At 42.3% G+C, this 144,179-nt stretch overlaps 5 protein-coding genes and 1 long non-coding RNA gene across 9 annotated transcripts in view; 2 read left to right on the forward strand and 4 right to left on the reverse strand.

Moving 5' to 3' along the window:
- The first annotated feature begins 20,069 nt into the window (after positions 1-20,069).
- fndc4a (fibronectin type III domain containing 4a) lies at positions 20,070-39,823 on the forward strand. Its single transcript, XM_053444856.1, has 6 exons — positions 20,070-20,145; positions 27,393-27,508; positions 28,605-28,809; positions 35,333-35,422; positions 37,617-37,754; positions 39,482-39,823. Exons 1-6 carry the CDS (start codon positions 20,070-20,072, stop codon positions 39,535-39,537), a joined length of 681 nt encoding a protein of 226 aa, XP_053300831.1. The 3' UTR covers positions 39,538-39,823.
- A 3,757-nt stretch (positions 39,824-43,580) lies between these two features.
- LOC128459905 (uncharacterized) lies at positions 43,581-46,357 on the reverse strand. Of its 2 annotated transcripts, XR_008342165.1 has the most exons (5): positions 46,238-46,357; positions 45,647-45,829; positions 44,749-45,027; positions 44,033-44,180; positions 43,581-43,802 (listed from the first exon to the last, which is right to left on the reverse strand). It is a non-coding gene; the product is annotated as an uncharacterized LOC128459905 (long non-coding RNA). The 2 variants fall into 2 exon arrangements; XR_008342164.1 differs by lacking the exons at positions 43,581-43,802; positions 44,033-44,180 and having other exon boundaries at positions 44,197-45,027.
- An 8,881-nt stretch (positions 46,358-55,238) lies between these two features.
- si:dkey-71h2.2 (low density lipoprotein receptor adapter protein 1) lies at positions 55,239-92,991 on the reverse strand. 2 transcript variants are annotated; one of them, XM_053444855.1, is made up of 10 exons: positions 92,805-92,991; positions 72,833-72,975; positions 70,416-70,528; positions 64,779-64,893; positions 64,202-64,274; positions 63,874-63,960; positions 62,554-62,678; positions 61,406-61,440; positions 58,209-58,234; positions 55,239-57,486 (listed from the first exon to the last, which is right to left on the reverse strand). In XM_053444855.1, exons 1-10 carry the CDS (start codon positions 92,887-92,889, stop codon positions 57,440-57,442), a joined length of 849 nt encoding a protein of 282 aa, XP_053300830.1. In that variant the 5' UTR covers positions 92,890-92,991; the 3' UTR covers positions 55,239-57,439. The 2 variants fall into 2 exon arrangements, with proteins under 2 accessions (XP_053300830.1, XP_053300828.1); XM_053444853.1 differs by lacking the exon at positions 58,209-58,234.
- A 4,174-nt stretch (positions 92,992-97,165) lies between these two features.
- si:ch211-278j3.3 (E3 ubiquitin-protein ligase RNF19B) lies at positions 97,166-119,249 on the reverse strand. Its single transcript, XM_053445212.1, has 10 exons — positions 118,988-119,249; positions 109,254-109,845; positions 107,961-108,454; positions 104,578-104,783; positions 104,126-104,273; positions 101,602-101,764; positions 101,289-101,403; positions 99,474-99,605; positions 99,078-99,348; positions 97,166-98,922 (listed from the first exon to the last, which is right to left on the reverse strand). Exons 2-10 carry the CDS (start codon positions 109,404-109,406, stop codon positions 98,643-98,645), a joined length of 1,962 nt encoding a protein of 653 aa, XP_053301187.1. The 5' UTR covers positions 109,407-109,845; positions 118,988-119,249; the 3' UTR covers positions 97,166-98,642.
- Positions 119,250-121,787: 2,538 nt separating this feature from the next.
- znf513a (zinc finger protein 513a) lies at positions 121,788-132,339 on the forward strand. Of its 2 annotated transcripts, none has more exons than XM_053445917.1 (5): positions 121,788-121,922; positions 123,528-123,664; positions 125,089-125,217; positions 128,663-129,424; positions 129,651-132,339. In XM_053445917.1, the coding sequence occupies exons 2-5, from the start codon at positions 123,625-123,627 to the stop codon at positions 130,607-130,609; spliced, it is 1,890 nt and encodes a 629-aa protein (XP_053301892.1). In that variant the 5' UTR covers positions 121,788-121,922; positions 123,528-123,624; the 3' UTR covers positions 130,610-132,339. The 2 variants fall into 2 exon arrangements, with proteins under 2 accessions (XP_053301892.1, XP_053301891.1); XM_053445916.1 differs by having other exon boundaries at positions 121,790-122,006.
- Positions 132,340-133,178: 839 nt separating this feature from the next.
- snx17 (sorting nexin 17) overlaps positions 133,179-144,179 on the reverse strand; it is a 25,862-nt gene continuing 14,861 nt past the window's right edge. Inside the window, exons 7-15 of the mRNA XM_053445921.1 lie at positions 143,857-143,944; positions 141,128-141,197; positions 140,553-140,645; positions 140,089-140,292; positions 137,354-137,482; positions 137,144-137,221; positions 136,621-136,695; positions 136,495-136,536; positions 133,179-136,378 (exon numbers count right to left, since the gene is read on the reverse strand). Of these exons, the coding sequence (XP_053301896.1) occupies positions 136,259-136,378; positions 136,495-136,536; positions 136,621-136,695; positions 137,144-137,221; positions 137,354-137,482; positions 140,089-140,292; positions 140,553-140,645; positions 141,128-141,197; positions 143,857-143,944 (899 nt within the window). The 3' untranslated portion in view covers positions 133,179-136,258. The remainder of the gene's footprint in view (positions 136,379-136,494; positions 136,537-136,620; positions 136,696-137,143; positions 137,222-137,353; positions 137,483-140,088; positions 140,293-140,552; positions 140,646-141,127; positions 141,198-143,856; positions 143,945-144,179) is intronic.

Raw genomic sequence — 144,179 nt, forward strand, 5'->3', positions numbered from 1 at the left:
CTAGGGCCACCGTACTTTCAGTGGGAAACGTTAACCATCCCTTGACCCTCGCATTAAACTGAAATACCACTGTCGCTCTATATCCCTTAAATCTCTCTCTGACTTTTATTTGCTTCACCATATTTATTGATGACACCCATCATTGGTTCTTATGTGTGTCCAGTATTTCAAGTGACCTTAACTTGTCAGAGCTAGTTGCTGATATGTTTGAATACAACAGGACGGCTGATGTGTGTCTGATAACTTACATCAAACATCACAACACAAATCTTCAGCCAGATAATAATATTAATAAACTTAATTTCTATAGCACCTTTCAGAACACAGCTACAAGGTGCTTGATGAATTGAAAGTTAAATAAGCAAGCAAACAAAAAAAGTATTTTAAAATGGTTCAAATAGAACAACAAAATAAAATATTGCTTGTACATAACTTCAGTTTTCGGTTCCACCTTAAACAAACCCGATTACAGGCAGCCGTCAAATGCAAGGGCTGCTTTACTTTGTTAAAGATTAACAGTATGGAATGCATTTTATTAGTTAAGCTTATTGTAAAGGGGCCTGTGAAAGTAATTGATAGGACGGGATGGGAGAAATTAAAGAATTTCACAAATGATCAAAGCAGTGGAGACTTTGAAATGAATTATAGTGGCATTAAAAAGAGAATGAGTAGGTGTGTGTAAGAAAACTTCACACTACAGAAAATGTGCTTTATTGGATTAGTTGAACAACTTACAATAAATTAAATTGATCTAACCAAGCAGCATTCAGGTTAATGGGTTGTTAATATTGCAAAGCAGCACTCAATGTGCTCTGAATCTCTCCTGCTTTATTCTAAATTTGGACCAAAGTGCCTGTTCTCAACATAATTGCTCGACTGCACCACCGGCCCCTGTTGCTCTGCTGTTTATTGCACAAGGGAGAGTTTTCCTTTATTAGGGCCCGAGGACTGACAGGCACTGACAGATGGGAGGCCCTATTGAAATTGTAAGGATTATTATTATTATTATTCAGGTAAATTAATTGGCTTTGGCAGAAAGTTGGCAGAAAGTTAGAAAGTGATGAAAATGTAATTATTCTGGAGGAATTTTCAATGGGCGTTGCAAAATGGCTCGAAGTTTCCCTGAGACCCCCGGAACGTGTTCACATTGACCGATCTTCACAAAAATCGATACATAGGTGTATCATGCTTAGACAAACAAAAAAGTTGTTCATGAGAACATGTTGCTGCTCACAAACTGTTGATAGTGTTGTCTTATCACGTCTCCTCTTCTCTCTTCAGGTAACCATGCTGAAAGTCATCAGTGACCTGGATGTGGATCTCACCAACGTGGTCAAGTTCCATGAAGAATTCCAGCACCTGGACCAGACCTGTTTGGTGTTTGAGCGGTTGGACATGAGTCTCTTTGACCTGCTAGAGCAGCGAGAGTGGGAGAACCGTCCTCTTCATGAGATCTGCCCAGTTGCCAAGCAGGTATGTAGCAGCGATCAATGCATCATGAAACCAGCACTCTTCTGTTAGAGAGACCAGGTAGCCCTGGAGTTGATCATGAAGATCACCTCCAGGGCTACCTGGGTCTGGTCGTCCATCGGAGATGATGACACCAGTGAGGAAGTCTCCTCCACAGCTTCCTCGGGCGGAAAGAGAAAGCTGCTGAGAAGAATTCGAAAATTCTTCTCAAGCCTCACATGCTACTGCTGTCCGAAATTGGAGGATCTGAATTACTCATTTATTGGTGGTTTTCTATATACATTTCTATATACATTGTACAAATATTTTTTATTACTCTTAACTAATTAATCACTGATGGGTTGGATGGTTGAAAGTGCGCTACAATGCACTTAACCAGTGCACCTGACCGTGATGTCATGGTGTAAAGAGCCACCCTCGAGTTCTAACATACAAGTTTCAGACAATGTGGAAATATACACTTGCTCTTTGTTTAAGAGGTGCAGATAACGTGTCAAGGAGATGCAGCTCAGGTCAATTCTGAAAATATCTCTTGCAATACCCTGACCCTGATTTTATGATTTTTCTGTCATTGGACGTTGTGCTTGTCACTCCATAAATGCTCAGTTTTGATTGGCTCACTGTAATTTGTACTGGAGTGAGGGTTCAGGCTGTGAGATTGACATTGATGTTTTTAGATGATACATATTTTTCTTTACCAATAAAGGTTCTTTGAATTTGATTTTTTTTTTAAAGGACATTGTGTTGTGAGGTAACATAGGCAGAGCTTTGATGGAAAGGAGACATTTGATGGAAAGGAGAGCTTTGATGAAAAGAACTCAGTTCTCAGGTGGTTAGAGAGAGTTCACCTGGTGTTGGAGAGAGACACACAAGCAAGAAGACACACCAGCAAGAAGACTCTGGATTACAGATACTCTCAGCATCTCATTACTGAACTGCAAATACTGGATATCATGTCATTCTGGGAAACTATGGAAGATTCTTCTGCTGACTCAGGTAAGACTCTGAAAGCAAAGCAGCCATGCTAGCAGAATAACCTATTGTAATTTCTATTTCTGCTAGCATGACTACTTCTGCAGTTCCTGGTGCACTTTAAATATCGGGGCTCACAGACACTGTGATGCTGTTCTGTTGTTTACATTTGAAGTGTTTTAGTGACACACTAAAACACTAAAACAGCTTGTGTGTCACCTTCTGCACTGACTTCAAATCCAAGAACAACTCATTGTTTGTGAACTTAGGTTTTAGATGTTTTATCTACAGCATCAACATTATCTTGTCTGATCTGTTTACTGAAAACATAAATAACTTAAGTCATCAGGAAATCAACACGATGTCGGTCAAGTTTTAAGTCTTCAGATGGTCTTAAAAAGACAACCAGAGAAATGCAAAGACATGTGACTCCTGTTGTGCGTTTATTCATATTGCGTCGACTGAGGGAATCTCTCACACTGAAAACACAAATGTCACATATTCTGTCTCCACCATCTCTCTCCACAGTTGCATTGACAGCATCTGACGCTCAGGACGGCCTCACGATGCACAGCAGCTCTTCCTCCTATAAGATCCTGGACTTTCTAGGGGAAGGCAGCTTTGGAACAATCGTCTCGTCCATGAACCTCAGGACCAAACAGATCGTGGCCGTGAAAATCATGAAGGACACCGAGTTCGCCCAGGACGCTGAGCATGAGGCAGGAGACTGAAGTCTTTGTTTATTTTCCTGTGCTCCAACAGAACATGTTGCTGCTCACAAACTGTTGATAGTGTTGTCTTATCACGTCTCCTCTTCTCTCTTCAGGTAACCATGCTGAAGGTCATCAGTGACCTGGATGTGGATCTCGTCAACATGGTCAGGTTCCATGAAGTATTCCAGCACATGGACCAGACCTGTTTAGTGTTTGAGCGGTTGGACATGAGTGTCTTTGACCTGCTGAAGCAGCGAGAGTGGGAGCACCGTCCTCTTGACGAGATCCGGCCAGTTGCCAAGCAGGTATGTAGCAGCGCTCAATGCATCATGAAACCAACACTCTTCTGTTAGAGAGATCCCCAAAACCTAAACCAGACACCTAACAATAGCACATGGAAGAAATAATTCTAAATGTTGTGTATTCTTTGTGTCCCTGCAGCTCTTGGTGGCCTTGGATGCCCTGAAGGGTCTCGGGGTCCTGCACGCGGACATAAAACCGGACAACGTTATGTTCGTGAACAGGAAGGCTGAGCCCTTCAGGGTGAAATTAATTGACTTTGGCTGCGCCATGATGGCGTCCGAAGTCCAGCTGGGGATGGATATCCAGCCGTGTGGGTACATGTGAGTTCATCCTGCACAGCATCTGTTTAGCAACATCATTTTCTCTGCACTGAAATGTTCCAACAGATTTTTCATCTGCGGCTCATGTCTTTCCTTCTCAGGGCTCCAGAGATCTCTCTGGGTCTCCCAATCACCGAGGCCATCGATGTGTGGGGGGTCGGGTGCGTGCTGGCATTCATGTACCTGGCTCAAAACCTGTTCCCCAATAAATGCGAATATCAAATGGTAATTATCATCTAACCAAACATATTTATTTATTTTTCATATTCATATAGAATGCAAGTGGATGTGATTCTCATGATGTGTATTCTGTCTGCAGATAAAGACCATGGTGACATTGCTGGGCCTGCCGCAGGACCACCTGCTCCGTGCTGGCAGGTACAGCAACCAGTTCTTCATCGAAGAGGAGGGTGAAGACGGTCCATCATGGAGACTGATGGTAGAGTAAACCTGTTCTTCTATGTTTGAGAATTCTATTGGAGCATTTTTAAATCATACTGCCCTGTTCTCATCTGTAATACTTGTTGTTCCTTCAGACTGCAGAAGAATTCACTGCCTCTAGTAACTTGGAAACAGAGGAAGAGGAGAGTTTCATCGAGCTGCCGAACTCCCTCAACGGCCTGATTCATGTGAGTACTCTCTCATGTGTTGCACAAGTAAAGACTGGATTCGTACCAGTTAGTTATCTGTCAATCAGGAGATGGATCATTTGACCTGAAACCTGTTTTCAAATCCAGATCCATCCAAAGTTGGGGGCGGCTGAGATGGAAGACCGCAAGGCCTTTGTGTCTCTGTTGGAGGGGCTGCTTCATCTCGACGGGGATGAGAGGATCTCTCCTCGTCAAGCTCTGGAGCTGCCCTTCATCTCCATGAGCCACCTGAGGGGGGACGTCCACAGCAGAGACTAGTAAGTGTCCACATGTCCTTTCACACTGGAACTAAACACATCAGGTTGGATGGACCGATGGTTTTAATTAATTGACAGTGACTGATTCACTAATTGATTGTCTTCCCTCATCCAGTCTGAACGACTCCCAAGAAGCGATGGGGTTCTGCCCCACTGAGGACAGCGTACACTGTTCATCCTCAGACAGCGGCTCCTCTGGCTCCTTGGACCAAGACTCCTGGGATTCTGTGGAGGCCCTAGACTCCACAAGCGCCAACGATGAACTCTCCTGGTGTTCTGACAGTGTAATAGAGTCCACAGACACCGCCTGCTTGCCAACTTTCAATGAGAGCAGTGAGGTGCTCTCCAAAGGGTCTGACGTGAAGATAAACTCCAGGGCTACTTGGGTCTGGTGTCCCATCATGGATGATGACACCAGTGAGGAAGTCTCCTTGAGTTGTAACGAGGCCGCAGACGTCACCGCTGCAGCCACAGCCTCTGACTTCACCGCTGCAGCCACAGCCTCTGACCTGACAGTAGTGTCCACCGACACTACCTGCCTGCCACCTTTCAATGAGACCAGTGAGGAAGTCTCCTGGAGTTGTGTCGAGGCCGCAGACGTCAGCGCTGCATCCAAAGCTTCCTCGGGCGGAAAGAAAAAGAAAAAGTGGCTGAAAAGAATTTGAAAATTCTTCTCATCCCTATTATGCTGCTGCTGTCCGCAAGTGGAGGACTAAATTATTTATTTATTGGTGCTTTCCTGTATACATTATACAAATAATTGTATCACTCTTTTCTACTTTTTGATACATTAAACGGGTTTAAATACTTTTTTATACTGTGTAATATTTTTACTACATTTTAATACTTTTAATATTCATAATTTTGAATGTAACCTGGTTACAGTGTCCTGCCTGTGTAAATGTATTCAAGCTGTGGAACACCAATATACAGTTCATCCAGCAATGAATGGATTGTTCTTCTCAGTGCGGGGACACCAGTTTTAACACTGCTGAAACATTGCAGTCCTAATTTATAACTTGAGAATATATGGATAGACAGTGTGTTCAAGATGTGAGACTACTGCAGAGCTGATGTATCGTCTCAGAGGTTGAACAAAAGACTATTTACAGGGGATATAAAAAGTCTACACACCCCTGTTAAAATGCCAGGTTTTTGTGATATAAACAAATGAGACAAAAATAAATCCTGTCTGAACTTTTTCCACCTTTAATGTGACTTATAGCGTGAACAATTCGATTGAAAAAACAAACTGAAATCTTTTAGGGGGGAAACTAAAAATAAAAAAATAAAATAATGTGGTTGCATAAGTGTGCACACCCTCTTATAACTGGGGATGTGGCTGTATTCAAAATTAACCAATCACATTCAAACTCATGTTAAATAGTAGTGGGTACACACCTGCCATCATTTAGAGTGACTCTGATTAATCCCAAATAAAGCTCAACTGTTTTAGTAGGATTTTCCCTGATATTGTCTTAGTTGCATCTTACAGCAAGAGCCATGTTCCGCAGAGAGCTTCCAAATCATCAGAGGGATCTCATTGTTGAAAGGTATCAGTCAGGAGAAGGGTACAAAATAATTTCCAAGGTATTAGATATACCATGATACACAGTGAAGAAAGCCAGCGACAAGTGGAGAAAATATGGCACATATATCACAGAAAATATCTCTGACCCCTAACATCGAGCTCACCACCTGTTTGAACAGTTACCCTGTAGAAGGCGCTACAGATCCTTATCCACCAAATCACAGCATTTCACAAACTTACTTTTTTTCCATGTGGACATGATCTTTTCCACGAAAAAAATAATTCCACCCACTTCTGTGAGTCTGATTCTGAAGTTTGACAATTTTAGAAGCTCTCCTTGTATTTTTTCAATCTCAATCTCATGAGACCTGATTTCTGTTTTACGCTCGTCAAGGTCGACGGCACATATATGAATATTTACGTCGACATTCGATACAAAGACCGCCAGCAGGAGAAGGGAGACAGTGACAGCTGGGCTCTTGGAACGGGCAGGAGCTCATGCAGCGCTGCATACTGATCGGGGATGATGAGGTTTCTTAATGGGGTTAGAGTGGGGTGGGGGGGCTAGCACAAGACTCACACGGCACAAGGCCGTTACTCGAGGTGCCAGGTGTTACAGCTGTGTGAAACGTAATCGAGCGTTTGACTGTCCAGTGAAAAGGTTTATGTGACTGTGAGTTCATTTCGCTGAGAGATTGCATCTTCCCGCTCGCGCTGTGGGATTTCGTCAATTATTCAGATTCTTCATAAACAACCGTTCTCTTGAAGCTGATCAGATTCCATATCCCTTTAACTCTTACCAGTGGAGACGCAGAGTCTAAAAACAACACTGGATGGTCATATTTCAGCCCACATAGTGTAGGACAGCAGTATCCCTAAGTACTTCTTTACCGCACCAGTGCACATATAATTATATTTCCTCATTGCTACCGGTGCCCAAGGCTCATCATTGAGCACAACAATGGTAATCAATTACCAGATACAGTTGGAGCCTGTGCTGGGTTTGTTTGCTACCTCACGGCTTTAAGGCTCTGTTACTTTAAGGCTCTGTTACAGGAAATGCATTGACACATAGAGAAGAAGAGAGTCATATATCAGGGGGAAATATCAATCCAGAATATTGTTTCCTAAAAACCTTCCCAATCAGCCCAAAGGAAGGCGTCAGTTCTCCCCCATAAATTGTCTGCACAGATTTCTTGTGCATCGGGCTTCATCAAATAAAACACCATTAACATAAAAAGTAATTTTCATAATTGTATAAATACAGACGCCCCTCTCGCCCTCTTACTTGTCTCCATCATTTTCCTGAGTTTTATGTGGTTAGTATTTGATCTGGAAATATTAACCCTTGTGTGGTGTTCGGGTCTGTGGGACCCGTTTTCAATGTTTGCTGAAAGAAAAATGATGCGCAAAATTTTTTTTCAACCTGACACTCATTGGCCTTGGCTCATTTTCTGTGATGAACATATAAAGGGACATATATTCAGTGACTTTACACTTTACACCCCTACACATTTATAGTACATATGCGATGTTCGGGTCCACTGGACCCAGGACTACATAAAGTGTTAAATTGTATATTTCAATCACCTCTGCTCCCACATTCCTGCACATTAACGTAAGTTCTCTGCCAGTTACTGAATCCCACAAGGATTCTGTTGATTCCCCTTTGGATTTGAAAACTCCTGCACGGATAAAACCCCAAAGTATGCAAATAAATGGGTTTGTTCCATCTCATTCTAGCTTTCTACGAAAACATGCTGTCCCTCCAAATGAGTGCAATCCAGACTGATTTTCGTAATGAAAACTTCGTAAGAAGGCTTGATGTCCTGCACATGAGTCACTGCTATCCTTGTCGGCCCTGATTGCACCTTATTACATTGGTAGCCATGCGGGGTGGCTAAAGTGCAAAAAGAACATTAAATTGTCATCATTTTTTGTCATCCATATGTTGGCTGCTGATGGCCTGGCCTGGATTTGGGACTGGCTGCAGATTAACTTTTTACGTAGCTGGCTGATGGTCAATCTCATCCTCTTCTAAACCAAACTCACTGTCAGACTCTGAATTGACAGAAACATGATCTTCATATTCTCTAAACTCTTCCCCTTCATTGTCTTCCAAAGATTTTCGCTCTTCAAAAATCATTTCTAGATACTGTATCTGTTCATTGGGGCTCGTGTGTAGACTGACATGAGTGTGTTCAATTTCTAATTAAGTTCAATAAATAAACGTCAATACTGATGAAAAACCTTGTTTCATATTCGTTTTTTCCAATCATATCTTGATTGTAATTGATGTTTCTTTGTTTAATGGTGTTTTATTTGATGAAGCCAGATGCACAAGAAATCTGCACAGACAATTTATGGGGGAGGCCTGACGCCTTCCTTTGGGCTGATTGGGAAGGTTTTTAGGAAACAATCTCCTAGATTGATATTTCCCCCTGATATATGACTCTCTGTGTGTCAATGCATTTCCTGTAACAGAGCCTTAAAGTAACAGAGCCTTAAAGCCATGAAGTAGCAAACAAACCCAGCACAGGCTCAAACTGTATCTGGTAATTGATTACCATTGTTGTGCTCAATGATGAGCCTTGGGCACCGGTAGCAATGAGGAAATGTAATTATATGTGCACTGGTGTGGTAAAGAAGTACTGAGGGATACTGCTGTCATAGACTATGTGGGCTGAAATATGACCATCCAGTGTTGTTTTTAGACTCTGCGTCTCCACTGGTAAGAGTTAAAGGGATATGGAATCTGATCAGCTTCAAGAGAACGGTTGTTTATGAAGAATCTGAATAATTGACGAAATCCCACATCGCGAGCGGGAAGATGCAATCTCTCAGCGAAATGAACTCACAGTCACATAAACCTTTTCACTGGACAGTCAAACGCTCGATTACGTTTCACACAACTGTAACACCTGGCACCTCGAGTAACGGCCTTGTGCCGTGTGAGTCTTGTGTTAGCCCCCCCAGTCCAACCCCAACAAGAAAGCTCATCATCCCAGATCAGTATGCCGCACTGCATGAGCTCCTGCCCGTTCCAAGAGCCCAGCTGTCACTGTCTCCCTTCTCCTGCTGGCGGTCTGTGTATCAAATGTCGATGTAAATATTCATATATGTGCCGTCGACCTTGAGCGGTCGTCTCATCCACTCTTTGCATTCGACGTCAAAAAGAATCGTAAAGCGAGACGAGCGTAAAGTCAGGTCTCATGAGATTGAGAGCTTCTAAAATTGTCAAACTTCAGAATCAGACTCAGGATCACAATCGTTTATTGATGACCACACATAAGTGGGTTGAATTATTTTTCGTGGAAAAGATCATGTCCACATGAAAAAAAGTAAGTTTGTGAAATGCTGTGATTTGGTGGATAAGGATCTGTAACTCCTCCTACAGGGTAACTGTTCAAAAAGGTGGTGAGCTCGTTGGTAGGGTTCAGAGATACTTTCTGTGATGGTGTGTTTGTGGTACAGTGATTCCACAGATGGGAGGGGGGGGGCATTGATCTTACATATCAAACTTCCAGTATTATGGACTAAGTGAGTCTGTTTTTAATGTGTAGAACAATTTTTTTGTCCAGGGAAAAACTGTCTACTTTGAAAACTTTACCTCATCCATCTTTTTGTCTTTCACTTTTACAAATCTAAAGATATAAAGCTGTATCCCCCCAAGCTTTGGACGTTGGAGTAATGTCATCAAACATAATGTTCCAATCTTACACTCTAAGTACCTGGGAGTCATCAGGGGGAGGAACAGTATGAACTATAACCTGACCGTGTCCACCTCAACTTATTAAAACCCCGTTGTCTCTCTGCCATCTCATTACTAACAAACTTCTTCCACTGGACACCGAACACTGAGCAATTAACATTCTCTCACACAAGGGGAAGTTATTTCTGCCGTTTTTGTTAACCCCCTCCTTTCTGGATCCTATGGATTTAAAAAAATAATGATTTAGGCTTGAATGTGACCCCGCCCACTCCCAACCCCCCCACGCTCATTTTGAAAGGTCTCCCACACTGTCGCTCGACTAATTTATTCATTAAAACCGAGCTCTTTAAGGCGCCGCCTGCGTAAAATTATTCCTCCAGTTACAGTGGTTGAGACGAATCCAGCAGTCCAGTAATGCGAAGGTGACACATTCCTTAATGTATAGAGTGGGGGGGTATAGGTGTCTGATTCTGCCAATTCCTTTGCAGCGAGACAGTGAGGAAAGGTTCCCATTGATTTTCATTACGCTCGTTCATTCCTCAGGACGTCTGACAAGTTTACAGCATAAACAGTTAGATTGAGGGTGCTTTTTTAAAATAACAAGCACTGAGTGTTTGTGTGTGTGTGCGTGTGTTGATGACTCCATTGTGATTGTTGGTGGAAAAAGTCAATTTACCCTGATTTCAGTTTCCACATACACACACATATGCATGTCTCTCTATAGTTGTGGGGACACTCATTGACATAATGCAGCCCCTAGCACGTAACCCTAACCTTAACCATCACAAGTAAATTCCTAACCCTTACACTAACCCTAACCTAATCCTAACCATAAAACCAAGTCTCAAACAGCTCATTGAATTTGTGAAGACCAACTAACATGTCTCAAAACGTCCAAATGTCCTCACAATGTTGGTATTGACCCCAAATTGACCCTAATAACTTCAGCACACAAATACACATGCAGGTTCGTGCAGCTAGGACTGGCAGGACATTGCACATTCTTCCATTTATTGTTGAAAGCCTTACCGAAACCTTATCCTTAACCATAACCATGACAAATTCCCACACTAACCTTAACCTAACCTCAATTCATATCTGACCACTAACCAGGACCTAAGAGGTTTTGTTCCCCATGAGGTCTACTGGTCCTCACAAGGTCCATATTTATGCTTAAAATTATGTTTAATCCTAATGAGGTATCAATGTGAAAATCGATGCAAACACACACATATCTGTCACATCAAAGTTTCATCTTCTAAACACAGGAAGCTAATATCTGACTCCAAGTAAGAAGATGTCTCATCAACTCAAGACATAAATAGTCTTTTGTTCAACTTCTGAGACGATACATCAGCTCTGCAGTCGTCTCACATCTTGAACACACTGTCTATCCATATATTCTCAAGTTATAAATTAGGACTGCAATATTTCAGCAGTGTTAAAAATGGTGTCCCCGCACTGAGAAGAACAATCCATTCATTGCTGGAGGAACTGTATATTGGTGTTCCACAGCTTGAATACATTTACACAGGCAGGACACTGTAACCAGGTTACATTCAAAATTATGAATATTAAAAGTATTAAAATGTAGTAAAAATATTACACAGTATAAAAAAGTATTTAAACCCATTTAATGTATCAAAAAGTAGAAAAGAGTAATACAAATATTTGTATAATGTATACAGAAAAGCACCAATAAATAAATAAATAAATAATTTAGTCCTCCACTTGCGGACAGCAGCAGCATAATAGGGATGAGAAGAATTTTCGAATTCTTTTCAGCCACTTTTTCTTTTTCTTTCCGCCCGAGGAAGCTTTGGATGCAGCGCTGACGTCTGCGGCCTCGACACAACTCCAGGAGACTTCCTCACTGGTCTCACTGAAAGGTGGTGAGCAGGTGGTGCCGGTGGACACTATTGTAAGGTCTGACGCTGTGGCTGCAGCGATGAAGTCAGTAGCTGTGGCTGCAGCGGTGACGTCTGCGGCCTCGTTACAACTCCAGGAGACTTCCTCACTGGTGTCATCATCCATGATGGGACACCAGACCCAAGTAGCCCTGGAGTTTATCTTCATGTCAGACCCTTTGGAGAGCACCTCACTGCTCTCATTGAAAGTTGGCAAGCAGGCGGTGTCTGTTGACTCTATTACACTGTCAGAACACCAGGACAGTTCATCGTTGGCGCTTGTGGAGTCTAGGGCCTCCACAGAATCCCAGGAGTCTTGGTCCATTGAGCCAGAGGAGCCGCTGTCTGAGGATGACCAGTGTACGCTGTCCTCAGTGGGGCAGAACCCCATAGCTTCTTGGGAGTCGTTCAGACTGGATGAGGGAAGACAATTAATTAGTGAATCAGTCACTGTCAATTAATTAAAACCATCGGTCCATCCAACCTGATGTGTTTAGTTCCAGTGTGAAAGGACATGTGGACACTTACTAGTCTCTGCTGTGGACGTCCCCCCTCAGGTGGCTCATGGAGATGAAGGGCAGCTCCAGAGCTTGACAAGGAGAGATCCTCTCATCCCCGTCAAGATGCAGCAGCCCCTCCAACAGAGACACAAAGGCCTTGCGGTCTTCCATCTCAGCCGCCCCCAACTTTGGATGGATCTGGATTTGAAAACAGGTTTCAGGTCAGATGATCCATCTCCTGATTGACAGATAACTAACTGGTACAAATCCAGTCTTTACTTGTGCAACACATCAGAGAGTACTCACATGAATCAGGTCGATGAGGGAGTTTGGCTGCTTGATGAAACTCTCCTCTTCCTCTGTTTCCAAGTTACTAGAGGCAGTGAATTCTTCTGCAGTCTGAAGGAACAACAAGTATTACAGATGAGAACAGGGCAGTATGATTTAAAAATGCTCCAATAGAATTCTCAAACATAGAAGAACAGGTTTACTCTACCATCAGTCTCCATGATGGACCGTCTTCACCCTCCTCTTCAATGAAGAACTGGTTGCTGTACCTGCCAGCACGGAGCAGGTGGTCCTGCGGCAGGCCCAGCAATGTCACCATGGTCTTTATCTGCAGACAGAATACACATCATGAGAATCACATCCACTTGTATTCTATATGAATATGAAAAATAAATAAATATGTTTGGTTAGATGATAATTACCATTTGATATTCGCATTTATTGGGGAACAGGTTTTGAGCCAGGTACATGAATGCCAGCACGCACCCGACCCCCCACACATCGATGGCCTCGGTGATTGGGAGACCCAGAGAGATCTCTGGAGCCCTGAGAAGGAAAGACATGAGCCGCAGATGAAAAATCTGTTGGAACATTTCAGTGCAGAGAAAATGATGTTGCTAAACAGATGCTGTGCAGGATGAACTCACATGTACCCACACGGCTGGATATCCATCCCCAACTGGACTTCGGACGCCATCATGGCGCAGCCAAAGTCAATTAATTTCACCCTGAAGGGCTCAGCCTTCCTGTTCACGAACATAATGTTGTCCGGTTTTATGTCCGCGTGCAGGACCCCGAGACCCTTCAGGGCATCCAAGGCCACCAAGAGCTGCAGGGACACAAAGAATACACAACATTTAGAATTATTTCTTCCATGTGCTATTGTTAGGTGTCTGGTTTAGGTTTTGGGGATCTCTCTAACAGAAGAGTGTTGGTTTCATGATGCATTGATGGCTGCTACATACCTGCTTGGCAACTGGGCGGATCTCGTCTAGAGGACGGTGCTCCCACTCTCGCTGCTTTAGCAGGTCAAAGACACTCATGTCCAACTGCTCAAACACCAAACAGGTCTGGTCCAGGTGCTGGAATACTTCATGGAACCTGACCATGTTGACGAGATCCACATCCAGGTCACTGATGACCTTCAGCATGGTTACCTGAAGAGAGAAGAGGAGACATGATAAGACAACACTATCAACAGTTTGTGAGCAGCAACATGTTCTGATGGAGCACAGGAAAATAAACAAAGACTTCAGTCTCCTGCCTCATGCTCAGCGTCCTGGGCGAACTCGGTGTCCTTCATAATTTTCACAGCCACGATCTGTTTGGTCCTGAGGTTCATGGACGAGACGATTGTTCCATAGCTGCCTTCCCCTAGAAAGTCCAGGATCTTATAGGAGGAAGAGCTGCTGTGCATCGTGAGGCCGTCCTGAGCGTCAGGTGCTGTCAGTGAAACTGTGGAGAGAGATGGTTGAGACAGAATATGTGACGTGTGTTTTCAGTGTGAGATATTCATTCAGTCAACACAATATGGACAAACGCACAACAGGAGTCACATGTCTTTGCATTTCTCTGGTTGATATTTTTAGACTATGTGAAGACTTAAAACTTGACCGACATCGTGTTGATTTCCTGATAACTTAGGTTATTTATGTTTTCAGTAAACAGATCAGACAAGATAATGTTGAAGCTGTAGATAAAACAGCTAAAACCTCAGTTCACAAACAATGAGTTGTTCTTATATATGAAGTCAGTGTAGAAGGTGACACACAAGCTGCTGTAGTGTGTCACTAAAACACTTGAACTAACTGGTGATCGATGTTTCAAATGTAAACAACAAAACAGCTTCGAAGTGTCTGTGAGCCCCGACATTCAAAGTGCACCAGGAACTGCAGAAGTAGTCATGCTAGCAGAAATAGAAATTACAATAGGTTCTTCTGCTAGCATGGCTGCTTTGCTTTCAGAGTCTTACCTGAGTCAGCAGAAGAATCTTCCATAGTTTCCCAGAATGACATGATGTCCAGTATTTTTTAAGTTCAGTAATGAGAAGCTGAGAGTAATCTGTAATCCAGAGTCTTCTTGCTGGAGTGTCTTCTTGCTTGTGTGTCTCTCTCCAACACCAGGTGAACTCTCTCCAACCACCTGAGAACTGAGTTATTTCCATCAAAGCTCTCCTTTCCATCAAAAGTCTCCTTTCATCAAAGCTCAGCCTATGTTACCTCACAACACGATGTCCTTTAAAAAAAAATCAAATTCAAACAACCTCTATTGGTAAAGAAAAATATGTATCATTTAAAAACATCAATGTCAATCTCACAGCCTGAACCCTCACTCCAGTACAAATAACAGTGAGCCAATCAAAACTGAGCATTGATGGATTGACAAGCACAACGTCCAATCACAGAAAAAGCATCAAATCAAGGTCAGGGTTATTTTCAGAATTGACCTGAGCTGCATCTCCTTGACACGTTATCTGTAAAAAAGAGAAAATGTATATTTCCACATTGTCTGCAACTTGTATGTTAGTACTCGAGGGTGGCTCTTTACACCATGACATCACAGTCAGGTGCACTGGTTAAGTGCATTGTAGCGCACTTTTAACCATCCAACCCATCAGTGATGATGGAGAGTAAGGTTCCAGCTCCGTCCACACATTTTTAAACCTGCTGGTAAATTATTATTTGATTCAATGCTACTTAATTTATCACAGTGGACCTCACTCTCTCTGTTTCCCTTGGAAGTTGTAACCACCTGGGTCGGCCTTTCTTGGATTTATCGTAATGATTTATGACTACGTACCAGCAGAGGTTTAGACAATAATTTGGACATTTTTCAGGTAATTACAGTAACTATCGCAGAAAGAGACATCACAACCCCCTTTGCACTAGCCTGGATGCCAGACGAACTTAGCCCCGCCCACAACATTTTTGGTCGGGCAGTTCGGTCTGGAGTCGCTCCATTGGGAAAAAATTATGGGGCGTGTTTCAACTGACCAGGAAGTAAAATTCCTCTTCGCTCAATTGGATAGACCTACAACCAATCAGAGCAACGTAGTATGTGACGTATGCTAAGCAACGCATTGTGAGTTATTTACTGGGTTCACACCGGACGCTTCAGCGCAGCACCAAGCCTTAAATAACAGCTGGCTCCCATCCACTCCCATGTTAAAACTTTGTGCCGGTCACACCGGAGGCTGAAGCACCGCGAGGCAGCCTTGGCGCAGCGCGGTGCTTCAGCCTCCGGTGTGACTGGCACAAAGCCGTGCAGCGATCTACTGGATCAACGGGTGATATTATTAGCGCTGCCCGGTGGTTCAGCGTCGCTTCAGTGTCCGTTGTGAACAGCCAAGCGCCGGGGCGATAGGGATTAGCGCGGTGCTTTGGCGTCGCCTCCACGTTCTGTGTTCCTCTTTCAAAATGAATGCGCTGTCGATGTCTTCTAAAACAGACTCAATGGCAGCATCTACACATCTCAGCTCGCCAGCGGCAGGCATGTTTGTTGAAAACGAATTCAACCCAAGGGCACTTTGATGACGTGGTTGATTACGTCACCGTTGATCATCTGTCAATCATCGTATAAAGCCCGCCCTGACAATCTGATTGGCCCGGTCGGGCCATAATTTTTTCCCAATGGAGCGACTCCAGACCGAACTGCCCAACCAAAAATGTTGTGGGCGGGGCTAAGTTCGTCTGGCATCCAGGCTACCTTTGCACATCAGACTTTATTTAACTGATATTTCCCTCATTCTATTATTAATGCCCACATGAGGTAATTTAGTTGAAAAGTTGTGAAATAGAAAATGAAGTTCAAGTTGCTAATCACCCACTCAAAGTTCTTCACACTGCATTGTACCCATAAACACACACACACACACACACACACACACACACACACACACACACACACACACACACTTGAATAATAGTAATAATAATCCTTACAATTTCAATAGGGCCTCCCATCTGTCAGTGCCTGTCAGTGCTCCGTCCCTAATAAAGGAAAACTCTCCCTTGTGCAATAAACAGCTGAGCAACAGGGGCCGGTGGTGCAGTCGAGCAATTATGTTGAGAACAGGCACTTTGGTCCAAATTTAGAATAAAGCAGGAAAGATGCAGAGCAAATTGAGTGCTGCTTTACAATATTAACAACCCATTAACCTGAATGCTGCTTGTGTAGATCAATTTATTTTATTGTAAGTTGTTCAATTAATCCAATAAAGCACATTTTCTGTAGTGTGAAGTTTGATACTTTTCTTACACACACCTACTCATTCTCTTTTTAATGCCGCTATAATTCATTTCAAAGTCTCCACGGCTTTGATCATTTGTGAAATAATTTCATTTCTCCCATCCCTTCCTATCAATTACTTTCACAGGCCCCTTTACAATAAGCTTAAATAATAAAATGCATTCCTTACTGTTAATCTTTAACAAAGTAAAGCAGCCCTTGCATTTGACTGCTGACTGTAATCGGGTTTGTTTAAGGTGGAACTGAAAACTAAAGTTATGTACAAGCAATTTTTTATTTTCTTGTTCTATTTGAACCATTTTAAAATACTTTTTTTGTTTGCTTGCTTATTTAACTTTCAATTCATCAAGCACCTTGTAGCTGTGTTCTGAAAGGTGCTATAGAAATTAAATTTATTAATATTATTATCTGGCTGAAGATTTGTGTTGTGATGTTTGATGTAAGTTATCAGACACACATCAGCCGTCATGTTGTATTCAAACATATCAGCAACTAGCTCTGACAGGTTTAGGTGTTTTTCGAATTAGTGGACACACATATGAACCAATGATGGGTGTCATCAATAAATATGGTGAAGCAAATAAAAGTCAGCCTGCCAATTCTGGCTCTGACAGGTCAGGTAGAGATTTAAGGAATATAGAGCGACAGTGGTATTTCAGTTTAATGCGAGGGTCAAGGGATGGTTAACGTTTCCCTATGAAAACAGCCGATAAGAGGATTTTTTTATGGGTGAAGAACATAAATCTGTAACATAGCAGAGTAAGGTCCAACTGTGTGAGAGACACCAACTCACACATCTCTGCAAATCATCACAATTTTCCAGAGTGTGGACAAATTAACCTCATTATTCTCAATTCACACACAGCTGCATTGTTACTTCATCCAGATTTAGATTTTCACGCTGAGGTAATATCAGATAATATCGTGATTGATACACAACTGCACTTCAATGTCACCTAACTTCAGGACAAAACATACAAACTAACACAGTCGTGAACTGAGTGCTAACCACAATAACCCAGAGCTTCATGTGTGCGCTGAGGAAAACTGAAACGCTTTTATTGAGATAAATGCCACAGAAATGTCAGCTACTAATAGGCAGCTGTCATGGTAACTCCAATTTCTAATATCTAAGCTTTGATGTCTCTCTCGCTCTCTTAAAAATAATAAAAAACTCGGTGTCTGCTCCGGCTCACTGAGGACCGATGAGCTCATCGAAACCATGGCAACAACAACTGGGGGGGGGGTCTTTTCTTGACCACTTAAAGGTTTGGAATGGTTAACGTATATTTGATGCAGCCGAGAGGTTGATGATGTTGTAGAAGTTGTTGATGATGAAGGAAGGATTCCGAGGACCCAGTACTTTCAGTGTAACAAAGTTTATTACAAGAAATTACAGGTCGGGACGGGCATCTAGATACCCGGAGACACACAGCCAATAGTGAAATCTGATTTGCAGTGGTCGAAAGCACACATATATAGGGAGTTTGATTCCACCCATGACTTCAGGTTAAACACATCCCACATGGGATTTCTGACTATAAGGGCACATTTTTGTGTCTGAGGACTAAGATAAGTTAATCAAAAGACATTCCATCTGAATCCATTCATCAGCTGGTCAGAAACAATTCCTTAGGTCAAAGTTCATACCCAAAAGTTAGGGAGTAAATAAGATAACCGTTTTGAGGACTCTCTGAGAATGTCTAAGAGTCCAGAGGGCAGGCAACATATATGTAAGTCTGTCATTATCTTTTAAGCACACATACCAACATGTTTTAGTCTAATGAATACATGACATGGTTCATTTAGTTTAGTTAGACTCAGCTGTGAAAACACACACACACACACACACACACACACACACACACACACACACATACATTCATGTTATAAAACTATATTGTAAGATTTCCCTCCAGTGATGCTGATGACAACGATGGTGTTGATGAGGATAATGATGGTGATGATGGTAGTGATGGTGATGATGATGGTGATGAAGATGGTGATGATGGTGATGACGATGACAACAGTGATGATGATAATGAAGTTGACAACAATGATGATGAAAATCATCGTTGATGATGATGATGGTGATCGTGATGAGGATGAGGATGAGGATGATGATGATGATAACAATGGTGATGACTTCCTCATGTGTCAGACTGCAGTGGGGCTGCACGTGCAGGGGCTGGCCTCCTGTATAGACTTCCAATCTGAATTGAAGCGCTTGTCCCAGGAGGCAATGCACTCAGCTTATCAACATGATTCATCCTCCTGATAACGTGGTGTGTCTCAGGGTACTGCACAGTGTATGATGGGTGAGGAGGAAGAAGAGGAGGAGGAGGAGGGTGTTGAATAAAACACTCCGGGCTTATTATTCAAGCATCTATCGTTTACCAGCTCACTGACTATGAACAGGGCATCAAATGCTGTGTTTGATGATGGCATCTCCCTCAGCGGGGTGTCCCTCAAACACAACACAATTCACTCCCTACTGCACGACAACACTCCTCAGAACAAGACTGCGGGTAAATATTATCACCTGCTGAAAGATCGAAGCACTTTGGAGAGACGTGGCACAGAGTGCGTGCGTGGCGCACGGCGGCACCAGGTACAGGCGCGCATTGCCGTCCAATGGCGCGCAGGGGATTAATCGATGTTCTGGCGTAGCTGGGGCTGGGGGGTGAGGCTACCGAATAGGAGGCGACTGCAGGATGACCGACACTCAGACACAGACACACACACACCAGCACGCACGCACACGCACAGCCTGGAGGAGCCGCGGACGGAGCCAGTCTGAGGCAGGGAGAACTTCCAAGGCTCTGTCCATGGTGCTGAAACCGCCGCCCGGGCGTCCCCTCTGCTCGTGACGGAGGGGACACACGACCAACCTCCTTCCCCCTGTCCGCACCTGCAGCTGGAGGATGATGGGAATCGTCTCGGACCTCGTCTCTCAGTCCGCATGATGGACGGACGGAAGGACTTGTGGATTTAAAAAAAAAAATAAACCTCATGCTGCGAAAACACGCCTGCAAGCGCTCGATAACTGAGCTGAGTGAAGTGAGCAGCTCGGGATCCAGCCACTGACCGATTCCTTCGTCAACATGTTGTAAAAGAAAGCTTCACTTCCATTCAAGCGTAGGAGACCTGCGTCTTTTGTTTGTTTGTTTTGTTTCTTAACGAGAAGAGGACAAAGACATGGCTCGCCTGCTGGTTTTGGTCAACTCCGTGGTCCTGTTGCTTTTCGGCAGCGACGTGTTCTTGGTGGGAGCAAGTAAGTGTCAGTCACATTATAAATGGAACGCAACCCTCTTACAAGTAAGAGCAAACGCGTCATTGCCCGCACACACTAAAGTGAAAACAGAACCCAAGCAAGTCTTTGCGTTTGTTTGGGTTTAACGAGGCTTTCAATCGGCTTTCCTCTGCTCAGCCAGATGCTCTTAAAGATTCCTTTCATTCAATCATGTGAAACACGTTTTAATGCTCAAGTCTACTCACTTGTAACCAATTGTTGAACCCATATGCAGCCCCACCATGTATGAGCCACCACTTGTTTAGTCATTGTTAAGATTTTTCTCAACTCTCTGTGAATCATCATGTGCATTTTTTTTATTGAATTAAAAAACTAAAGAATACATTTAACAGATAGACTTTCTTATGCAACTATAACAAAAAAGCAACTGTACAAGTCTGGTGATAAGAATCTGCACTACAGCCGTATCCAGCCCCTTTCCACTGTATCTGCTCATTATGAAGGCATTTCTCTGTCAATCATATTAAAACAAAGATGATTCCTAAATGACGGTATATACAGTCTATGGGTATTACAGAACAAGCTCCAAATAGCTCGCTTTTTTTAATGATTATTAATTAATAATTTTTTCACACATGTGTAGAAGGGATTTGTCAAATTAATCTGGATTAGTGAGGAAAAGAAAAGAGAAACATCCAAAACCCAGTAAAAGACAAAACAATTATTAAAGAAAAGACATAAAGACATGTACATATACACATACACAAATATATACATCAATATTGCCCACTTGTATGTAGAAAAACTATGTTGCATCAAATAAGTTAGTAACCATACAACCAGAAACCTAATTAAATATGTCTCTTCAGTCGATGCATATCTAATAATTATTTGATATGTAATAATACCATTTTTTTTTAGCTGGAAGCGCCATAAGTGCCTGATACATAAGAGTGGCACAGCCCCCATTTCAATTCGCAGTCATGTCACTTCTATGAATCAATGCGCCACAGAAACAGTTGCAGTGGTAAAATGATCACCTGTTCTTTAAACTGCAGGATTTCATTTACACTGTTCCTGCAGCCGGCATGTTCTTGCCTGCTTATCATTACAAGCCTGGATTCAGACTGGAATTGTTCAAGTTTCGTTCTGTCACAGAAATCCTCTCCTGCTGCCTCGTAGTGCGGGCGTCTTATCTATCTGTCTACTTCTATCACTTCCTCCCCCGTTCTCTCAAAGGAACTGAGTCCTACATGTGATAGCGCCTTGAGGGATTCAGACTGCCACTCCATTGTTTCATGTGGGTGTGTGTACAGAGACAGCTAGTCTTTGTAACGTACTGCGATGACATGCGAGACGCAAGAAGCATCTCTGATCTCAGCGGAGCTCTGCATGTGGGTCTGTCAAGAGCACGGCAAGCTTCAGTATTAAAATAATAATAAACGGGGCACTCATTAATATAAATCTAAATCTGAATGAGCATCAAAGTGAACGGAAATAAACAGCAACTTCATTACTGCCATCCCCATGCATGCAATGAGACTGTTGGGTTCATGGTGACGCGTTATTCAGAGGATGGTCTGAATTATTTGTTAAGCCTCTGTGGGTCATGGTGAGGTTTTCAATTAGGACACACCGAACAGTCAGTGGGAGAAGTGTCTCCAAGGCAACACGATTAGTGACATTTAGTTTAATCTTTTAAAAGTGTCCTAAAATGATGTTTACACACACACTTTACTTTTCAGCATGAGTCAGGATTACACAAGAATATGAGAGATTGCAGTTTAGCAGTAGAAATGAAACTTGTAGCAAATGATTCTTTATCAAATTGAGGTTGAAGCATCTGATATTTGCACGTCATTGAGATAAATAGAGCAAACCCACACACTGTCTTTGAGAAAAACTGGAACGTGTGCCACCGAGTTTGCATTGACACGTTCTGAAAACAAGCTCCATGAGGGAGAAACGAATCCAGCTCGACACTAACCAAATAACAATTCGAGTTTTATTGGATTCATTTGGATGGCCAGGCTCGTGTTATTCTTCAAATTGGCAATCAGGTGCTCATAATTCTGGTGGCACATTCTCCTTAAACAGACGACCGGTGAGCGAGAGCCAATGTTTGCTCACGCATTCATAATTTCATCTGTTGGCATCTCACGAATTCTGAAAATACACAGAAAAAAAAGACGACAGCGTGGGGGGAAGAAAGTGTTTTTTATTCAGCCGCAGGTTTCACACCAGTAGATCACACTTGTTTTAGACTTTCGATTTTAATAACAAGCAAAACCAGCTGATAGAATGAATGCTGCAGTGATAAACAAATCCGCCTCCGACCCATCTCGGTTTTTGGATGATGAAGTAATGTTAGCTCGCAGCTGCAGAGCCTCGGGGTTTGACCAGTGGTTGCATTAACCTTGGAAAGGCACCTGCTCCCATCTGGTTTCACTGCTGTGCCACAGCCTCTGGGTGTGTGAGGAAGATGACAGGATGCACCTCCAGTCAGGGACAGTAAGTGGCACGACTGTAAAGAGCTTCAGAAGTGTACAGAAAAAAGGACTTAGTCACACCTGGCTGGACAAATATCCCCATCTTAAACTACATTGGGAAATCCTGCTGTTGTTGATGTATTAAGAGATTAAGGCAAAGATCCCACAAAGTCACCACTCGCTCCAAACACATCAATATTCAACGCGCCTCGCATGAGTTCGGGCTTTATTTAAAAAAAGATATATGTCAGTGAATATATTATTTCACAAAGGACTGTGGCGTTATTCGGACTGTTGGAATTGGATTACACCACACGCAGCCCTTCAAACTGTCATGAGCGTGAGGCAATTTAGACTGAGACCCCCCCCCCCCACACACACACACACACACACCTTGGTAAACCACAGTGTTTTGGCTTTTAAATGAAGCAATGTGAATTATGCACCTCAGGGAGTTTAACTGAGTATTTAGTGGACGGATCAATCATCTGTGTCCACTAAATAAAGCGTTAAGCACTCGCTCATGTCAGACCTGATAGCGGCAGAGGACATTTCAATTTATCACTTTCCAAACCCTAAATAAACAACTATGCTTTTTAAAAGGTTGTGTAATTGTCCGTGAAATGTTTTAAAACCATTCAAAAGAAGCCATAAAGCAGAATTGTCTACAAAAAGTGTCAACACACAACTCAATAGTGGATTGAGAAGAGGTCACTGCCTCTACTTTCACCTGTTCTGTAAAAATGCATGGAAAAATGACTTTTGGCATCCAGGTACACTATCTATTTACATGTGGTGTTGGTGGTGACTTACATCAGAGCAGAGAAAGGAAAAAGTTAGCTTTATGACATTCTGAACTGACTGAAATTTCTACATTTATTCTTTTCTGCAGGCACCTGTGAAATTGTGTCTCCGGTAAATTTGACAGATGACATCATTTCCAGCTTCCTGCTCTTATCTAATTTTTCTCCCAATGAGAAGAGGTCACATACCTCTGCTTTCACACACTCGGACAATATGCATCGGATTATGTTGTTTGGCATCCAGATACAGTATCTACAAAGAGTGTTGGCAGTGACTTAAATCAGAGCTCCCTGCAAAATACAAACACCAAAAGGCAGCCATATAATACTTTCGAACTGGCCATCACTTCCAGCTTTATTCTTTTTCTTCAGCCAATATACGATTTAATGAAGCAGTGAAGTGGAGATGACATGTCACCTGTCAAATTGTGTTTTCAGTAAATTCCACAGTTGACATGATTTCCAGCTCCCCACGCGTGTTGTGTTTTTCCTCCTCTGTTAAGTCATGTGTGCTGCGGTTATTTAAAATGGGCAGAGATATACGTTAAGACCTGCCCAAGCTGTGTCAGTGGGAAATTTATTCTGGAGATATCATAATTAAAAATGATTGTGCTGTATTTTTAACATCTAAATCAGCTTTAAATAAGCCTAGTCAGCCATAGGTCTTCATTTTATTGTGAAAGCCAATGACACAACATTTGACACCTTCACCTGAACTTAAATAACTGTCTCTACCAACAGTAAACTAGCTCTGTGTTCTAAGTGGCTTTGCTGCTTGTAAAGAGTTTGATGGCCACATGCTAGACCCGTTGTCAATGTCAAAATCCTGTAATTCTTACTGCTGCTTCACTCAGGACACGTGGCTGTTAGTAAATGTGGAAGTATCCACAATGACACTCATCGCTGCAGAGAGGGAACATCAAACAACCGAGAGGGGAACTGTTTGTGTTAGAAAGTCACTGAGCTACAGTTGTCTGCTCGTGAGCCAGCTGTGATTAAATTCCTGGAAACATCATAACAGATCTTAGATTATAACACATAACTGAATGAAAACAACAGTACCATTTTCATTTCTTTATCTTCTAAGCTGGAAATGTACGACAGAACGCCACATTGGAAGAGGGCACTTATACATTAGTGATGATTCATGGCGCCTGTCAGTTGAACCGTCACCAGTAAATGACCCACAGGAACTCCATCACGTTTACAGGTTTTCTTTTTTTTTTGTCTGTCTGTATAACCCCCATTAACAAAAGGACGAGGAGCTCCAAGAGAAACGGACGTGACCTGTGATATACAAATGCTGCACCTGACGCTGATGGAGGCACATATGTCACGAACCCTAATCTTATGAGTTTCTCACTTAGCACGAGCATCTTTAAGGGTCCAAGGAAATGAATTGTCCAATTTGGTGTAATTAGGACACATGATACGTTCAATATTTAAAAACCAGCTTTCTGTAGCAGCGGAGGCTTGGACTCATCACTGTACGTGACATGGATCACGACAACAACAACTTGTTTTTGCACTGAGTCACTGAACTTGGAATTGACGGGTGAACAGCTCCCTGTGCAGCAGCGGCGGCGAGGCCTCCGGGTTCTGTGAAGTGAGTCCATCAGCAGCTCAATTACTGCAGCTCGCTTTCCCAGTTTCGGTGGGAAATCATCAAATGTTCATGACATTAAATTAGGGGGCATTTAGATGCAACCATGGCACAAGGACACAGGAACCATTACTGTAAATGCACTCCATGTCTAGCTCATCTCCCCCTCCAGCTGTATGTCTATTTCCACACTTTACATCCCCTGCTTCCATGAAGGAGCTTCTCATTAAATGAACAAAATGAGAGAGGCGTCACCTCCTCACCTCCTAAGAGGTGTTGACCACAGCCGAGGCCCCTCTCATCCCCGCGCTCTCTACGCTCGGAACATTCGTTTTGCCCCTCACCCTCTCCATACCTCTCGTCCAGCTCATTCACATTCCCTCCACAAGCCAATCTCCAAGCGTGTCATTACGAGCCCTGAGGGAACAGAGCGTCACGCATGTGTTTGACCCGCGGTTCATATCGCCACGAGCGCCGCAGACCTGGAGTCTGACCCGAGGGTCTGAGGGATCCGCCTCAATGTCACCTTCCACACGGAGCACAGAGGCCGTTGTTGATTGTCTCCTAGATAACAACAGACAGGAGAGCAAGAAGCGATAGAGAGAGCCAGGGAGAGATAAAAGAGAGGACACGGCGAGATAAAAGGGGGAGGGATGTGAGAGGGCCTGTAATAGGAAACTGCAAATCATTTGAAATGGTTCCCAATTTCATAATTTTGTCTTTCATCTCTCCCTCTTGAGTGCACTTTTCGGAAGACATATTGTCCTCCCACAGCACACGCCTCCGGCTGTCATCTCAAGACAACTGTATTATGGGTTAGTACATCCGTGCCCCATGAGTTATTAAAAGGATTTGAAATACAAATTCAATGTACAACCGTCAATTAATCCTCAATCTGCTGCAGAAAGATGCAAACTTCGGTAGAAATTTGACCACTTATGAGAGTCATTAGGCAAAGTGATCTGCAGAGCCCGACCGATATCGATTTTTGCGGGTTGAGCAGATATCTATATTGAGGAGTAAAAAATGTTTTGATAGCAAAACTTTGGCTCAAATATATACTTGAAAAATTGGCAAGGATTTCTAAGTTGCTGCATTTGGCTCATCCCATAATCATAGCTGAACTAATGCAGAGCACATTGCCACTGAAGCTTCTTGGTCACGGTCCTCATACTTTCTTCAGCTTGTGAGACATTGAGTCTGAAGGGTTTCAGAGAGTGTTGGAGCCTGACAGATAAAGATGTGGAAGGGGGAAGTGTCAAAGTCTATAACCGACATGTCAGCAGATATACAGGTATATAAGTACAGTATATAACTAGAATGGCACTCAGTAGAGCACATAGCACCACGGCCCAACAGTCCCCTTAGGCAAAACCACATGTAAATTAAATAGATCTGGAGTTTTATTTGGATCTGCATCAAGATCCATGAATTATTCTCCAAGAAATCAGGGAAAATGTTTCTCATAATGTTAAACAAGTGAAAATAAAAGCTCCACATCCACAATAACATTTAACGGCTTCTTCCTCGACCTGTACCCCATCCTTCCAACAAGTTTTGTGCTGATTCGTTGTTGCGTAATCCTGCTAACAAATGAACGAAAGCAATATCATATTCTTTTCTGATTATTTTTTAACATGTCTGAAGACACTGGACATTTCACTCACTTGTCCCTCTCCAAAATGCATCAGACATCTCCACACAAAAGTCCTTTGGACCATAATAACAAAAGACGTGTGGACGGCCTCCGGGGGCCCATCCGCCCGGCCAATCCCATCTCTCTCACCTCTATATCTGACCTGAGCAATTGCTTAGGGGCAGTAGAGCTGTGCCGAATCTTCTGTTAGATCTGCTCCCCTCTGTTATCTGGCCTTTTGCTTCCCGGGCTTTTGTCTCCACTTGGCAAACAACAGCGCGTCACACCGGCAACCAAAAAATTTATATACCAGACCAAAGTTACTGGATGGATATGGACTTATATTTTAATTAAGAAGTAAATAATGACTCAAAGTCAGATGAGAAGTTATTAACAAATTTATTGACAGAAATGTATGTTTGAGAAAATAATTTGATAAACTAATGACTAATGAAAATAAGTATTTGCTAGAAAAACACAAAGGTCTGAATCCCTCCTTGATCACCTAAGACCTGATATCCCACCTTGACAACACTTGCAGCTTGGCTGAGGGGGGGCAGTTCACTTTTGTTTTCACTTTTATTTTCTTATTCCATTCACGAACATATCCACAACCCTCAACAAACAGGCTTTGACAGAGTTGATGAGCTGGAGCCCGATGCAGTGTGGTCACAAAGGGCGAGAATTCGATATTCTAACAGCTGGAACAACTGACCTCTCCTCCTCTTTTCTTTCAGACCGGCCCCCAGCTCCCGTCAACGTGTCCGTCATGCACCTGCGGGCCGACTCGGCAACCGTCTCCTGGGAGGTTCCTGAGGGAGACATCATCATCGGCTTCTCCATCTCACAACAGGTACGCTCAGTCCTGGACTCCTGATGTAAATCAGAAAGGTCGGCAGAACGAATTCCAAATGAGAAGATGACACCGGCTTTATTTTTAGCTCGAGCCATTTGTGGTTTGGCACGTGGCCCCGTCCTGATGTCCCCATCAAATTTTTGTTGGCAGCCAATGAAGTGCACCTGACATCAATTTCCTGCCATGTCACATTCCTGCAGATAACACTGCAGTGAATGTTTCTCAGACAAGGAAACAATTGATGGCTTTACAGAGGAGAAGTTGCACACAGAGCGAGTGGTGGCACATTTGCACGAACTCCTGTCTGGATAAAGATGTGTTTTCATTTGGATTCCTATTCTTAGAACCCCCTTTTAAATCATTGCTCAGCTTAGAGACTAAATCGTGCCTTCGGGCCAGGAGTAAGAATAAAAGTTGGCACGGTGGATTTGTCAAGAGAAAACGAAGATGTGACGTGAATGCACAGAAGTGAGTGAGGCTGCCAAACTGCTTTTCCTTTTTCAGGATCAAAAGAGGAGAAAAGCGATGAATGCCAAAACAAAATGATGGAGCGGCCATAGGGCTGCTGTAATCATGTTGATGCTTCACGAGCTTCCAAACATTATGGAGCTGTTTAACTTACACAACGGGTTGTAGACAACACCCAACGACCTCTGTTTGAGGCTGTTCATCATTCAGCGGTTTAATTAGTACACAGTCATTGTTCACAGAGAATAACAAGCTTCTTTTTCTTTTTTAATCACATCCTTCAGCCGAGCCGCGCCATAAAAACACATACAAAAACATCTGGCCCGGAGCCACTCGAAGTGCAGATGTGCTGGAGGACAAAACAAAGGGGAATCTCTTTTTTTCGCAGCTCATCAGAATATTGACTGTGCAATTTCCAGTCAGGTTTCCATCTGGTGGAAATAAAACACCAACTGTTGATATAATAAAGTCCTCAGTTTCTTTCTGTTTTTTTTAAATATTGAAATGGGAGTGTCTGCCTTATGGAGACATCTGTGCGTAGTCACCTTGATCACCTCATACATTTATATCTTTTCAATGGATGTGTCCAACCTGTTGTTTTCTGCTGCCCTCCTCCGACCCCCAGAGGCAGGACGGACACATGCAGCGGTTCATTCGGGAGGTGAACACCACCAGTCGCTCCTGTGTTCTTTGGGACCTGGAGGAGGAGACAGACTACATCATCCAGGTCCAGTCCATCGGCCTCTACGGGGAGAGCCAGGCCAGCAAGAAGGTGCATTTTCGCACCCTCAAGAAGTCCGACCTCTTCCCGTCCAACAGCTCCAACCAAGGTACTGGTGAACCTGAGGTGCATAACATGTCAGAGTTACTGTTTCTGTCTGTGTTCAGGGACAATGACAAGTGGGCGATTGTGTTTCCTCTAATACATGTACCTTTGTACACCTTTCTGAAACCATTCAAAATGAGGAGGACACATTCCTCCAAGGCTGGATATTGTGCAAGCTAATCATAGAAATAAAAGAAAAATTATCCATTCTCTGCTACGGCTGAAAGGAATTCGTTACCCTACAGTAACTGAATAAAAATCACTACATGAAAAGGTTTATTTATTTTATCTTTACCTGGATCTGCACCACGTTTGACCTGTTCATAGATATCAGCACAATGTTTTATAAAGTGGAAATTAATTCCTGGATCCGCATGGTGACCCAGATCAGCACCAAAATGTTATGAGTTCACATGTGACTCATACTCCATCCTTCCACCAAGTTTCATGGAAATCTGTCAAGCAGTTTTCTTCTAAAACAAACCAACAAACAAATGGACAAAGGATGAAATCATAACCTCCTTTGCGACCACGGTGAAAAGCTTTATTTCTTTATTCCAATTTCTAAATTCTTTGAAAACAACAACAACAACCAAAATACTCCTGATCGCTCCAGACAAAATAAATCAGGAGATCAGCAAGGTCATCAGATACAACAGTCTGGGACAAAGTGGGGGAGCAACTGACAGGCAGACAAACACTGACAAAGTACGATTCAACACAGGAAACCTATCGAGCTGCACTGGCTGCCATATGGAATACTAAATGGACTGCAATCATATAGCATTTGATATTTATACAGCATATCTCTAGTCTTAGTGACAAAAAAAAGACATGGAAAAACAAACTTTTAATTGTCCTATATTGTACAACTTCAGAATCTTTCCTCCACTCAATGAGCTGAAATGAAGTGTGTTCAAATGCAGCTTGCCTGTCAAGGTCACGACAGGTCACCGCTCTATAGCTTCTGGTTCCCCCGGTGCAATTACACAACATAGCACTTTGCTTTTAACTCTGCACGGTCTGCCAGCGGCCTGTTTTCCCCCGGCGCAAACTGCACCAGCCCATATACAGATGCTTCTCCCTGCGGCTGCAAACCTCCCCCAGCTGTCGAAGACTTTTAAGCACCCTGACATTGAAAACGAGGTGCAGTAGAGGCCGGTGGCAAAACGAGTGCAGGCAACCTGAAGTGTCTCTATCTCCTGCTGCTCTATGCACTTCACTCAGGTTTATTTTCTCCCAGCCGCCGCCACATTATTGACAGACTCTCCGAGCGTGGCTAGGGGCGAGCGGCTCTGAATTTATGCACCTCTCGATCACTCCGGGGGCCCAATCAGGATTCTGACAGACGCTCTAAAACACTTCAGACTCCATGTCTGGGCCCCGGCTCGCAGGGGGGCCTGAGGGAAATATGAGGAGCGTGACCAGCGGAGAATGGGTTTAGTCGGAGTTTCTTGCAGTAACGACTAGAGAAAGGTGAGAAAGAGTAGTTTGCTTTGTATCACAAGGAGTCGGGAAGCGGCTCACATATCAGAGGAAACTCCGGCGGTAATCTGCTCTGCATTAGTTCAGCCGCGATTATTACGAGCTCGGCCAAACTCTTTTAAATAACGGCAGCTTGGGTTTGTCATTGGACTGGAGATGAGAGGAGGTGCGATACTTCAAACAATTTCCCCGCCTTTTATTTTTATAGGCAGGCTCGAGGTCGTGAATACAGGAAGTGCTGATGCGTGTGAATCATAAATGTTTCTCCTATAAGCTGAGTCAGGTTAGGTACCATTGGTTAGGCTGGCAAGATCAGCCGGAGCGAGAGGAACTCATTCAAGCTCTAGTTCGACAAAAGGGAGCCAGCGTGCGGCGTCCATTAAGCTAATACAAACACTGGCACTACACAATCCCTCCCTGCAGCTCCTCGATATAAAAGACAAATGATTTTCAGGGCTCACTTTTGAAGTTAAAGGAATTTAGCAAAGCGATGGCGAACCGTCAATATGGGATCAAAGTGCTGAGTGTGAGGAGACTCCTGGCTCACTATTTCCCCCCCGTCAGACTCTGGGAGAAGATTCACTATGCAACATTTATCAAGATTTGTAGTGCCCCCCCCCCCAGCCTCATAGCTAAGGTTGTACATAGTTTAGATATAAAATGCATTTGAAGATACCTGAAAGAAATGAAGACACTGGCTCTGATCATAAAGAGTTAATCTAATAAACCAGTAAATAAAGCATTGACCCAATAACTCAATATTTCTGGCCCTCGCAGACAATCTCTCCAATATAACATGGAGTATGATCTGCTTCAGTGGCAGCAACTGACATAACAGTAACCTGTTGATATCTTGTATCTAAATGTGTCTTTTATCCATAGAGAAAATATTTCTGTTAATGTCTTTTTTATAGAATAGTACATGTAGGTGTTGCAGAGGCAAAGTGACCCAGAATGAGCTTCTCTGGTTGTGATGACGTCCTGTAATTAGGCCATTTTACCATTTTTCCTGTTCAGGCTTGAATTTTCTCCACATTTGAAAATAAATGAGCCCATTAACAACCCCACCAGGGAGAAGGAAAATGTTAAGTTACTAAGATATTAGATATTATACCACTTCAGTGGGCTCTGAGGTCATCAGCATGAGAAACTAGCCTTTTCTCCCACACGCTCCTTGGAGACACCTTTTGTTAGCCCGGACATTAATTTTCACAACATCAGAAAATACAAAAATCTGTTTTTTGGCAAGCTTCTACCCACTTAGAGGGGATCTTTATGATCCCTCTTTCCAATACAAACGTCATTAGGCTTGATATGCATTCATTTCATGGGACATTCTGTTCCACAGTACTTGCGGCTGACCATTACTACTTGAAAAATAAGTTTTGATCAAGCTGACGGCTGCGTTACACACCCACTTCAGATCCTCGATCACGGCCAACTGCCTCCTATTGAAACTGCAATAGATCTTCACTCGGCCATACACCAGACAGTCATAAGAGCCGGAGCTATCATACCCGTGAATCAAAAAAGCTTTTATCTTTTTACCTCAACCAAACTCTCTTTGATGCTATTATGCTATTGTCCTTGCATATGCCTCTGAATGTAAACCAGTGCTGGCCAGATTCAGAGTGAGTCCCTTCCATATGATGATTTGCAGCGTGTGTCGCTGGAGAATTAGAATTTAAATAAGCAGCTAGCTATGGATTTTTTTGGTTTTTTTTCAGGATCAATATGTCTTTCCAGAGTCCATTTCAATTCCATTAGTTCCACGGAAAGCTTTTAATCAGAGGATATTATTTATGTGCGTTGCCTGCCTTTCAGCAGTGAGGTATGTGGTGCAGTGAGTCCGGTTTCATTTAATATTTGATCCCTTGAATAATTTGATCTGGTAAAAACTTAATCTTATGACTGCAGGGTACCTGGGGATCAATCTCAGGGCCAATACTTTAGGGCTTTGAGTGAAGACAGCAGATATCTGGTCAAAGACTTTAATAGATTCTGCTTAATGTAATAAATGCGGAACCTGTATAAACAGATTCAGCATTTATAACTTTTCTTTAATTGATTTCACGAAGGATATGATTACTGTTAAAAAAGAAAGGTAGATCAGTCTGTTAATTCTTGAAAAAGATAAGATTACAAGAAATTGTCAGAGAAAGATTTAGTATCTGGACGATGGGGTGGTGGTTAGCACTGGGTCTGTTTGGAGTTTGCAAGTTCTCCCAGAGAGTGCGTGCGTTTTTCTCTAAATCGACCATTGGTGTGAATATAAGTGTGAATGCTTGTTTGTCTCACTGGGATCACTGGTCACTGGGGATCTGTCCAACATGCCCAATGTCAACTGGGATTGGCTCCAGCTCCCCCCATGGCACCCCCTGTAGATAATGGATGAATGGATTTATAGGAACTATGATAATACAGAGCAGATGAAAATGTTACCCCGATGCCACTAACCTGTCAGAGTGCATCGGAGAGGAGAACAGAAAAGAACGATTTCAAAGGCTGGATGCTGGGAGGTGTCAGAGATAACTAGGTGGGTGCTCCCCTCAGACACAATTACCGGGACACTTCAAAGAGGTGCCACGGTGTGTTTGCTGAGTCACAACACCTCCACCAGCCTCCCATCAACAGCCCTGACATTGAGGTTGGCTGCTCACTGTTAAAGCTGCCTGAATAATGTTCCTTTAATGATGAATGTTTTACAGACAAACAGGTTAATAGAGATTCAAAAAAGGTGGGCAAAAGGTGATTTTAAGACTGAAATAATTATAAATTTATTAATTGATTTGTATTTTTTTTTAATCTGCAAATAATCATTGATAATCAATTAATCGATCAAATGATATTTCAAGCAAAACTGCTAAACATCATATTACTAAAATGGGTCTCAGTAGAGAACATACCTGCACCAGGGCCAACCTGTCCCTTGGGAAACCAAATTTAAATTCACATAATCCATTTTTCATCAAGATTCATGACTTCTGATAGAAATCAAAAAATTATGAATAACAGCTTTTCTCGTAATGTTTAAGAGACTAAATTAAAATGGATTCCTTAAGCTGATATTTCTAAATCAAAACAATTGTCTAGTTGATTGATGCCACAGGTTTGCAGGTTTGTTTGAGGTCAGTTTCCAATTTAACTCCCGTCCATCCTCCTCTCAGAATTTGTGGCTTTGTGTCTTAAAAGCATATTTTCGGTTGAATCAGCTCAAAACGTTTTACGATGTAATAAATCGTCTCAAGGAAACGTAATGTGACAGCGAGTCAGTTGAAGCCCCCCCTGCAGCCTGAGAATGGTGCCAACATATAATATGGATGAAACAGCAACAGGACATGTTATTCAGGTCCTTTGCAAATTCATGTTCACTCACTCTTTAGAATGAAAACTACTGCATCAAATATGCACAGGATCAATTTGCTGGATCACAAAAGCACTTTTTAAAGTTAGATGACAAAAAAGGAAACAAGACCAAGACTTAATTTATCTATATTATTAATAAATTACATCATATATACATATATTACATTAAAATAATTACTGAAACAACCTTTGATGTGCTTTCATCATAAAAACATACATCAACCATTAGTTTCTCTTCATGGACGCAATTATGTTTTCATGAATATCATGTCAGAGGAGGAATAACAAAGTAGATTTGTTTCATTACATGAATTTAGCCTTTTCAACTAAATATACAGAATATTTATGTTGAACACGGAATGAAGGGATGGAGAAGATGTGGGAGTATTAATTTTGACAACAACTCACGGCTATGCTTATCACTGACCTGACATTTAGGAGAAATGCATATGCAGTCTGATAGAGACTCAGTGGAGCTCACACTGCCTTCAGAAGATAAAGGAGACTATCAAAGTGAATCTCAGAGTGAGGATCTCAAAGAAGTGCTTTAGATTTTTATATTTAATACAAGATTTACAGAAAATGCACCATGTAAAGTAGGTTCATATCTTTCTTTTGGGAATATTCATTCATATCTTGCACCATATTGTGACCGCACTGACCTGTTTTATCCATTTCACGGTATTTGAACTAAATAGTACTCTTTAAAATCGTGTATATTCCTCCACATGGAGGCCATGAAGCTGTACTATTGTAAAGTTACAATATGTTGTAAGGGATGAGGCAATCCATGCAAAATTCAGATAAAAGTTTAAAACTCATCTGAAGTTAAAACCAGCAGCCAGAATTAGCCAAACCAAGTGGATATCCTTATTTTTGTCACATGTAGGTTGATTGCTGGTGTTTTTTCCACCCACCAACCAACATGCTACTGCCAAAAAGAATCCCTCACCCTCAAATGTGAGCCACAAAGAAATTGTGACCAGGAAAACCGAAAGAGGAATCATTTGAAATTACTGTTAGCTGCTAAACTATTGAAGACTTATCACTGGATAAAAAATCCATCTAGATCCCCCTAAATCCTACACACTGGTCCTTTAACTTCCATCTTCACGTGAGTCTACCACTTCCTGCTTTACTCACAGGTCCATCCACACCACTTCCAAATGAATAAAAAAAAACATGGTGATACTGAACCCACTCTGTAATTGCTATCATGTGAAGATAGCTGACACTCTGGCATTCGGAGCCAGTTTCTTGACAAGCCGCTTCACAAATGAGGCAATTGGGCAGAGTGCTGCTCTGGAGGAGTTCCATCCATGCGGGTTGAGAGATAGTTTGGAGAGTGGAAATCGGCCCCCGGTCAATCCACCTAAAGGAGGATTAATGCCACGAGACTGAAATGTGGTCATGCCCACCACTGACTGTTACAGTTTTTGTCATAAGATAGAATGTGAGTTTAATGTCTTACATTCATGGGAAAATACAGTAGAAAAAAGCTCTACTGGAAAAATGTCCAGCCTTTACTGAGACGTACGGGTATTATTTCAACTCTATAATGTTTGGTGCCATTGTTTGTGACATTACTTTATATATGGCAATTTATTCAGCACTTAGTATTGAGTCATCAGAGATTTGCATTCACTGCAGCCTGTCCTGTCTGTCCTCCTTCCCAGATGACCCCACTGTGCAAGGCCTGGACAAGGCACGGCATCTACAAACAGGGGAGATGATCATAATCGTGGTGGTCTTGGTCATGTGGGCAGGTACGTTTTTTAGACTCTGTCTTGTTAATAAGAATTTCATAATTAAATAAGAGCTTTTGATGCATACATTTACTGCAAAAATTGGAAAAATTTGATAATGGTATTGGCAAACAACTAAATTTTTAATCCTGTGCTTCCTGGTGTGTACTGGAATTTTGTATTATCTTATTGTGATCAAACCTGAACCAGCTGGCACGCAGAAACACTCCTGTTCATGGGGAGCTTCTGCTTTTAGATCAGCTTATGTGCTTACATCTGCTGCTACGCGCCAATGTGAAAACCTTTTTTACAGATGAAGGAACAATGCAGAAAAGAATTACGTTTTCTATTTCAAGCTCTTTATATTCTATGGCATTTGTGTTTTCTTTTTTGTTTCTGATAATAGACTGATAAATATCAAGTCTCAAATACATTTTCGCTGTGATTAGGGTTTTAGTGACATTTGAATCAAGATTTGATGGCAGGTGTTGGGTGTAAGTCAAACCCACACAGTCTTGAAGAAGCTGATCAACTTTTTAAAAATTTTTTATTCTCCTTCTACCTTATTAAATTAATTTGATGTGCAATACTGATGCTGCTGTCTCTATGGCAACCATACACCTACTTCAATGTGAACCGTGCTTTTCCAGAGGTTATTCATTAACAGGTTTTTAGATCCATTCACGTCTAATAACTATAAATTCAATGTCAAGCATCAGAGCTTATTGATGTTGACGACATTAAAATCCTGCTTCATAAGCACAAAGATAATGGGGACCTGTCCACTGGAACAGCCTCTGTCAGCCTGGATGATTAAGAGTGATGGTGCACACATGACGGAGGTTTTACTCTGTAAAAGATCTTGTAAATAAGAATACAGTGATGCACCAGTCAATGAGACACTAATAAAAAGGTTATTTATTGAGTGGAAGTCCCTAAAACCTGAACAACGCACACTTGAAGAAAATGAATCCTGCATCTCTGAACGTCTTGTCCTGATGTGGAGGCAGGATCACGTTTGTGTTCGGAGCATCTCAGCGTCTCCTCCTTCGAGGGAGCGCGCTGATTAATGAAGTGTTGAGGCACAATCAGAAGTGGCGTGTCTGACAGGCAGCCAGGCGGCAGGGCTTCCCACCCCCGAGCCCCCGAGAGTGAGATGTTAAATAATACTAATGAGAGAAAGCAAAGCATGAGCGGAGGCAGCGAGGAGTGGGATGATGAAAAAACACCACATGCTGCGTTTTTCATCACCCACTGATCATTTGCAGCCGGTCCCAGTTTGAATGCCAATTTACCCTCACTGCATGCGTTCTACAAGGAGTCACCTTTGAAGTTTCATAAACTACTAATTTATTTCTCCTATTTTCTTTGGCTTGACCTCGGCCTGGAAATGTGGATGGAATTAAAAAGTAATTCAGTAACATGAGCTAATCTCACCTGCTAATGTTTCTGAGTGTTAAGCAGCTTGAAATGTACTGAAGAGACAAAAAAACATCACTTTCTCTGCAAAACTATGTGATTTATGTTGATATCCTGAGGGGGAGGGACAGCTTATTTCGATCGCACATTAAAACAACATCACAATAAACCGTAAACGCAGACAAATCCCTTCTGAAATTACACAATCGCTGCTATAACTCAACCAACAAACCAACAAACCAGTGCACGAGTGGAAGTGGCTGACACCAACATGCTCTCAGCTACTGAGACAGTGCAGCTGCAAGATTGCCAAGTTCTTATAGGATGCATGAATAATGATTAATGAGTGAATTACCCTCTCTGCTTCTCAGTGTGTCTCACAGCTCCCTGGGTCTCGTTACCAGAGCTACACAACAATTTCTGAATATTTAATGTCCCCACAGAAATGCATAACCTCAGTGGAGCAGAGAAGTGTTTTTTCGTGGGCTTTGAGTGCTCATCCAAACTGAAAGCTGAAACCGCACCAGGCAGGTTGCAAAACACAACAAAAAGCAAACTCGGTGGAGAATTACTGTCTTCCTGAACTTTCGAGATAAAGGCCCAGACATCACACTCCCTTGGGAGCTGAATTCCATTATCCAACAAGGCCTTTGAACGTGCGCAGCCAGAGGAGGCGGCGACACGTCTTCGAGTGACAGTTGCTTCCTCATGACTGATTCCCTATCTTTCTCCCTGTGTGTGTGTGTGTGTGTGTGTGTGTGTTTTGCTCGTGTCCATCCCCTCGCCACCTTGCCAGCCGTTATTGCCCTGTTCTGCCGGCAGTATGACATCATCAAGGACAACGACTCCAGCAACAGTAAGGAGAAGGCCAAGCCGTTGTCGGAGAGGAGCACGCCGGAGCATCACAGCGGAGGTCTGCTGAGGAGCAAGGTGAGTGAGAACACCTCTGAACCTCAGGCTCACTTCACAAGCACCTTCAGAATTGTTGCCCGATTGAATTTCGGATTGAAAACAGGCGCACCAGTCTCGTCCATGCGTCCCTGACCCAAGATTGAGTCCAGAGCAGATTTCTTTCAAGCAGTTGTCGGTGCTCATAAGCAGAGTTTGTATCCAACAGCTCGTTTTACACCATGTATATTAATTAATGCCATTAGATGTGCTCAATGTGTCTCGTGTTGAAGGACGGTTAATGTCTCTCTGTCAATTCTACAAGATAATGTGATGTTTTTAACACATTTTACAGCAGATCCTATTTCCTGCATTAATGTTATCTAATCGACTGAATATGTTAAGACACCTCATGCTGAGCACATGCAAACCTTGACAAGGTGACACCATTATGTTTCTGATCAGTGGACAGCCCACTCTACCTCCTGGACCACGGACACACACAATAAACCAGTTATAAATAGACACATATTCACATACATGGTCACAAAACGAGTAAACTTAGAATGAATCCATATTTTACCACGCTGATTATTATAACTCCTAAAACTATAACTGAATCATGAACTGATTGTGCTTTTTGGGAATTGTGGCAATATTGATTGTATAGAGGTATTGAACTGGAATGAATCAGCCAGGTGACTAAATATATATATATATAACTATATGTATGTATATGTACATGTAGGTTATATGTGTGTGTCTCTGTGTATTACAGCACGTTATACTGATTATAAGGTCAAATGAATAGTTTAAATCCGGCTGTAAAAATGTTCAGTTTAGTTTTAAAGGCCTTTCAATGGATGGACATTGAAAGTAAACTGAAGCCAAATGCTGTGATGCCGTGCGTTGGATAAATGTTCTGCAATTCTCTATACACCCTGCATTTCTCTCTTCCTGTCAAATACACATTAGATGTAATGAAATGGTGCCGTGACAACCCAGTCTCATCAGAAAATGTACAATGGTAACGTCGGTCCAAGTGGACCAACGTTACCATCTCACAATCTGGCCTCTCAGATTGTGAGATGGTAACATTTAGTCCTCCCATTGTTTTGCATTGGCGTGTTCTCACGTCATGTGACTCTCAAGCTCCCGTCTGCGGAGAGGAAAACATGGCGGAGATTCCTTGTTTTTTCAGATAAAAATATAATTTTGTAACTTAGTTTGGGCATAAAAATACATTCTGACACCATTTCTAGCGAGAAATGTGGTCTTTGCTTCCACAGTCTTCAGCCAGTTCGTGCTTATGATAAATATTTTAATAGTTATCACGCATGTTTTTATCGTTGCTATGATGGTTGCCATGGCACCACGGGCGCAGCTTGGTGTTTAAATCACAGTCCCTGCGTGGTGTCCTTCAGTGATCGTGAATGTTATTCATGTTATATAATAGTAATATTTGAGGCTAGATTACATCTCTAATGAGAAGGATCATGCGAGTCTGTTTATACCGAGGCCGGCCCGAGTGCGCGACCGGCCCGAGTGGCGCGAGCCGAGCGGCCCGAGTGCGCGAGCGGACCGAGTGCGCGAGCGGACATGACGTGTGGCTGTCGTAAAAACCCTATTTGTAAACAACCAGCCCTTTAACTCGGGGCTGCGTCATAAACACGGCGCGCTTGGAAGACCACGATGTCATCTTCCTTCTGTCAGGTAAGTAGTTTATTGTTTTTAAAGATCGTTACGATCTAGGTTTACAGTCCGAGTGCGGAGAGAGTCCGTCAATCCACACTATGGACGCTGTTCATCAGCTAATACGCCATTGTTAGCCACATGCTTCAGCCCACGGTAGCCTGTGCTACCTGGGAGGTGAATACATGGTTGTTGAAAGCAGTTCAAGACGCTTAGCTCATCATTGAGGGACGCTACAATATAAATATAAACATGAATTTGATTTATGAATGCTTTAGATTAATAAGGAGTGTATTTGTCTACCATTACTCCACAATATCAGGTCAATTTGGTTTAATGTATAGTATGCACTATGACAATAATGTTTTCATGTTATGGAGTTGCGATTCATTTTATAAAACAATTGCTATGTTCTGTTTTTTAATCAAGGAGGATCCAAGTGAAGCTACAGGAGTTTCATTAACGTCAACAACTTGGACCAAACAGTTTGTTTTGCTTGATGAAGAGCAGGAAGGGCAGCCTGGAGAGAAAGAGAAGCCGGGTTGAGCCCACTACCATCATCCACGTACCACGAGGAAGATGAGGGAGAGAAATGATCCTACCATTAAAGAGGTACTTTTAAGTTACATACCAGAAAAAACATTTTATATAATTTGCCAAATATACATTTTTATTAAATCCCCAAAGTACACTTGCTGAAATACAAGTTAATATCACACTGAAAGAATTTTGATCAATCATGCTTCCCTGCTGTGATTGTTTAACTAGGAAAACAACTTTTTCCACAGGAAGGCAAGTAAATTTAAGGAATACATGTGCAAAGTTTTCCTCTGTTATGTATAATGATGACCCCCATCAAACATAATGTTAGCAATATTTACACCTTTTAATTTATACTGTTTATTTCTGTCTACATGTGTGAATTTGCCTTCATTAGTTTCAGAAAAGAGCGATGATGTATCGGTCAGTGGGCGGCAGCACGAGACTCCGCAAACTAGTCTGTAAGCAAAGCAGACGAAGGCATCGAGGTTGCGGCCTGCCATCATTGTTATTTTGCTTAAGGGACTGAATATGTTTCATGTAGAAATATTAGCATTTCCCTTATATCTACCAAAACTGCTTGTTTCACAGACTGCAGTTTTGTTTTGATCCGATGTGGTGTGCAAATACAACCGTATCTGCAATGGGTTGTGGGGCATTAACATTTGTAACTCTAATTTTGTTTTGACAGACTGTGAAAAGAACGTTGAGAACATCACCACTCTACAGGAAGACACAGTCCAGTAATGGGTGTCAGAAGTGCAGTAGTGAACGACAGGTACTGTGGAAAAATATGTGTCATTGTTGTACAATGTCCTTTGACTCTGTTTAAACAAGGTTAACACAAAAAGGTTTGATTGTAAACTGATATCGGTATGAATTCATGTTATTCTCCTCGTCAAAAGAAACAAACAATCCAAATTACCTGCAGAAAGCCCTTGATGGACGCTTCAGCTGCATCGTCAGACTGGTGAGACAGCAAGATGCCAACTTTAATGCCAATTTATTTGTGTAACATTCTGTGACCAAATGTATAGATAACTTTTTGTAGATTGTAAAAATAGATAACCCATTTATTACAAAAAAACTACACTAGAATTATCGCACTGCGTTGTATGACTCCGCTAACCAGAGCAGTGTCCGTCTACATATTTCTACATATTTTCTCTCATATAAATGACACTGTATCTCTTGACAACTGAAACCATAAGATGAGGTCAGTGTGGCCTTGACCTTTTTACTTTAAGACAAATACAAAGTTAGACAATCCGAAAACATGCAGTTATGCCTCCGGCGACTCGCTATTGCAGAGGCATTAAAACCGTAGTGTAGTAGATTGGATTTTATTGGTGTTACATTGGACATCTTGTATGGGTACACCAAAAAATATATTTGGTTTCACATTCTAGATGGCAATAAGCAGAGTCATCAACTCAGGAAAAATATTTCTGTAGAAAAGAAAGCCTTGTATGTGTGTATGTATACATACACACAAACGCACAATTGAGACGTTTTTGTCTTTTATCATATATTCTCAGGCAGTACTGAGTCATTTACTGAGAGGGGACGTGAGGGCCTACTCTGCGTGCTCAGAGTTCAAGCCCAGCAGGCTGCAGCGGGCCTGACATATTCTGGAACAGCAGCACAGTCTTTGGATGACTCCTCTGAAGATGAAAACATGGCGAGGTACTTCTCCACTGATGAAGAACTGTGAGGGCTGTGATTAGCTACACTCTCTTGCTACAAGGCTACTCATGCTACTCCCTGGCAGCCTTAGGAAGGCATTAGCTTGCTGTGTGGTAGCTGTTAGCTTCAGCATTTTTAGTTTTTAGTGGCCTGTCTGACGTTTATGTTAAAAAAAAATCAGAGGGAACCATCTTCATAATTTAACACTATGGTTTGTTTGTGTCCTTCAGTTCTTCTCAAGAGAAGCAGTACAGGTGTGCCTCAGCTCCACGGTCCCTCCTGCAGCCTCCGCTCCTGATGCTAACCTCATGTCTCCATCACACCAAGCAGCAGACCTGGATTGACAGACCTTTCTCCAGAGCTGCCCCCTCCCTCTGAAACCCCCCTCTCCAAAACACTATTTGTGTAGTTTTTAAAGTATTTTTTGCATGAGAATTGTTGATCATAACATTTCCAGCAGATGCCTTAATATAATGTTTGTGCACAATAAATGACATTGATCATAACATAATGGTATTTCCTTGCACTTCTACACCATGATATTGTCAGATAAGATGCTGATTACATTAAAGCAGTGAATGCTCTGCTTTAAGCAACATAAACACACAATGATTCAATGGATCTGAAGTAGAATGGGCACATTACATTCTGTAGAGAATGCCTCAGTTATGGAAGTCAGAAAATAACTTTCTTTATCTGAGGTTCCAGTCATTTATAGTCACAGCAAAGCACACAGGTCTGGTTGTCTAAGTGGCGCCCATATCATTGTTTAAGATGTGTAACATCACGTTTGTGTTTCAGTGCAAAATTAGTCATTAGTCAAGAGTTCACCATCTTGTTTACACTAAAATTAGGTGACCCAGATGTTTCACAATGCAATCTGATAAGGTCTTATGAGAAACATTCTTAACATTAAAGAAATCAACACAGAGGATAGCAATATCTGTTTGACTTTAATCAGTAGCTGGTAATCGGCAGCCTGACTTATTCAAACACATTAATACTACAATGAATGAGGCAGGGCCTTCTATCAGAAATCAACTATATCGTCACGTTATGTTTCTCTTGAGCACATGGAAATTACCTTCAGCTTCCACTTACTGTCACCTGAACCATACTGTTATTTCTGTATCTACAGTGACTTTTAGGAAAACATATACTAGAGGGCAATGTATAAACATTAATACATCTTATTTATATAGAGCTTTTCAAGAAGTGCAAGTACTAAACTGAGGGAAAGCTAATACAAACAATATATATATATCTTATTTCCATGTGCCAGGACAGCCTCACACTTGGATATAAACCAGTTTTAGAATACATTTGCTTATACTGGAGATCTTTTAAATTAATGTCCCAGAAATGATTTCTGATGGAAAACCCCTGCCTTATTCATTGTAGTATTAATGTGTTTGAATAAGTCAGGCCGCTGATTATCAGCTACGGATTAAAGTCAAACAGATATTGCTATCCTCTGTGTTGATTTCTTTAATGTTAAGAATGTTTCTCATAAGACCTTATCAGATTGCATTGTGAAACATCTGGGTCACCTAATTTTAGTGTAAAGAAGAAGGTGAACTCTTGACTAATGACTAATTTTGCACTGAAACACAAACTTGATGTTACACATCTTAAACAATATGATATGGGCGCCACTTAGACAACCAGACCTGTGTGCTTTGCTGTGACTATAAATGACTGGAACCTCAGATAAAGAAAGTTATTTTCTGACTTCCATAACTGAGGCATTCTCTACAGAATGTAATGTGCCCATTCTACTTCAGATTCATTGGATCATTGTTTGTTTATGTTGCTTAAAGAAGAGCATTCACTGCTTTAATGTAATCAGCATCTTATCTGACAATATCATGGTGTAGAAGTGCAAGGAAATACCATTATGTTATGATCAATGTCATTTATTGTGCACAAACATTATATTAAGGCATCTGCTGGAAATGTTATGATCAACAATTCTCATGCAAAAAATACTTTAAAAACTACACAAATAGTGTTTTGGAGAGGGGGGTTTCAGAGGGAGGGGGCAGCTCTGGAGAAAGGTCTGTCAATCCAGGTCTGCTGCTTGGTGTGATGGAGACATGAGGTTAGCATCAGGAGCGGAGGCTGCAGGAGGGACCGTGGAGCTGAGGCACACCTGTACTGCTTCTCTTGAGAAGAACTGAAGGACACAAACAAACCATAGTGTTAAATTATGAAGATGGTTCCCTCTGATTTTTTTTTAACATAAACGTCAGACAGGCCACTAAAAACTAAAAATGCTGAAGCTAACAGCTACCACACAGCAAGCTAATGCCTTCCTAAGGCTGCCAGGGAGTAGCATGAGTAGCCTTGTAGCAAGAGAGTGTAGCTAATCACAGCCCTCACAGTTCTTCATCAGTGGAGAAGTACCTCGCCATGTTTTCATCTTCAGAGGAGTCATCCAAAGACTGTGCTGCTGTTCCAGAATATGTCAGGCCCGCTGCAGCCTGCTGGGCTTGAACTCTGAGCACGCAGAGTAGGCCCTCACGTCCCCTCTCAGTAAATGACTCAGTACTGCCTGAGAATATATGATAAAAGACAAAAACGTCTCAATTGTGCGTTTGTGTGTATGTATACATACACACATACAAGGCTTTCTTTTCTACAGAAATATTTTTCCTGAGTTGATGACTCTGCTTATTGCCATCTAGAATGTGAAACCAAATATATTTTTTGGTGTACCCATACAAGATGTCCAATGTAACACCAATAAAATCCAATCTACTACACTACGGTTTTAATGCCTCTGCAATAGCGAGTCGCCGGAGGCATAACTGCATGTTTTCGGATTGTCTAACTTTGTATTTGTCTTAAAGTAAAAAGGTCAAGGCCACACTGACCTCATCTTATGGTTTCAGTTGTCAAGAGATACAGTGTCATTTATATGAGAGAAAATATGTAGAAATATGTAGACGGACACTGCTCTGGTTAGCGGAGTCATACAACGCAGTGCGATAATTCTAGTGTAGTTTTTTTGTAATAAATGGGTTATCTATTTTTACAATCTACAAAAAGTTATCTATACATTTGGTCACAGAATGTTACACAAATAAATTGGCATTAAAGTTGGCATCTTGCTGTCTCACCAGTCTGACGATGCAGCTGAAGCGTCCATCAAGGGCTTTCTGCAGGTAATTTGGATTGTTTGTTTCTTTTGACGAGGAGAATAACATGAATTCATACCGATATCAGTTTACAATCAAACCTTTTTGTGTTAACCTTGTTTAAACAGAGTCAAAGGACATTGTACAACAATGACACATATTTTTCCACAGTACCTGTCGTTCACTACTGAACTTCTGACACCCATTACTGGACTGTGTCTTCCTGTAGAGTGGTGATGTTCTCAACGTTCTTTTCACAGTCTGTCAAAACAAAATTAGAGTTACAAATGTTAATGCCCCACAACCCATTGCAGATACGGTTTTATTTGCACACCACATCGGATCAAAACAAAACTGCAGTCTGTGAAACAAGCAGTTTTGGTAGATATAAGGGAAATGCTAATATTTCTACATGAAACATATTCAGTCCCTTAAGCAAAATAACAATGATGGCAGGCCGCAACCTCGATGCCTTCGTCTGCTTTGCTTACAGACTAGTTTGCGGAGTCTCGTGCTGCCGCCCACTGACCGATACATCATCGCTCTTTTCTGAAACTAATGAAGGCAAATTCACACATGTAGACAGAAATAAACAGTATAAATTAAAAGGTGTAAATATTGCTAACATTATGTTTGATGGGGGTCATCATTATACATAACAGAGGAAAACTTTGCACATGTATTCCTTAAATTTACTTGCCTTCCTGTGGAAAAAGTTGTTTTCCTAGTTAAACAATCACAGCAGGGAAGCATGATTGATCAAAATTCTTTCAGTGTGATATTAACTTGTATTTCAGCAAGTGTACTTTGGGGATTTAATAAAAATGTATATTTGGCAAATTATATAAAATGTTTTTTCTGGTATGTAACTTAAAAGTACCTCTTTAATGGTAGGATCATTTCTCTCCCTCATCTTCCTCGTGGTACGTGGATGATGGTAGTGGGCTCAACCCGGCTTCTCTTTCTCTCCAGGCTGCCCTTCCTGCTCTTCATCAAGCAAAACAAACTGTTTGGTCCAAGTTGTTGACGTTAATGAAACTCCTGTAGCTTCACTTGGATCCTCCTTGATTAAAAAACAGAACATAGCAATTGTTTTATAAAATGAATCGCAACTCCATAACATGAAAACATTATTGTCATAGTGCATACTATACATTAAACCAAATTGACCTGATATTGTGGAGTAATGGTAGACAAATACACTCCTTATTAATCTAAAGCATTCATAAATCAAATTCATGTTTATATTTATATTGTAGCGTCCCTCAATGATGAGCTAAGCGTCTTGAACTGCTTTCAACAACCATGTATTCACCTCCCAGGTAGCACAGGCTACCGTGGGCTGAAGCATGTGGCTAACAATGGCGTATTAGCTGATGAACAGCGTCCATAGTGTGGATTGACGGACTCTCTCCGCACTCGGACTGTAAACCTAGATCGTAACGATCTTTAAAAACAATAAACTACTTACCTGACAGAAGGAAGATGACATCGTGGTCTTCCAAGCGCGCCGTGTTTATGACGCAGCCCCGAGTTAAAGGGCTGGTTGTTTACAAATAGGGTTTTTACGACAGCCACACGTCATGTCCGCTCGCGCACTCGGGCCGCTCGCGCACTCGGGCCGCTCGGGCCGCTCGGCTCGCGCCACTCGGGCCGGTCGCGCACTCGGGCCGGCCTCGGTATAAACAGACTCGCATGATCCTTCTCATTAGAGATGTAATCTAGCCTCAAATATTACTATTATATAACATGAATAACATTCACGATCACTGAAGGACACCACGCAGGGACTGTGATTTAAACACCAAGCTGCGCCCGTGGTGCCATGGCAACCATCATAGCAACGATAAAAACATGCGTGATAACTATTAAAATATTTATCATAAGCACGAACTGGCTGAAGACTGTGGAAGCAAAGACCACATTTCTCGCTAGAAATGGTGTCAGAATGTATTTTTATGCCCAAACTAAGTTACAAAATTATATTTTTATCTGAAAAAACAAGGAATCTCCGCCATGTTTTCCTCTCCGCAGACGGGAGCTTGAGAGTCACGTGACGTGAGAACACGCCAATGCAAAACAATGGGAGGACTAAATGTTACCATCTCACAATCTGAGAGGCCAGATTGTGAGATGGTAACGTCGGTCCAAGTGGACCAACGTTGCCATTGAACATTTTCTGATGAGACTGGGTTGGCCGTGAAGCATCCACCTATTTGGCACCTCAAAGCTGTAAACTTGCTTACGCTGGATGTGTTGCACATCTGTGATATAAAACTCGATCAATGCTAAAACCCCAATATTGTCCAGGTAGCCTTGGTAACGTCTGGCGTTCGCCACAAATCCATTTAGTTTCAAAAGGAGGCACTTAGCTGTGACAAAGGATCTCTGGGACGGCTGTGTGCTGCCAGCTCGACTGAAAAGGCTTTTTGAGAAACAATGGTCAGTATGTTGCACAACCAGGTTCTAAAATAAACCTCTGCACTGGCTGAGGAAAAAGCTCCCAGAGCCCTCTCTCCTGTGCTTTATACTTTATACACATTCGCCATGTAATTAGATTACTCTTCTACATATTGTCCTGTAAATTAGATAAAGAGCAAGCAGCCGTTCCCTCGATTAAAATGCAAAACAAAAATTGACATTTATTTGATTAGCAAATGCAGTTTGCATTTGGAGATGAAAAAAAGAAAAGATAAAGAGAGAAAATACTGTTTGGTAATAAATCTCAATGTCAAGTCAAGGACAATAGGGAAAAAAATATATTCATATTATCCTTTGCATTTAAATGTTTCTGGTATATTACTGTAGACTTTGTTTTATAAAAGCATTTATCACTCTCCAGTAAACTGCTTTAATAATTTGAATAGTTTAATTAGAATGTTAAATTTGATTACTGTTGGTCTTGCTTTTAAATTGGTTCCTCTTGTTGGCTTTGAAACGATTACCAATTGTTCGCCTTACATTTCTCATTTTCACCTTGTAAAACACCTTGTAACTGTGTCTTAATAGGTTCTATATAAATAAAGGTTATTATTATATAAGTCCTACAGATGTAATCACAGGAATCTCTTGCTCCACCAAACCTGTCGATGCTGTGATCAATCTACGTCGCTGTGATGGAAAATATACAATCAAGTAACTGATGGAGCTTTGAGCGTGTGCAACATTCCTTTTAAAAACCACCACAGAGCAGCAGCCAGATGCATAAAGGCCCAAACCAATCGATAACTGAGGTCACCTGCAATGTGCAGGCTCGGATTTAAAGTAGCAACATATTGAGTTCTGTGGTTGGAATTAGCTGAGGTCCAGTCGTCGTAACCATTCTCACCGTGTGGTCTAATCTCTCTGCTCCTCATTATGTGGTCTGATGTTGATGTGAGGTCTCTGTTTTGTAGACTGTTACTGGTCCAAGTCAATAGTGCAGTAAACTGAGCTCAGGCTCGAGGCAGTAAAAGTGTTTTAGGAGCTTATAATGGAGAGAATGACCAGAGGGAAGCAGAGAGGATGTATGGAGACAGTTTAGGGCCACATTTTTGTCAATTATAATTAAATATTTAATATTTAAATGTTTAACTTTTGACCTAGGGGACTTAAAACTGAATTTCCCTCGGGATTAATAAAGTATCCATCTATCTATCTATCTATCTAAAACTGATTGTTTGTTAATGCAATCAGTAAGAAATACATTTATTGACCACTACTCTTGATGTGATACACATTGCTTTTGATATACAGTATTTAGAAGTATTAGAAGTTTTCATTTAAGAAGTAACTGATATTCTACCAGACCATTTAAAATATATTTGGGAGAAAAGTATTCTTGCTTTATATTTATCACATCACTACGAGTATAAACCAATGTAAGTATAATAAATGAGTTTTTCATGATGATGATACCTAAATCTTACAGTGTTTGCAGCTCATGCATTTTTAATACCTCTACTGGTCCCATTGCTCTACTCAATCTCCTCAGGCAGATGCGCTGCTTTCGCCATCTATAGAATTTAAGTATTTGTTTGTTGTAGAAGAAAAAATAAATCTTGAGCTGTGATTTTTTTTTTATCCGTCTCATCTCTTTCAGTTTCATCCCTCGGTGCCGTCTATAAACATCATAGAAGTCTGAGGAGAAGGACGGCAGATCGGACCTTTCCTGTTTCATCATCAATCTTTCTCACCGACGAGCGGGAGAACGAAGCTGATCGAGGAAACACAAACTTTCCTCGAGTCAACATTAAGTGAGGGAGGTTGGCAAAGACTTTATTACAAAAGACACACGTGCATGTACATAAGATTTATAGAAAAACACTGAGCTACAACTACAAAACCCATCCGATGATCTTGTAGAAATCTACACAACCACACACACACACACACACACACACACCGTACAGTAGCTCGAACAGAGAAAACCACAGTGCATCAGTTAATGTTAACCCACGGAGCAGTTAACATTGATGTCTCTACCAGGTGCTTGGGCCGTTATTGCAATATAAAAACAACACAAAGCAACTTGATCATATCTGGGAGGCCGGTCTTCATGACTTTAAGTGTATTTTTGATATTGGCATGAGCATTGAGACAACGCAGCTCTATATGAATCAACTGTTTCCCCATTGAAAGTAGCATATATACAAATACTCTCCTATCTCAAATGTATAATGTCAGCTGACTGCAGGTTTTTATTCAGGAGAGAAAGCATCAGAAGTTCATCTGTAATAACTACAACCACTTAATTAGTTTTTCTCCCGAAGTATTCAAATTAAAGGTTCAGTGTATAGAATTTAGTGACATCTAGTGGTGAAGTTGCATGTTGCAGCTTAACAGTGTTTCGTTAGTCCTGATTCGACTACTGTACAAAACATGGCGGCCTCCAGTGTGAGGACCCGCTGCTGATGTTCATGTTAAGTATTAAAATATAAAGACCCATTCTTGGGTTAATAAAACAATTCATACATTTGAAATGAAATACACGATTGAAAACAACATTAGGATTATTTTTAATTCAATTTCTGCCAATACATCCCTTTCACTTAGATCCTACACACTGGACCTTTAAAACTATTACATACATTTATTAAGCATTTCATCCATGACAAACTTGACTGTACATAGTCCATTCATTTGCTAAAGTTGCATGCAGGTCATTTGCCTGTAGAATAGCATTTGATGTGCGCTCTAAGTTAGATGCCAACGACGGAGGAATAAAAAACGATTGCTGTTCCGTGATACTGTTAATGTTTTATTCTCTGCCTTTAGAAACAGGAAACCATCTCTTATCATCCAGTGTTTCATTTTAGGTCTTGTCAGTTCCCTGGGAAATTGTATTACCTGAAGTGTAAAATAAAGCTTCTTTTTGAATGTGCCATTACTAAGTTGCTGCTAATGAAACAGGATTTCTGTCTCTGAAACACATTTATCACCTACATGTTTGCACACAATGCATTAAAAGCCTGGCCGGAAAACTGCACTTCATGCACAATACGCTTGTCGAGCTTCATCGCAGAAAGCACATAGCAGGAAGTAATTTCCAAATTAATTAATATGGTAGAAATCTTGTTAAAATGAGCGTAAAACCCTCACATTTGAGGAAAAAAAGCATACGGTGCATTAAAAGTAAAAGTAAATCCAGATTACACCGGATATCCTCTTATCAAACCTTTGTGCATGTGACACCTGTTTTCCTGTTAAATGTCCCCAACCTCTGTAACCTTTAAAGTGGATTTGTGCAGCACCTTCAGAATGCCACAGTAATTAGACCTCACCTCTTTTTTAATCATTTAATGGTTCCCTTTTGGGTTATTTTCATTTCCTCTATATCTCTCTTAAAGAATATATATATAAAGAGTTCAGGTTCCTTTTCTTTCACTCATACTGCAGAGATCTAATGTTTTTCTTTACGGCATATCGATACTAGCGTTGGCCCGTATCACCAAATGCTCTTTAATTCTACTTTACAGAACTTGTTCAAACAGCCACTTCACCTGGACGTTCCTAATTAAAAATATATGTAATTACGCAGAAGAATAGAGCTCATCTTAAAATAGAAAGTAATTACTGCTTCCTGGGGATTAATTGGTGATAATGTTGTCCTTCCTCCTTCAGCTCGCTGCAGAGCGTCCTCCCATTAGTTGCTCAGGTGATTTATGGGACGTTGTTAGCGCTGAGACAAGCTTTGGTTCAATTTGAGATGTGACTCAGAGAGCTATACGTACGTAACCCTGCGTCTAAAAATAAATCCAAGGTCTTACACGGGGCGTCTACTTTCATTATCGCAGCAAATATTAGCAGCCTCCCCTGCTCTCCATCTGTGTGTGGTGCGTCCCGGCCTGCAGGTAATGGAGCGGAGAAACCCAGAAGGACAAGAAAGGGCCTCGCGTTCAAGCTCATTAGAGGTTTGTTAAAGTTGATGATGGGTGCTATGTCCTAAAATCCTAGTTTTATAAATGAGGACATTGATCCTGGTGGGAAACGTCCCATAGCACTTTTACAGACCTCGACATGGGCTCAATGGTAAATGGTCTTAAACTACCTACACTGCAAAGAATGTCTGTACCTCCCTGAGCCACTTTCTATGGATTCTCAGTATCAAATTATACGACCATTACCAACAGGATATGAAGCCATTAGAGGCGTGTGGAACAGCTTATCAGTACGTTGTAAGCCATTTCCAAAATTGTGCTGAACGGCCTATTAATAATTAATGACACACTTATGAATACAAAATGAGCCGTTCATTATAAAGATCCCAGGACACCCGAGACAAATTAGACACTGGTAATGTGAACATATTGCCCCAAAGTTTAACAAGAATTCCTGATTTAGCATCTAATGATTTAAGAAGTCTATAAAGAGAGGATACATATATATATGAGAAGAGGTTAAGAGGGAAATCTTTATTTTTCTGTGCTGTTCAGTTTTTTTCCACCACATATCTCTGCTGAATTGAATGTATATAGAACCCCCAAAGGGTCATAGCATTCCATCACTGTCATGCAGTTAGTGACCAATCTAAGGAAACTACATTCAAATCAACAGTGCAGTCCACATGGGGTCAGAACCGATTAGCTTCCTCTCAAGCTTGGATGGACTTGAGACAGAAAAGTGAGGCCCAAACCTCAAACTACATATGGCTCAGAAGAAATTGAGGAAAACTATTATGAGGTAACAAAAGTAGTCCTCCAAAATAGTTAAATCTTGCCGTGACTCTTTGGGGGCTCCGTAAACGTATAAGACAAGAGCCGGTATAACTGCAGAAAACCCTTTCCTTTATTATCTCTCCGATCATCACAGCACCTCATGTCATTTTTTTTTAATTGAACTCCCACGTTTTCCCACCACAGGGTTCAGCTGGTTACTGTCGACTCTGCAGGTGAAGCTCAGATCCATCAGACAACAAAGCGCATTTCAGGGCGAGAGAAGCTGACTCAGCGTTCCCAGTAGATCCATTATACTGATAATGATAACATGATAAAGCGAATATCCATTGCATTTTGAAATATAAAAATACGAGTTGTTGTTACGGCAAGAATGTTCACCACAGTGGACTGCAGCCTTTGTGTGTAGATGCTGTAGCCGTTGGCTCACATGACACAACACCAAATGAAGCTCCACACTCCAGCGAATTCTCTGTTAACATCAAAGTGGTGTTTCTTATGCGGCTCCACTTTGCTGCTCACTGAAGGCCGGTCTTGTTTATGTGGACGGGCCTGGCGCTCCACACAGTCTTTGATCGCTCACAGACACAAGGCGCGGTCCCATTGAGCTTTCTGGATAGTTCGGTTCTCCAGGCTCGGATAACAAACACTCACAGTCGGACGGATCTTTGAAACGCAGCTGAGGCACCAACTTTCCAAATGGAACTAAATATACACAACTTTCTCAACAATAACTGTTGTCTAAATAACAAAAGAACTTCTCACTTCAGGAGTGAGTGAAAGGACGGAAGAAAATCGCTGGTTGCTGGGTCCATCCACCTTTATTTGGAGGGTGTTAACTTTTCTATCATGACGTAGACATGTCCCAAACAGTTGACTCAAGAAAGGTCAAAGAAAAACTAGGGTTTTGTTTATAAACCAAAATTAACTTGTTCAATCAGAAATAATTCCGTTACAATTCCGTTAACTACAGAAAAGACACATTAAAGTGTGCAGCATCTCTTTAAAGGGATCATCCAGTCCCTACATAGAGGTCACACGATGATGACACCCATAACAAATCTATGAAAAGACAGTGAGATATAATGTAATGTTTTGCCACAAAAAAATTATATTTTTAACTGTTTTGCTCAATGACATCACCATTATCCACCTGCCACACAGATCAAATTGTATCATAACCCATGAGCAAGATTACAGCTGTCATGGTGAAAATGTAATATGCTGGTACCATAATATACTGTATATTTTATGTAAATTCCCACAGAAGAACTCATATTGAGATTCTATTTTATTTTAAACAGAAGGAAAATGACAAGATGAGGTTGTTGCACCTTCTATCCATTATTTAACTTTTCCATCAGGCATGAGCGACGGGCTGAGTGAAAAGACGATATCGATGTGATTGTATCGGAGCAGGCGGAAAAACAAGAGAATGCCCTTGCTGCTTGTTTTGATCAACCACACGGGAGCTGGGCAATGTCTGAAGGGGGGGGGGGAAGGGAGGGGATCTAATTTAATGTCTTGAATTTAATGATTTTGGATTTGCTACAGAAGGACGCATCTCGATCACAAAAGTTCAACGCGATGAATTGTTTGTAAAAAGTTGTTTATTATGCATAAATATGTAACAAACCAGAACAGTTTATAAATGCTGTACAAATCTTTACACAGTTCAGGACAACTGATTGTGGTTCATTCACAAATTGTTATCGCAGTATTACAACACGGTTGGAAACCCACTAATTGCATAGATAGAAAATAAGCACCTTCTTGGAAACGTAAACCGATACTGTAAACGTCAGTGGTCAAGTTGGGTTGATAGAAGCTTATATGAAGTTTCTCCACTCAACATCTTTGTTTTTTACCAGCCTCAAATGATTCCATTCTCAGACCCTGACGGGGGGATTTGGATCCACTGGACTCTGGACTTAAACTGTATTAGAGGCTCGATCTGGGCCATTAGATAATGTGTACATGGTGTTTGTTTGATTCTAAATGAGGATAAAAATTGGTGCAGGCAGCAAAATACAAATATTACCTCCACCAAGGACTTCTGTCTGCTCCTCTGTTTGTTAGTTGGTTTGTTTCTTTCTGAGCAACATTACTCAAGACTACTTAAAGCATTTCCACAGTGCAATTGATTTGAAATTTTGTGGAGGGGTGGGGCTGGAGCATTTGAAGAAGCCATAACCTTTTTGTGCAGATCCTGATCAGGGGGCAGAGCCAGGATTTTGATTATACACTTTCCTTTCTTTGCAATTTTCCACATTTTCATTGTTTTTCGAGGGAATGATTTATCTGGCACATTTAGAGAGCTTATATCTATGAATGTGTACAATTTGGTTGCTCATCATGGTACTTGCTACATGGAGAAATAGGTGGATCTGTGCAGTTAGATCACTTTGTTCAAGTCTCAATAAGGAACCACCAGGCTGCAAAATCTCATTATTACCCACCCTGCTGTTTTCACCATTTTCTAAGGGAATAAATCCTGCATCCCGATGCCACAAATCAGGCAAATATATATGAGTGTGTACAATTTGGAGCAGCTTGATTGAATTTGAGGACTTGAATTAATTAATTAATTAATTAACTGTTGGGCCTTGGTGGAGGTTTGTGCTCTGAGTGCCAAGTATTCCATCTTTGTTTGTTTGGAACGGATTGGTTGAAAACTATATCTACTATAAGTGCAATATATGAAAGTGCAACTTATAGATCATTTTGTACTATGTTCCAGTTCAGTTTGTTGGTTGTCATGACTGAACACCAATTCTGAGTGTGAGAGCTTCTGGACAGCAGCCCATCTCCAGGAGTACCGAATGAATGAAGCATCCGCACATGAATCAATCAGTCAGTCAATGATGAGGCTGAAAGGATGAGGAAATATTGCAAAAACATAATTTCTACTCATGAGGAAAATATGCTCAAGAGAGACGTGGCTCGATAGATCAACTATAGTCGTGCTGGGAGCTATTTATGATACCCAATCAAAGTTGGCGTTTCAGCCAGTCAGGAGCCTAACAATGCAATTAAGCTTCACGGCATAACCTGATAAGCCAGCCAATTATTCTGCAGCGGGTGTCATGACAACAACACCGAGTCCCAGCCGTCTCCCGCCGTCACAATCATTCTCCGTCATGATCCGATGAATACACAGAGGGGGAGCATGATAGAGAGCGTCTGCTGAAGTGGAGGATGGAAATATTTCTCAAAAGTCGAAGCACAGCAACAATTTTGTCTGCGATATGATTCGGGGACGCCAACGTGAACAGCATCTATCCATGGGGATTATTTTTTTGGGGGGAGGGGGGGGGGGGCCTTACCAATTCAAGAGTTACCAACTAGTATCAAAAAATAAAGAAATAAAAACCACATACAATTAGATTTGTATAAATTGTCTAACCTACAAGCAAAACATACAAGCAATGTAGACATTCACATATCAACGAGTGATAATTATCATTAAAAACAACGACCTGTGTGAATTCCTACTTCATTTACAATACATACAATATGCATACATGTGTTGCACAGCTCCGACGTTGAAAAAATACAGCATACGGAAATAGGTTTCTTTATTTGAAATGTCTGGCCTTGTCGTACCGCTGTCTTTGTAACCGGTCTTCAGACTGCGGCAGCTAAATGATAAGTGAGACATTGTTTCTGCTGAAGTGTTCAGGGATGAATAGGAGTTTTCTTTATATCACACCAATGGGTCGTCAGTGGATTATAATCCTGATGACTGATTTATCTACAACAGTAAGGTTGTGAGTTTGTATTCGCTCTTATTTAAATGTATTTGATGTAAAACCATCTACAAATTTGTTCACCTTGAATGGGCACTGCACAGATTTTACATATCAAGTTCACTTTACTCATCATGTTTTGTCCAACCACAGACTGTGTATCTAAAGATGGACGAGGCATCTGCCCTTCCTCCTACAGAAGTGAAGCCACAGAGCCGGAGGCTGACAAATACACACTCTCGGCCAATTGCAAGTCAGTATTAGCTATCAATCATGATGTTTTCACACTAGAACATACACCAGCGTTATAAGAACTACATGTTTTCACATGTACTTCAGTTGCGCATGTTAACAACCTATATTGCAGACAGCCACCAGGGGGAGAAGGAGATGCTTTGGCTTCACTTTTTGGGAGCTGTCATGTCGTCCATCTTGATTTACAGCCTATGAGTACCACACATTCTGCAAAATCTTACATATGAATTTGGTTGTGGCTCCGGACAAAGTTTAACAATATAACCCTGATGATGTCATAGTGATGTCATCACCACTTGAACTCGGAGACCACGACTTTACAACAACAAGCATTATGGGAAATGTAGGATCTGGGGTTTTTGGAGCTCGATAAATGATGTCATTAGATAATCGATCTCCTTCATTTATGTTGTTTAAGTTGCTTGTGGTTGTTGACTGCGGTTTTCATTACGATGCATTTACGCTGCCATCAATAAGAAGATGACACATGGGGACAGTGTGTCTAATTACTACATCACATGCTGTGTCATTGTCAACAGAAGTGCTCCAATCAGCGCAACACACTCAAGGACAAATGTATAATTCTCTCAGCTTCTGTGGCAGGAGGAACAGCTGCCAGTCGCTTGTCAGATGAACAAGATCTGAGAGCTCTCACATTTTCAGAGATTGATGGTAGCCTACACACACACACACACAAACACACACACACATATATTGTTTTTTTAACGCAAAGTAAATCTTCATCAGGGATTTACTAGTGGAATCCATGTGCTACAGTGTTTTTACACATTGTAAAATTAAAAGGAGGAGACTTGGTACAATAGTCAGTCTGTAAGTGAAACATTTCCAGTATCTATTTATTGTCCAGTATTCTTCATATTATAAGTGAACCATAGGTTGCTGGTTCATTTGTATTGATATCATAGTCGTTGCTCTATGTTTAATGGTTTCTGTTCATCTGAGTCTCGTCAGGGGGCAACAATGGAGAATTTAGAATTGGAACTTAGATAGTTGATCAACTTGGTATATAGAAGCTAAATTTGGTACAAAGCATCTTTTCTTTTCTCTTCTCTACGAGGTTTTCATATTTACACACATGTCAATACCAACACATATGTAATGGGCCAACGTTAGCCAATGAAGATAATCTTATGTTTTTTAGTTGAAATATATCACTTTTCTCATCTTCTGTCGTTCATGTAGCAGTATTTGAACAACAACAATGATCGGTAATTTGTGTGTTGCGGAGTATTCACAGAAACTGCAGCTTAAGATATTCTTCATTCTGGCTCCTCTGCAGCAGCCTCTGCATTTCAAACACAGCCTATCAGATCCTGGTTATGCACCAGGGAGCGTGTTTATTTTCTCCCTGTTCAGTTGATGTATGCTGGGTTTTTTTTTTATCTCAGGGACTGTGATATGATTTTGTTGTGACAGTGTAAATTAGGCAGTTCTTGAAAAAAAAATCCATGTTGCAGATTGACTACAGATCCTCTGTGCAGACATCCCGGGGACTCAGAGCTGCATCGTCAGGGATGGGTTCGGAGCGGGACTCGGCCAGTCTGACAGGGACAGAGAGAGAGAGAAAGAGAGAGAGAGAGAAGGAAAAACAAAATTGCATTGAGGTCGGAGGCATTAAATATTTACTATTTTCAAAAAGGTTCACGGCATTTTGCAAAAGGTTAAAAAAACTAAAAGAAATGTACAATGAACAAACACACAGAGTGCAATGTGACGAGTCATGAGTGGCATCAGGCAGCTGGAGAATAGCAATACCTATGAGGTTCCTCACATAAACCACAGTCACCATCAGAAACCAAATGATAACTTGATCACAGAAAGAACAAAACTGTGACTCCGCAACTGATTAGTTGATTTAAAGGTTCAGTGTAGAATGTAGTGACATCTAGAGGTTAAGTTGCATGTTGCAGCTGAATACCTCGCACCTCACCCTCCCTTTGCAAACATGAAAGAGAAACAGTACTAGCCTTCAGTTGTCATAAACCTCAAAAGCTGTTTATATTGTCCAGTCTGGGCTACTGTAAAAAACATGGCGGCCTCCATGGAAGCGACCCAAGTTTTCAAATATCGATCCCTCACGTTACATTTATATAAAAAATGTAATGAGTGGGGTTAAGTACTCATAATATGTGGTTTTTCTTACAGGTGAAGTCACCAATGAACAGATTTGGATGCTTGTGGTTATTTAATGATATCTCTCTCCAGGATGGCATCATGCAACATGCAAACATGCAAACATGAACTGACTGAGCACATCACTCACCGGTGTCCATCTCTACCTCCATGTTGCTGCATGCCGGGCAGAGGACAGAAGAAGAAAACCATGATGATGCGAATCAAAGGTTAAAATAAGTGAAAACACTCTTTTGCTGAAACTGTTCACAGAGAGGAGACTTTAAGGAGAAGTTTGCTAGCACAGCCGCGAGTGCTGTCCCTGCTCCGCCATGCATACAGGAAAGAAACAGTAAAAGAGGCTTAAACCCCAAAAGGAGGCCTCTCCACTCCATTTAGATGAGGATTCAATTATTTATTATCTCCCAGTTTATGATGGAGCCAAAAGAGCGTTTACATAATAGTCAATTCAACTTTAAGGTCAACTAGTGTATCAGAAATCTTAAATACAAATCAACCATTTAATTAAACCCATAAACAAAATGCATGCTAATAGTTGTTATCAATCGTCCTGGTAGCAAGCGCAGAGCCTCCACTCCAATCTTCTGTTGGAAAAACAAATTTTTATACAGAGCACACCCTGACCTGTGCTCACACACATTGAAAATTATTCTGCTGGTTGTATCACTAAATATACAGCACTGGCAAGGACTCTTATAGCTGCTACTTGAACCCAAGGGGCAGTGGAAGAGGTGTAACGTTCACCACTAACCAAGCAACGGACCCCCACAGCACGTTTTAGATTCACATGCTCTTAACAAGGGTGAAAGGGGGGCAGAGAAGGAGCTCATGACGCCTGCTGAGTGGTCTATGAGAGGTCTGTGATTTTCTGTACAGCCATCGGATTTAATGTTTGCTAAAATCCAAGACCACAACCCCTGCTCTGCTGGGCCACAGTCAACGTACATGTAACTTTAAATAGGTGCGACAGTTGTGACATCTCAATGTGAAGCAGAACGATCCAGGTTTCAAGACCAATCTCATCCACTGCTCACACGCCGACACCTCAGAGCCTGACAGCCCTGCTCTACTGTGGAGGAGGTCTCTGCTGCTGCACTCCCAAAATCCTTCAGCCCCGACCAGCAGGATGTCATATTTATCAAGTGTTCCACCTTCCTCCATTAGACAGCCACCCACGCTGGTGGTCAGTGTTCCACCCCGTCCCTGCTGAGAGCAGCCCCTTTGATGACCTGCCTTCCCCCTCTGATCACCCGCTCAGCCTCAACACACACACACACACACACACACACACACACACACACACACACACACATACACATACACATACACACACACACACACACACACACACACACACACACACACAGTCTGTGTAATCTCTGCCTCTCATTTACCCATTACCTTCAACAAAAGTGTTTCGTGTTGCAATGAAACAAACTGATCTATTAGCCGCGGGCTAACAAAGCTTAATGAGTGGGCACCTCTTTAATGTTTAGGTCAACATCTTTCCACCGCTCCTCTCTCTTTATGATGATGATACAGCACTACAGGACACACACACACACACACACAATCATCCGGTTGTAAGAGGACATTGAGAGCCATGCAGAGTGTGCAGACAGTTCCTGAATTGTGAGGCCTATGTCCTCAGCAGTTTGTGCTGCATGGATGGACGTTGGTAAAGAGAGGTGGAGACTGACAGAGTTATAAAAAAGCACTTCCTCCCACAAGCCAGAAAGGAAGCCACAGTATCCTGGATAAAAACACCGCCCCTTGAGTTTCACCCAATTTTGAAGTTATCAATTAACTACGACCTATACTGCAGCCAGCCACCAGGGGGCGATCTGGACACTCTGGCTTCCCTTATGGGCAGCTGTCCTTTCCTCTATCTTTACATACAGTCTATGATGCAGAATAAGGTTTCTGTCCATCACATGGAGTCCGTGTGAGTGAGCTCATCCAATGCACGGCTCCTGTTGACTCACCATTAACCAGTGAGACACACATTTTACTTTCTCTCTGCGGACGTCTCTCGGCCAGGAACTAAAAATTTCACAGACTGTCGCACGTTCAGAGGAAAATAAAAAGGTGTTGCATCGTAATCCCGGCTCAAAGGGATGATGCACGCCGGGGCGCCCATCTTGGCTCAGCCGTGTCAGCAGAGGTGGCGGATCATCTCCGCAGTCGTTTCTATTGTCTGCTGCAGGTTGTTTGTGCCACAGCGACCTTTGCAAAAGTTAATGATGCTTGCTGGCTACACATGGTTTCTACAGCCCAATCACATGTTCCTGTTAAATTGGGAATGCATATTGCAAATTCTGTTACTTTCTTTAGTGGCAGAAACTTGGACTTTGGGCAGAAAAGGTCTCTGGTTCGTCTCTGGTTCGACTCCATGGAGAAACAACAAAAAGACGAACCTGGATTGATCTGTCCAAAAATCTAAGAGGATTCTCCCTACCCTGTCTAGTGCCCCTGAGCAAGGCACCTTACTCCCCCAACATCTGCTCCCCGGGCGCCGTACATGGTCGCTCACTGCTCTGTGTGTCCTGCCCCAGATGGGTTAAAAGCAGAGGTAAAATTTCCCTACCTGCAGGAGTGTGCCTGTGCATGTCTGTGCATGTGTTTGGGACAAATAAATGCATCTTAATCTTAATCTTAATCTTCTAATGTAGAGTACAGTTGTGTTCAGCTCCTCTATCATAATTTACAACCAGAGCTCTCTCAGCTGCAGCTAAAAACCTACTATAATACCTTCATCTTGAAATAAACTATATATTTTTAAGTTCATAGTATCAATTAATTCAGAAATTGATTGTAAATATATAAGAAGATGAAACAGCATCTGTGACATCAGTTCTTCGGTCACAAAGTTCCAAAAATGCAACCCCTAGCCCGACCCTCCCCTTCCAAACCTGCAGGAGAAACTAGAGTGACCTTCGGGTAAAAAGTTAAAGGCCTTCTCTTCTCTTGAGTCAGTGTTTGGTCATGGGTAATTATACTCTACTGAATTATAAATATAATTATGAATATTAAGAGAGTGAATGATTGTCTCTGTATGTTGGCCCTGCCATACGCTGGCTGTAGCCACATCTCTAGACCGACATTAACTTTGATTGGCTCCAGGTCCCTCCCCAACACTTAAAGCATCAGTGCTTTACATAATATATAAATGCATAATAAATATTTTATAACATTTTTGTGGATAGATTCCCACTAAAATCCTAAGCACTGGACCTTCAAGTGTTTAGTGTTGAAAATTAGATTCATAAATGAATGAGTACTGTATCCACAGTGTTGTGCAGCTTTGCAGTCCTAAGCAGAGGTTACCTTGAGAACGCATCATCGAGTCCATCCTCCACATCCTGTTGGGACATAAACAATATGAATTAATACACACATCAATTACTTCAAATTACAATCCTGCTGCCCCGTGCATCTTCACTGACTCTGTCATCCGTCATAACTTTATTATATCTAATTCAAAAGACACATAATTTACTCTGTGAGTGACTGTACAATCTAATCCTGCAAAATACATCATCTTACAATCACTGTGACACAATCAATACTCATACACCGATATCCCAGAGGAGGGAAATCATGCAAACATGAGATCCAACCTGTTTAACTCCGCCTTGTATTTCTCTATTTCATTGCTAATGGATACAATCAATTCAAGTTACAGAGGATAAATATCATATTTAACCCGATGCAGGACATATATTACCACACTTGGTAGAAGAGGAGAGAGTGGAAGATGAAGTTGGACTGAATTAAAACAGAATGTCTCTCTAAATGAGGTGAAAATCCTTCAGGGAAATGATGCAACAGTGAAAACAGATGAATTTCTCAATGTGAGTTCAGTCTGTGAGGAAAACATTCTAAAGAACATGCTGCCACCTAGTGCTGAACATGTGTAAGTGAAGTTGAAACGTTTAATTTATTAACCGCTGACTTTAACAGTTCAAAATGACTGTCTGTTACCCTTGAGAAGCTTATAGAGGTCACAGTAACATAGCTGCTTTTATGAAAAGCTTATCAGCAATTAATTACAAATGTGTGTCTCATATACAACGTCTTGCCTCTGCATTTATGGAAACACTGACTTGAGAGCATGAGGGCTGGGCACCTCTGGGTGTACGAAAAAAACAATTTTTGAAATGAATAAATCAAAAGGTTTGACAGTGAGATGAGATTTAGTTTGTGTGTTTACTTTCAGGACTAATTCAATTTACTGTTGCTTATGATTTCCTGAGTCCAAATCTCAACGAAACTTACTTTCACATCTGAGTAGATCATGAGAAAAGTGCTTTGTTGTTTTGTTGGATTGTTTGAATTGTTTTATTGGATACATGCTTGGATTGTGTTAATGATGAAACAACTCCGATGATGAACAGGCAGTGAAAAGAGGGAGGTTTTACACAAATGTCTAGACAACAAAAATCAGCTGATCGGAGGCCGATGGTCTGACCTACCCAAGAGTCATGTTTGATCGGCCGCCTTCGAGAGGGGTTACTACGAGGTGAGAGCGAGCTGAGGGCGGCGGAGAAGAAAGGCCGAGACCGGAGTCTCTCCTCCATCCGGACGGGCTTGTGGGCCGCTGGGTGCGCCGGAGAAGGAAGGTCCGGACGAGAGGATGACGGGTGGATCAAGAGAAAAAGCAACGAACAATGGACGACACAGGAGGTGAGACGGAGAGAAGACAGGAGAAAGAAAAGGGTTTAGCACAGACACAGGACAAGAGAGAGGGGAGGAGACTTGTCAGTTTTTTGGGGGGGCACATCTCTGGACCACTGGCACTCACACCTTAATTAATGTAAATCACATCTGTAAAACTTTCATACACCTCTCTGAGTTACTCTCTGAGTTACTCCCGGGGTCCTTCAAGGCTTCACATCAGATTTTCTCTCTGTCCTCAGGCCAGTTCCACCGGGAGCAGAGCACATTTTAATTGAAAGGGGCTGGAAAAGCCAGGCCTGGTCTGAATGGGTGATTAAGTCTCTTTTTATTTTTGGACTGTTTGACCCCCTGAGGAGTGTAAAAAATATTTGACCTATAAATGTCAAGGCCATTTGAAAGTACTGAAAAACAGCTGCTCTACTGAATGACTAATGAGGCTCAAGTAATTAGGCGATTGGTTCTACGTGTGTTTGAGAAGTGATTGCGTTAAATTTGTGTGACAGGTCACACTATAATGTACATTGTATAATGCAAGTGAACACAGCAGCTTTTCAATTTATCAGTTCATTGAATGTAATGTATTACAGTTGTCATTTTTTACAGCAAAACCCCAGAATTGTAAAACACCAAAAAAATACAAGCCAGCTACAATCACTTCAACCTGTACAGGCAGAGAAATCTTTTTAAAATCAAATTCTTTGATTAAATCAACAACATTAAAAGTAAATTCCTGAGTGACACATAGTTAAATGAAGGGAAGGCTTTTGTTCCCATCTACTAACATGGGGGATTCAGGATTTATGACCTGTACTGCAGCCAGCCACCAGATGGCGATCAAGATACTTTGACAACATTTTCAGGAAGTTGTCACGTTGTTCATGTCCATGTACAGTCTAAGTCCTGGAGCAGTAACCACATGTGAAACTCTGTTAGAGAAATACATGTCTTGCTATTCTATATAATGGAAACAATGCTTATAGGAGTTACAATCCTTATTTAGGAGTAAGATGGATCATCATCAGTTGTTTTCAAGTATTTCTCAACGCATTATCTTTGGTTCTTACTGATATAAACCATGTCCCTTATTTGATTTGACACTGGGGGTGAGGACGTACCTTCTGGAACACACTGACTGTCTGTTGTCTCTGTGGGCGTGTCGCTTGGTGCACAGGAGCAGCAGGGCCTGGTCTTCTTGCCTTTGCCTGTGGACACAAAATCAATTTGAAAAATTGAAACCAAAAGAAAACAATAGGATGCATTTACATTTGGTTTTTATTCACTCATGATGAGAGGCAGCTTTAGATGCATGAGGTACAGCAGTGTCACGTATACAGAGCAGTGCAGAGAGTAAGGGAGAGGAGGTCAGCGGGTGAAATTGTCAATACCGTTCCTGCTGCACTGAACTCAACCCAAGGTCACTTTCCCTTTGTTCAGTGAACTCACCTTCCTGAGCAATCTCCCAAAGATCCAAAGCCACTTTAAAGGCCTGGGCTACGGTTAAGGTCACAGCCTGAGCCTGGGAGAGAAAGAAGCACAGTAACAACACAAAGAATCACACACAGAGTGAGAAGCTGTGGTCAGGAGAAGGTTTGGATTTAACGTGTTCAAATAGATTTCTTATCCATTAGATGCAAGTTTGACATTTATTCAAAATAATATACATATTTATTATATCATATATATAATATAATAAAAAAATTAATTACTGTATTTTTCTATTGAAATGATACTATTAAAACTCAAATAATGTAATAGCTAATAGACTTGCTTGAGGTGAGGTGGCCTTACAGAGGTTGCCACAAGGTGGAGCTATCTACATTCATGTCGCTTGTTGATAGAAATCATTAGATATCCACTGAAGTCCATCCCCAGATAAACTGACCTCCTGACCTGCTACACAATGTAGTCAACAACCACCAGCTATATATAGTTAAAAACAGATAAACACTGGAATATATGGATAAATACAGGCAAATACAGTTATATACTGGTAAATAGGAGAAGGTCACAGTACACTTACAATCTTCCTCTTCTGGCAGAGGAAAGCGTGGCACTCCAGTGTCTCGTTGAACTGACACTGGGAGACGTACGCAAAGACCTTGTCCTGAGTTTTATCTGCTGTGCAGTACGAGATTCTGGAAGAGAAGAGGGAGAAGAAATAATGACATTAAATCTACACCAACACCATCAACCCAGCTGACGTTAGTGCATTTATAATGATAAACAAAACAACAGGGACCAATCTGTCAGCTTAACGCCATGCTGCATCACAGGATGAACATGTAACACAGCAACAACAACACGTGCAGTTCATCAGCTACCAGCCTGCACTCTTTATCAAACCTTGCACATCAAAGTAAAGTGCTCTGCAATCTGGGCCATAACTTTGCTTTTGTGCTAAACCTTTTTGCATATATGCAAACCAGCCACTGCAGGAGCAGAGCAGCCCTGGTGAATATTATGCTGATCGTGTCCCACAGCTGGGACCAGTGGAGCAGGACACACATCAGCAGTGGTGACGTGAAGCTGGTGCTCCATCCCTTCAGAGTGCTTCAGTCAAGCATGTTTAAACCAAAGTGCTGAGCAGGCTTAAAATATGTAAATAAAAAAATATATCAAATAAGTGGGGAAAAAATTGAAAATGGGAAAGCCTTTAAACATTTAACATCATTAATAATTAAGGGTTAAATATTGCACAATGGCAGAGGAAATCAAGGTCACAACCCAACTTGAAATGAAAGCGAAGTATGAAAAGTCAAGCTCAAATGTTGATACACTTTTGTTTTTTGGATTTTTTGGATTTCTTTGTTAAATATTATGATAATTTAGGTGCACTTGTTTGCCTTTTATGAGATTTAGAAAACTTTTCATTTCTGAAATGATCTCCCTCATGTTAAATAATATATTGCGACCTCTTGATGTGAATGTCTGTTGTCTCAGATTACGTCGTGGTCCCTGCTGAGTCACTCTGATTCTCTCCTGGATCTAATACCTGCTTTCCCAAGGAGTCGACTTGTCTGCAGATCCAGCCGACGGCCACCGGGCTTGTGATTTTTAACGGTTATCCAAAACCAATCTAGTCAAAGTCCACCGAGCTATTTCGCTCCCCTGCAACAACTCGCGCGGCTTCACTGAAGCGATTGGTTTTGTCTGATTTCATGCATGCTATTAAAGGCAGTATTGATCGGGAGGCTCCATGTGCATCTGGTTTGAAGTTGTAACCTGAACAAGCAGTCTGTATAACAGATGTGTAAATGAGCCACGGTGACTGATGCATTTGACCTTTGTCCCTATAATTAAACGTGCATCCTCTATTGCGAGGAGCATAAAGAGCAATTTGGTGTGTTTGACTTCAGGGACGTTAAATTACACCCAGTCATTCTATTTAAATCATTTAAATCTATTAAGTGGAGGTCCCCGTTCTAAACCTGCCTGTTTAGAATGGGCTGTTTGCCTGATCCTGAGCTACTTTAGCATTATTCCTTGTGAACAGTGAGTCCTCGTCAAACAGTTTCTACAATAAACCGTCACTTTTCATTGTTTGTTTTCTGGGCGTCGTGTGCAGAGCTTTTTATAACCAGTCGATAGAGCAGAGTGAAGTTTATAACTTTGGGTTCGTCCTACCTGCTTTAATCTGCAGTGAAGATTTCATTGTAAATGTTTTTCATAAAATAAATCTGAATTTGCATCATTTCAGCTCACGTGTGTTGTTCATGTGTAAGTTTGAATGATTAACTGACCCGGTTTAATTTTTTCATCCATTGCATTGTTGGCTACTGCAGTGGTCTGTCAAGCAAGTGACACAACCTACCGAGCAGAATTTTTCAAAATAAAAGCTCTGACAGACAGAAAGATGGTTGTAAGTAGGTAGATTTAGAAATTCAAAGGTCCTTCAACACATGTCGTCATCATCACTAAAGGACGACACCACAGGCCTGAGGTCAGCAGTGTATAATCGGTACAGTAACTTCTACACTGTGCTCAGCGAGGGGTTGATGTCGGCAGCCACTCATCTGCCGCCCGACATCAGAAGAGGCACTAAAAAGGATGTAATTAATTTGCTCAAACAATGAGCATGAACTCACCAGCCCTCGCATCCCACTCGCAAATTGTTTACTGGCTTGCACCACTGATGCATGACCCACATAGCAATGCCCAGGACACCCCCCACCCACTTACTAGCTCACCCCACAACACTAACCCCCACATTCGGGCTCATATTTGAGCCTTAATTGCATAAAATATGAGCAGAGAATAAATTGATGGGGTTGACCCATTTAGGTTAGAAAAATAAGACTGATACAACCAAGCTACTGTAATTTATGAACTTAATTATAATTTGTTGATGTCCTAACTACTTTTTAACTAGTAAAATGTCAACATATTTGATCAAATTTGTATAGTTCAGGCCTCTGTGGGTTTGTATGTTACTTCAGTAACTGAAGCAAAGGTAAAGCTGCTGTGTCATTTAAGAGTCATTGCTTTAAATATGTTAAAGGCAATAAGGAAGTTGGAGCAGGACAAAAATACTTCAATGATGTCAGTCATTTGAGTTTGCTTTTTCTTTTTTTTTAATTCATATAGTTGTACTTATAAACACAAGGCAATCTCTGTGATCTGCAGGCTCATCTTGCTCACGGTGCGTTTCTTTTTGTAAATAAGTTTCTAGAGGTTCTGAGACAGATTTCTGTTCCACTAATTCAGTGTCACACATTCAGCCTGTATGCATAAGCTAAATGAGCAAATAGGTCAGTGCATGTACTGTGCCTGTCTGACCAGCTCGTTTCCCCCCGACATCTGTACCAGAAGTGTAGTGTAGAACGATAATTAGCAGCACTACACCTTCAGATTAGAAATGTGCACAAAGTAATGTAATGACGGCAGGCGAAATTGAAAATATGAAATTTGCAAAAGCACCGGTCGATAATCAGTCGACACAAGGCCAAAAGAACAGAATCCTCGGGAATCCACATTTCTACTCAACTGCTGCATCAAGTAGAAAACGTTTTTTATTGCCTTGCCCGCGATGTGGCGAACAATGGCTCACATTCACCAGATAAGCCCTCAGCTTGAAACAACAGGGGGAAAAAAAGAATAATTGACAGCATCACAGAGTCTTCACTAACAACAGAAGCTGAGCTGTCAGGTTGCATCATATCTGCAAAGAGGCTCTGCGTGCCGCACCCCTTTGATCTCCTCGCTGTTGCAAGGAAGGGGGGGGGGGGTTATCACTGGAAATATTTTAATATTTACAGTACGGCCTGAATAGAACTTCACACATCAAGGCTCTCACCGGATAAGGCAGCCGTGTTGTTTATCACAACAATGGACTGCTTTTGTTCAACTCCCACTCAGACACGAGCGCAATAATGAAAAACAGCGGTTGTCAAAAACTATTTTGCAAAAAAGAAAAGTAAAGAGGCAGTCAGTCACGCTCACAGAGATGAGATGGTCAAAAATATTTGCACGAGCAGCACGATCAGGTTCCTGCAGATCTGACAGCTTGTCAGAGCGGCGTGCTTCATTAGCAGGTGGAGCGTCAGTCAGTGTGGCAGCCCTCACTCTCTGACTGGTATCAGCTGATTGATATGCTGGTGAGCCACTAAGAGCTCCTGTCGGAATATCAATCACAATCAGAGAGGAGGCTGAACACGCTCACAACCTTCTGCTCTCCAGGAAATGTTAAATAAAGGTTTATCTAAAAGGACAAACAACACAGAGTGATTGAATGAGAAGGCAATTAAGGATTTCAACCAGGTTACTTTATTATTACTGGGAGTTGACATAACTCTGCCGAAGAACTTTGTGATGCTTTTCCATCGGCTTTTCACTTTGACAGGTCGTCTCCTTTCATTGGCTGATTGGTCTCCTCAGCTGGACTGGCCTCATGTTAGGAGATGGTGATGGCTGACTTCTTTTCAAATGAGTCAGTAACTTCAGTGACTTCAGCTCGACCGTCCCTCGTGTTGGAAGATGGTGATGGTGATGGCTGACTTCTTTTAGATGCATCGTGACACATGGTAGACTTGACTCATAATATAATTTCAGTGTCCGGTGCTTTTAAAACTGAAAAGTGTGCTGCTTTTTTAAAACTGAACACTGATAAGTATGATATTGTATCATTTGTGTGTGAGTAGGTAGATGTGTGGGTGTGTGGGGGTGTGTCTATGGGTGGAATTGTGGTTTGGGGGTTGTAGAATCCTATTAACTCTATTTCCAATGTCATGCACAATATTCCTGCCAGTCTGTTTTCAACCCTGAGGGGGAAAAAAGCTCTGTTTCCAGTGAGTGTGGAGACACAATTAACTAGACATGCACACAGTGGCACACAACATACCCTGTGTGGTGCATCCAAGCTTGGACGTGTGAGCACACATTTCCCCGTATACCTTTGGCAGCCAACTCTTTGCTCCCTCACTCGTGAGCACAACAAACCGAGGCCGATTTGATCCATTCTCTTACATCCGCTGTCTTTCACCCCTCACTTGCTTCCTTGGCCAATAAATGGATTATGTGCAGCAAAAATAAGATACAAGGAAGGAAGGAGGGGTAGGAGGGGGAGAGGAGCTTTAAGGAGGAGGTGGGGGTGGGGAAGGTCTCATAAAGGGGATAAATGAATCCTCAGTCAACCCAGGCTCCGTATGTGGCCCCTCAATCTCTCCTGTACCATTACTCTGGGAGGCTGGTGGTGTGTGTGGGGGGGGGGGGGGGGGGGGGGGGGGGAGTATGGGGAAACATAGGCAGCGTGAGCTTCAAAGCGAGCAATTAGTCGTGGGTATTCCTGCGTTCAGAGCACGGGCCATGTTAATATGAGCAGGAAGATTTGGTGCGCCGCGGTGAGGAGGTACGGGAGAAGGAGGGGAGGGGAGGGGAGGGGAGGGAACGATAAGGAGAGGAGAGAGGGGAGATCAAAGATGAGGCTGATTCCCCGGCCCGGTGGTCTGCTGCCGCTGATAAGGTGGATGAGGAAGAGACGCAGACCGGTGCGCACTCATCCTCATTGCAGCCTGTTCTGTAATCACAGTCCAGCGCTGTGATACTTAGACTGTAATCCTCAATGACATGAGGCCCCCGGTCTCCATTACAGGGTGGTCTCAGGCCAGGAAAACACAGCACACACAAACACACTGATCTGTTAGAAGGAAACCTTGCACAATGCTAGAAAAGGTTAATTTTGAAAATGTTATTGAGAGAGAGAATAAGAGACCCCCCCCTCCCGACAGCTCCTTCCTGTAATTGGTTGCTGAGTCAAATGTTCAAAGATGAGGCTGATAACAACTGAGCAGAAAAAGCTTTGTTTAGTTACGAAATAAGGCAAAACAACTGGAAAGAGGAGAAAGTGACCTAGAAAGATGATATCACTGTCTTCATGCGTCAAATGAAGCCACCTTTGTTAGCAGCGTAAGGTAGAGGTGATACAAAATGTACAAAAAATATTCAAATAATTTTCTGCATGAAGGTTGAAGGTTTCTTTGTGAATTCAGATATTAAGTCAGTTTTATTCTAATTTCAAAACACATGAGGAAACAGCATGAATATCAGTGTAAAATGTCAAGGCAATCATTTGTTGAAATGTTTCAGTCAGGATTAAAGCGGTGGACCGACCCTCAGACCAGCAGCCGGAGCCTGTTCAACAAACGTTGCAAAAACCACGTACCTGTATATGGAGACGTTGTCAATGAGGTCTGTGGTCTCCGTGTCTGTGATGACGATGCCTTTCGGGGACACTGTCAGGGTCACTTTCCGAAACTTCTTGGCACTGGCTCTGGCCTGTGAGCGTGAAATGTAAAAAAAAAATAAACATACACACACATGTTAAATCAGATGTGTAGCCTCAGGTACAGACGGAGCCAGCCTGTCACTCTGACATTAATACGAGTTGATTTTCACTTTTGATTAAACACCAAAAAAAAAACGTGGCCTGCGTGAGTTGTCCCAGAAATGTGGGGAATTTATAAAATGTGAGAGGACAGGGGGGAGGGGGGGAGGGGGGGGGAGAGGGCTGCCATGTGTAGCCCAGAACGAGTGCTCGAGGTCGGGCTGGCTGCCACCGGCTTCCCCTGCCAGCTCCTCTCCATCTGGACTTTCAGAAAACACAGCCGTAGTGCTGAGCTTGCGGTCTGTGAGAGCGCCTGGCGACAATGACAGTGACCTCCTTACGATAGAATTAGCGAGAGCAGTTCAGTTTCATACCCCAAAATGACATCAGGTGAAGGAACACAGGGAAGGAAAATTGTGAATTCAGCAGAAAAATCCTGCACGAGAACTCACTTTTGCAGGAGGTTCAAATCGAGATGATCAAATGGGATCTTTGATTTTAATGAAAACTAGGACTTGTCAGGGACAGCAGGGACGGAACCTCGGCCTTCTGCAGGAGCCTGAAGCCCCTTGAGACTTTCCCCTTAAACCCGCCTCACTTGAATTCAGGGAAACTGGGAGGGGGAAAAAACGCTGCCTTGCCTGAATGTGGCAACTCATTCATGTGGGAAGCGCTAACGACTGGTGCAACATTTCTATGTGTCGCGCCACGAGGCAAAAACCAATCTGTCAGCTGGAGAATGGCCGAGTTCAGCCCGCCTCTATGTGCGCCCTCTGTCTTGTCTTATCGTATTCAGCCGTCCCGTTCAGGTTGATTGGTTTCCAAGGGAACAGACAGAGACAGCGGAGTTTCTTCGTCTGTCCTGTTGTAAATCAATAGAATCTTAATCCGGCCATTGGGTTCGGTTCTATGCGTAATTGAGAAGGGGGGGGGGGGGGGGGGTGATTAGGCTGCATGCGCCAGGCTTTTATTTTCTCCCTGCAGAGAAAAGCTTCCCACAGATTCGACATTTTCTTTGTTGGGCAGCATTCAGTGAATAGGTGAGCGTGTGTGTGTGTGCCTGAAGGGAAGACACATGAATATAATGCAGGCATTCATTTGCAAATCATAAAAGAAAAAAATTTCTGTCAGCCACACACCAGCCGATTTACATGCAACAGTTTGTAGTTTTCCCAAAGTGTCACGTGAAATTGACAGGATTGTGAATGGACGTGGAAAACCGTGCTCAGAAAGCCTGTGTGGCTCGGTGATGTTGAATAAACATCATATCACTAATCTGACTGCCGCAAGTGTTCAACTCTAGATGATCCTGGATTAGCAACCATGATCCCATGTGGCCATGCTGACCCTTATGTAAACATGACCTCACTGTATGTGCTTGCCAAGAGAATTAGAGACAGTTGGAGGAATTCACCACTTAATTGAGTAATTTCGGTGCGGAGTTTATGATAAATGGTCTGGAGTTAAATAGTGTTTTTCTAGTCTTGACGAGGACTAAGGACACTTCGGCATGCAGTTTGGGAAGACTGGGATGGAACGGCCGACCTTCTGGTTAGAGGACGACCGCTCTACCCCCCTCAACGCAGCCGGTTCCTGGACATTTGGATCTTTTTCCCCAATAGCCACAAATATGAAGGATCCTTTTTTCCTGTATAGTGATGAAGCACACTCTGATCCAACAACACTAAATTAGATGATCATCTATGCGACAGTACCCACAATCATTTCCTGACGACTAAAATATTTAATATTTGCTGACTTCTCCCTTTCATTGTGATTAGTGCTACCCCAAAATGGATAGAGAGGTACTTAATTAAAAGAACAGGATTTACCTGAACACAAGAAAAAAGTTTGTCAATTTGTTTCATGGATTATTAAGTGTAGATTGATGAGCAAATTACAGGAATAGAAAACCATTTGGATAGCAAATATTTCTTACTACCTGATTCACCAACACCTCAATGTCCTAATGCGTTGTAGTTTGAGGCTTTAATTTGTGAAACCCACAGGAGAATATCTATAAAAAGCACCGCTGTAATAGAAATCTTCACAATGTCACCCCTCGATATTTCATGTTGCTAATGAGGGGGCAACAGACTCTTAGACACAATTGTTTCGACACATAAGGGAATGAATGAAATAACGTGCTGCATAAAGGAAATTAGAAGAAGATGTGCACAAGCCAAGACAAAATGTCAGAGTAAAACATCATGTGTTGTGAGGTTGTCTGAGTCAGAAGGGGAGCGGTGACTCACCGTGGTGACGATTCTGTGAATGGCAGCTGAAGCCATGTCCTCTCCTTTGGGCTGACCCACCAGTGTCATACCCAGGTACTTCACGTTGAACACCATCCCCTCCAGCAGCGTCTCCTTGGTGTCCGTCCAGTTCTCTGGCAGCTCTGTTGAGACAAAAAGACGGAGAAATTCAACTAAATGCCACGTAGCTGATAACTAATCTCTTTTAAATACTTCTGGATGAATGGCATGACAGATGTGTCATGTATAAATGTACAACTCTCAGCTCAGAATTAGTTGACATTTTAAAATACACGTGGACCGGAAGGTACGATTAGGATACTTTAGTGAGTGTATGCATGGCTATTACAGATCATCTCTGCCAAGGAGGACATCGTTTCCTTTTGTTTGTTAGTCAGCAGGATAACGCAAATACAACTTGACAAATTACCATGAAACTTTGTGAAAGGCTACTATGGCTCAGGAAAGAACCCATTCAGTTCTGGTGCTGGATCTGACTAAATGGGCAGATCCAGGAATTTTTGGTAACTTGTCTGCAGCATTTCCAACAGAGTGACAGATACACTGACTAAAGAGTGACTGAAGTGAGACAGAGAACTCCATTGCATGCAGGCATGTGCGCAGCTGCAACTACAACTATGAGATGTGATTGTCTGCTCGGATGGTTTCAACTTTAAGAATACGACGAGCCGCCAAAGTCTGGATATCTAATGGGAAACACTGCTTTGACATGGTGAGACGGGGCGTTAGCCTTGGGGGAGGTACGTGGTTTCAGAGGACCCTCCGAGTTTTGTCTTTGAACCTTAAACACCTATAGACTGCAAGGCCTTGACTCAACCTCATACTGTGGATAATGGATGTGCTTGTAATCCTGACTTTAAATCCAAACTTCTTCCTTAAACCACTGAGATTTAAGAGAGATTTGTTGACATCCATTATTGGTGAAAAACCCAGTATTAGCTCGGTGCTGATAGACTGAACAGACCAAGTCCGACGTCCTGCTGTTGCTGTGATTTCCGACAAGTGTCTCCGACCTGTCCTCTAGCTCCCTGCTGCAGACAGGGAGGGGGGGCAGTGCCCATAGAGGCATCTTAAAATATCTCTCAGAGACACCTGGACACCCTGCAGAGGAGCGTCAGGCGAGGAGCAACTCAGAAAACCCACTCCGAGATAAACTTAATGAGACGATGAGCGAAACGCGATCCTTTCATTCCGATCCACCGCACTTCAAAGCGTTAAAACACCAAAGTCGGCTGTGATAGAGGAAAGCAGATAATGTGATGAACAGACAAGGAAGTCGTGCCCTGTTCTGTTTTCTGCTCATAACACCGAATAATAAGGGACCGACAAAGACCATGAGGGGGGGAGGAAGAATGAGAAACACACACACACTCACACACACACACAAACAAACACTTTCCAACACTCTACTGGGCCGTACTGGCACCAACCGCTCCACATGGGACGAGCCATCTGTCCCTGGCAGGCCCCATGCAGCTGTGAAGGCGAGCGGCAGAGAACACCGTCCCCGTTGCGCCGCGTCCAGCAACTCTGAATTATTAACTGGTCTTCAAACGCACCTCGGGGGGGCTGCATCGAACCAGCAGAGCACAGCTGATGTTATCACACGTGAGTGCGAAGGTGCACGGTGGATGCAACGGTTTGCTGCTGCTGACGGTTCTGGATTTGAAGTGCTTGACAGTTAAGAGTGAGGGTTCCATGTTATTTTCTCTAACATGGACGCCGTGCGTTGAGTCCCACTTTTCCTTCGACACACTCTTGATCCACGAGGGAATTTAGTTTTTTTGGTTCTCCTCCCCACAGGAGGTCAGAGGTCAGGTTCAGCCACAGGACAACACAAAGGGAATAATAAGATCAGGGAGACTGCAGCGTCCCTGGAGTGGAATTTCACTCTCACTTCACTGAGCGTTCAATCCTTTGAACATCACAAGCAAGCAGCTTCACTACCTCCTATTGTCATTTAAAGGATACACAACTGGCAGCTGCGTACATTTATTAAAAAGGGCAGACAAAAGCAAAATTATGTACATACATTTATATTTTTTGAGTTAACTTTTCAAACAATACGATGCTACACATGTGTATCACTGATTGAACACTAAACCCCTTTAAATAAACAGTGTGCCCGGGGTGAAGCTGCTTGTTTTTAACTGGGACACAGCTAATGTGCTTATTTAAAACCCTTTTACAGGAATCTCAAAACAAGTCCATTATGGTTATGGAGGACAGAAACATCAGAACAATAGGACAGCACTTAAGAAATCACCCTATAAATAAATATATATGCCATTAAAGGCAAGAAAATTAAAAATTTTGCTCAAACTGATATTTATATTCAACTTTATTTTCTTATTTGTTTTATTATCAGTGTTTTAACTGTTATTGTGTAAGGCTGACTGGTTGAATACATACATACCACATTCAATATATGAAGATTGAAAGGAATAGCATGGCAGGAATTACCAAAAGGGTAAAATTAAAACAACAAAAATATATTTAATTATAAATCAATCTTCGGTGTTTAAATTCTAGTATAGTTTCAATTGTCCTGAGTCACATTAGAACAACTCCAGGTCAAAGGCTTCATTGCAGGGTTGCACAGTGTAAACTGTCACACAGCCACAAAGCTAAAGTGCTGCAGTCCATGTTGTGTCTCCACCAGGCTACACACATGAATTATTAAAGAGCTCCATGTTGATGCTGCAGGGTTTCCAATATATTATCCCCATAAAGGAGGAGGGCTTAAATTTTTAATAAATCCTGTGCGAGTGTGCAGAGGGACTGGGACCGATAAGAGTGACAGGAACAAGCGGAGGGAGGCTAATTGGATTTTAACACATTTAAGGGAACAGTGAGGAGCGCTCAGCCGGAACCGTCTCCGGGAGGCCGGAGTTGAAGGTTTACATCTGTGACCTCCGCAACTACAACATGAAGGGGATCTAAGTCAGGCTACATCCACACTACGTCATCAATTCTGCCATGGAGAGAGCATCTGTGCTACTTTGGAGTTTCAGAACTTCTAAAACTGAGTAGTTTGGAAACACTGCTTGAGCTGTTGAGGTTTGAAAACTCTGGGGGTCCGTTTATGTCTGGATGTGTAGAAAAGGGTAAGTTTTGGGAACGATCATTACCGCCTTCCAGGAGAAGAAGAAAAGGTTTTTGGTCAAGTTCACCAGACTTGAACGCAACATGGTTCATCATTAACAAGCCTTGCTGACCCCGTTGTGTTGGCTAACAACTGTTGTTCAGTAGAATCCTGCGTTTTACAATGGCACAGCTACTTATATATGTAGAAGAAGAGGTCTTTTTTTTTTAGCAATCATCTTTGTAGCCTCTTTCTGAAACTTACAACCAAATGCTTTCTTCGTATATACCGGCAAGTGCATGCCACCCTGTTTACAACAGCGTGCACATGATAGTCATCACGTGATGTGCGCTCTCAGGCGTGGTAGTATGGACGGGGATTAAAACTGATACTGAGCCTTTTGTTGACAGAGATCGTTTTATTTTGAAAAGGAAGAAGTCTGGATTTAGCCTTAAAAGAGCACAAAACAGCCCTGTATCACTGTTGTTTGTTTGAAAAATTGAAATAAATAAATTGTTCAAAAAAAAAAAAATAAATAAAAAAAAGAGAAGCAAAAGAGCACAAAGCATGACCAGGGTCGGCGACACCGTGGTGATGCACTGATGACATCTGCATCTTTCTTAACCTGATGGCTGGAAACACTTTGAGTGCACCGACTCCATCATCCCCTCACGCCTGGTGCATTACCGTGACAGAACACAGCAACTTGACGGCTCAAGTGCATTCACATTAAGTTATAACGCTCCTGCTCCTGAGACGTAGAGCGCTGTGAAAACATTGGACACTCTGTTGAGCAAACAGCTGACCGGTGTAGTGTTTCACGGGATCCGAGCTGACTCAGGGAAAGTGAGTGAGTTGTGGTATAATAGGCGCCGTGTGTGCCGCACGCCTTCAGCTACATGCAGCGTTTACCAGCTGTCTCTTTGAGCGCCGCGCTCTGTAATTTAATTTGCAATGAGGAGTTGGAATCGTACCCGGGTGAATTCTGCTCTGGCTGAACACCTACGCTGCTGGTTAATTAATAATATAAACAGGAATGCAGAGATATTTGCACAGGCCCCGTGCGGAGAGGAGAGGGCATGTGCATAAGCTCACTGGGGGGGGGGATGCACACACACATGTACACAGTCCCAAGGACACTATTGTGTTAGTTAAAAGCAAATGTTGTAAGAATAAGTGTTTGCTCCAGGGACACAATTTTAAGGATTCCACATTTTCCCTTTCAGGTCATAAAGGTCCTGAGGAGGTTTCACACAAATCTTGGTTTTAATCATATTCTGCACACACAACATATGAGGAAGGAAACATTCAGCTTGAAGATGTTCCCATCATCCACATCCCTCCTAATAAATTCACTTTCTTTACTATGGATGGAACTTTGAATCTAGGACACCACCTTGACAGGGAAAATAGGCCGCGCATTCAGGGAAGATAGTAGGCTTGGATTGTGTGTGTGTGTGTGTGTGTGTGTGTGTGTGTGTGTGTGTGTGTGTGTGTGTGTGTGTGTGTGTGTGTGTAGGGGATTGTGACTCTGCCTTGAGGGGGAACCAAGAAGAGCCTTGGCCTTTTTTTTCGTTCTCACTATTCTTACCATTTTCTGAATTCTAAAGTTCGACAGCCCTCTCTCAACCAGAGAGAGAGCGACAATACAATATGCATCAGATGTTGATAACATGGGAATCAAACAGCGTATGTTGCCAGGCATCCCAGTGGCGGCACGGAGGTGGTACCTGTAAATGATATTACCGAACACCTTGGCCCGGCATCAGACGAGGAGCACAGACCACAAATCACCGCTGCGCTCTGAAATGGAGCAGAACACAAAAGTCCCACCTCTGGACCTGAATATTACACATCCCATGGGACCAAAGACAAAAACCTCATACTGTGGGCTTTTGAAATATTACAACCCCAATTTTCTATTCATTATCACATCAAACAACGGAGGGCAAATCCTGACAAATGACGGGGTGGATCCGGTAAAAACTGGAACATGGTAAAAACATGAATGGCTCTAAATACAGAGCATTTCTATGCCATGTTCCAAAAGTCCCCGTGATTTCAATCAGGACACAGCAAATTACTCACACTCAGAGATATCAGTTCCTAAAACGTGCATGGTTTGTTTATTCAAGCTCCATGAATTATTATCTATGAAAATAATGAAAATGTGAAGAAAAATGATAAATAAACCTGGCAATAGAATGAATTATTTCTTGGCCCATGTCCCATCCTTTCACAAAGTGTCCTTGACTTGTTTTTGCATTATCTTGCTGACAATCAATTTTTTATTAAAAGTCTTTATTAAAACAAAGTAAGTGTTGCTAATTATTTGGCTCTGTTATATGGGGAATGGTTAAAACAATTTTGTCTCTGCTCAACATCTTGTTTCTGTTTGTTTGTGGGCTGGATTTTTATTAAAATCTAGTAATCATGATTAAAGTCCGGTGCCAAAACGCATAAGTTACTCAGTAAAGAGCCAATTCTTCAGTGGATGTTTACAAAGTAATTTCACAGTGTTTTCTTACGAACAAAAATCCTTTGAAAATGTCATGAATTTTGCTTATAATAGACGCCATTTCTCTTGTTCTTATATTTGGAACAGCCAACATGTTCAGCCGTCATTTGTCATTTGCCACTTTAATTACAAATCTCTTGACACATGTGATGCTTTATTTTTATTTTCTTCCCCACAAAAACTGTCAAAAAAGATCAACGTAAGCACGATTTAACCCTTTAGCACCAGAAAAAGGGATTTAATTGCATTTGTGTCTATTTTCCGGCACGGTGGATTCATCGGGCTTCCGTACCATTTCCGTCAAGCTTTTTATTTCATTTACACTGGAAAGGAAAAATATCTCTGAAGTAGAAAATAATTAAGGTTCAAGCGTCAACCATTCGGCCCGGAGGTCTTTGAATGAGTCGGTGCTGGTGTGAATCTTTCAACATAAGCTCCCTTTTCACCAACACCCCCTCATTAATTGCTTTCACTTCAAACACAGTATCTGCTGGTAATCATAATGATGATGGAAGTTATCTGGCGTATGCACGGCTGAACAAATGGAACTTCCGCCAAGTGGAAGCTGGTTAGGTTGAACTGGGAAATGTCAATTTGTCACAAGAGTGAAATGATGTGGTTTTACAATCTCACGCTGCCAAATGAAATCAACATTATCTCGATGTGAAATGTGCTCAACTCTTTGGAAATATTACGATTCAATAAAAATTCAAAAGCATTCAAATTGTAAGTGAGACACAGCCTGTGTGATAAGTCACAATTAAAAACCACAATCCCAACTTGATAAAAGCCTTTCCTGCAACGTCCTGAATGCTAATTGCCTTTGACTGCAGCCATTATGCAAAACATGGGCCTCAACCTTCCCACCAGGAACCGTCCTCCGCAGACTCATGTGAATCATTAATTAGAGAAGATCAAACTGACGTCCTCACATAATGTGCGGCAGTAAAACAACCTTATCTCCTCGACTCTGAGAGGCAGGTTTTGTCCTCGGAAGTGTCCAGAGAATTAAACAGGATTAGCTTCGGGGGGGGGGGTTATTTTGCGGGCAGGCATCATTACATGCTTCAAAATAAAATTCAACACAGACATTTTTTTTCTCCGTTTTCTGTTCCTGAATGACTTCCTGTGCTCTATTTATAGCCGGCGTCCCACAGTGACAATTGTGCTAACATTTGCTCTGCAGACAGTGACAGTATGATGCTGTGCTGAGGGACTGAGCTCGATAAGCAGAAAATTACTTTTGTAATTTTTTTTATAAAACAAGCCACATGGCCTTTTTCCACGATGCAGCGGCCACAGTAGCAGAATAACTGAAAACAGTTTATTCTAGTAACTGTGTTTCCCAGGAGCACTGAGCTAAACTAATATGAATGTGAATGTGCACGATGCATCTGGTTGATTCAATGATATTCAGACTCCCTGAGCGTATCATGACTCGACTATTAGCTCACCATCAACGGTCTCTACTAACAAAGTAAGAGCAGGTGGAAATGTCAGATTTAAGAAAGAGATAAATCAATATTATTCTGCAATGTGCATTACATTTTGTTTTGCATGAGCAGTAAAGTCAATCCAAGACTGTGCTCATTGGAAAATGAACTGTTTGTTTAACAGTTAAAAGCTGCACTGGCCAATATTTTATCTAACAATGGGGCATAGTTTTAAGATTAGTTTATTTTGTGTGCAAATTGCAATTCTGGGAACGTTTCGAGGCCTTTTTCAGCTCCTTCACTTCAGAGCAGGTAGTTTCCCGGCAGCACCGGAGGAACTTCAGGTGCCTCGAGTGCACGGTAATCGTTTGAGCACATGGCAACTGCTATTTTTAAAAACCTGTTTAAAACGTTTAATCAGGGTAAACAACAACAATAGCAGGAGTTTCACTGGTATGGTGCATGTGTGACTTTGTAAGTGTTACCTCAAGACGCTGCCATCTTTATCAGACAATATTTACAGAGTATTTAGCTGCAACAAATCCGAATAATACCTATAAAAAGGAGAGTGAGTGTTGGACTATGCCTTTATGAATAACATTTGGCCTATGTGCTCTGTTAAATAGACATCTTCTCTGCTTTACTATGCACGAACCACAACTTGTTACACTATATATATATAGACTCTTTACAACCTCCTGACAGTTTGAGTTCATCTTTGACTAAAGGGAATGACGCATGGAGACGACTTGCACAGTAAATGTCCACTAGAAGTGTCTTGAATCATTTTTATTGAGTGGCTCAGTGACTAATCTTTGTCTCTGCCTAATATGTCGGCTGCTGCTGTCGGTTGAATTCATATCTTTACAATTTCCATAAAGGTCTGAAGCATTAAATTACATTTTTATAGCGAAAATGACTTAATTGGATATTTCAACCTCCAGTTATTACTTTAAAAAAAACGTGAATCTCTTTCTATAAGTGACCTAATCAACCATAAGGAGAATAAGGACAACAGCTTTTTAATAGTTCATGAGAGAAAGAGTAAACATTTGCAGTATCATGCCACGACAACACAACCAAATTAACAATGCAGACACTTACACAAAGAAGAAAATCTTCCCTCACGGTGATTTATTCACAAAGTATAAAGGATTGTTTTCATTAGCAAGTCAAACAGGGCGTGGTTTTCTGCTTGCTGATACAGATCTTTTCCCCCTGGAGTCTGCCGCCTCCTATCTCACCAAGCTCATCAACTAGAAATAGCTCCTTCAGAAGAAACCCCCTTAAAAACACACTAATAGGCTTATTTTTAATACTTTCTATTTAACAGAAAAACACATTTCCAATTCTCTGTCTCGAGCCGAGTGCTTCAGGAAGACAACACTGAGCTTCCTCGATCCATTATCACACCGACGCAAAACAAGTCACCTTCAAGAGCTGCTGATCTCATTTAAGAGCGAGCATCTCGTGGCTCCCGTTAATAGACGAGGGCTTCCCACAGGAATCCCCTCTAATGCAGTGTAGCACTTTAGACCCTTCCATGCGAGTGATGGATGCTAGTCTGACACAGCTGGATGACTCGGCTCAGGTCTCTGGAGTATCAGGATATTGTAGGGTAGGGTGGAATCGATTAGAGTGCTTGGGTTCCGGCTTAACGGCGTGGGAATGGGTTATGTTTTTTACCTTTTACTTATCGTTTTTTAGGTTAGAAGCTGCATCAGTCAGCCTTCTTACAACCACTTGTACTTACCCCAAGAGCTTCATTTTGAATGTTTCACCCCCAACAACGTGCACTGCGCTTCACTGCTGTTTAATCACGGCCTCATTTTGCAGATTGAAATGATTAAAATATTGTTAACCCTAAACAGGAGGTTGCAGTGCATTTTCAGCTCTGGATGCCTCTAGTCTCCCTCTGAAGCTGCATACTAGCTAACATCTAGAAGTAAGGTGGGGCAACAGTTACACCACGTAAAGAGGAGTTACCCACGGATATGATGATGACACTCAAAACTTAGAATCATCAGGATTTTAGCATTTAAGCAGCAGGACAATAATAAAAACCCTTTTATCAAACCGAAAATTGTGAATGTGGAGGAAACAAAAATCCAGGATTCCCAAAGTCAGTATTAAAATCTCATCTCACAATTAAAGTGACAAAATAAATTATGAACACCAGATCTTGGTATTGTTAAAAAGGCTGAAAATGTTCAGAATGAGCTAAATAAACAAGTTGAAATATTATGAGTAGTAGAGGCAGGGCCATGTTTAAAGCTACGAGCTGTGAGACTCATGCAGAGAGCAGCATGTAGCCTGTTAATAGAAATTTCAAAAAAGCTTCAATTCCTTTTTATGCACAAAGTAAAGAAATTCAAGCAGCTTTTTTAAAAAGCATCAAGGCACTGACTCGTTTCTCATATTCACAAACCTCCAAGCACTTCAAGCACCCATGGAAACAGAATTTTAAAAAGACGGATGAGGGCACGTCCCCACATTCCCAGTGGAACTCAGGCCCTTGTATTCATTATCTGACCTAAGCCAACTTTACCAAATGTGCCTGATAGTTACATTCATGTAAAATAAATGTAGATAAGACAGAAATTATTATTCTTAGTGACACAAGACAACTAAAGAGCAGCAGGCGCGCATTTGGTAGCTGTTAAAGTTGATCATCAGCATTTGGCTTTATAATTTAAAATAAGACAAACAGAGGAATCAGTTGAAATGTCATTATTCATCTTGGTTTAAAAAGCTTAACTCAATTCAATTTGACAACCACAGCATTTAAATGACTCTAATGAGGAAACCCCTACTGGTCTACAAGTTCTTCTTCTCACCTTAACAGCACACACACATGCTCATTGTGCTTATACATGATCTACAGAGGTTTTCCATTTTCTCTGTGACAGTCGCAGGTTATTTTTAGGACAGGGGTTCCTCGGCTCTCGGTGCCGAACTCGAACAGGGACACGATGTGTCACAAATGGTGAGAGGAGTTTGAATTTTTCAAAGGCACAGAGCATGGAGATGGGATTTAGCTCTCAAATGGAGGGGCAGGTTCAGCTGACACACACACACACACACACAGAGTCAGGCATCTGCAGTAAATAATCTCTCTCTCACACACACGCGTACAAACACAAATACACAAACCCCGACAGAGTAGCAGTTGAAAACATGCCCAGAAAGACTCTTAGAGCCGGAGTGACAGCATATCCCATTTCACAGACGGATGTCATGGACATCAAACCGAAAGACGACTCGGAGACTTAGGGACTTTTATGTACGCACCAAACAGGAATAGCTGGACCGCTGGCATGTGTGTGTTTGTCTGTGTGTGTGTGTGTGTAGCATGAGCAAGCACCTCCAAAGATAGAGTCGCCCGGTTTCCTCCTGTTGCATAATTCACCACAGTTTAGCTCTGGGAATATTGTTGGTGCTTAAAACCCCTCCAGAGAGAGAGACTGCACGGAACAGCCCAGAGACTCAAACTGTGGTTCAGAATGTATACATGTGTGTGTCCATGGAGGTGAAACCGGGCCCTAAGCATGAATTTAGTATGTGAGGTAGGAGTGAAGGACGATCTCATCTCTGTTATTGTTAAACTCTTGGACAGGAATAAAAACGTATAGGCTTAGATAACCAGAGTTAACACACATAACCCTTTACATCACACTCTATATAAACTGCAGGGCCATGAGAAAACGTCCGACACTTGCTATAACACAACTCTCAAGCGCTCGACAAAAAAAAATCAATATAGAATATGATGCGGAGCCGTTTTTTTAATAACATGAGGCGGAGGCTTTAAAAAAAAAATCTATATTTGTGGAGTGTAACGGTGAAGAAAATATACAGTTTAAATATTACAGGGTCGAGGCGGCGTGTGAAACAGTGAAAGAACATCACATCGCCGTCATCGGAAATTGAATTCGATATATGAATGTTGAGCTGAAAGTGAATCATTGGAACAGTTTTCAGCCCGATGTGCAAGAGAGTCAATATGAAGGTTTACAGCTGCTCCTAGAGGGAAATTTCAAATATCATTTCCAACCTGACATGTAATAAAAGTAGGTACTAGTGTCTTTGCACTTGACTCTTCTGTTTTGAGCACAGAGGAAGATGAAATCCAAAGTGCTCAGTGTATCCTCGGCTAAAACGTCCTCCGTTATCCTTAAACCACGAGGAAGAGCGATGACAAATCTCTTCTGCAAGGTCGGGTACTTAAGGCATTAACACAGGAATGATAGTTGTGGAATAAAGGACAGATGGGCTCCCACTAAGCTTTGATAAAACCCAGAGCTATGATAGTAACACAAGGATATTAAAATATTCCAAGTACCCACAACAACAGCAGGATTAGAACTCAAGACAGCACGTGTGCGGCAAGAGCAGTGGAAGCTGTTGTCGACCCTGATTGAGGTGAAACTAGGCAAACAAACCTCCAGGAAAACATATTTGATGTGAGAATATCCTGCAACCCTTTCGTTCCACTTGACTTTGGAGAATGGAGAAGAAATGCACCTTGGTGACCTGAGGTGGTGTCAGAAGAGGATTGACTGAAAACAAACGTTAAACAGCGTAACCCGTTAAATTGGAATGTGGCGGCCATAGCTAATCAGTTTCCTGATGATTGATTTTTTCACTTCATCTGCAGCACAAGCGTAAATCCTGCCGCCTCAGTGGTGGGCCAGTGGACCATCAAAGAAACCAGTTACTAGCGTTAATATTTGCCAATATGCACCGATATGAAAACCATGCATCCAATATGCGAGTGTCGTAAAAAAAATTGATCCCTGATAGATCTCTCCCCAAACATCTATATTGGTAGGGCTCTAATTAGCAGGCTAATATTTTCTAATTAGCACTAAACACAAGGGTACCACAAACATTATTACAATTCATCCTGAGAGGGGCTTGACCGAATAGAGCAAATATTATGGCAAGATAATTGTGGCACTAGAGAGAAAATCCAGAAATTGCCAAAGTAAGATTCATCCTCTGAGAATCATAACAACGTCTAAATATAAACTCTTCACATCCGGCAGTTGCTGAAATATTTCAGTCAGGACCCGAGTGGTGGGTTTGACCAACTGACACACATACAGTGAATACTGACTCAAAATGTAATGTCTGGGACATAAAATACTACCACTGAAGGAAATAATGAAAAACTAAGTCGAGCAAATAGCGAAGTCTGTGCAGAGCTGTCACTGCTTTTGACAATAATCCAACTAATCAGACTCTTGGGGGGGGGGGGGGGGGGGGTTTAGCTCTTGTAGTTCTCATCTGACCAAAGAGGAGAGAGAGTTGAATGGTCGGCCACTCACACAAAATCCTCTTAGTTATTATTAGTACAACTGAATAAAACGACTGAAATCAAAGTGGTGTCATGTTCACAGTCACTTTGCTCATTTTTCAAACCCACTACAAGGGAAAAGGATATGAAATACTTTACTAAAGGGAGAATAGTACAGAGGAAAATCTCTAATACAGTGTCTGAACATGACAATGTTACTGCTCCTCTGCAGAGACGGAAACAAACTGAACCAAATCCGGATCTTCATGCTTTTTTGGACTCATAAAGTCAAAGACCCCTAAAGGATACATGCTTAAATGACTTCAAATAATCAATAAGATAGATACCTCTCAACTTTGGCAACTGCCTATGTTTGAAATTAGAAACCCACTGCTTTCCTCAAAGCAAGCACCATGAAAAGCCATTAGCAGGACTTAATCATCCAATCTCTCCTCAGTCTGCGACTTGAGAGACTGATGAGGCTGAGAGGAACGAACGAGTGGAAAGGTGGAAAGTCTGCTCATACTTAAAGGGATAGTTCACCCCAAAAATTTAAATGCACCCATTATCTCCTCATCACTGTGCCGATGGAGGGGTGGGTGAAAGTGTTTGAGAAAATTCTTTACTTTCCTCAGAACAAAGTGATGCCTGGGCCACTTATAAAGATGCATTTTACCACGTGAGAGTGCAAGCACCGATTGGCTGATTCTTTAGTAACCCTGCACTAGAACCAATAAATTAAAGACTTTATATTTCACAGTTTTAACTCACTGGTCACATCGACATATTCTGCAAGAGAACCCTCTCAACACGGCACCTCCCTAGAGCTGCATAATTTTTTTCCATCCTCCACTGTTTGTTCTTGGTACATTACGTTTTTTGTCGTGTGGGTGTACAACTGTAAACAGGCCAATGCAGTGAAAGGTCATGCACTGTATGCTAATGCAACCTTTTCTGTTGATGCTGTGTTAAATAAACTGAGAGCCTCGCCACTGAAGGCACTGCAGCGCAAAGCAGAAGATGATGTGTTGCAGTGGAACACGCTCACAGTGATGAAGCCTGGCTGGGTTCATTTGATCACTGCAAGAGGATGAGTTGTATTTCCTTTTCTTTATTTTCATGCATGATTTCAATGTAAGTGAGATATTTATATGAATAAATAAGTCGTAAGAAAATGGAAAACATCACCATTTCCTCATTGGTATGAATAAAATGACCAGCACTGTGAAACTCTCCTCCTCTGAGTCTGAAGGGCCGGGTGGGGGGTGAAAGCATTACACTCCACTCATGTAACACAACTCCTGCTGCGAGAGAGCAGGGACAATTACACACTGTGAGGGTCTCACAATGAGCAGCGCACAGTGGAGGGTGATCTTTACACGGAGCGCAAAGTGTGAACATCGAGCACACAAACACACAAAGCCCACGGTGGTTACGCACTGCAGCAGCTCAAAAGCCTCGTACAAATACCCTGCAAGCATTTCATCGACATGGGGGGTTAATGGCAGATCTATAGCAAAACCAAATGGCGTGCAGGTTACAACTGAACTACTGAACAACCAGACATGCACACAAATGATATGGAGCATAAATCCAAGCCCTAAGAGTGCAGAGTGCTTTATATGCAAACTAAAAGTTAGATTTTCATTATAAATATTGGAATTATGCTGCCTCACGTCCCTCAAGCACCAAAGCACGAGTCAGCACTTTAAATGTCCACCCACTGGCTGTTAGGTTTTTGACGCTGCTCTCTATTCATGTTTTTGTTTTGATTTTACATGGACAATGTGTCTTATGTTGTTTTAATTATTTACGGTGGCAAAGAGAGCTGAACGTCAAATCTGTCAAAATGTTTCAACCCCTGACAAGATGAAGGTTTAGTAGAAATGTTTACATGGTGAGTTAGTTAGTGAGTTTGTGTATGACAGATTTAAGCATTGGGCTAAAACAAGCTTACAAGCTTTTGTATACCAGGACGCATTCTGTCCCAAGCTTTTTGATCCTGATGAGGATTTGATCACTCTAACTGTTTCCAGTGTAGTTCAAAAGAAACCAGAGAAATCTTGGACACTTTTTCCGCTCATTATTATCACTGTCGCTTTATAAAGGATTCTAATCACCGCAAATACATTTCCATTTACCTCCTTAGTGTTAGAGTGATGACAGAAATGTTAGAAATACATTTTTACGACATGGGCAATTGAAAACAAAGCTCTCTGCATGGTCACACACCAGTAAGCACAAGTGGGAAAACACTTTAAACTGGCTTTCCATTAAACATAGACATGTACTCAATGTCAACGCTGTGTTGATGACATTTTAATGGTGCATCATAGCACAAGTACGCTCCATCATATTAACTCCTCATCTTATTTATCACATTTAAAGCATTGGGAAGCCTCTGTATAAGCTGCACACTGATCCCAGCCTTTATCCATCTTCCCCTGACATACCCTTCATCTTTATCCTGTATATCCCAAACAGTCCTCCTTCTCCTCCTCCTCGTCCATGACTTACGGGCTCCTGGGTCTTAACGAGCCATCGAGAGATAATTGCTCCTCGAGGGGCTGAGCTAACTGACACCGCCGCCTGCTGCATGTCACTCAGTCAAGCCCCTGTCAGCCTTGATAGAACCAGGAGCTGTATTCACTGCAGAGTTCTCAAACCGGTCGAACCTAATGACTGTCGAGTCCACTGATTCCAGATCAAGCCCTTCTCTGCAAACTGCTTTATTTTGTTTCCCCTCAAAGCAACAGAAGCACACGGGAGATGTGTGTTCTGCGACTAAATGAGGCTCGTTATTTTCTGTTTCTTTCTTTGATACTGATCACACAGCTGTGCAGCAGAAGCCAGACATGATATATTCATCATGAAATGAATAAGAAACTAGAAAGGCACTCGGTGGAGCACATCCCTCCGACAAGGCCAAACAGCCCCCTTCTGAAACCACACTTAAATGCCCTAGATATGGATTTTCATTTAGATCTGTGCCAAATAAATATCAGTGCCTATATGCAAAAAAACAAATCCACCAAGATCCATGAATTATGTCCTGAGAGAAACATTTTATGAATAAAAAATGTTGACAAACGTCCAATCTTGCAATGGTGCAAAATAATCCTTGGATCTTTCCCCTGATTCCCATCAAAATTGAATGGGTTCTTCCTTGGGTCAGGCCCCGCCCCTCTAAATTTGATGGTAATCAATGAGTAGTTTTTGGGTAATCCTGCAACCAAGCAAATAAACACAGATGATAACAAAACCTCTTTGTCTCAAGTTGAAAAAAAAAACACAACCCTGAACCCAAGGACACAGTCTCACTGGATACAACTGTGTCCCAAAGCTACACAATTTTAAATTGAAGCAGACTGTACAGCGCAGACGTCCTTGGGGCCAAGGGCAAGCGTGTGTGTGAGTGTGTGTGTGTGTGTGACTTCTGAGATGCAGAAAGGTCCACACTGCTTCTGTGAGACATGATGCAAGGGGATGGCTCGCACTCCGGGCACACGCTGCGTCCTCTTCCGTCCTGCCAGTGGCTCTGACCTCAACAGATGACGAGGGACGGCCCCGGGTAGCGAATGTGGACGTAGTGTTCATGTCAGTTCACTGCTGGCTAGAAGAACTGAGGACTGGCTACTGCTGATGTCCAGAAACAGCTCATTTTGAGTAAGTGAGGTAGAAAAATAAAAACGTTCTTCCTTTTAACAGGGTTGAAATAACTTTGTCATCCATGGTTTTTCACTTCATTATCATGCAGAGTGTGTCCCATCCTCAGGTTGTACAAATACAGAAGAGGAAGAGTAGGGTTGTGTTAATAGCCGTCACAAGCGCTAATGGATTAGTCAGACATGCAACACTGTCAGTGGAATAAACACACATCGGGAATGCCAGAGGCGCTGTGACAGTAAAGTACTTCAGAACCTAACAGGGCATTTTTAATACTGATCTGCTTGCTGGATTAACAGTTTGGTGAGCGGGAGTTACTTAGCTCAACGATTCAAAGAGCCTATTGTATCTATAGAAGTTTGTCGCTGTGTGTACGAATGGCAATGTGATTATTTCTAATTAAATTGTTATTACAACTCAAAAGCATTAACTTTTTAATTATGAGAAAACCTCCTGAACAACTTGAAATTGGCTCATTACTTCTGACAAGGAGGTTGTGTTTTCATTGCCATTTCTTTTATCAATCTGTCAGCAGATTATTCAAAAACTTCTGAACCGATTTCACCCATAAAATCTGTGGTTCTGGATATTGCTTTTCACGTTAGCTTCTGCAGAGATATGTGATCTATTTAGCGCCTTTCTGGTTCATAGTGTTTTTCTGGCTTATTAACCTCCTTTTATTTCCTTTGTGCATGAGACGGAGTAATGGACTAAGTGCATGTTCCCTTTAACAAGGCATTTAAAACATGTAATCACTGTACATTGCTCCTGTAAGTGTTGCAGCCTTTTTATCAATCTAACAGCATTCGATTCAGACTTTAACTGAGTTGGATGTTGTAGATATCAAACCTAATGACTTCCTGTCATGACTTCTACATTATATACGTGGCTCAGGTGCTCATTCGCACATTAGACTGTTGTGTCAAATGTCCATTAATGTCATGAGCTGCACGTCTGGATGGGTCATTAGCTAAAGTGTTGCTCAAGGGGAAGGTTCAGCCTCACAGTGATGTTAACAGACAGGTCAAGGAGTCACCAAATCAATTAGGTCTGCATGTGGTATTATAGCTTTTCCTTTTGAGTGGCGTGGCCCCCTCCTCTAATGCCCCCGTCTAATCGTAGCCTAACACGCCAGTCTCATTTAAATCTGCAATATATACCTTTGGCCACTAGGGGTCTATCAATTAAGAAAAAACAGAACAAGACTGAAATTGACGACGTTGTGAAGCAGCGAGGGATCATAGGAGTTGTAGTGACTCAGCACAAATCCTGTTCACGGCCGAGGTGATGTTAAGTTTTATTCACGTTACGCAGCACGGTAATAAATAATTGTGATCCATTATGTGACTCACACAAAGGGTGGAGGCGACCAAAATAAAACTTCCTGTTGCCATGAATAAGATGGATGATCTTCTCTGGGTTTGAACATTGTTGAAATCATTCTGGATCACGTAGGTGCAAAGGTCCACAAAATAAGCAACATAGGTCTATTTATTCTTTTAACATTTTAATAAAGAATTGTTTCATATTACATCTTTAAAACAAATCACTGCCACTAATGCTTATATATTGATCATTTGTCATATTTAATACCTGGCCTTTGTATGTAGTTTAGATTTATCGTGGTATTGATTACCTGTCAAATGACCAAGCCTCACTATTTTACAATTTCACACCTTGTCAAGGCACAGTTCATAAACAGATTAACTGTCATTACGGAACTAAGGCGATTTTATAGCCACACTTTCCTCCAATCAGTTTCACAGGATGCAAATGATTCATCATCCACCCCCCCCCCCCCCCCCCCCACCCGAAGCATTAATCACACCTAATATGTGTGAAGGTGCCAAGCAGCTGCAATGTCTCCTTATTTGCATTCCGACAGCAGTCTCTGACGCATCGCCACATGCTGCCATAAGGACGCCGTCCTCCCTCCAAACTGCCTGCTAAGTAGCTTCTGGACATCGGCAGTCGTCCTGTCTGTCTGTCTGTCTGTGTGTCTGTCTGTCTGTGACTGCTGTGTTCACTTTTATCCAGCCCGGTTTCCTCTGGTGATCTTTTCTCAGACACAAACATTCTCCTCTACAGACGCTGTAATCCGTCCTGTCCACGATTCTGCGCTGACTGTATCCTTCTGCCTTTTCTGCCTTTTCTGAATAAAAGTAAGGCACAAGGCTCCTGCAGAACAATGTAACACAGACAATGTCTTCCCCAGATAACATTTTGAGGGTTTTGCTCATCAGCTGTTGCCATTGTAGAGGAGAAATGGTAATGATGGAGAAATGGTGCCATTGAGGGGGGAAATAATAACAAAGTCCTCCTTTCAATCAGTGTTCTAACAAAGGCTAAGGTCAGAAGTTTTGGAGCGGCAGCCATCATCCCAAACCAGTCAGGACAACCTGTCACTTAACGTTGACGTCTTGTGCTCAACTTAAGAAACCAAATGCATCCAAAACCCATCAGACTGAGTCATTAAGGCCCCAATCTAATGAAAACTTAAAAATCCAAGTTCATGTAGAACATTTCCTCGAGAGCGTGGAGGAGCCGAGCCCATAGGTCCCGCCTGTGAATTTAATCAGTCACATTTGATGAAAGCTGGCACGGACGGCTGATTATTCACACGGCAGGAATTCGGGACGAGGCAGAAGCAGCATGCTGGCGTTTATGGAGGAGAGAAGCTCAGAGGCGATGTAGCTGCAGGGAGGAAGCGCCGAAGACAACACTTCACACATCAGTGAGGCAGCAGAGCCGCAGGCAGCAGAGCAGCCCCTCGCTCTCTGCCTGGCGCTGAGGGTTCCTGGCTCTGACCCTTCACTCAGCACCAACAACCTCATGTACTCACACTGTAGTAGTCCGGGAGCAGTCTTGCGTGTTGCGTACAACACATTTGAAAAACTACTAGCACATAGCAGGATATAATCAATATATATCACCCAATGTTATTTAGTTGTAGTCTATCTATCTGTCTGATGTGTTTTTAATGGAAACCAACATCCAGAAGAATTCGACTTTACCCTTTAACAGTTTGTATTATATTCCCTTCAATGTACTACTGAAAAAAAGACATTTGCATTAATTCATTATCATGTGGCAAACTAAATACTATATGAACTGCATCCATATTGTGTGTTTTGAGAAAGCTAACAAAAGATCATGAGGACATAGCATTCGTTTTTTCATTCCATTAGGTATTCTACCCTGTGCATGTACGTGAAGTTATTTTTCTTTGATTGGTGATATGGCCAAAAATGACATCAAGTTATAATTTTCATTTTCTATTTTAAATTTTAAAGACTTAGTTAAGGTTGTGGTTTTGAATTCCTAGTGCTTGTTCATATTGTTTCATTGCCCAGCCAACTTGAAAGTATTTGATTTTAGCTTTGCAACAAATGGTTATTTTCATTAGCAATTGTTCGGGACATTGTGTTATTGAAATATAAGAAAGAGAATCATATATTGAAATGTCCGACAAACTGTTCAAAACCCAAAAATAGACAATAAAATACATAAAATACTTTTAGTCTTAATTGAAATGATTGATCGAAAATGTTTGACATTTAAAAGTTGATAGATTAATCGACTATTTGACCAACTTCCAGTATTGATTATTATTTGGCTACATTGAATGAACTGGCTGTTTTTGCTCAGGCAGTGGGACTGACCATGTCAGGCATGAGGAAGTGAAGTGGAGGAGGATTGAAACTTGACACACGATAAAGCAGCTTTGTAGACAACACTACACAATAGTATACCATAGTAGTTCCCAGTGGGGCCACATCAGCCAGTGGCAAGAGGACAAACAACAGCTCTCCTGTATTAACACACAACTGAGTCACACACCGTCCTCCTCTGATAGACAACAGCACCTTTACTTCATCTTTACACAGCTGGATCACATCTGCACACATCTGGACACACGCGCGCACACACACACACACGCTGTCACTCACTCTCGTGCTTGGAAGTTCCCCATGTGTGCCGCGGGACTCCCGGGCTCTTGATGATCGCTCTGCCGGCGGATTTCAGCGCGTCCATCGCGAGGTGTGTCTCCGGTCTCCGGCAGGTGGATTCCAGAACCTCCTCCCCGGCGAGTCTCCTCCGGACCACGAAGGCTCAGGCGGAGCTCGACGGCGTTAAAATGCGCCAAATAGGAGGAAACAAGAGATGAAGAAGGAGGGAGAGGAGGAGGAGGAGGAAGCAGTGGTACAAGTTATCAGCCTGTGTCTCTACCCACTGGTGACAGGGGGGGCGTGTCCTCACTACCTCAGCGAGCTGTGACGTGTCCTCGATACTTATCACGATAAATGATAAATGAAGTATTTAACAACATTATCATTTAGCACAAGTTTACAGGGCTCGGTTTGCTCCATGAAAGAAATGTCTTCTTGATAATCTGATCACATTACTCACTGACTTCTGCCACCTGCAGTTTGTGTTGTAGGTTTCTACTCACTCTGCGTGGTTACTTATTGTCATGCATTGCACCTGTCTGTCTATAATAAGGTTATTTTGTTTTATACATTTTAAACACTGGCCAGTTGATTAATGAGCCTGTTAAAGGTTCAGTGTGTAGAATTTATGGACATCTAGGGGTGAAGATGCATATTACAGCTGAATACCTCTCACCTGACCCTCCCCTTCCAATCGTGACAGAGAACCTGTGTTGGCCTTCAGTCGTCATAAAAACTCTAAGGTGTTTAGTTTGTCCACTCCCGGCTACTGTAAAAACCTTGGCTGCCTCCATAGATTAAATTAAATGCATAATTATTGCATAGTCAAGATATTCTTGTATTGGCCAGCCCTCATGGGAATTATTAGATTATGAGGCTGTAACAAATGCTTGTTTTTCCACTCGTAATTAAGGTTATTATTATTATTAAGATTCAGTGTTGTGCAAGAACGAACGCAAAAGAACACGTTCATTGAACACTTTCACTTCTATGAGAACGATGAACTGAACGCAACTCAATGACAAATAATGAATTTGAACGGTGAACACGTTCATATTGTAGTGTCCTCGCGTATAGACGACAGGAAACTTCTCTCTTTATGTGTAACTTTATTAAAGTCCAGCGAACACGACACACTTGTTCGTAACTCCGACACTCCAACCATCCACCACTGTATTCTTCACTCCCCTTCCTCATTCACCCTTGACACGCCAACTTATTAGCCAATGAGAGCCTGCCATCCCACAAAACCCTACAGCCATGGGCCTAGAACTGTCACGTGCCCCACCCCTACCTGTTCACTGACCCTCAGGACATTTCAATACTTTCTCCTCAGGAGAGACGCTGTCTAAATCGAATGCTTTCACCATGTCGTTGCTCCGTGCCCGTAAAATGTCCGCGATGTAGCCTAACCTAAACCAACTAACTCGACTTCGCACTACGTTACCCATCACCCATGGCACACATATGCAGACCAAACAGGCAACGTATTCCAAGTGTTTTCTTCTCTGGCCAGTGTCTCGGCTCCGAACCGTAGTTGGGAGCTCAGCTCACTGGTCAGGGCCGGCCCTGGCAATGTTGGTGCCCTAGGCGAGATTTCAAATTGGCATTGTCATACATCCCCAATAACTTTTGGACTGTAAACAGATGCACACACAGGCAGACAAATTTGTAAGCTATAAAAAACAATAAAAACATATAATAAAAAAAATATCAAAAGAGTCCTGTACTGATAGCATATCATGTCATGTCGACACAAATAAACATTAATGATGTCCACAATCGGGGTGATTCTTGACTCTATATTGTTCTTTCTTCTCCTCTTCTATTTTGCGGTGCTTTCTGAATTGTGCACCTGATAATTTAATCTTTTATTGATTCATCTTTGACTCTAACCGCAGTCTATCGCCGCAGCGTGTACGTCAGGGACACACCTGAGGGGGAAGCGCAAATTCTGTGTGAGCCGCCGCCTGACTGTTCCCACAGGGAGCCATCCAGGAGGATGTTTTAGATGCTGGCTTGCTTGTCCACGGAGCCACAGGTGGTGACATCAGCAAATGTCCCTACTATGCTGCCAAAATGAGTAGGTTTTTATACATCTCTTTGTATGCATCATGCTGCTATGAGGAACTGTTGTGAAGTGAAATGAAACTCACTTCTTTTTTTTCTGTTCATGCTGAAATAAAGTGGATTCACTTGGTCTGACGTTTTCGATCACATCTTTATAAAACACCTCATTAGCTTCACACTACAAACCCTATGGGGGGGAAATGTTTTTTGAGAGAAGATTCCAGATTCATTCAGTAGACTGGCACTCAGTAGAGCTCAACAGAGGTTCATCGCTGATCCATGCAGCTTCCTTCTACCAAGTTGTGTGGTTATTGGTCCAGTAGTTTATTACTTAAACCTGTTGACTGACAAATCAGAGATGAAAACATAACCTCCTTAGCAGAGGTAATAAAACCTCCACCCATTTATCAAAGAAATGTCACCGACATTAATAATTATTAGAAACACAACAGGATTGTCATATCAATTGCAAAATATATTACACTATGTAAATTTAAGTTAATTAAATATAAAATTAGGGAAAAATGTAAAATAAAAAAAATAATAAAAACTGCACGTGCAATTCCTGCGCAATGGGCTTCTGCACAGTCTGTGCGCGGTGGGCTTCTGCGCAGGATGTGCGCACGCAGGTTTTTTTTTTCTTCTTCTATTTAATTTAATTTCATTTCATTTATTTTTATATTTAATTAGTGTATATACATTTTTCATCATCATTTCTCCGCGCTGGTTCAGGGGTAAATGATGCTGGTCTTCACAGGTGACTGTCCTACGCAAGCCTGTAGCCGCCTGGCCGGTAACCAGCCGTCCGGACCGCTCCGTGAATAAGGAGGAGCAGATGTTTCTTTACTTGGAATGCGGCCACTTTATTTCTCGGATCTACAGCAGGAGCAACACTCGCATTACCTCTAGGTGGTCCGTCACTTCTCGTTATACACACAGTTTTAGCGTCTTGTCCCACAATACCCAGGTGCACTACGTCACACACTACAGACTTTCCTTAAAGGGGCAGGCCACACCTGCAACACAACAGCTCTCGGTCTCATATACAGATGGCAACAGAAAGCAGAGAGGGATTTTTACACACTGTCTGATAAAGATTCCGACAGTAAAGGCACGGGGTAGTGATGGATAAGGTTTTCTTTAACAAGTTAAGTCTTTCATTCTCACTTTCCACCTTAAAACTATGAAATGAACTGAACTATGAAGTAGTTCAGAGTTTAAATGGTGAACTATGAACGTGAACTATTCATGTTTACTTGTATGAACTGAACTTTGAACTAGTTCATGAGAACTTAACACTGTTAAGATTGATATTACCCTCGGCACCATTGTAAATGAGGGTCTTATTCCTCAATGTGTTTTCTGAGGCTTAAATAAATAATCAATTATGATTATTTAATGGTTTAGTGAAATATTCAGCTAGAAGAGAGAATAGACAGTTTAAAACACAAAAATATTAATTTCTACCCAATGGACAATAAAATGCAGCACGTATTTGGTATTTTTTGCTTGGCCAAACAACATATTGCCACACAAATTAAAATATTGATATTTTTATTGCTGCTGCTGATGAAAATTATATTGCAATAATGATTGATATTGCTTTATTGCCCTATGAAGCACCAATCTCCACCATAGAAACAAATCACTAGATAATTATTGCAGTGTTAATGGACTTACACTCACTAATGAGCTGATGGTTAATGAGCTTACAGTTTAATTGTTTGTCTTCAGATTTTCTCTGGATAATTGAACTGTGGTTGATCAGCAGTTCTTATTATCCCCTTGTAAAGTGTTATAATATTTCTAACCCATTATCATGTGTCTGTTCAGATGAATTCATGACTGAATTCATCTAGTCATTTCATCCCGTCATTTCCAGAGTTAACCATGTTGGGGATCTAAAACAAATATAAGCCCTAAAACATGGCAAATTTAGATTTGTTGCATTTTAGCCCCCTCTATTGGATGTTATTGGTTATTACAACTTTGAATAGCCTCATATTCAACCTAAATGCGTTTCTTTAACAAAATTAATTATAAAATTATTTAAAGAAAAAATACAAGTAGGAACAGATGTGTGACAGATGTGTAACAACTTACAGCCTCCTCTGTCCAGTTTTGAACTGGTGACTTCTTGTGTGTACTCTGTGTAAAGCTGTACAACCCCCCCCCCCCCCCCCCATCCACAAAGCTTTTCCTCTGCATGTGTTCCATTAGATCAATGTGAATCCTCCAACTCCACTTAAACTTTCAGATAACCAAAAATAAACCTCTGACACATACACACGTTTTGTCCTTCATGGTGAAATCTTTATTTCATATTCTCTCCACAACCCAGCACAGGTTAACATGTCACATCGGAGCTCCTCTCTCACATGTATTTCACACTCAGGAAGCTAAGCAGTGCACGTACAGTCACGTATTTCTCACAAGTCCTCTAGAAGGGGCTATTACAGTTCGGCCGGAGGTGGCATGCTGCTGTCGAAACGTTTGGTGCTCCGTGAATATTCGAGAGAGTCTTCAGTTTGTATTTAATGTTCTCAGCCATGCACACTACTGCAGCTACACTAACTGCTGTGTGTGTGTGCATGTGTGTGTGTGTGTGTGTGTGCATATGTGTGTTGTCCTGGATACGCAGCGAGCATACATGCGGCTATTTTTAAAAGTTGAGAGTCCTCAGAGTGCTGTGCTGCTGCCACGTTGTTACTAATGCGCGTGTCTGCATTAGAATGAGCATTTTAAAATTAACGCAACGTCTCCCTCTTCAGTTTGGAAGGAAGAAGCCCTTTGAAGGCTAAAAGCTGAGCTATAACAATGCACTGAAGTGATATTGCCTCTCATCTGCTTCGGTAAAAGATCTGTGATAAATATTTGTCGTTATGATTATAAACCGGCCACAATGTCACAGGGCCTCTTTGAATCCAGGCTTGGACAGTTTCCCGAATGTCATTTTCAGCCCGACTCCTTTCACACGAGAGGAATCAAACAGTGCAGCATGCGACGCCCAATTCAGCTATGAACACTGCGTCCTATAATTCTGGAGATATTCCTTAAGGTAGTTAAAAACATCTCATTGTCTTGCAGCATGGCTTAGGAAGAGATCGGTTGTTTATCTCCCCCCATAGAACAAATCATGCTTGTGAGGGTTACTGTATTTTTGTAAAGGACAAAAGGGGGAGGAAGGAGGTGAGGTCACCGAAAGAAGTGTCAGAGCACAGCCAGACAAAGAGAGGGCTTCATGAAATTGATTTATAATAGACGGGGGAGTAAGGTGGTCTCTACTCAGAAAGAGACAGAGAGGGAAAAAAACCAGACTGATCTAATTGGCTATCATGCTCTCAGTCACTTCTGTTTTACATTCCCTGATGGGTGCTATCCTGTCTGCAACACAGGTTTGTCCCCCCTCCTCCAGTTTAAATGTCATAATCTCATGCCATTTGTCTCACGCAGACACGCACACGCACACACACACACACACACACGCACACACACACACACACACACACACACACAAACACACACAAACACACAGACACACACAGTCTCAACTTTCTCATTTGCTCTCTCTAAAACCCACGTCTTCCTTTAAGAGGATGGCGCTAGAAGGCATCTGGTGGAAGGGGCCCGTCTTGGAAGCGGGGGGGGGGGGGCCTTGGCCAGCGATTTTCAGGTCAGTCCAGCGATGCCTCAGCACATGGTTTTGTTTGTGTCCATTTAAACCTGAATAAAATCTTCAACCAAGTACAGAGCCTGTACTGGAGGATCTCATACGCCATCTATTTCAAAGACCGGTGTCCCTCCTGCTGCTGCTCCCTCTCCCGGCTTCTCCCGTCCCTCCTGCTCTTCTCCTTCCCCTCGTCTCCCCTCTCGCCTTTCCTCCAGTTCTGAGGCACACAAGAAGTCCTGGGACTGGGACTGCGACTGCGAGTGTCCCAGGGACTCCGCTGACAAGCTTCGGCTGGACAGGATGCTACTGAGGCTGGACTGGCGGGCGCCTCTGGGATGGGACTCGATTTCTACCCGGACCTCAATATTGGTTCCTTCCCTGGAGGGACAACAGAAATAGATTGGGTATCAAGTGTGAAGCTGCAAAGCAAAGAGCTCCTCAGTGATAAAAGACAAATACTGGTGTAACTTTAGAAGAAAATTCACTTACACTGAAAAACTACTGAAATAAAGACGTCCAGAGGAAACAGTTACCTCAGAGGAAGTGCTTGTGTGTCGTCGACTTCACTCTCAGGCACGATGACCACCTCGCAGTCCGACGGGCCGTCCTGCTGGGTGTATTCATGGCGTTTTGTGGCTTCATCCAATCTCGCATAGCTATCTAGCTCTGGGGGCGCGGCGCTTGTGCTCGGGAGGACGCCCACTTCCTGTATACTGACTCTAACTTCCTGGACGCTGGTGTCGCCGAGCGCCGGGTTTTTCTGACCCGTCCAGTGGTCGCTGACTACATGAGAGAATAGAAGATCTATAAGAGAAGTGGAAACGCCGTCAGTTTTGGGCCGACAACCACAAATCAGTACTCATGTTAAATATTTCAGTTAAATAACATCCCCACCCTTTTCATTACAATGTGTAAATGAGTATACTCACAGCTGGCTAGGTCCTCCAGTTGGATTTTATGTGTTTCAGGAGGTTCACTCTGCGGTCGACACCAGCCGTTCCTACAGAGCGACATGGGGACCACCCCGTACACATACGTCAGCATTAGCGGCACACCCACACCTGCAGGAAAACAGGAGATAGCAAAGTCAGGGAAACACTTTATATATACATTATGTATTATTATAGCCGTTTCTCGACAGTTGGGCCAAACTCTATTTTAATAACACACAAATAATTATTTAAAACGTACAAATGTCTAGTATTAAAATCCAATCCATCCAATGTGATTTGATGATTCATGGCAGTATAATCATCATGAATAGCAAATACATTTAGGTATAAGCGGCTTTATGTTTTATAGCCTGTGAAATTAGGGGAGTGAAACTTTATTAAAGAGTTGTACATGTCCATTATTTTATTGCAATAACCCGAAACAAACACAAGAGGGAGCCCTTTCTTCTTCACAATGAACTGGACTTAGGTACCAAGCTTTTAAATACATTGTAATTGAATTGAAGTCAATTTGATGTTTCTTTATTGATATATTTTAAGTTTTTATTTTAAAGATTTTCTTAATCTCTTCCATATCTGTTTTACATCTATTCTTATCTTATTTCATTAGTTTGATTTCAGGGAACTTTCATTATTCCCTTAAAATGCTATCTATGTTTTGAAAAGTTTCTCCCTACTCTACGTCACTAAAGTCCTTTCAACGCACCTCCAAACCCAGCGAGCAGCAGCCTCCTGTGTGTTGTGTGATTATGCAACCTGTGATTGAGGGAGGAATTCAGGGACACAAAGCAGAGTGCCAACCAAACAAAGAGACATCATTAACCCAGCGGGAACACTGGGACACTATTGACTCAGCGACGGGGTGAAACCAGGACGAGAGGACGAGGCTGTCGGCCAAACTGATCACAGAGAGTGGGATGAACATGAGAAACTGTGTGTGTGTGTGTGTGTGTGTGTGTGTGTGTGTGTGTGTGTGTGTGTGTGTGTGCGTGCGTCGTCAAGAGAGGGAGCTGCGACCGAAATATGAGAAACAAAATAACAGTTGTGGAGCGGTGAGAGTGTAAAACAGACGGTAAAGCCAGAGTGAAAAATGAAACTCAAGGGACGTAGAGACAGTACGGAGGGATACAGAGGGTTAGGAGGGGAGGGTGAAGGGAGCCGTATGACTAAATGCATGTGTGTGTGTGTGAGTGTGTGTGTGTGTGTGTGTGTGAGTCAATGGAAGGTCCTTCAGTGTGAGAGATTGTGACACTGCAGATGGAAGCTGAGAAGCTGATAAAGCCCTAAGGATGTCTGTCACGGCTGTGAACTTTACATACAGTAGAGAGAGGCCCGAGTCATCCAGGTACTACTGTGTGTGTTTGTGTGTTTGTCTTAAAGTGTCATAATAAGCCTGGATACGTGTTCAGATGTGTATAACCTATGATATATTAAAGGAATATTCTGACATTTTCAGACATCAGCATGTTAATCAGTGAGGTCTAGAGGAGCTGGTATGGCAGCCACTCTTTGTGCAAAGCTAAGGAGCTTTAACAGGAGCCATTATAAGAGTAAGAGTGAGCCTTTTTACATAAGAAGAATGTATCAGGAGAGTCTGGGTCAGACGATTGGTACATGGGTAAACCATGCAGCAGGCAGGACAGCGGAAATCATTGTCACCATTCGTTCTCACTCATTTACGTTGCGGTGGCGTTCCATTGTGCGGCTTTTATAGTTGTGTTGTGTATGATGCCTCAGCCACTGCCTCAGCGTGCTGGACAGGAGGTGGTTGTGTTGCAGTTTGCCTCTTACCCACAGTGACAGCTGCTATGACTGGCGACACAAAGACTGACATCATCACCCCACTTGCCACAGTCAAGTAGTGCTTGCTTCCTGAGATATTGTTTTTCTTACAGCGACCATGGACCTGAAACAGATAAAACAGAAATTCAATTGTCTCCTTATCCTTATTCCTGTCATCTATACATGTCTATTAACAAAAAAGCATGCATGAACGAAAAGGAGAACAGCCTGCACAGGTCAGCTCACAGTGTATTTCTGCAAACTCAGCAAGTTCCTCTTTTCAAACCAGTATTTTTTCCCATGATCATTGAAAGTTCCGTACCTTTCGGCCCATGTAGATCGGTATGCCCACAATGATGACTGGGATGGCGATGCCCGCTATAAGGGAGATGACCACTGGTGCTCCGAGCAACATGCCCACCTGCCACAGAACCTTGCGGGTTTGTGACCATGGCTTCTTCCCCCAAAATGTACATCCTGAGGGACTGTGATACACACAGAAGGGGGGGGGGGCAGAGTTATTATCATGCAAACAGGTCAGGGTGTGTGGTCGTGTCAGTCTGTCTGTTGGACTGTCCCCCACTATTGGATGGATGGCTATGAAATTCTATAAAGACATTTGTTCCCCAGGGGATGAAATCCCAGTGACTTTGATGATGCCCTGATTTTTCCTGTACAAGAATGAAATGTTTGGTCTTGTGGGAAATCTATTGAAAATTGGATAAATTTGAAAAAGATATTCAAGGCTCCCAGAGGATGGATTACCATAACCTTGATTATGACCTTTACTTTTCACCCATAACCACTATCAGGTCTATATTTCATTTCCCCTTTACTTTGGTGTTTGGCAGCTGCAAAATGAATTAGCCAATGCTAGCATGCTAACATGTACAGCATGTTAGCATTTTCACTGTAAGCATGTTAACATGCTGATGTTAGCATTTAGCTCGAAGCATTGCTGTGCCTGGCCTCGACTCTTCATGCTATCACCTCATTGACACAAGTTGTTGGTGTCATTCAAACTTCATACGCAGCTACACACATAGATACAATCATGTTTATAGCTATGACCACAAAAACATAATCTTCATGTAGGTCAAGAACTCTCACATAGTTTCCACCATAGACTGTGAAAATGGACGACATGACAGCGGCTCAAAAGTGTCAAAAGTGTAAAGAGTCAAAGCAGCTCATCGTTTTCGGGATATTTTAGTTTCATTCCTGGATAGTAGGAGGAGGTGGAGACGCGTCATCCATCTCAGTGCACAGTCCATAATGTCCACCATGTCATCATCATATAGGTCATGATCTCTCACAGCTTCAATGAACTCCGACACACACATACAACACTTTTGAATGACTCTTTTTTTAAAGATACAAATTAAATGTGGGCTCGCGACAGCATGACGTCTTTAGCAGGCTGTATAATTGCCGTAACTGCATCATTACCCAAACTGAATGATCTCATCTGCATTTATCATTTAACCTTTCTGAATGACACTCATTTGGAGAAGAGAGAAATGGAAGAGAAATGGAGAGAAGCTTGTTCACGTCTGTTAAGCAGAGGCAGATATTCTGTGGACTGATGTGACTGGAGGTGAAATAACTGTCGACTTAATTGTTACGTTAATCTCCTACCAGCCCGTGGTGTCGATCTGTAACTCTAACTGCCAGAGAAAGCAGTTCATTGCTGTCTAATGCTGTTTGGTCTTAATCGAGCAGCAATTAAAGAACAGCAGTGACAACATGAGGAACACAGCACCTCAGGGCGATGCCGTTTTTCAAAGCCTACGTCTGTGTTGGAAAAAGCAAATGCCACTCTGGGGTGGCATTATGGCGAGATGATTTAGTCGTACACTGAACTTGCAGGTTTGCGAGTGACATGATAAAAGCTTCGCCCTTCTGCAGGAGGATCGCTGTTATTTATAGCGTGAAAGACGGAGAGAGGTGAGGAAAGAGAAGAGGAGGGTGAGGGGGCACGGACGGGAGAGGAGGAGAGAAAGTGTGAAAAGACGGCGACTCAGGAACAGAGAACACCCGAGACAAAGAATCAATACGTGAACAATTATCATGCTCCTCTGCACCTTACAGTGTAGATAAAGATGGAGGACGTGACAGCTCCCCCAAAAGTGAAGCCAATAAATCACCTTGATTGCCCCCCTCTAGTGCTCCTCCATGTTGGTGGATAGGACATGAACCAAATTAAAAGCTCAAGGTAAAAAAAAATTGTCAGAAAGAAGTGGAGACACATCGTCCATTTTTATATAGACTCTGATTCTACATCCTTCATATGCTGTAGATCTAAAATGGACCTCGGACAGTAGAGGGCTAAGTATTCTGCCACACTGGAGATCTGGACAGGTCGGCAGTGACTCCCTCCAGGAGGAGCTCAGACTTAAAACACTGACATAACGTATGAGCCTTCCTGACCTGACAGGTATTTATCACTGGCTTAAAACCTATAGATGAAATAGTGGCTATACTAATTTCATGATTGTAGCGATGACGTTTTCGTTCTTTGGGATACATTGAATCTTACAACGGCCAAAGTTGCACCTGTGCCAACGATTTTTTCCCACATCTTGCTGTTGAGAAGGATCAAATTCTGCTGCTCTTTCTCTTGGATTTTGGTGCAGTGCTTCTACTATATGGGTCACGAAGATAGTTCACTATAGAATGGCAATTCGTTTACATTATAAATTAGTTTTAATTATCTTTTTTTAAATCTTAAATCGCCCAAATAGTCCAACACATCAGAGTTAAATTGAAGCTGCAGAGTTTGATATGTGCATTTTCCTTTGTGCTTGTTTCTTGTGTGTTCATGAGCACGACTGTGAAGAGGACACCTGAGGTAGTGCACGTCGGTGATCTCCTGCATACACAGCCAGCAGAACTGACAGGCACACACAGTGCAGTTCATACGGTTACAGCTGCCGTCATTGGTCTTCATGATGTAGGCGCCACAGCGAGGGCACGGTTTGATCTCCTCCGCATCTGAAGCGACAAGAGTGCACACGGAACAGGTTCGACACACACACTCTGCAGTATTCATTCATGTAAAAGGGAGAGCTCGACACTTTCAGGAAATCCTCTTTTAGCTTGAAGCAGTTAGATTGTGGAGTCTCCAAAAGCAGGAGCCAAGAATCATCTAGGGGTCATTTTACACAGGATCCAACATGTTTATTAATGTGCGCTGGATGTGCCGGTGGGTGGATTTTGTTACAGTTGGACAAAACTGGTTACGCCGACTCCCTGGTTACATGGTTATGTGAGACTGGGACAGAGCTGCCGGTCGTACCTCCTCCAGGTTCTTCATTGAAGACGTACAGCGTGGAGGCATCGTTGCCACCTGAGGTGTGGCGGGCTCGCTGCCGCCGGGCCTGGTCGCACGTCTGGTTGGGATGCCACAGCTGCCGGCAGTGGTAGCAGAACTCCGTGTCACATCCCTCGCGGCCGCAGCTCAGCTTGGGACACTCCGCGCAGCCGTAAGCTATCACCGCGTAGCTGAAGGGGAGAGAGAGAGAGAGAGAGAGAGATGAGAGAGATGGCAGAGTGGATACGGTTAATATGATAATGGTGCTCATGAAGGACACTTCAGCAGCAATCATGTAGGTTCCAGTCCAGGTCTTCTCCCTTTTCCTGCCCTGATGCCGCACAATGTTCCAGATTCACAGATGATGCAGTTTCATTTTAATTTCACAGCCTTGCTTGGCTGACTGGAATATATCGAACAAAAGACAATGATTCTCAAATCTATTTTTTTCTTGTGTTTTTTTGCTGTTTACTCTGGTGAATCACACTGAATTGCTCATTAATATCTGTGCTTGTTGGTTCAGTGACAGCTTCAACTGTGGGACTGGTTTCCACAGTTCAACACAGGAGCCAGAATAATTCCATCTTCAGATCTCGAGCAGCCGTGACGATGATAACAAGGAGCTTCACGCCTGTGGGCCGAATCTGAGGGGATATCAACATAAATGTTTACGTAAAAAAAAAGAAATCCTGTGATACTGGTCTGCTGTGGAGTTTTCAGATTTATCTGAAACGATGCCGGCTCAGACAAAGTGAATGCCACACACATACGTGGATAATCAGTCGGCTTCTCAGGGTTCCGCTTCCTTTTTCCATTTGAAATGTCAGACTCTCGACTCAAACACTTTTGGCTGAACAAAGCTGATCTTATCAGCTCTAACATTCAGTTTCCAAAGATACCAACAACAACTGGCAAGATGTTAAAAGACGTCATGATAAACAGGGGTAATGCCGCAGGAGCATAGAACACCCTTCCAGTGTCAACCTCTGCATATGCATGATTCTTCACATCAGTGAAGTAACAAGAAGTGCTGTGGATTGGTTTTCATTAACATATCGTGCACATGGATGCACATGCTAGCATGACCACATGTTACACAACACACATCCCCCCCCCCCACAATGTGTTTCAGGCTATTCTGTTGAGTGACAGTGTGAGAGAAACAAGCAGTCGCAGCGCCATAGCAACAGGCAGGAAACAGGCAAAGTGTTAGTCAATTTAATTTGAACGTAAACAAAACAAGTCTGAAAATATTGTGAATGGTTTCAACATGTTTTCTGGAGCTCAAGAATAAACACAATGTATTTTGGTGCAATTTAAATATACTTTTGTACAATATTTTTTATTTTCATTCGGATCCAACAAGTACCCGAAGATGCAACTGCATCATTTTAACAAGGGTCATCAGATTATGGCTCTATGCCGATTGAAGCTAGATTTTTTTTCCATACAAAATATATATATATTTATCTGTAGTAATAAATAGCATAATACACAAATTCATTGTCAAGTTAAGTTTCCTCAAACATCAAACTACTAAAGCGTAGGACAGAAGTTCTGTTATTTAACATGGACACAGAAAGGTTTTAGGCAGTTGGACCCGTGCAGCAGATTCTCTGCCTTGCATGACCAACTCCTCACTGCTTCCCATTAGAAAGCTCCTGCCCTGCAGCAGCATCACATATGCAGCATAAAAAAAAAAATGTGTCCGCACAGACACACAAGTGCACAAAACCCCACATTTTGCTACACTTTCTCAGATCCAAGATAATCTCCAGCTAAGCTTCTGTCACTAAGACCTCGAGGAATGTCTGTGTGTCGGGAACATGGGAGACAAAACCCTGCAAATGTGAACTTGTCCTTTACATAACAGGTTAAAAGCTTAAAAAGCGGCTTCCTGTCAGAACATTTAGTCATTTAAAATCTAAAACATCTTGACAGCAGCCTCCACTCTAAGAATATGTCGAAACTATAATTACTGGATTCTTTTTTGTTGTGTTTGTCACCTCAGAAACTCGATCGCCTGTTTCTGTGTGTTACATTTAATTCAGCGCAGCAGCAGACAGATTGGTGTATTGATCTCTGCTCCACTCGTACTGTACATGATGACAGGGCTGTGAGCACTGACAGCTGGGGAGACAGACCGTATACCACTGGGTCCTGAACCCTGGTGCATGCATACGTGCTCCTCCTGAACACAAATATCCACTTAACACACACACACACACACACACACACACACGCACACGCACACACACACACACACACATTATGATTTCCCATCAGCAGCCCTATCCCATTACCCATCTATGAGCATTTGTTGATCCAGTTATGGATCAGCGTCATTATGAGCAGAGAAAAGAAGAGAGTTAACTCTTAACGTGGTGGTTGCAATGCATTGTGGTCTACATGCTGTCAAACACGTCTCTAACTATTCCACATCGGATTTCTCTCTGTTTGATTTATGGTTATTTCTTGGATCGATTCTGAAATGAAATCCCAGTGTAGCTGCACTTTAAATACGAGAGGTGATGTTATCCACATTTCAGCCAGTTCTCCTCGGGGAGAAGGCAAATTGTAAAGTGATCCTTGCCGGGCAGAAAGCAAAGAATTACTTTCAAAGTATGATTTAAACAAATACAAATACAGAAGGTTTATACAGATTCTTGAAAGGCCTGGCTCACCCTGAACAACCAGACTGTTCTGTTCCAACATCTGCAAACAATATACTGGTAGCATCAAGCTTTGAGCAGCCTCACAGTGATTATATAAATCTGCATTCACTTGATGTCAGTTCAGCTTTTAAACGTCCAATCAATCATCTTGACATTGAAAAACGGTTCCCAGTAGTTCTTGTATGTTATGCAGCCTGTGGTGAGATGACAGGGTTTTTGAGTGCTGTCATGTTGTAGCGTTGGATTATGGGTAGTTGTTCTCTAAAGTAATTACAGTGCAGGGAATAACGCAACTGCATTTGTTGCTCAAAATATATTTTTCGAATATCTAGTTTAAACAAAGAGAAGCTAGTGTTTCTTTTTCTTTTTCTGTCCCCTTCCCTATTAAAGTATCACCAATCTAAGATATCAAAGTAGTTATGTCCTGAAATGACTCTTTATCATTATTAATGAATGTGACATTTAAAGGTTCAGTGTGTAGAATTTAGTGACATCTAGTGGTGAAGTTGCATGTTGCAGCTGAATACCCACCTCACCCTAACATTCAAACATGCAAGAGAACCTGAGATGGCCTTCAGTTGTCATAAAAACTAGTTTTCTCCAGTCTGGACTTCTTTTAAAAACATGGCGGCCTCCATGAGGAACCTGTTGATCTGCTCCCGAATCTAAAAGTTGCAGGGCCGTGTTTCTCACCTGCAGTCAGGCGCAGGGCACCAGCGTGTGTCTGGATCAGCAGCTAGAAAACGCCTCAGCTGGTACTCCTCAAACCGCTCCAGCAGCGCCTGGTCGTCCAGGATGGAGCGCACGTCCAGCGGGGCCAGTGTCTCGGGGCACTGCGGGCACGCGATGCCCACCCGGCTCTCCGAGATCTCAATGCGCAGGTACTGGCGGAGGCAGTCGGAGCACGCCCGGTGGGAGCAGGAGCTGAGTCGCGGGAAGTGGCAACGCGGTTGACTGAGCAGGCACAGCGGGCACTCCTCCAGATGTTCATCCAGTAGCTGCTCCTGGCTGGAGGAGGAGAGGGACAGGACGCCGGTGGAGCCCCTGGTGTCCCCGCACGCACATTCGGCGGTGGCGGCGGCGGCCTCCTCACCGGCCTCGGCTGCTGCTGATGCGCCTCCTTCTTCTCCTCTTTCGGCACCAGAAACTCTTGATTCTCCAGCCTCGTCTGCTGCGACACTGAGGTCCTGTGAAGAGTTACAGAACTGCTGATTCCATCACAATCACTCATGTGCATTGAAAAAAAAGTCCTACCACATATGGTTAAAGTGAAATGTGAGAATTTTCACAAATACTTTCTTTTGAAAGTTAAGTGGAGCATCCTCACACTTCTAGTAAAAATCTGTTCGGGCGAGTGTGTGTCCATAAACAGTCTCTTTGGTCCACTTTGTTTCTTGGCAACATAATTCCTACAAATTACCAATTAATTAAATAAACACACTAATGGATTTGGGCTGTAGCAGCGTGGGAGAGGGAGGAAGCAGAAGGTAATACATCTTAAGTTAATGATTTGCAGCCTCTCGTCAGATCAGTTCTTCAGACTTCAGGTTTTATTCATTTTTCAGAACCAACACCAGACATCTAAACGTCTGGAAAAACACCTGCTAAAACGTTATTTACCTTAACTTCATCTACAACAATGAATGTAAATCTGAATTAATGTATATGGAGTTAGAACCATTAGAAATAAGCATGAAAGCCGTTACATTCCTACTGCTGCTTAGTCGTTATGTATGAGTATCAGGATCCCAAGGCTCTGGAACTCATTGCCTGAGGACATTAGACTTGCCAGCACTTAAGCTGTTTTAAAATCACAGCTTAAAAACTATTTTATTGCCTTGCTTGTTTCTAATATATCTCCAAAAATCCTTTATAACCTTGTTTACATAAGTGTTATAGAAATAAGATTTTATTCTTTTATCGATTATTACACTTTGGTCTGTGAGCTGTCTGTTTTAAAGTGGGAAGACAAAGAGGCCTCCTCACCTGCTCTGGGTGCTCGCTGGGCGTCAGGGTGATGGCCACCTCCTCTTTGGGCCACGCTTCCACGGGCCTCTCGGGCCGTGGCTCCGATTTGGGCTTCCTGCTGAAGAAGTTCAGGAAGCTCAGTGGCCCCGTCTGCTGCTTGGGCCTCTTCATGATCTGGGACTGGAGCGGGAGAAGCAACCGAGGAGGGCAGGCAAACGACCATGAGCGGGATACAAACGTGTGTGTGTGTGTGGGTGTCGGAGAGAGAGAGAGGGAGAAAGAGTAAGCACAAGTGTGTGTGTGTGTGTGGGAGGGTGAGCACAGGGAGCTCTCACGACTCTTGGAACTGGGCGTGTGCTCTGCCGTGCGAGGGAGGAAGAGCCGGAGGGATGGGGAGGGAGACGGCGGGGAGGAGGTAATCCCCGCCCGAGGGGAACATCGCTGATTTGGAGCCCGTCCGAGTTCTGGTCATGTGGTTCACTTTGTCTCCTCGGTGTCCTTTCTGTCCTCCACCTCCCCTGCAGTTCCCTCGTCTGAGCTACGAGGCCTGAACTGGCCGACTGTCCTTCATCATGCCGGGCGTCTTCTTCACTGGTCGCAGTCCCTCACTCTAGAAACACAGACGCAATGATGACAGTGAATTACAAATATATGTGAATATGCACAGTGCACCACAGGGTTCCTACACAGACAGTGGAGCTGCTAAATGCATCAGAGGAAAAGAGGTTATTACTGTGCAATAATCAACTTTCAGTGGAACCATATTATGAGTGTTTAAATTGTGTTATACTTGCACAAATTGTTGTTCAAATGACTCAGAGCAGGTATGATTAAAGCTGTACTGGGGGATTTCCCTGAAATGGCTGCGGGAGATCGTTGGCTGCATGATCATGATTCAATCGAAAAATCAATTCTTTGGTGGCAGAAAGCCAAGGACGCTGTCATCTCGCTTGTGATGACATCATCGCATTTTGCTTCATATGGTAAGAAATGATGTCGATGACGCACTGCGGTGCCAGAGAGAGGCTCAGAGGAGCAAGGAAGAATGGGCCCATCTCAAAAACGGCATGTTCCGGACTTATTTCATCAAGATCCATAAATGTATTACTTCCTCGGGAAAATTTAGAAAATGTGGCAATGTTCTATCCGCCCCCTCATCCTGATCCACACCAACATTTTATGGATTTTCCTGCAACCAATACCACATCCTTCTACCGAGTTTCATGGTAATCGGTCCGGTAGTTTTTGTTTAGTCCTGCTTATAAAACAAACAAGCAAACTAACAGGGATGAAAACATAACCTGGTTTGCAAATGTAGAAATATACACAATTAAAATAACTAAAATACATTTTGTTTTGGATAAATATGTTTAACATGTTTATTCAGGCAATTTCGTATTTTTATATTTTACATAATTTCTGTTAATATATAATTTATGGGTAACTGACTTACATAATCTTTGATCTTAGGTTGTACAGAGATTAGAACTATGAAGCATTGAAGCGACTCCAAGGAATCAGATAACAGTAAGGGAAATTAAAAATTGTCAAAATTGGCCGACCAGCAGATTTCAAAGGGTTAAGGGGTCACAATCCAAAAGGTGGTGGAGGAAAACTGCACCAGACCACCTGCTGTTTTTGAAAATTAAAAATTAATCAAGAATAAGCTGATTAACAGAAGAGAAAGAGAGGGAAAAAAAACTCTTTGCTGCACAAGCATTAACAGATAATGTTTTCAAATATCTTCTTTTGTTTGGTTTTACTTTTTCAGAACTGCTTCTTTCCTTAAATTTCCGAATAGAATGACTAAATAAAAACAAATTTGAACATGGTGGCAGGCAGACATTTCTTCATATTAAGGGGTTATGAACTGAGGATCTAAACCCTATTGTGCTGCTCAACATTAATTCCACAGCCGTAATTCATCATGCAACTCACCACCGCTTGTTTTATTAAATATCTGCCGTCATGCTCTCCTCTGAGCTTGGCTTCTCTTTTGAACATTTTCCATATCGAGGAACCTCTGTGTGAACCCAGTGTGCATGAATGTAAATGACTTCTGTGAACCTCAAATCTCTCATGGCTGCAGATTCACAGCCACATTATTCAGAGCATCCAGCAGGAAAAGACACAGAGCTCAATCTGCGCTGTGATGTTTCATGCATCCGTCGTTAGTAAACTATTCATTTTTAATCAATGCAAAACTGCTGCAATGAATTACAAGCTTCACTGATCAGTGGATTCAGTCTCTTTTTCGGATTTCGGCCCGACAGCACATGGCATTTACTTGAAGGGAACAAGTCCCAGGAACCCATTTCAAAATTTGACCTTTCAATGGTAATGCAAAAATAGCAAATTCACCAGGAAGAGCTACATCTTTACATCCATACTCTCTCTCGTGTATGAAACCCTTTTTTAATGGTATAATAAAATACAACTTGTGAATTTTGAATCGCCTCTCCCCTTTCGCACAGACTCAGACATGAGCGGTGAGGTCACAGCCTTGAAGCACAAAGAGCAGATGGATGAGAGCGTTGTGACCGGTCTGACACAAAGAATCGGGAGAGACGACGGGTGAGGGCCGGGGTGAGGGCCGGGGTGAGGAGGGGCGGTGATGGACAGCACAGACAACACATTCTGTCTCCATTAGGCAGCCGTGAGCTTTCGTAATCAGGCCCAGAGAGCTCGGAGAGCATGAGACGATTCCGCCGCAGACCAATTAAAAAAGCCGTCTCCATGTCCACGCCGGGCAGGAAATCCGACATGACGAGAAATGATACGATAATAAATTGCAATGTATTTTAAGATGGAAGGCAGAATCGTAATTATTATTATTGTGTAATTACAGGAGAAGTCAAATTCAAAGATTTTGGAGAGAGTGTGGGTTTCATCGTTCTGTGAACCGGGACGCACAAAGAATCTGGATTTATGTAACACTGCAGTGTCTAACCTTCTTTCATGCACAGAGACAGAGAGTTGGAGTCGTATTTATATTCCGGTCTGTGGACATGTTAGAATTGACATCTATAGCAGCAGCACATCATTATATGCATATGGTAATTTAAGAGTAAAGAAAAGCCCTTTGAGAAGTTGGCACCATAAACGGATGATTAAACGATTTCTGTTTCTTTCTGTTTCTGTCTGTCAGTAATTTAGCTGAGATATTGTCCAATACACCCTAAAAAAAAACACTATTGCTGTAGGAGAGCAACAGCTGTTATTATCTTGTGTTTATATGTTTTACATTGATTTATTGCTTATTTTTTTTCTAAAACTGACTTGACATTTGAGCAAGATATAATCTCTTCTTTTTTTTTTAAGTCCCAAATGATTTAATCAGTAAACAGAGGGAAGTTTAGACACAATAAACAAGATGGCAAAAATAGATTCAAAAGCTTGTTGCTGATAGAAATTTGTCTGGTCTTCATCTACTAAAAATAATACAAACTGGCTGGTTTTAGGCTTTTCTGTGTCACGAAGGCGAAAAACACAAACGTTACAATGGCAAAGTTGCAGCTGCGGATTCCCATACAACTCTTTCAAAGGGCTTACTCACAATAAAAATCTACTTCAAGACCAAACAGAGATGAAACTAATGTGACTCCAGCTCTTTAAAGTCCTCTCCCTTTGAGAAGCTCTTTCCATTTCTGGATGACCACTCCACAACCTGACCATTATGGTTCCAATCATTGCAGAGTTCAGATGTATTTGCACAAAGGTCCACTTGCAAATCTTTCTCAACATGTAATTTGGGACAACAGAGGTCAAAACTTCTCATGGAAAATTGGACTGGCTTTAAGAATAAAGTCATACAGTAACTGGAATCACCGCCTTGCCAGTCAATCATGTTTCAATCAAGAATCATTTTTATCATTGAATCCATTAAGATAATTGTCCAAAAATGTGTCATAATAAGCACAATATTTCTACATCTATGGCCAAAAATGTTTTGAGACATCAGTGTTAACTTGACCCTGACTTTTGACCTTTGACCCCCAGAATCTAACGCGTTTATTTTTGACGTTCCCAGATAGTGTTCCTGAGATATTTCTAAAGGGCGAAAACATGCTTTGTGAGGTCACAGTGGCATTAACCTTTGACCACTAAAATCATATCGCTTCATAGCTGACCCCAAATTATAATTTGTACCAAATTTGAAGGAATTCTCTACAGGTGTTTCTCAGTTATCATGAATGGGACGGATGTAAAACCCGAAATCATAAAAACTCAAACTTACTCGGCTGTCACTGACACAGATTATAACAAAGAAGAAACCATACTGCAGCATCAGTTTGAAAGGTTTCAGTTCTCCCACCACATTTTCTACAGCCTTGAGTAACTGTTACTGTTGTATTGTCATCCCAGTTGTGCATCCGCTTGAGTTTCCCTCACATCCATGTTCCCTGGTGACTGACTGTCTTATCTCCAGCGCAGGATCCAAAGCACCAACCTCTTTGTTCCGTGATGAACAAGCACATCGCGGGGCTGCTGTTTATTTATAGGAATCATTCCCACTTGTGAAACAACACAAAACACACACATAACACATTGAGGAGTTCCGTTCGCATGCCATGAACATACTGTCGTAATATGGTTTAATAAACACGCTCAGGCACACACACACACACACACACACACAGAAGGAGCACTGTGTCTAAACTACAGCTCAGTGGGCTCGAGGCAGAGCTTATCGCTCAGCACTAAAGACAGATAGCCGAGTAATTACCTCAACGCAATTTGCTGCCTAAAGACTGAAGGTAAGTTGTCACCGTGAGGGATGAAGTTCTTCATCCAAAAGTTCAGAATTAAAGGGACGTTTAAAAAAAACTCACGTCTCACAACACAAGAAAAAGCTGCTCATATGAAATCAGATCTTACAGAACATTATATCAATAGAGTATAACACTTCCAAATGATAAAAAAAAATCTTACACACAGAAAAATAAACAACCCAAGACTTTGTTATGAGTTTATCAGAAGTTCAGCTTTTACTAGAATCACAATTTATTTTTAGTCAAATATTTCATTTTAGGAAAAATGGACGTAGCGAACTAAAATAAAAGCTACATCTATAATCTATCTTTATATATATATAACAATAAACATTACATTTTTATATCAAAGGACAAAGTGTGAGCCGTCTGATTCACTCGGGTGTAGCTGCTCAGACTTGGGCCGGTTTGGGCTGAGAATCGGCTCCATTCAGCAACTGCACTATAACTGCATGAATACTGCCCCGTGGTCCCTGTAATAAACCAGAGTATTGTGACAGGTCCCTTGGAGAAGGCCTGTAAAATCCACCAAAGTAAGACCGATGCTGGACAGAGGACTATTGACAACCTTCTTCAACTTTTTCTTCAACTTTTTCATCACACATCGTGTTCTTTGACTCTTATTGTCTTGTTGACAATCTTTACAGGGCAGGCGTACATCGTTACAGATCATCCATCCGTCAAATATCACGAGTTGTACACACAAACACATGCACCCAGATGCACATACAGGACACAGTTGAATTACAGTATGTGCACGCACAAGGCAGAAGAAACTGGATAACGAGATGCTACTTGTCTTCGATGTCCAGTGGCTACGAAAACAAACACAGTGAGAGTTACTGATTGGACACAAAAGGGATGGAACTGTATAGTCACAGGCAAATCTTGTAATCAGAAGATAGGTGTGGGATATCAAAAGCCAAAATATTTAGTGATGGCCTCATTTCAATGTCTTTAACGTCACAGAACCAACAAAACTTCAGTCATCACAAAGAGTGTGTGGACAACCTCCATCAAACGTCTCTGTTGAGTTTATCATTGTAGCTCCCAAATATCAAGGAGATGCAACACAGTATCATATTAGTTATTTAACGACCTCTATCTTTCTAATGTATCTAAAGACGAGACAGTGGGCGGAGAGAGAGAAAGGTACTAGCGTCCCTCACAAAGCTCAGGGGAACATGGTTAACAACAGCAACAGGGATGGATACAGATGCTGCTCGGAAAGAGAGGGAGAGAGAGAGAGAGAGAGAGAGAGAGAGAGAGAGAGAGAGAGAGAGAGAGAGAGAGAGAGAGAGCGAGAGAGAGAGGGCACGTCTCCAGTTCACAGCTTAGTGGTTTTCTTTTCTCTTGAATGATTGTGTTGATGTGTGTGTGTGTTTGTGTGTGTGTGAGTGTGTGTGTGTACAGTATACCGTAAAATGCTCCTTAGGCCAGAGACGCACTTAAAGAGTTGACCTCCCCTCTGTACACAGTAAGGAGCTCCTCTGATGTTTTATACTTCACTTGCTTTTCTCGGCCACGGAGAACAAGCAACTCGATTGAAAAAACTGCTTTCACAGGAATTCAAATTCTCAAGGCGTCTCGAGGGATTAGCTGAGAATTAGAGGACAAACACAAAACCTGTCCTAGAACTTTCTTGCTGGGACACAAAACTGAAATCACCCTCCATTCAGGTGGAAGTCCAAACTGAAATATGTGTCGTGAGAGCGAATCGCGTGTCACATTTTAAGAAAACACTTTATCGGAGCTTTAAAAAAATTATACCCACAAAAAATAACCCACATCCATCCTGAAGGAGAAATCCTCTGTGGAGAATCTCGGCAGTTTGCCAGCAGGGATCATTTGCTCTGAATTTGACCTCTGAATTTAGAATCTCTCGAGCTCATACCTCAGCCAAGGCCCAAGGTCTCCTAAAATGAATGGATAATAAAACTACATTCTCAGCTGTACGTTAATGGTAGTTACAGGTTTCTAGCTCTACATTATATATGTAGATATAGTTGTTAGCATACAGCAGCTGAAAAACCATACACCCCAATGAAATCCCATTTAAATCCACTAGATCCAGGTTTGGTTTGGTTTGGGTAGTTTTTTTTTAGATGGCCTTTATCACAATGTTCCAGAAAGTAAAATAAGTAAAATAAGAATGTATTTTTGGCCGCCATAACCAACACTTCATGGGTGCTTCCCTGACCTTTACCACATCTTTCCACAAGGTTTTGTGATCATCGGTCCAGTAGCATTTGCGTAAACCGGCAAACTAACAAACATGAATGAATCGATATGGTATTATTATTATCAAATCTATCATTTAGAGCAGTTACAGGAGGAATGGTAATATATATTTTATATTCACTCCAAAACACAGGATTATTTCAACAAAATGGCTCTTTGTCTTTGTGACCACCTCCTGCACATTACAGCTGCTTTACAGCAAACAAGGAAAGTAATGGCAGCCGTTTCCACTACAACAGGCTCCAGCCCCATGTCTAAGTCTTAATTCACAGCAGCAAACCCTCATTTCTAATTCATCCAGAGAAGCGATCTCTTGCTGGACATCACTACACAATATGTAGAGGATTTGGCGGCAGCCTTGTTTTCTTACTCTCCAACATGATTCAGCATCACAGAGATTTAGATTTGGCGAGAGAAGCAGCACAAACACACGTGCAGATTTGCATTACAGGACAAACGTTTTAAGAGCAGGAGTTTAACGGGGACATTCCACCCAAATGGTAGCTTAAAGTCACTGTATTCTGTTGTAAAACTCCTAATGGTTAGTTGTACTGTTTCAATCTTGAATTAACGTAGTTAACGTGGTGATTTGGTTGACACAGGAACAGAAGAGCTGCTGGTGCTCAGGCCATAGAAAGCAACCGTTAGCATCTAATGACACAAAATTGCATGTGTTTACCAAATGCTGATGTTTGGTTCTAAATCTCAGAGATTTAGGGTCAAAGTCTCCATAATAAATCCAGGGTCCACACTTATTGTAACAAACTGTCAACCTTCTCTCCCCTGCTCCCGCTCCACTTCCCTTATTTTCTTATTCTGTTTGTTTGTATTCTTTGCACATCCCTTGATCCATAAATGGTGATTTCTATGCACATTCATACACGTCCTTCTTCATTGTAATGTTGCACATTTGACATGACGTTATATGGTGGTTATTATTTATAATAATAATACATGTATATCTAGACAATAAAAGTTGGTGAAATAACTTTAGTGTGAGTATCAGCACTTTTAAGCGATAACACTGATAACTGTGGTAACTTTGGTCACTATAACCACCACACAAAATGTTCACACAACAACTAGAAAACAAACAACAGATGAACTTTGAGGGAGCGGCGGCCTACTGTGGCACCTGACCTGCACAGATGGTTGTTTCTGTGTCACGAGAATATGAGATTAACTCAATCTGACCTATTCATCAAACTATGAGTCAGATGCAAATGAGCTGCCATGAAATTAAGTTTTACAAACCCAGGCTTTTTGTTGCATTTCTTAGAAATCTGGATGTGATCCCGTGCACGTTTCTGCACAGAGTCTCAGCTGCTTTAAGGTATTTCTACAGCCTCTCACAAATGGTTCATGTGGGAGCCTGTGGAATGGCCCTCCGCTGGATGACAGATGAAATATCAATGATAGAGGGGATTATTACACAACCAGCATCTGCCTAAAACCAGCCTCCCTTTCCTCGGAATCGCCAAAATGGGGAAGAACCTCGCCATGTTGCGCTTGTACGATCACTGTCATCAAAAAGACAACTGGTTTCCAGTCAGTTCTCATGTGTTGAGCTCCGTTCCTCGGTGGAGGGAGACCTGATGGTACACCGTATTAAATATCAGCTGGCTGGACACAAGCCCACATCAGCAATGCGGGTTTCAGAGGCATGAGAGTGACCTCAGCCCACACACACACACACACACACACACACACACACACACACACACACACACAGCAATACTTAGCATTGATTCCCATTCTTTGTTTCCAGCCGAACCAGACCCTTGTCCCTACTCTTGACCATGATCAATGCATGGCTGACCCTAACCTTAACCTAAGCATAATTAACATTTTACCTTTAACCTTAACCAGGGTCTCAGAAAATAGGTTTTACCTGATGAGGACCTGACTCTGTTCTATATGAGGTCTACTGGTCCTTATAAGGTCAGTGATTATGCTGGGAAAGGTCCTTAAGAGGCAACAAAACAAACACACACACACACACACACACACACACACACACACACACACACACACACACACACACACACACACACACACACACACACACACACACACACACACACACACACACACACACACTAGCACCCCTGACCCAAACTACTCTCTGTCTGCACCATGTCCTGCTCCGCACTGTTTCTTAGTGACCTCTGGCAGCCCCCCCTACACTCGATACTGTTGAATAAGGACAATATAAGAGATTAGATGTGATATCCTTACAGTGCAGTGTATGGGTGTAAAATTCAATAGCAGTGCTACAAGTCTTTTTTATTCTAGTGTAAATCATTCATTCTTACTTGTTAACCTTGCAAAAAAAATATATATATATATATATTTTATGATTCCACCAAATAAACCCCATGCAGGCCTGAGGTGCACATTTTGTGGATGCAATTGTGAATTAAAATTACGTTAAGTATGTGATAAAGCCAGACGTATCCCACACTCGTTTAATGATGTGTACATTGACAGATTTCACACACATGCAGTTTTAAAGGCAGGTCTGATCAGGGCATCAGTGCAGCTATCGCAGGGAGTGGCATGTTTAACAGCCTCCGTGTTCGCATTACCCTGCATGCATGCATCTATCACCTCCTGGACACGAGGCATGGCAGCGCTACGTGCGTCCAAAATGCGCATCTGAGAGAGAGGCTGCACCGGGCCACGGGAGCGCACAACAAAAACACGCTATAATTGCACATTACGTAAACGGTGTCTTACCTCTGCTGTGCGCGGCGCCTTGTCTTTGCAGCGTAGAGATCAACAACTGGCTCCTCCCCTCCAGGACCAAAACGGTGGCACGGCGATCTTCCTCCAAAACCTCCTCTCGTGTCCTCCTCTTCCTCTTCTCCTCCCTCCACCGCCGCACTCGCTGCAGTTTGGCGACCGATGGAGGCTGCAGAGAGGGAGGGTGTGATGGTGGAGTCCGGGCCCGGTGCAGAGAAGGAGACCCCCGCGGTGCAGGAGAGAGAGTTCCCCCCCCACTGTGCAGCAGCAGCAGCAGCAGACTGAGGGAGAGAGAGAGGGGAGGGAGAGAGGGGAGGCACACTGCAGTGACATGAACCAATGGGATGACGCACTGTCCCAGGATCTCCTATTGATAAAAGCCCAGTCACATTTTATTTGAAAGATTTACTTTATTATAAACCCTAATGCTGATGTAAGGGGAATGTCACGTTCATAAATGCACGATGCCAAACCATAGCCTTCATGTCACTGGAATTTTATTTACAGCTTAAAGACACTAAAACAACAACTAAACTGTCCAAATAGTGTCCAACCAATAGCAAACTTTTCTTTTCTCTCCTTTTACTTAAGTTGTGTATTGTTTGTGACATAATATCTAACTGTTTTATTTTTTCTTTATAATATTAATGTATCCATACGTCTGTTCATCTAACTGCTCTCTTCACTTCAGCTGGTTACTTCATGTGTCGATCACATACCTGCACTGCTTCTATGGATACAAGTTTGTGAATAAAGTTGTGAAAACACAAAAGGCCCTGGCATTGTTATCATAGACAAATATACATAGATTTGTATTCAAATTTAGATAGATAGATAGATAGATAGATAGATAGATAGATTACTTTATTCATCCCCGAGGGGAAATTAAGTCGTCATAGCAGCCGGTACATTTGAATACAATAAAATACAATACAATAGAATAAAATATAAAATATAAAATATAAGATATTGCGGTAGAAAGAATAAAAACCGAAACACAAGATAAAATAGGTAGATAAGGTGCAGTGGCAGATGATGGTAATAGTACTGATGATATGATGGTAATGTTATTGTTAGACAGTATATAAAAAATAGTACAGTATATATAGTATATAATATATATTTATATATGATAGTAATTATACCAATATAATAGCAGTATATAGTAATAATAGCAGCAACAGTATATATAATAATAATAGTAAAATATAATAATAATAACATGTACACATGTATAAATAAAATATGTGTATATAGACTTATATATACAAAGAATATACAAAGAGTATGATATAATATATGATATATAGTACGGGTATAAATATAAGTATTTGGCGATACAATAGATAATTTACATGATGTTGATCCAGTGCTCATTACAGGGAAATGATGTGTCTTCTGTTACTCTTCCTGTTCCTCTGGGTCTCCTGATGCTCCCGAGACTCTCAGTGCTCACACTGAAACAAACACTGCCCTGATTATGTTGATGAAAATAGAATAAACAGTGTAATACACTCTAAAGCTGTGGATATGTATTATAAAAGTGCACGATGTAAAAACCTGTAAATGTTTAAGGTTATCTGAAGTCATGTGTGTTTACTAAACTGTAAGTGTAATTGTTGTACACAGTGTTTAAACTGTTGTTGTTATTGTTACTGTACAGGAGTGAAGAAATCCTTTCTGAGGAAAATATTTATTTTTGTTCATAATCTTGTATTCCTGTTGTAAAATGTAGATGCAATCCTGAGGTAAAATGCCAAAAAGCAGAGAAATATGTTTTTCTATTTTAATGTTTTAGTCTAATAGGTGTGCTAAATCATTATTGCCTCTGCCCAAAACTCTATTAGTCTATCATAACATTTCATTCTAAAAAAATGTATTTTATTTTTAAATACACACAACCAGCCCCAGAACTGTAAAAAAAACCAACTCACTAACCAAGATCATAACAAGGACATTTCTGTTATTATCTCTAAGAACTATAAATACCAGGATTCAGTGCGGCACAGCAACCGGAAATTATTTTCGGAAGCGGAAACACCCATGAGACGGAACAGAAATGTTTACACCAGAATCAAGGTTCAAATCTCCAACAACAACACAGCGTCCTGTGAGCACCTCAGGTCTTCAGAATAAAAGTAGAGAGCTGGAAGGAACCTAGTTGAAATAAGTAACCCACTGTTAATAACTTTTGTACAGAAATAAAACAAGGCCTTTGGTAAAGTAATTACATGAGGTTATTTAAGTAAACAAGGTGAAATAATTACTTTACAGCTGTTTTCTTCTGTAGAAACATTTAGTTTTGTGCAAATTTTTTTCTTATATTTGCATTGAGACAACTTAAACAACAATACTTAGTCAAGATCCAAAGGAAATTCAAGTCTAACCATCAACAAAAATGATCTTGAACAAATGTTATTGTTATATATATTTTCGAGTTGTCCTATAACGATAAACATTTTACAAATCAATTTTTTTTTCATGAGAATAAAACATCATTCAGTCGGTATTAGCTGTATAGTTACACACAATTATGGGCTGAATTTATGTTTAATGATATTCATATTAGCTTCATCCCAGAATTATTGACCCTGTTTGACACAACTCCACATTTATTCATTTAATGTGAACACCACCTTTTTTACCACCACCTAAACATGCGTGTCTGGTCCCCTTGTCACATTGCATCCTGCTGATTGTCATTTATTTTATGTTTGCGTTTCTTGCTTTATAAATAAAGTTATTATAACTAGTATTACATTAGCGTTGTCGCTCTTACTCTGAAGGGCCGGGACCGGACATGGCGGTGCCGCTGCAGCTGGATCGCGGGCGAACGAGAAAATCAATTAAGTTATGAAAAATAGCATTAATTGCCTTTCTTTGTCACCGCGGCTCATGAAGAAATGGCGGATCTCCAGGCGTCGTTCATGTGAGGACACACACTCCGCAGCCGATGGCGCGTTCACCGACCACAGACAGCACCTCCGCCCACAGGGATATTTACGTTTTTTAGGTGAGTTAGCATGAGAGCTAAGCGGCGAAGTTGACATTAGCCGCTCGGCTAACGTAGCTGCAGGGTTAACGTGCACACCCGCGGCGGGTTCTTCTCTCTGAAGATGCCACCGGTCAGTCCTCCCCGCGCCGGGCTCGTGGCTGGCCCCGCACCAGCTCACGCACTTTCCCCGCAGACGCCGCTGACACGTCCTGTTGTGCAGGGGCGACGTTAGCTAGCAAGCGGGGCTACACGGAGACACGTCTGTACGAAGCTGACTCGCTTGATTGCTCTCTGTCTAATGTGTTAGCCATTTTGTTAAGGTAGCCCACTGGTTCACTGTGGGTCTCCTGTTTGTTTACAGTGTCCAAAACCAGCAGCTCCCACCGCCACAGTGACACGTGTGTCCTGGACTGTCTGTTAGCCGTGAGAGATCGCGTTCAAATCCGTGTATTTGTGCGAAATGCTTTGTTGCAGCGTGTTAATTACTTTTTTATGCAAATATCCCCCATTAAGCTTCACTGTAGCACACAATGGATCACAATGGATCTGCTGTAAAGGATTAATAAGGACTTTTGAGATGTTAAATTTAAATACAGGCTGAAATAAATACGAACCCATGTTACACTATAGTTATGATAACTTATCTGTTATTCACTGTTTATGAGCACTGGTATTATTTAGATGACACCATCACTGTGGTCTCATTGTCCAGAACAATGGGTACTCGATCAAATCCAGAAAACAGTGTGATCACTGCATCTGTTTTTGTTTTGATTTGATTTTAGGTCTGAAATGATAGAAGTCGATCACCTAATCTTTCAAGCTAGTCAGTTAGTAGGATCCCCCATCGGCTGTTCTTCCTCGGGTCCACAAAAGCTTTACATTTGACAATAATGTCATTACAACCTACGTCATAACATAATTGCACAAGACTACACTCACTCACAGACACACGCACACAATCACACACTTAGAGAGACAAACATTCACACATACTCGATAAACCTCTTACAATACAACTATCACATTTATGAAAAAGCATTAGTATACCACTGAGGGCTACATTTGTACACAATTCACTCAACATAAGATTCTGAAACTACATTTTTTCTGTTTTCTTGGACGTAAAGTCCATTCTTGCACAGCTCTAAACTGCGTTTGATTGAGTTTGTTCTCACGTTTGACATCATGACATGTCCTCCTATAGCTTGTCTGGTGGCTCAGTCGTGTCTATAATAACGATATAACAACCATTTTTATAATATTTGTATCGTGTTTAAGGAAGAATGCAACAGATTCTCAAGTATTTTCCTTTTGTTAGTCCCCAATTGATAGAAAATTGTTGATGAGACAAAATCAGATGTTGAAGATATCACCATGGGCTTTGGGAAACAGTAACTTTTAAAGAAATTAAATTTTATAAAACAAAGTAACAGTGAATTGTGCAAAAGAATCTGCATATTAATGTTTGTTTTTTTATATTTTTTATATGCAGCCCTATCTTCATCTAACGTCTTGTCTTCTATCTTGCATCTGTAGTACGACAACAGAATCTCCTCCAAACCCAGGAGAATGAGCTGATGGTTGTCGCAGTCTGCAAGAAGGCGCTGCAAAACAGAGAGAGGCTGACTGGAAGATGCCAAGAAAAAAACAGCAGAATCCACAGCCAGTCAAGTGTGAGTGTTGTGTTCACAGGTTGCTGTTGTTTTCAAACCTCTAGGTCAAAGCATAGCTGAGCCGCTGAAACAATAACTCATCAAACAGTGATTAGTCCATGTGAATGCTGGCCTGAATGATTACCATGTGTTTCCTGTTATTCTCTCCACCTCGGGCCACCAGGCATTGTTGACTGAGTGCTTGGAAGGGTTTCATGTGCATCATACCGACACACTGTTGCGTAGGAAGTAATGTTTTGAGTTATTTCATTTCTGTAAACACAGTTACAACTACAACTTCTCATTATGAGCAAATTCCTTTCTTTATTGCATTGGAATCTGTCCCCTTGATATATCTGCTTTAGAATTAAATATAAATTACTACCATGCATACAGAGTTGAAGTTGCTGCACGTTGAGTTCATATGCTAGAGACCCTGCAACCTCTCACTAGGGTGAGAAATCCATGCTCACAAGGGTGGTATTGGTTTGAATACTTTCTAGCTTCACCAACCCACAACAAATAATCTAAGGAGATGTAATCATCATGACTCACTACTGTGATTCATGGTTGGGTTCCTATTTGCGGTAATAGTTTTTCAAGTAATGTAATCCCCTCGGCCCAGCATTTAATAGCAGGATTGTAATTGTCTGAGCTGTAAAATAACCACACATTAATCCAATATGAGGTGTGGCTCTGTGAGAACAAACATCCTGCATCCTCATGAATATTATTGTCATTAAATGTCAGTCACTAAAACAACCAGTAGATGGCAGCATGAGGCTGGTACATAAAGATTGGCCTGAAAGGGGGCTGAGCCTGACGGTGTCCTTGACAGCTGTGTGGTAGTTGTTTTGATTCCATCAAGCTTGAGAGGCCGATCAGATGTTTCAGGCGTCATTAGCTTTAGCTGCGGTAAAACTGTTAAATTTGTCATCAGTTAGTGGTTCATTTGTTTTTCTCATGAAATGCTCTTTTACATAAAAAGAGAAGAGTTATGTCATTTCCCTCTCGGAGTAATCTGCCTTCTCATTATCATAAACCTCCTTCAGCTCAGCTTGATGTCGGCACGCGATGCTTTGTCTATCATAATTTGTTTAAAGATTAAGAAATCAAGATTGTGTTTTTTTAATAAGTAGACCAAATATATTAATCCTTTTAGGCTGTTAACTACAGGTTAAATAGAGGTTAGGGTTTAGGATCCAGGGTTACTAAATATGTTTTACAAAAACTATCCCCCCCAAGCCACATCTGGTTGTGTTGTATCCCCACACAGTAACTCAAGTTGCCTCAGTGTTACTTTTTTTCTCAGAAAATATGCTTAACAATATTAAATATTAAAGTTTTCATGCAAAATGTATTAATATATAACTCTTTTTATAACTGTTAGTGAAGTCATATTAATGATTTTAATTATGTTTATTGGCTCTTTTCTATAACAATAGTGGATTCTGAAGATGCTGTAACCACTGAAGCTCCTGGAAACCTCTCACTAGACACAGACTTCCTTCTCGGACAAGACCTTGAGTTTGGTGATCATGACAACAGGATTTTAGGCCTGGAAAAGTTCTCAGGTTTGTAATCAGCTTTGCTTTTTTTCAATAATCCAGTGTTTAATGCTCCTGTGGGTTGGATTAGAGTAATCAGGGGGTTGTAATGTTCAACTTCTCTGCTGTCGCTAAATTCTACACATTGAACATTTAAAGTTCATTAAAAATTTTCGTCCCGTTTAATCTGGCAACAGCTGTGGTTGCCATGGTAACAGCAAGTGCAGTTAAAAACAATGCTATGCAACTTTTACTGAGCAACAGCGCCCTCTGCTGCCATGTGTGGTGATAGATTGTGTTCGGCTCTGTGTCTGATGATAGTGGTTTTCATATAGAAAAACAAAACCTATCAATGTGTTGGCTGTGTAGTCCCACTAACTCCCACAACTGAACCATGGATTTTACCCATAAAATCCATGGTTCAGGCTGCTGTAACACACACAGCGAACTCTGTGTATAAGATGTGATATTTTAAATGTTTCCTTGCTGAATATTGGAGATAAACACTGGTTTTGAAGCATTACTCTCTAACTTGCTGGCCCTGATCAGTGCCTGATCAAAATCATTTTTCTTAGGGTATTTTATACTATTTTAAGGTAAAAATAAAAGTTGCATGGCATTGCTTTAATACAACAGAATAAAACACCGACTGGTTCTGCCTTGTCTAAGATGCAGCAGAGGCACAACGTGTGTAGCTGTCTTTAGTTTAGCTAAGCAATCTCATGTTGTTCTATCACAACCACAATCTGGTTTCCAACCTGTTGCCTGCAGCACTTCATCTAACAGCTCACTGTGGCTGCTCCCGCTTGTTCCATTAAACCCTACAACGTTACAAGCTGCTCCACAGACAAAACATTTGCGTTTGTGTCGTGCTTTGTCAAAGCTTTATCTTTTATAGATCGTGATCAGGGCTTTACTTTGTGATACAGATACACCTTTTAATAATAATAAAATAATAATAAAAGACAATAAAAGTCACCAGTTGGACATTTGTTAAATGAAACGATAAGCTGTAGGAAATGTTTGTTTTGGCATTAGAGTTCATTAGCTGATAGTGTCACGCGTAAGCAGCAAACAGTGAAGCTCTTGGCATTTTACTAAAATTACAGCAATGCTGGATTACATTCTGCATTGTGTCCTGGAAATCCCTCATGTGCAGATTCTGTGGACAAAATGGAGCCAGCCAGACACTGACTCACTGCCAGTAGCACTGTAATAACATTGAAATCTACTATATGGATAAATGAATATGGAATGTAACTAGCACACCTCCGCCAAGGAAACCACATGTAAATTCACTACATCCAGATCTTCTATTTGGATCTGCACCAATTTGAACACACTCATAAATATCAGACCCCTACACATGCCAGATGTGTTTCATCTTGAGAAATCATGAAAAATCTGGAAAATGTCACAATTTTAAAGCAAGTAGAAAAACAAATCCAGGACACGCCCCCTGATCTGAATCCAAACCAACATTTATTGGGTTGGTCCTGAGGTCATCCTCCACAAAATCTCATGTAAATCTGTTGAGGAGCTGTTGTTTAGTCCTCCTAGCAGCGCAGACTCAAACATAACTGAATTACCTTGAATGGTTATTGCAGAAAACTGCTCAATCAAAATAAGGTTTAATTTAATGAAAACTTAAATGTTTTTTGTAGGCTTTATAGTCCATTCACTTGTGGTGTTTCTCTGTTAATGAATGTTGCATGTTTGCTCCTCTGCTTGTTGTTATTTGTTGGTATATTTCATGGACATGTTATCCCACATATTGCAAATGTGCCTATTGATTAAACAATAAATGTGAATGGGAGGATCACATCCTGGCCCATTATAGTGCATTTCAATCCAGTCCTACACTTGCTCGGTGAAAGGGCAATGGCATCATCTTTTAGTGTGTAAGTCCTCGTTTTCACTTCCTGTCCATTACCACGAGGACATGGAATGAATCAAAGACGAGAATGATTTAAATTTATCTAAACCTCTGAGGGAAGTAGAGCTGTGGCTTCATTTGTGGAGCGGTGGCCCTGCAGAGAGGACGTTCACCGCTGGCTCTCCCGGTGATGAAGAGTAGCCCCTCTGTGCAGCTGTCACAGAGACGGCTCCACCAGCTCGTGTTTCCCCAGCACGCCTCTTTGTCAGAGAGAGGGATCTGAAAAAACGGAAAAGTAGAGAAAGGAGCTGAGACACCATTATTGTATGAGGGTAATAAAGAATAGGACCGTTACCATCAAGGACACCATTATAAGAGGGCATTTATTTATCATCATCATCATCATCATCATCTGCTGCTGCCTCTGCTCCCACAACCCCACTGCCATTACCATTTCCCCCAAACATCATCATCATCATCATCTACTACCCTCATCATCATCATCATCATCATCATCATCTACTACCCTCATCATCATCATCATCATCATCAGCAGCAGCCTCACCATTATAGTCATCATCATTATCATTAGGCACGGCAATCATCCACGAGGGGTTTCCATGGGGCAGGATAAAAGGGCAGCCCAGACTCTCTCCTTCCTCACATCCTGCCTCTGCTTCTGAGAGAGAAGGTGCTTTTTCCATCTGGCTCGTTCGCCCTCAGACGCCGGGACGCACTGAAGCTGGAGAGCGTCCGCTGTCTTTAGAACCCTGTGCAGCTTTTCTTTCTACCGGCGTGGAAAAAGTGTATTTTTCTTTTCTTTATTCTGAAAAACCTCCAAAGAGCTGTGAGTATCTAATGTTACCTTCTCTCTGGAAATTCACTTTTCTTACTCAGGTTTTCCCCCTGAAGAGATTCTCTGTCCTGAAGTCAGGGCTCAGGAGGATGTGTTTTCTTTGCTGGTTGTTTATAGTAGTTGAGAGGGAGTTTTAATTGCATTGTTATGACTTGATGAAACAGTCTAACCTGCATTTGCCTGATTGGGAGTCCAGAATGTTTCAGTATCAACTTCTTAGGAATATGGCAAATGATTTCTTCATTTGTTTGTTATGTCAGTGTAACTACTATGATTTTAGAATGGCCTTTTTTTAAACTCTGACTTGGTTTCTTATCATTGTTTTTCCAAATGGCATTTTATTTAATCATGTCACCACTTCCCCACCCCCTCTCATTCATTCAATACTGCTAATTGAGGATTTCCATTGATTTGTGCTGAACATCTGCTTCTTGTGTTTGACCCAGTGTGACTGATTCATCTGTTAATGTCTCTGGTGCTGGTTGAGCGTCTTCTCTCTGTATCGTTCTTATTTCTACTATTATACTTCTCATAAGAGAATGTGAATGAGAGTGTCTGTTTGATCGAGGTCACACTGTATAATGCACAGAGACAGGAGGGCTGCAAATATAAACCTCTAGAGAGTCGTAGTACACGACTTGTTTCATTCTCAGTTGTGCAGCACTGGGATCAGATCGAGTGTCTCGGCTGAAGACGTGTGCAGTGGAATCATTCTCCCCCTGTTTGTCTCCCCTGCACAGAGGTAGCTGCTGAGATCGGTTTCTCTGTGTACCCTCTGGGTGATGAGGAGAGCCCTGCCTACGGCCAGCTCAGCATGGAAAGTGAAACAGACAACTCTCGCAGCACGACGGACAACGGGCGGGAGGACGAGGGCCGAGGGGCCCAGTCGGAGCCCAGCTTCCCCCCCTACTTGTCCTGCAGGGGCTGCGGTCAGCTCCGCGACGAACCCCTGGGACCGGGCATAGACCTCGTTGGCCCGTATTGCCTTAGGTGCTGCAAAGCCTCCCGGGAAGCTAAAGCCACAGACTTCTGCTCCCCCTTCGGAGGCATGAGCGGGATGCGCCCGGGCTCCCACTCGCAGCTCGACGACGACGAGGACATGGACGACAAGGGACTGTCCGCCGAGGACAAACTGGCCAAGCTGCACTCGTGTCACCTCTGCGGCTTCTCCTCGCGTTACGCCAATCACGTGAAGCGTCACATGAAGACCCACAACGGGGAGAAGCCCTACAACTGCCCCCTGTGCACCTACGCCTCGGCGCAGCTGGTGAACCTGCAGCGTCACCTGCGCATCCACACCGGGGAGAAACCGTACAAATGTGACAGCTGCACCTTTGCGTGCAGCTCCCTCGGCAACCTGAAGAGGCACCAGCGCATGCACGTGCCCTCCGCTGGGATGGGACACGATGCTCTGCCGAGACCCCCCCCTGGCCCCACTATTCTGAAGAGGCATGTGACCGGGCAAAGACCCAATGAAGAAGAGCCTGGTGCTTCAGCAAAGGGTATGTACGCGTTTCTGAACGATACCTGTTCTCCTAACCACAGCTGTTACAACCAATTATCTTTTATACATATAGGAAATAATTTAGTTATTTTTCTTTCATATTATACTTTTGTGTCTTTTATTCCCATATATTTTGTAAAGCATTTTGTAACCTTGCTTAAATAAGTGCTATAGATAAAGTTTTACTATTTATAACTAATATATCATAATATGTCTGTGTGAAGTTTCAGAGGTGGATAGGCCGACGTCGAACCTGAGTTTAGGAGCGCCGAACAATGACTTCCTGTCGGCCTTCGATGGCCTAAAGGGGGCGTCGCCTCCCCCCACCCCGCCCTCTAACCCTGCTCCGAGCCACCAGCCTCCGCCTGTGCTGCCGACCACAGGCACCGAGGGAAACAGGACAAATAGGGGAGACGTTTCAGACGGTGCCACCCTCCCCCCGTCTCTTTTTCCCTTTACTTGCCGTTTGTGTGGCATCGTCCTGGAGGACGAGGACGGCTCCTCGGCCCAGATCTGTGCCAAGTGTACCCTTGACATGCTGACTAAAGACAGCTCGTCGTCTCCCAACAGCCCCGGCGAGCGCAGCGACAAGGTGTACACCTGCGCCGCCTGCCCCTTCCTCACGCACTACCCCAACCACTTGGCACGCCACATGAAAACTCACAGCGGCGAGAAACCGTACAAGTGCCCACAGTGCGACTACGCCTCAGCGCACTTCGACAACCTCAAGCGTCACCACCGGGTGCACACGGGCGAGAAACCTTACAAGTGCCATTTGTGCGACTACGCCTGCGGGAACCTGGCCAACCTGAAGCGCCACCAGCGGGTGCACTCGGGCGCCAAACCATTCCAGTGTGCCGTGTGCAGCTACAGCTGCAACCAGAGCATGAACCTGAAGCGGCACATGCTGCGGCACACGGGAGAGAAGCCGTACAAGTGTCAGGAGTGCGGCTACACCACCGGCCACTGGGACAATTACAAGCGGCACCAGAAGAAACACGGCCTGGCCACAGACGGCTGGGTCAAGGTTCCGATGACTGGCCACGACGAAGACGACGAGGTGGGGAAAGGGATGGGAGGCGGAGGCCAGACTCACAGAAAGGAAGCAGGAGTTGATATGCAGTATATGTCTCGGGAGGGAGGTCAGACTATACACTCGTGCTACAAACTTGAGATTGTATAAACATAACACAGCAGAACTAAGCTACCAGCAATTGTTTCTTTGTCAATTCTCACAGAGCCTTTATATTGTTTTAGTGTGTCGGTCGTTCAGTGTTTGCGTCAGACGTCTTCAGAGGCTGCTAATTGTTCATTTGTAGAATCTCGCACAATTATGAAAAACAAATTGTCTGATGGCTTTTGGACTAAGTGGATTAAGGTGGACGAGTCTGTTTATAGTTTGTCTTCTCCTCTGTCGCTGTGTTTGTGTCGGATGTTCTTTACTGTCGAAGTCTTTTCACTGTGTCTGGTTCTGTCTTTTACTGCGTGCTTATTTTAACAGTTCCCTCTAACAGAATACACATATCCTGTTCTACCAAATATTCCTGAATACATGTACATGGAGCTCATGCACAATCCCCCCCCCCCCCCGAACTGTTAAGTTGCACCGTGTAGTTTCTTCTATATGTTTAATAAAAGATCATTGCTGTTTTTATCGAAGTCACCGGTGCCACAAGCTTAACTAAAACGTTTTGATTTGTATCCAAACTCAAATTAAATGACATGAATGTAACTGATTTACAGAGTTCTGATAACACTCATATCACGTGACAGAGATGGTTTGACTGTTGAGCTCATTTTATCTTCAAACTCAACTTTAAAATCTGCGCTGAGGAGACGACACAGTGCAGCTTTCATTAATAAAAGATGGGTCCTCGTAAAGAGCCAGTACTGTGCTTCTCTTTGCTTTGGGGCACAGCTCTGGTAACGGCATGCCATCAGATGCATTTACTAATGTGTGTACTACGAGCAATGTGCTGTGTAATAGTACTTGAATTGTTTTACACCCGTTAAAACTATATTGAATAATGAGGTTGTGATGCTAAATAATCTCCTGCAACTTTAACTGTATTGTCTCTTTTTCTTTTTCTTTTTTTTTCATTTCGGGCCAAAACCCCCTCAGGATAATAAGTGAAGAAAACAGGAATGTTGTCAAAAAAACATTTTAACACTAAAACTGCATGCACAGGCATTTTAGTTGGTTGTATGGTTAAAGGGAAAAGCACAATCATACACACACAGCGACATGTTGGCACGTTTAGGATTCAGTTCGAGGGATGGAAAGAGCATTACTGTCTTCTTAGGGATTCAGGAGGGTCAGACATCTTATACATGGGCATGTTCAAACAATTCCCCCCCCCCCCCCCACACACGAATCTGCTACATATCAGAAATATAACTTTAATTGGGGAAGTGTCTTTTTCGAGACTGTAGAATCACCTTCCTCCTACTATTTACTATTGACTGTGAAATAAGCCCATTCATGTTTTGGTTTGTTTTTTACTTGAAAAAATATATAACACTATTAGCAAGCATGTGAGTGTGAAATAGTTGTTTTTATTTTTCTAATGTGGCTGTAATACGAGGCTAGAATTGCAAACGTTAATATATAGAAGTAGACTTTTTTTTTTTTTTTTTGCCATTTTCAATGTGTGGTGTGTCATTTAGTTTCCATTGGAAGAACAATAGGGAAGAACAATAATTTAAATTTGACTATTTGTGAATGACTATTATATGCAAGTGAGATATTTTTCAGGTTGCCGTTTTGCCATGACACCGTCATCGAACCCATCAATTAGAACCTACATCCCCCAAGTGTCCATTCTTGTCCTTATGCAGTGTCTCATTAATGCCTTAAGTGAGGAATTTCAAATAAACACAAATGGGATTCATTTCATTGAATGTCCGACATCAGGCTGCTTCTCATTTCTCTTACTGGCACAGACTCGACATCTAATTTAAGAATCATCACATTAACGTGAATGACGTACTGGAAACACTGGGATATAACTGGGAATAGCATACTAAGCAACAGGTCAAATTACTGTGTGAAGTGAAAGGGGTCGTTCATAGCAATAACACCCACAGGTTATTATCACCAAACTGATTATTACAGATAAACAAGAGTGTTGCTTTTATATCTTTGTTTCAGCAGCTGCTGTTAGAGTCAAACCCAGTGAAGATGATCAGTCCAGCACCAAACATGGTGGAGACACAAACAGCTAAACACATGTTTAAATGGGTACTACCCCCACACACACACAATAATATATATATATATATATACACACTTACATAATGATGTATATTCACAAACATGCACACAGGGGTCTCGAGTCTGAAACTTGATCAACACATATATAAACACTAACTTACTTACAACTTGATTATTGGATACACACACACACGTTACTCAGATTGCTACTGTGGCTCGTTAGTCACGTGTCCCACTAAGTCCCAGCTGAGACACTGAGTCAACACATGCTGAAACCAGGACCGTGACACTGAAGCAGCTCAGCAGAAAAAGAGCCTTCATTAAAATGAGTTCCACGTGTTTCTCCCCCTGTGATGTGTCAGAATGTGAGACGTGCAGCAGCAGCAGCAGCTCTGAGTCAGACTCTTGACATCTCACATGGCAGCCGACCAACACTGCTGCTTCTGCTGCTGCTGTAAACACAACGTGGGAGTCAAGCAGAGCCGTGATGAAGAAATGACTCAAACGAACCATCAGCCGACAACAGAGGAACACGAGGTCGTCTCATTTCAGAATTTATTTGAGCATCATGACAGACAGACAGGACAGACTTGTCCCCGACCTTACCTCTCAAATCAAAAAGATGAACAGTGGAATGAATCAAGTCAACAGAGTTTTCATGAAAGTTGGACATTTAGTTTAATAGTGACGCTGGCGTTAATGCACTCCACGTGTGATTTGGCACCTACACATTAAAAACACCCGGGACCTTGCGGCTTCCGTGCACTTGGTGGCGACAGGAAGTGAGAAAATAAAAGACGGCTGGTGTCCACGTCCCTCTAGATAAACATACAACTGAAGACAGGAGAAGAAGCACAGCAGTGAAAGAACAAGACATTTTTCTCGAGAACATTTTCTTTACAGTTGTGGCTACCGGTAAAGCTGCTGACAGGTTGGGCGTCGGTTTACATTTAGAGGCTTCAACAAAGGCCGAGACGCAGCTTTTCTGAAACGACTGCTTTAAAAATATATGGAACGACAGCGGGATGTGTTGGTCGCCCGCCCTCCATGAACGTTCCCTCACTCCAGCAAATGTGATCACGTGAGCGTGAATCCTCTGAGATGATTGGCACAATGTGAGTACAGATTCCAAATGAACTGAAGCCCCTAACAATGCTAATGACAGAGAAAATCAAATGCAAAATTTGTAAACACTTTCCATTTGAACTAAAACACAAAAAAAATTCCCCTAAACATTATGTAAACAACGATAAATGTTATTCCACTTAAACTTTTTGTTCTATACAGCTTAGATTACATTTGATCTATTCGATTACAATAAGCTAAGATGATAAAGATATTAGTAAATGTTCAGAATACTTAATTGCATGTACATAATATAAAAAGTGACATTGTCATAATTTTTTTGTTTATATTCTGTGCAAAATGCTTTAGTAAACTATAATTTGGCATTAATGAGAAACCTTTAAAAAAATTGTAAAAAAAAAAAAAGAAAAAGAAGAAGCATCACAGATGGATTTACTGAGCCCCCTTGGAAAACAAAACTCCACAAAGTGTTTTAAGTCGCGCTCAAGTTTCCACTCGAACAATCATCTCCACCTGTAATACTGTGCAATAACGATGGGTTCAGCAAGTGCAAGCAGCTCGGCCAAATCAACCATCCATCAAGTTCTGCAAGATTCTAGGACGCACCGGCTGACGCTTATTTAAGGTTTGAGCCAGCGTTGGGATGACAAGGAAATCCACGAGGCAAAAATCATTAAAAAAAAGGAAAAGTTAAGGCATCAGACGACTTCTGAAGGCAGCATGAGAGACTGTGCCTCCGACGTTAGATGGAAACTCCACCGGTATCTTGATAAAGGAGACATATTCTGCTCAGATTCTGAATTGTAAATTTGGGTTATTGTTATATGTTCAGAAAACTCTTTCCTCAAACTGTCCATTGCAGCAGCAGCTCCTCTTTTCAGCCTCTGTCTGAAAGGCTTGGGTTTAGCTCCTGTCTCTTTAAGGCCCCCCCAACTCCTGGTAACGCAGGGTCAATTCTGATTGGCCAGCTGACCCACCCTGTTCCAGTGCTCTCTCTTTACTTGGCTTTGTTTCCCAGCCGCTTAGATTGGAACGTGGGCGGAAGTGTTGGTCAGACAACAAGTGTTTAACTAGACGACAGGCTAAAGAGAAGTACGCTGGACAATTAATCCAGAACCAGATTATCTGGCGGCCTTCAGGAGCCTCAGGAGCTTCATGAGCTTCATGAGCTTCATGAGCTTCAGTAGCCTCAGGAGCTTCAGGAGCTTCAGGAGCCTCAGGAGCTTCAGGAGCCTCAGGAGCTTCAGGAGCCTCAGGAGCCTCAGGAGCTTCAGGAGCTTCAGGAGCTTCAGGAGCCTCATGAGCTTCAGGAGCCTCAGGAGCTTCAGGAGCCTCAGGAGCTTCAGGAGCCTCAGGAGCTTCAGGAGCCTCAGGAGCTTCAGGAGCTTCAGGAGCCTCAGGAGCCTCAGGAGCTTCAGGAGCCTAAGGAGCTTCAGGAGCCTCATGAGCTTCAGGAGCCTCAGGAGCTTCAGGAGCCTCAGGAGCTTCAGGAGCCTCATGAGCTTCAGGAGCCTCAGGAGCCTCAGGGGCTTCAGGAGCTTCAGGAGCCTCAGGAGCCTCAGGAGCCTCAGGAGCCTCAGGAGCTTCAGGAGCCTCAGGAGCCTCAGGAGCCTCAGGAGCCTCAGGAGCCTCAGGAGCAGTGTTGGCTCGGGAGCAGAAGAGCTCACTTGAATGTGGACTTTGACCTTTTTGACTTTTTACACACACAACCAGCCTATAAAAACACACTAGCGGAAAGAGAAACTGAAAATAGCATCGTATGTCTCCTTCAAGATATTTACAGACTTGGCACGTGAACTTGAGGATGAGCATGAGGATCACTGACAGTATAAAAATATGACATTTTGGTATATAGCCAAGCCAACCATTCCATCCATATACAAGCAGTTGCTCTGAATAATCTCCAGTTATGAGATCAATTTTCACCACATCGGGCTCTGCTCTTTTATCACTAGTGCCAGGTCTAACTGAACATTTGGCTCTCTGGTTAGTCAGGAACATGCAGCCGCTGGGGGAAGAATCCAGGATGTAGCAGGTTTTTCTTCATGGAATTCAGACTATATTAGTTTTTGCGCGGTACCTCGAGACTCTAACTGCATTAAAGAGCTGCACACGTACTGTTGATGAAACAGGGACCTGTGCGACAGAAGCAGTAGCATACAGAAACGAATTCTGTTTGAGTACCTGTAGCCTTGCATGCTATTTATTGTGTGTTGCCACGAGTTAAATGAAAAACAGTCGACGCTTCAACTGATTCGGATGATTTTGACCTGAATGCAAATTAAAAAGTGAGCATTTAAAAGTGTTTAAAAAAAAAAGGACACTGTTGACGATTACACGAGAGCTTAAGGCAGCGATTTCTCCAGGAAGGAGCTACAATCTTGCAGAATCGGACATGTGTGTGTGTGTGTGTGTGTGTGTGGTTCGCTCGGCTCGGCTCAGCTCAGCTCATAATCTTTGTCCTCCAAGTTGTTGACAGTGGAATGAAGAGGGGAGGAGGGAGGATCGGAGGAGGAGGTCGGGAGGGGGGAGTTACAGGTCGTCGTCCCCGATTCCCTCAAACGCGTAGTTGCCGTGGAAGTCGTTGCCGCTGATGTCGTTTGCCGAGTTGGAGGCGCTGATCCCTCGGAGGGACACCGAGCTCAGCTTGGTCTAAACGGAAAAATATATACTACAATCAGCTGCGTCATTCTGCTACATTTCTTTATTTATCCTTAAGAAGCACAACACATCACGACAAGAAGAAATTCAACAAACAGCCTACTCACAGAGAGTTTGACGGTTTGTTCACGGTTCTGGTCGGGGGACTCCTGCAGAAAAACATAATAAAGTCTGAATCTGAGATCTACAGGAGGCAAAAACAAAAACTTATGGCCTGCTCTCCAGTTTCTCACCAGCAGGGGGGGTGATTTCACAGTTTGCTGACTGTCTGTTCGGTGGATGGAGCCGTTGTGTCGTTTCCTCAGCATCTGGAGGGCGACAGCGGAGGAGGACGGCAAATATACAAAAATTTGTGAGGCTGGGCTTTATATTTACATGCACAGAAATCTATTGACTTCGTAAATTTGTTTTTAAGGAGAAATTAAACTATTTGAAAGGCAGCAGTGGCTGAGGGGGGAGAGAGAGGGTTGTCCACTAACCAGAAAGTCAGTAGTTTGATCCCCCTCGTTTTGAAGTGCAAGATATTGAACCCCAAATTGCCCCTGAAGTCTGTGCAGTGTATGAATAATGTGTGATAGCAAAGTGCTGAATATATATGAGTTAAGGAAACCTGTACTGTACAGCATTTTGAGTGGTGTATATATCCTGCTGTATAAACAGTCCATTTACCATTTAAAGGCTATTTCCTCTGCAGAGCAAGACGTTAAATTAGATTTTTTCATAAATGAGTCGTTATGAAACGTTATCAACACAAACCTTTTTGATGCTGCCACCTGACTTCTTCACCATTAATTCATCCACCATAGACTGGAGGCAGATACTCATCATGATCGCCTGAAATCACAGAGGAAGAACAGTGTGAATAAAATACTAACTGAAGTCGTTTGAATAGCAGGAACAAAATGCTTATTTAAATGCTATCCTTGTTGCCTCCACGTTGCTTCCCCCCCCCCAGTGCCCTCGTACCTGTTGACTGGTGATGGTGACCCACTGGAGTCGGTCCTTGCTCATCAGATACTCAAAGGCCAGCTCTAGCTTCACCTCACATTTGGCCGAGCTGCAGGGATTGGTCGTACCGTTGGCCATTGGGACTTGCTGCAATGTTGGAAAACACATTTAGATTTGGGGTTTGGCAGGTGACATCATTAATCGTCATATAAAAACAACTGTTATTATCCTGTTAGCATTCTATCCTAATTTGCCCTCTCCTGTTTTAAGCAGGAAAATGTATTTACTTCTGCATTTCACCAACATCCAATTTAAAATCTTAGATTGAGGATAATCTTGCTCTTCTACTCCATGACCCCAGGGTTATGTGCACGTCAGCAGCTAAATCTCATTTCCTATCCTAAATTTCTTCTTCATTTTCTCAAGCTGCCTTTCCAGAGCCGCTGCATCACAAATGACAGCCAGCCGTATCTTATGCTAAAAGATGAACACGGGTGCAAAGTAAGAAAGCCACGTACGAATACAGAATTTCAAATGGATGCACAAAAATCAGTGAAGCTAAGCGACACGCACGGCTCCCTGGAGACGAGCCCTGTCGCTCATTCCTCATTTATGAAGCCTGCGCTCGTCTCTGAAACCGGATCCTCTGGGCTGGAAAGAAGCTGCACCTCCCATTGAAACCGCTCCCCCAGAGATAACATAAAGGAGAATAGATAGAAACAAAGCTCTGGTGCGCACACACATACCCATTCACACTGTTTATATGTGCTCTTCCGTTTGCAATTTGAGGTTGATGTTTTGAATAGTTTGCTCGCAGAGGAAAGGGCTCATTAAAATGACCTCTGAGAATAAGCTGAAGGATTAATCACCCTGCTGGACAGCGCCCTCGCTGTGTAATCACACGAGCCAACGAGCGTGTTCATGTTCGCATGTGTCGTCCCGTCTCCAGAGCTCATTTACTTTTAGAGCATCACAAATGATGAACTGCTGCTCAGACGCCAATGCAACACAAAAAAGCGAGCTGTTTACCCCATCGCCATTTAAGTCAAATGTTCCCATTTCAAATGGTGGCAAAAATCATGTGAGTAGAGCAGCATGTAATGCTTTTAAAGCTATTCACCCAAGTGAGAGTAAATTGTTTCGGCTTTTAGAGGAAGTGTCTTTACAAAAATTACTAACTGGATGGAAGCAGAGAGAAATGCACATTCAATAAACTATGTTGTGGTTTGAATTAATGCTTATTTTTCGAGTTGAGGGTTAATCGTCATTCTTTAATCTTTAATAGATCCTCCCAGGCTCCTAAATACCTACTTACCCCACACCCCCATTCATCTTTGTATTCAAACTTTTAAAAGGAAATGACCCATCAGTCTTCTGCTAACACAAATGCTCCGTCAATTTGCAACATGCTGCATTGATGAATCATTGAACTTAACGTCAGATGAGTGAATAATCCATCACTCTCAGTTACTGGGTGTCAGGATAAAGCTTGGTGCACAGTCGAGGTTTATCAAGCTTTAAAAACATGGGAGAAAATCACTGAACGACGAGGTTTTATATTTTAACCGAAAGAATGCAAACACCAAGCAGTGAACATACTAGGGATTTGGGATCCCTTTCATTTAGTCACATGATCCAATGTACTCAGTTGGTATTATTACCTTTTGTTTGTTTGCGTGTTATTTTCGTGAACATGGAAAAGTCACACACAAACCAACATATGAAACAATATGATTAGATCTATAAAACCCTTACAGGATCATTTGGGCAGATAGTGGAAAATCTGAATAGAATTTGTGATCCTGCTTCTGACATAGAAAGCCCTTAACAATCAGTCCCCATCATGTATCAAACAGCTCATGACACTGAATTGTCCAAATCGATCACTTCGCTCCCTCGATACAGCCTCACTTGTGAGTCCTGGAGTCTGTAAGAGTGGAATTGGACTGGGAACCTTCAGCTACCAGCCTCCTCTCCTGTGGAACCAGCTCCCACTCTGGGTTCAAGAGGCTCACACCATCTCTACATTCAAGGTTAGACTTAAAACATAGATTTTTGATAAAGCTTATAGTTGGGGCTTGTTTCTACTTTCTTAATTTCTTCCTGTAAAGAAACAGAGAGGTCCACCGCATAGGTGCTTCCGAGTCTGACTGCATGCCAGCAAGTCTCCCCCCCGCCCACGCCAAAGGACAATCATCAGTTCAAACACAGAACGCTGCAGGATCAATAAAGCGCTATCCCTGTGTGGGCTGCGTGTTTGGGTAATTGGACTGATGGAAATGGATGGTGTGGGGAGCAGCACTTTTAGTAAGCAGTGGGAGGAAAACGAACGCTTGGCAGGGCTAAAGACATTTGTTTGTGGTGCAGTGGTGAGGGGAGGTTTGTAAACAGGCAGATCTGTGCTCTGCCAAGTCACTGTCTCATAAGAAAGGGGAGGGATTCCAGTCTGATTGTTTTCAGAGCTTCAGAGATAAAAGAAAATAGATTCCTGAAGGTGAATGCAGTCATCCTCATCATCGAGTTTATATAAAGATGACATAACAAATGCGCCTGAAACAACTGTCTTGCCATTGTTGCTTGATATGTAGGCGGAAAAATAAATAAATAGCTATATGTCCCTATATGAAACAACAGTATGTACACAAATGGCCACAAATTCAAGGAGATGTGGTGTCATCCTTTTTTATAAACAGTCTATAATCCTCATGCTATCACACACATACACACACACGCACACACACAACTTCACTTACAGAAGACGTGACCCGCCAACACCTCATGCGCGTGACCTTGAAGCTCCCCTCCTTCATCTGCTCGTTGGGCAGCTTGACGTGGAAGTTGAGCTCGTTGTTGCCGGCGCTGACGATGACCTGGCAGCCCTTCTCGGGGAAGTCGGTAACGCACGGGTCAAACTTGATGTAGCCATAATATTTGAGCGTCTGGCCTAGATGGATGAACTAGAAAAGAAAGCGCAACAAAACCGTTTTAAATGAAAACGCTTCCTCTGTCTAATCCCTGGAGAATAAAGTTTGAAATCTCCACTGGATTGATGCGATTAAAAATTCATATCATGGGAACAAACTGGGCTAATTGCGTAACGAAATGCACCAGAGGCGGTTTTCTCTGTGGTCAATGGAATTATTCTCAGACAAAGACGATTTCTGAGCATCAGCTGAAATCAAGTTCAGAAAGTAACCGAGCAGGGGCCCTCTCTTACCTCTTTCTTGGATCCTTTCTCCTGCAGTGATTTGAGCTGCCTGTGCTGGTCTTTGTTGACGAGTATCCAGCCTCGCTCAATGTCAGACACTGTCTGGTGAAGCAAAAACAAGAAGGGAAGTTTTCTGTTTTGCACAGATGAACAAAACAAAGCAGGTTTTTGTTGTTCCTTGGGCACATGTGGGAGTAATCACACCCTTGGTGTTTCATGTAAACGGCGCAGGTCAGCAAATAATTACACAGAAACACGCACAAACACTAACGCTTTATTTCCCCTCGATTCTAAAACGCCCCCTCTGCTAAACTGAGGCAACACTCAGCGGTTCCAGATTTTAATCAAACGCCAAAACTGCTTTAATACAACAGATCCCGGCTGTGGCAGCGCTCAGGGGCCACAGGGGCTCAGGACTTAAGATGTTGACGCATCCATCAGATAAAGGAGGGGCCCCCGGGATGGACTAAAGCAATTGGCGCCACAGGGATGCAGCAGTTAATTGATTTTCTTTTTTCGCAGTGCAAAGGTACTGAAGTATAAATGAAAACAAACAAATGTCTCATTTACCTAAGTAGTCTTACCTGGGCGTATAACAAATTCAGGCCGACTCGGTTGTCCATCACATCACCATCGTACGCCATGTCCCAATAGCTGAAGAAAGAAAAGGCATCGTGTGTCAGTATATATAAATATATATATAAATATACAACATCTGAAGCCTCTGTCCAGAAAAGCACAGTCCCAGGATCAGCTCAAATACTGCGCAGAACACTAAAACTCCCAGGCCTCTGGTGGAGGACCTGAGCTTGAGAAAGACATACCACCCCATGTCCCATGTGTGTGGTGCGAGGGGAATGACTATCTGCCACCAAGTTGTGTATCATCCTCATCTACATTGCATCGCTGTCCTGTGTAAACAACTTATCTTGGAAAGTAATTATCAACCCACAAAAGGAATGTTTAATCCTCCAGTTTAACTGTAAAACTAAAAATAACCATCATACTAGTATTATTTCCTTTGGACAGACACAATAAAGTCTTCTGTGTCCCCTCCCACATCCGTCCACCCATTTCCGTTGAACCGTCTTCAGTTGTTTTTGTGTAATCTTGATAACAACCACACAAACAAACATTCAGGGGACAGGGATGAAAAAGAAATAACCTCTTTTAGCAGAGTTAATAATGTCAAACATGAACCTGATCTGACTCTCGGTCATATCTATAGAATGAGAGGCTAGCAGACTAAATTCCTTAGCTCACATTCAGTTATATAACAGGGCAAGAATTCATCCCTAGGGTTACGTCTCGTTGTAGAGCGGCTGAAGCACAGTTGCTGATGATGGTGCAGTTTGCTGATGTGGGGGGGGGGGGGGGGGGGGGGGGGGGGGGGCTGGAGGGCAGACTGAGGAGCTGAGCGTAAAAATAAAAAGATGATTTTCTATCTAAAGGTTTAAAGAGAGAGATCATTATTGAGACCACATGTGAAACTAGGGAAATATCCCATTTGTAATTAAATATAATTAAAGATGCGTCACTTCTGAGTTATCTGGAAACTGGTTTCATACCTCACGTTGGGATTATTACCGTCCCAGTTGACACAGCACTGAATTCTTTAATCCACTCTCATTCATGAATTCTAACACTTGTAAGTACACATGTAAAACTGAACATGCTGTAATTGCCTGACCCAGGGGTGTTGTTGGCAGATGTAGACGCTGTGACATGAAGCATGCTGCCAGGCCACATCAGAAATTCAAAGCAGGGAACGAGGGAATGGAGGACAGAGCGAGATTGAAAGGAGGAGGGAAGGAAGGGAATAAGAGTGGTGTGTATGTGTGTGTGTGTGTTTTTGTTGCAGCTTTAGTAGCAATTCAAAGTGGATCAAGAGACCATTCTACAGTCTAAAATGTCGATTAGCCACACTTCGGCATTAGAAACATATAAGTGGAAACATCTGTCCAGTAAAAACATTAAATCAACATCAAGCCTGAGACATTTCCTCAATTTTTTACCCTGCACTTTCAGCCCGTGCCTCCCAGGAGCTCATACACTAGGGGTCTGTTTTTTCCTCCTCCACCTCCACTTGTTAGTTCTACATTCATTCTTCCCTCACCGCTCCACACTCCACTCCACAGTGAAAACTAGGTCAGGAGGACTTAGACCTTTCCTTGAGGCAAAAAGAAAGTAAACATCCTGTGTACGTCAGTCAGCAGGGGGCAGGGTGACGAGGAGGGAGCAGTCGCTAAACTCCGTCTGGAGGGAGAAGTTGCATCAGTGTTTTCCATGCACAGCATTTGTTTGGCTGGCCCATCAAAATAAATTTGATCCCAAACCAAACGTTGTTTTCATATCACGCTGGTAGAAGCTCATCTCCCTGCACAAACAGCCCTTAACCCCTTAGACATGTTGTTACACTTCACGTCATATATAGCTCAATCTGAGTCCATCTAAATCAACATCTATTTAAATGACATCTATTACAATAAATGTTGATAACATTTTTAAAGGTATTTTTCACATATATTTCCATGGGAGAAAACGTGGGGAGAGAATGGGAAACTATGTGCAGCAGAGGGCTGAGAGGAAACAAACCTGCAGCTGATGTATGAGGACTCGAGCCTCCGTAGGCGGGCCAATGTAATTATTTTTAATTTTGAGACACTGCTCTGTTTGCTGACTGGGTAATTTATCCTCTGGCAAAGGTTCAGTATTTATTTGAGCTGTAATGACTTCATAGAATTTAACAGCAAATTGCTAAATGAGCACATTCAAGCAGGTAAGAGATTCTTAATGTTTTCTAAAACTACATTTTACCGCTCCACGCTGCAGCGATGTCAGAATTATGTCCCGGACTAATCCCTGACTGTCCGATGCACCATCTGTCTGGTCATGATAACAACTGTCCTTAACAAACCAAATGACTCAGGACTCCCTTCCAAAGGAACTGCCACGTTGTAGAAGATGGTGACGCTGGATAGGAAGCCTATACTTAAGCAAAATGATGCTCTGACACATTAAAAACAAGTGCTTCGCTGCAGATAAGGAATGAAACAAATCCACCCAGAATGAGATGAGAAACCCGAGTGCCTGACTTAAATAACACCAAGAACAAGAGGAGTTGTGTATGTACTGTATGTACTGTTTACTGAAAACAGACATCTCTGACCCAGCTTCATTACACGATTAGATAAATAACACGCCATTACGCAATTGAATCACTGCTATAATTATACGGTAGATTGTGGAGGAGAGCCCTTTGGGAAAGTACATGGTGAAATTCAAAGTCATGTTGCAGGCAGGTGGTGGGTACCTCTTCCGTAGGAGTATGTGAAATTCAGAGCTCCGCAAGCTGGTGATGGATACATAAGGCAGCTCAAACTCCTGCAGCTTCCGCACAACTGAGAGGGACACACACACAAAGAGAGAGAGAGAGAGAGAGTCAGGAACAAGTGCCGCTTAAGTCCAAAGGACATTTGGATAATGATGCCAACAGAAAACAACCAGGGAAGGAAGGACTCCATCTGGACGGGTCCCAACAGGCTAAAACTTGAGTGTGTGGGTGTGCACGAGTGTGTGTGTACGTGCATGTGTTTGCCTCCATAATCTGCAGCTGTTTCACTGCAGCCTGCTCCC

Source organism: Pleuronectes platessa, chromosome 17, assembly GCF_947347685.1.
Source record: "Pleuronectes platessa chromosome 17, fPlePla1.1, whole genome shotgun sequence".
Taxonomy (NCBI): Eukaryota; Metazoa; Chordata; class Actinopteri; order Pleuronectiformes; family Pleuronectidae; genus Pleuronectes; species Pleuronectes platessa.

Bases quoted from the DNA above. Each gene is read 5' to 3' on its own strand.
- fndc4a (XM_053444856.1), top strand. From the start codon at position 20,070: ATGGCTCGCCTGCTGGTTTTGGTCAACTCCGTGGTCCTGTTGCTTTTC. The intron at 20,146-27,392 runs GTAAGTGTCAGT...CTTTTCTTTCAG, and splicing joins CGTGTTCTTGGTGGGAGCAA to ACCGGCCCCCAGCTCCCGTC. The intron at 27,509-28,604 runs GTACGCTCAGTC...TCCGACCCCCAG, and splicing joins GCTTCTCCATCTCACAACAG to AGGCAGGACGGACACATGCA.
- si:dkey-71h2.2 (XM_053444853.1), bottom strand. From the start codon at position 92,889: ATGGACGCGCTGAAATCCGCCGGCAGAGCGATCATCAAGAGCCCGGGA. The intron at 72,976-92,804 runs GTGAGTGACAGC...TTGTCTCAACAG, and splicing joins GGGAACTTCCAAGCACGAGA to AGCTGCCAGAGAACTGGACG. The intron at 61,441-62,553 runs GTAGGTCAGACC...ATGTCCCAACAG, and splicing joins CGATCAAACATGACTCTTGG to GATGTGGAGGATGGACTCGA.
- si:ch211-278j3.3 (XM_053445212.1), bottom strand. From the start codon at position 109,406: ATGAAGAGGCCCAAGCAGCAGACGGGGCCACTGAGCTTCCTGAACTTC. The intron at 99,349-99,473 runs GTGAGTATACTC...CTTCTCTTATAG, and splicing joins ACTGGAGGACCTAGCCAGCT to ATCTTCTATTCTCTCATGTA. The intron at 98,923-99,077 runs GTAACTGTTTCC...TTGTCCCTCCAG, and splicing joins ACACAAGCACTTCCTCTGAG to GGAAGGAACCAATATTGAGG.
- znf513a (XM_053445917.1), top strand. From the start codon at position 123,625: ATGCCAAGAAAAAAACAGCAGAATCCACAGCCAGTCAAGT. The intron at 123,665-125,088 runs GTGAGTGTTGTG...CTATAACAATAG, and splicing joins GAATCCACAGCCAGTCAAGT to TGGATTCTGAAGATGCTGTA. The intron at 129,425-129,650 runs GTATGTACGCGT...GTCTGTGTGAAG, and splicing joins GCCTGGTGCTTCAGCAAAGG to TTTCAGAGGTGGATAGGCCG.